The 131,465-nt window shown below is 38.5% G+C and overlaps 10 protein-coding genes across 22 annotated transcripts in view; 6 read left to right on the forward strand and 4 right to left on the reverse strand.

The window, feature by feature from the left end:
- prdm16 (PR domain containing 16) overlaps positions 1-2,346 on the forward strand; it is a 163,950-nt gene extending 161,604 nt beyond the window's left edge. For all 5 annotated transcript variants that reach the window (XM_060880748.1, XM_060880749.1, XM_060880752.1 and 2 more), the window contains one exon: positions 21-2,346. In XM_060880748.1, the coding sequence (XP_060736731.1) occupies positions 21-33 (13 nt within the window). In that variant the 3' untranslated portion in view covers positions 34-2,346. The remainder of the gene's footprint in view (positions 1-20) is intronic.
- Positions 2,347-4,777: 2,431 nt separating this feature from the next.
- On the forward strand, positions 4,778-13,441 carry tprg1l (tumor protein p63 regulated 1-like). 2 transcript variants are annotated; one of them, XM_060882446.1, is made up of 6 exons: positions 4,778-5,145; positions 6,845-6,936; positions 8,073-8,123; positions 8,223-8,348; positions 8,706-8,859; positions 13,322-13,441. In XM_060882446.1, exons 1-6 carry the CDS (start codon positions 4,906-4,908, stop codon positions 13,355-13,357), a joined length of 699 nt encoding a protein of 232 aa, XP_060738429.1. In that variant the 5' UTR covers positions 4,778-4,905; the 3' UTR covers positions 13,358-13,441. The 2 variants fall into 2 exon arrangements, with proteins under 2 accessions (XP_060738429.1, XP_060738428.1); XM_060882445.1 differs by lacking the exon at positions 13,322-13,441 and adding an exon at positions 9,168-12,037 and having other exon boundaries at positions 4,780-5,145.
- On the reverse strand, positions 12,122-23,682 carry wrap73 (WD repeat containing, antisense to TP73). 2 transcript variants are annotated; one of them, XM_060882444.1, is made up of 13 exons: positions 23,548-23,682; positions 22,076-22,194; positions 21,688-21,840; positions 21,187-21,303; positions 16,864-16,936; positions 16,663-16,766; positions 16,410-16,496; positions 16,104-16,238; positions 15,782-15,856; positions 15,489-15,591; positions 14,399-14,524; positions 13,819-14,016; positions 12,122-13,371 (listed from the first exon to the last, which is right to left on the reverse strand). In XM_060882444.1, the coding sequence occupies exons 2-13, from the start codon at positions 22,142-22,144 to the stop codon at positions 13,265-13,267; spliced, it is 1,347 nt and encodes a 448-aa protein (XP_060738427.1). In that variant the 5' UTR covers positions 22,145-22,194; positions 23,548-23,682; the 3' UTR covers positions 12,122-13,264. The 2 variants fall into 2 exon arrangements, with proteins under 2 accessions (XP_060738427.1, XP_060738426.1); XM_060882443.1 differs by having other exon boundaries at positions 15,779-15,856.
- A 3,839-nt stretch (positions 23,683-27,521) lies between these two features.
- tp73 (tumor protein p73) lies at positions 27,522-53,466 on the forward strand. 3 transcript variants are annotated; one of them, XM_060882440.1, is made up of 13 exons: positions 27,522-27,619; positions 27,911-28,046; positions 35,212-35,457; positions 43,651-43,837; positions 43,953-44,068; positions 45,313-45,422; positions 45,541-45,683; positions 46,259-46,347; positions 46,473-46,597; positions 47,222-47,373; positions 48,201-48,333; positions 50,519-50,612; positions 51,417-53,466. In XM_060882440.1, the coding sequence occupies exons 1-13, from the start codon at positions 27,552-27,554 to the stop codon at positions 51,741-51,743; spliced, it is 1,926 nt and encodes a 641-aa protein (XP_060738423.1). In that variant the 5' UTR covers positions 27,522-27,551; the 3' UTR covers positions 51,744-53,466. The 3 variants fall into 3 exon arrangements, with proteins under 3 accessions (XP_060738423.1, XP_060738424.1, XP_060738425.1); XM_060882441.1 differs by lacking the exons at positions 27,522-27,619; positions 27,911-28,046 and adding an exon at positions 34,095-34,395 and having other exon boundaries at positions 35,209-35,457; XM_060882442.1 differs by lacking the exons at positions 27,522-27,619; positions 27,911-28,046 and adding an exon at positions 34,095-34,395.
- A 2,752-nt stretch (positions 53,467-56,218) lies between these two features.
- On the forward strand, positions 56,219-69,169 carry rer1 (retention in endoplasmic reticulum sorting receptor 1). Of its 3 annotated transcripts, none has more exons than XM_060881412.1 (8): positions 56,219-56,369; positions 59,200-59,285; positions 59,782-59,886; positions 60,793-60,892; positions 62,516-62,594; positions 67,469-67,604; positions 67,719-67,773; positions 68,721-69,169. In XM_060881412.1, the coding sequence occupies exons 2-8, from the start codon at positions 59,205-59,207 to the stop codon at positions 68,729-68,731; spliced, it is 567 nt and encodes a 188-aa protein (XP_060737395.1). In that variant the 5' UTR covers positions 56,219-56,369; positions 59,200-59,204; the 3' UTR covers positions 68,732-69,169. The 3 variants fall into 3 exon arrangements, with proteins under 3 accessions (XP_060737395.1, XP_060737393.1, XP_060737394.1); XM_060881410.1 differs by having other exon boundaries at positions 56,220-56,369; positions 67,719-67,856; XM_060881411.1 differs by having other exon boundaries at positions 56,241-56,369; positions 59,204-59,285; positions 67,719-67,856.
- A 2,759-nt stretch (positions 69,170-71,928) lies between these two features.
- Positions 71,929-78,335, forward strand: LOC132853666 (rhamnose-binding lectin-like). 2 transcript variants are annotated; one of them, XR_009649192.1, is made up of 14 exons: positions 71,929-72,176; positions 74,392-74,480; positions 74,585-74,617; positions 74,744-74,788; positions 74,915-75,044; positions 75,767-75,876; positions 76,264-76,308; positions 76,393-76,528; positions 76,652-76,755; positions 77,074-77,118; positions 77,299-77,434; positions 77,562-77,669; positions 78,037-78,085; positions 78,134-78,335. XR_009649192.1 is itself a non-coding variant. In XM_060881578.1 (13 exons), the coding sequence occupies exons 2-12, from the start codon at positions 74,447-74,449 to the stop codon at positions 77,665-77,667; spliced, it is 924 nt and encodes a 307-aa protein (XP_060737561.1). In that variant the 5' UTR covers positions 71,929-72,176; positions 74,392-74,446; the 3' UTR covers positions 77,668-77,669; positions 78,037-78,335. The 2 variants fall into 2 exon arrangements, 1 of the variants encoding a protein (XP_060737561.1); XM_060881578.1 differs by having other exon boundaries at positions 78,037-78,335.
- A 151-nt stretch (positions 78,336-78,486) lies between these two features.
- On the forward strand, positions 78,487-82,412 carry LOC132853673 (L-rhamnose-binding lectin CSL2-like). 2 transcript variants are annotated; one of them, XM_060881585.1, is made up of 8 exons: positions 78,487-79,748; positions 80,153-80,220; positions 80,342-80,377; positions 80,502-80,540; positions 81,200-81,244; positions 81,450-81,585; positions 81,715-81,818; positions 82,160-82,412. In XM_060881585.1, coding segments are annotated over exons 2-8 (393 nt in total). In that variant the 5' UTR covers positions 78,487-79,748; positions 80,153-80,189; the 3' UTR covers positions 82,162-82,412. The 2 variants fall into 2 exon arrangements, with proteins under 2 accessions (XP_060737568.1, XP_060737569.1); XM_060881586.1 differs by having other exon boundaries at positions 80,158-80,220.
- A 14,930-nt stretch (positions 82,413-97,342) lies between these two features.
- Positions 97,343-101,442, reverse strand: LOC132853665 (rhamnose-binding lectin-like). The gene is made up of 12 exons (XM_060881577.1): positions 101,365-101,442; positions 101,190-101,225; positions 101,028-101,072; positions 100,707-100,833; positions 100,143-100,252; positions 99,544-99,588; positions 99,312-99,447; positions 99,127-99,230; positions 98,657-98,701; positions 98,249-98,384; positions 98,023-98,130; positions 97,343-97,767 (listed from the first exon to the last, which is right to left on the reverse strand). The coding sequence occupies exons 1-11, from the start codon at positions 101,396-101,398 to the stop codon at positions 98,025-98,027; spliced, it is 924 nt and encodes a 307-aa protein (XP_060737560.1). The 5' UTR covers positions 101,399-101,442; the 3' UTR covers positions 97,343-97,767; positions 98,023-98,024.
- A 4,945-nt stretch (positions 101,443-106,387) lies between these two features.
- LOC132853797 (rhamnose-binding lectin-like) lies at positions 106,388-108,181 on the reverse strand. Its single transcript, XM_060881763.1, has 8 exons — positions 108,148-108,181; positions 108,013-108,048; positions 107,841-107,885; positions 107,592-107,721; positions 107,348-107,457; positions 106,818-106,862; positions 106,605-106,740; positions 106,388-106,502 (listed from the first exon to the last, which is right to left on the reverse strand). The coding sequence occupies exons 1-8, from the start codon at positions 108,179-108,181 to the stop codon at positions 106,388-106,390; spliced, it is 651 nt and encodes a 216-aa protein (XP_060737746.1).
- Positions 108,182-120,779: 12,598 nt separating this feature from the next.
- On the reverse strand, positions 120,780-127,195 carry LOC132853669 (rhamnose-binding lectin-like). Its single transcript, XM_060881580.1, has 10 exons — positions 127,164-127,195; positions 127,002-127,046; positions 126,681-126,807; positions 126,148-126,257; positions 122,311-122,355; positions 122,078-122,213; positions 121,887-121,990; positions 121,434-121,478; positions 121,027-121,162; positions 120,780-120,908 (listed from the first exon to the last, which is right to left on the reverse strand). The coding sequence occupies exons 2-10, from the start codon at positions 127,039-127,041 to the stop codon at positions 120,803-120,805; spliced, it is 849 nt and encodes a 282-aa protein (XP_060737563.1). The 5' UTR covers positions 127,042-127,046; positions 127,164-127,195; the 3' UTR covers positions 120,780-120,802.
- Positions 127,196-131,465: the final 4,270 nt, after the last annotated feature.

Here is a 131,465-nt window from a genome sequence, read left to right on the forward strand (position 1 = left end):
TGTGCTCCTTCCTCTCGCAGGCTTATGCAATGATGCTCTCTCTGTCGGAGAACAACTCCCTGCATCCATCCTCCCAGAACTCACTAGACGCCTGGTTGAACATGGGAGGAGGTCCTTCAGAAACCAGCTCCTTTCACTCACTCAACCACATCTAATCCCAGAGTGCGAGGAGACGGAGAGTGGTTGGAGGGAGAGGATAAGGAGCGGAGAGAGAGAGAGAGCGAGAGAGAGAGAGGACAGTAGCAATGGGTAAAGACCACCATGAAGCAGATGCATGTGTTTCAATAGCACATGAAGACCAGTGATGCTTTCAGTAGATGAATCACCACTTCAACTGGGAAAAGGGGAGGGGACTTTAGCTGAAAGACTGTTAGCTGAAACAGAGACATGAACCATTAGAGCTGTAGATATCTCCTTCCCACAAAAGAGAGACAAAAAGACTGACCACACCACTCCACTCTGTCCAACTCAAGATCTGTCTTAAAGCTCATTCTGCAGTTTTCTCCACAGAAACTCAGTCCGGGGGAAAAAACCCCATGTATCCCACTGACATCAGTGTCTCATGTATCATTTCTCATACAGACAGCCATGCTTATTACAGTGATGACAGAGCATAGAAAAAAGGAAACAGAAGGTATTTTTGTCATGTATGCCGATCGGTTCCCCAATCTGTATTCCACAGAACAAGGCAGACTCGACTAATTAACAAAATGGATCAGATTTAACACTAATAATATATATATATATAAAATCAGATGAGCCAGAGAAATAAACGATCCACTGCTAATCATATCCCTCCTCTTTGATTGTGTTGATCATCATCAGAGTGGTAGAATAGTAGCTCAAAGCATGGCTGCTCAATTCAACATATCACCTTAACCTTGTTACTGTCATTTTAACTGTACACAGTTTTTTTTTTTTTTTTGAAGAAAGCGTTAAATTATTCTCCTCCCAACGTTCTCATGCATTCGAAACACTCTTTCTTTTTCTTTTTTTTTTCTTCTTTTTTTTTTGTATGTGATTTGTTCTTTGATCAACAGTATTGTTTTCGTTCGAGCACTTCCGTGCTTAAATTGTTAATATAATTATTTAGTGAAGGACCAAATTTGTATGATAATGTTGTAAGATGTACAAAATAATTGCGAAAAATTCATAGCAAAGAGTGTCGTGTGCCAAATAACCCTTTTTTTTTTTTCCTTGGACAATCATTTCTTTTTATTTCCCAGTGGTTATTATATGCTGTTTTAGTAGGTTGTTTTTTTTTTCTTTCTTATTGCCTGCTCACTCTATGTATTTGATTTGAGGTGCATTTGATTTCTATTTATTTTAGTTGTTTCATCGTTAAAGGAAAATATGACTCTAGAAAAAAAAAAAAAAAAAAAAGGAAAGAAAAGAAAAACTGACCCAGTTTCACCCAGTTGTTGAAGGAATTGAATCTATGACTGAAACTTTTAATCTCATGCTCTGAAGGATATTGTATAGAGACCGGTATGCCAAAATGTAAATGACAAAATCAACTATTTTATTTATAAGTTTGGCGTCGGCACCAGTCTGTTTGTGTTCATTGTGAGGTTTGATTCTATTTTTCTCTCGCTCGACCATTTTAACCTGTACATACTGTACAGTGTGTGATGTTGAACAAATGGTTGATTTTTTTTTTTTTTTCTTCTTCTTCTTCTTCTTCTTAAATGAATCCTTTGATTAAAGCATCAGGTCACTTGAAAGGTGGGGCATTATATTTGTACTGCTATAGTCAGTTTTGCTTTTGATTTTAGCCTGCCCGTTTTAACAACAGTAAAAAGAATGGTCACGTCAGTCTCTCTAACAGCGTCCGGTCCTGTGTGTTGAGTAGGACACAGCACGCCACTGTATCCAAAACAAATCCAAATTGTGTGATGGCATCTTACAAACCATCCGCACTGAGCTAGAAAGTGTGGACCTTGGATGCAGCTGTGTTGAGTTCTTTTTTTCCGTTCTTTTTTTTTATTTACAAAACATAAGCAGCTGCTGTTAATCGAAGGGGCTGGAATGGGATTACATCAACAGGATCAAACAGCGAGCTGGGAAATTTCTATTTCTAACGCTGATAGGTGAGTGTAGTTCAGGGTTGAGCCGGAAGCACAGCCCTTAAAACACCCATGTTACCCAAGTGCCAGGACTCAGGAGTCCTCGTGCAACTCTACTGAACTGTGAATCCAGCGCATGAATCGTACAAATAACGACAACAACGAAACACAAGCTCATGATGAATGTGTAGAATAGATTCAATGTGTTGCTAATGTATCAGACCTCTAGCATTGCTTTTCTTCTTCGGATAGCAATTAAAGGTAAAAATAAAATAAAAAAGTCAGATCTGTCATTATTACTTCATCCATCACAGCCATTTTCTTTTGCTCTCTTTGCATATGGTTTCAAATGTGTGCAAATAGCACTTAAATACACAGCACTGCTGATCTCTTAGTCCTGATCTCATCTGTAATGCTTCTAATTTTCTCCATTTCTCCAAATAAAGCCACGTGGTTTTAAACAAGCATTTCAGCCACACTTTATTCATGATCATTGTGTCAGATATTTGGCTAAACATTATGAACCACATATTGTGTACCACCCTGGATAGAGAGAATTTATTTCAGTACTACTACAGGGTGCTGTTGTAGCTCTTTGTGTCATTTTACCTAATGGCACTAGTGGCTAGCTGTCCACACCGAAACTGGTCTAGCTGGAGAGATTTAATCCTACTGCATATGTGGAGGTTCATGATGTCACATACTACTGTAATACTCAAGCGCTGTAGGTGGTGGAGATATAGATCCAGGACATACGTCCCAAACTGCTCTCCAAATGGAAGCTGGTGTACTTTTCCCCGCTCACTGTTACAAAACAAAACCAATGTAAAGCCATAATTCGTTATGGTTCCTCGAAAAACTGTATAGTGTTATTAAAAAATGTTGCATTCGTCTGCAAATTCGTTTTAAAACATGAGTTTGAAAATAGATGGTGCTCGTTTCATTTGGATCTGAGTTGTATATCGCTTCTGTTCTGTTTATTGAAAGAAACTGTTGTGCATGACTTGTGTTTTAGCGGTCATAATGGTGTCCATTTGTGAAATGTGTATCTTAAATTAAAAAGGAGAAAAAAAAAGGTCATAAAAATTACTGAATTTGTAGATGCACTTATTGTACATGTGGTTAGGTTAGTAGGTTTGACTTTAAGTCCTGTTAACTGCCTTACCTGCAACAGGCAGATGGTTATTGAATTAAACATTATGCTTGTGGGAGAGAAATAATGAAAAAAATATGAAAGGATTGTAGAATAATAACGAAAATTCTGATAATTGCAGTTCTTTTTTCGATGCTTGTGATTACTGAAGATGTACTTTAGAGAACTTTCATGGAAAAGACATGATTCTGATGTTAATTCTGTAGAATAGATATGTATACCAAATGTAATCTTTCCAATGCTATGAAGAATTTATACATGAAATTGATATGCAATAAAAACCTGTGTGCTTTTTATAGGAATTCTGCCTTTTTCAAGTGTGTGTGTGTGTGTGTGTGTGTGTGTATCCACAATCGACATGTCTCATGTAAAAAAGTAAAGACGTTTCACTTCTTGCTACTTGCTCCAATTTCAGTGTGTCTCGGTCAGAAACTCACAGTTTTGATGGACTTCTTGTCCATATTTTCTCCATGTGATCACGCTTGTCTTTTTCAATCTGGTGAAATCCAGCTCTGTGTGGCTTTCTTACTTTCTGTCTGTCTTCTCATTTCCCCCCTTTTTGATTTCATTGTTGCTTGAATATTGACACAAATAGCATTTTTCATTAACATCTCGTTGTGTTTACGGTCTGTGAAGTGTGTCAGGAATACTGAAGCATCCATATAGAATCGTTTGATCAGTCTGAGAAATTAGAGACCAGACTAAATATGATTAAATGTAAAGCTGTAAAGTGTTTCTACTGTAGGTCTGTATTATTTATATCAGCTTAGTTACACATAACAATGTCATGCAAATGACCATGGTATTTTTTTTTTTACATAATGTCTCAGCCTTCTCACCTTCTCTCATCTCTATCCTTGTTCTTTAAAATTTAAATCATAAATCAGAGGCTGTTTTATTAATGTAGCCGGGTCTGTTGAGGTGTCAATTAAATTCTTATCTGGGAATCTGAAGCCTATGCAAAAATACGCAGGACACAATGTGGGGGACACCTGGATGAGCTACCAACCCATGGCACCATCATTTGTATGATAATGTTGTAATATGTACAAAATAATTGCGAAAAATTCATAGCAAAGAGTGTCGTGTGCCAAATAACTCTTTTTTTTATCATTTTGTCTTATTATTTTTATTATACTTTTCTAAAATATCATGTCACAATATTTTAATTCTAACCTGCAGTTCGTCTCACAGGCAGCAGAGGGAGCACAAAGCTTATTTAACTCCACTCACAACGGATACAAGTTTCTGATTAAGGGGAAATATGTTTGAGGTCATTTCTGTGAATTTATTGTTTCAAACCAATTTAAATCAGAAATGTATTAAAATAGCTTTTTGTGTTTTTGCCCACAAAGTCTAGTGATTCTAGTCATCCTAAAAAAACAAAAACAAAAACAAAAAAAAACTGAGGCATTATACAAACACAACAGTGTGACTAATTTGTAAAGAGACCAAATACAAACCAGCAAATAAACTGTGGGGATTTATTTAGACACTGATTTATTCACAGTGGTTTCTGAAGGTAAATGTTGCTTTAAGCGTGAAGCATGTGGGTGTTTCCCTACTAAGCAAAACAAGCTTCTGCAGAGAGCATTCTGCCTTCTCCTGCAGGAAAACTAGCAGGGTTGTGATTATCTGTATAAAATAAAGCTAGTATTGCTGTTGGTTATAAACGTTAAGAGTAACATGCTTCAGCTGAATGACTCTGTGGAGCCGGAGAGTCCAGGGGCGGCGGTTCTGCATGCTGACGGCATTGAGGAAGCGCTAGACGGGCTGGAGGTGGCGTTCAGTCCGGGGCCTGAGGCCCAGCCTATGCTCGGCTTCGGAGCTGCTGTAGCCTGCTGCTCTCCACTCCAAAAACTCACACCTTTTCACGTCCACAACCCAACCCTCCGTGCAAAAGTGAAGGATTACTTCGTGTTTAGGGTAAGAACCACACAAAATATTAAGAAATAGCAGTTTATTAGTTATAAATAACTCGGTTTGTAAAGCACCGTCGCTAATAATGACTGTATAGCTAGCTAACTTCTTATTAGCTTCAGCTTTCAAAACAACCAGCTGGCAATATGTGTCAAATACTACAGACAAAATGGTTAATATGACAATAATAACTTTAGTGACATGTACAAAGGTTTCCTCTTATTTATTTTAAGAACTGTTATCTAAGTAGTATGTATAATTATGTAATTACTAGTATTTTAAGTGGACTCCATCTTCTAGCTTAAGTAGCTTGACATGCATTTATATAGAAAAGTACATTATTGTGTATAAAGTTTTAATTTGGTTAATAGGACAAAGAATTTACAACTTTTATATGTATGGCAATAGAACATTTTGTTTTGTATTATGTTTTGTGTTTTCAGGATATATATAATATAATTTTCCTCTGGTTCTGCACTTAATCCACTTTTCACTTAATATTGTATTCATTTTACATACTACATTTGAAACATCTTAAATCTGCACACTGCATTTTGCAAATAAATATATATGGTGATTTGTTTTTTGTACGGTGATTTGTACCTATGAACGCAATCCGTCCTCTGCAAATGATCCAAAATGCAGCTGCCCGGCTTGTTTTCAACCTGCCAAAGTTCTCTCATACCACCCCACTGCTGCGATCCCTCCACTGGCTTCCGGTAGCTGCACGCATCAGATTCAAAACACTGATGCTGGCCTACAAAGCCAAAAATGGACCAGCTCCCTCTTACCTCAAAGCCCTCATCACTCCTCGCACTGCACCCCGCACCCTCCGATCTACCAGCACTGCTCGACTGGTTCCACCATCTCTCAGGGTAAGAGGCAAGTATACTACAAGACTCTTCTCTGTACTGGCACCAAGGTGGTGGAACGAACTTCCCCTAGAGGTCCGGACAGCTGAGTCACTGGCTATTTTCAAGCGGCGGTTGAAGACCTACTTATTCAGGAAACACTTCAACTAGCACTTCTTTCATTATCTTTTGCATTTAAATAAAAAAAAAAAAAAAAAAACACACCTTTGACACTTTCATTGTAACTTTGAACAAATGTTTTAAACTCATGGTATCTTAAGTATGTAACTTAGTGATCCAGCATTAATGTATTCAATGTTAGAGATTTAAGCACTTATGTACGCTCTGGATAAGGGCGTCTGCCAAATGCTGTAAATGTAAATGTAAATGTTTTAAGCAGTTTTGGGTCCTGTTTATGTAGCTTGTGTGTAAAACTGAGGGACAGACGGATAATAAATGAATCCAAATGGCTCCGAATTGTTACTACAAAATGCTGGTGGCTTTAAAGTGTATACTAAATCTTTTTGAAACACATCGTCTACATTGTATAGTTATAAACACACACATATTCTAATGCATGCCTCAGTGAATGGACCATAATGACAGGGCTGAAAGCTGTATTCGGGGGGAAAACAGAGGCATTAAGTGAAGATGAGATGCCATTTCTTTTAGTTTCTTTTAGTCTAGCTGGTGAGGCACAAAACGGTGCATCTCGCAAGAATTAATGCACATTTCATTTACACTTTTAAATGATATTTTTTGTTTCGGATTGGTTCAACCTTTTACGCTGCTACCTGAGAACAAATGTTATCTTTACCTCATGCTTTTTTTCTTTTTTTTTTTTGGTTCTCCAGCCAGGAACCATAGAGCAGGCGGTGAACGATATCCGTACGGTGGCTTTACCTTCAGAAGACGGCGAGGTTCTGAGTGTGTGGCTCTTAGCAGAGTGAGTTAACTGTTTTTCATTACCTCATTATTGATTAATCCTGAATTTCAAGGGAATTTCAGTAACACGATTGCGCTATTGTGTTACACGAACAATCAGAGCTGGAGTTTTTGCCCTAACAATAGAACAAACATAAAGTATGAGAAGGTTGAGATGTGTTTGCAGGGAAAACAGACCTCATTCATTGTTGTGGATGATTGGTCTTGTTTCTGTGGTCCACATCAAGGCCATTTTCATTTATAAATAGCTCACTCATTGGCTATTGGCTTTCAATCATTATATTGTTTATTACTGTGCATGAAATACAAAGACTCATCTATGTTGTTCATCCTAAAAGATAAACTAGATCAGAAAGGTTTAAGACAGAAAATCATGCTTAAAGTCTCCTAGCGTAGCGTATACCTGACAGACAAACCACCTTAGAGCAAAGCAATGCAAGAGGATGTTTTGGAAAAGTGTAGATGTTATTCTGTTGAAACATTTTATGATCTGAGGTGCAGCTGTGATGCACGAATAAAGCTTCAGTTTGTAGGGGGAAAATCCTCTATAGTGCAGTGTTGCTGTGCTGCTTAGTCACATTAACACTGCTGTAATTTACAGTCAGTTTTGTCTCTGTTGTTGTGTTGGAGTTACGTCAAATCCAGCTACAGAGCAGGAGTTTATTTGAGTATTTAAATACCCAGTTAACAGTTGCATCACTGAAATCACTACATTCACTGGATAATATGAAAAAGTAAAGCCATGCCAGAATGTGAGCTGCTGCTTACATTACAATCACTCTTTTGCTGTGCGTCCGATATTTCTGTGGAATATTTCTCTATATTACGGTCTGTTAAACATGAGATGATGTGCTACGCTTCTGCAGACTTTAGATATCAGAGTAATAACACTAGGTAGGAACCAGCAGCCAATCAGACGACGGAAAGACAAACAAAGTGAGCCGACTGCGAGTAAGAGTCAGACTGATATTGTTACCCACATTATGTATACTTCAGTAAGCAGCAACACAAATTATATTCAATTTTTAAATACATGCTTAACATAAGACAAAAGTGTATATTGTTGTATTCTGAACTCACAATCCTGATCATTGGATTTCAGCTGAGCCTGACCAACCAGGTATACTTTCTCTACAGAGTTGATCACTGGAACAATGAGAAGGAGAGACTGGTGCTCATAACCGAGAGGTGAGAAAGGACTGTTCACATGATGCCTTGTTTTAACCCGCCAGTAGAGCGGAACAGGTCTTAGTGTACTGATGTGTGCTGTCTTGTGGTGTTTTGCAGGTCCCTTCTGGTTTGTAAATATGACTTCATAAACTTGCTGTGTCAGCAGGTCATCAGAATTTCCTTAAACGCTGTGGACACCATTTCAGTCGGAGAGTTCGAGTTTCCACCAAAATCTCTGAATAAGTAAGATCAGATAAGAGTTTAGAGAAAATGTGTGAATCCTGCAACATGAATATTTCCTCTTTTCTAAATAACAACGTTGATCCTTTATCGAGCACATGCCGAACCGAATAAGCAGACAGTATAAGATTGGGTTTGGCTTTTTTATCCATTATCCTATTATCATTAACAAGGCAGTGTAATCATTAAAACTCGGATGTGTTTGGCTTGGACATGAAGCACAGACAGGATCCTCAGTGTCTGAATATTCTGTTCCATATGTTTGTTGTCATGACTTCTTTATTTTGTAATTCATACCAGCTTACTCTCTTAAAACTCTGGACCAATGAAAATGAGAAATCGATTGTTGTCTGTGTACAGGAGAGAGGGCAGTGGCGTTCGTGTGCATTGGGATAAACGACCGAGACCTACTTTTCTAAACCGCTGGAATCCCTGGTCCACCGACATGCCCTATGCCACCTTCACAGAGCACCCCATGGCCCACGCTGATGAAAAGGTGGCTTCCCTTTGCCAGGTAAATCCAGATTATATAGATTATATATAAATTAATATACTAATTGCTTTTTTTTTGGTGGCGGCTCAGTGGTTATGGCTTTGAGCTACAAATTCCAGCTCTGCTGAGCTGCCACTGTGGGTCCTTGAGCAAGACCCTTAATCTCAACTGCTCACTTGTGTCCTGTTTCAGTATTAAATCACTTTGTATAAAAGCATCAGCCGAACTAGCAAATGTAAATGCATATAAATGTAAGCAGACAGTGCAAGATTATTCTGCTCTGAGAGATCCTCAGCTGGCTGCAGTGACCTTCCTGTTTCATTCATCAGCTGGAGAACTTTAAAACTCAGCTGATCCAGGCAGTAAAGAGAGCCCATAAGGAGTTTCCGATCCCGGGCCGGTCTAACGGAGTGCTGCTGCTGGAGCGGCCGCTGATCATCGAGACCTACCTAGGCATCATGTCCTTCATCAACAACGAGGCCAAACTGGGCTACTCCATGACCAGAGGCAAAATCGGCTTCTAGTTTATCATGGCTAACCTGCGTTGCTGCACTTGAATATGTTGAGCTCCATGAATCCCTTTTGTGTTGCTTGCTGGATTTCAGTGGAGGGTGAAGCGTGCCCCTCTTCATGCCACCAGTGTGACTCGTTGGCTCCTCAGCATGTGCCTAGAAGCATCCGATGCCAACATCGATGCCCCTTTACTGGGCTTGTGCCATCCTGCTTCATTTTGGTGTCCTACTCTACTATGTGTATTTTTTTTAACAGTATGTTGAGGTGGGATTCGGAGTGTGCGTGCTGGAGCGCTTTACAGGTAGCAGATTAGGATCCAGTGTTTGCTAGAATCTTAGGTATTAGCCATAAAAAATATTAGCGTAATTCACCACATCCCTTTTGTTAACATGTTCTGTCAGGTCTCCAGATTATTGATGAGGACAGAACAATGGAAAACGTTCATTGTCAGTAAACAGAAGAACAGCCATAATTTCAGTATTCCTCTAAAGGCAGACAACATACAAACTGTGCCAGCGTCTACAGTACATATTCGCCTTAGCGTTCACAAGTTTTCAAGGTTGCTATGACGATACAGCAGTCAGCCTAAATGTCGGTAATATTTCCAGTTCATTGAAGGGGTAAAGGCGCTAGATGTAACGGATACACGTTTGTTTCTTGTAGTGGTTCATTTTTTTGCGTCATGGTCTTTTGAGCCAGGAAATTCCATGAAAGTGTGTGAATGAATTGATTGATTAATAAGCAGTCACACCAGTGCTGTTTTCTTTCTTCTTGCTTGCCGAACATCTAGACAACAAAAACAAATTAGCTAGGCTAACTTTACCCCAACATTCTCTCCAAAATCACATACAATCGTTCCGCTGTATAAAGCCTATACGCATAGCTGGTTAAACACTGCTCTATCAGTTCATCCACTGCATTTTATTTATCACTTCTTCTGTTTGCATGGACCAATCCTGTCCATTATCTTGCCTAAATTTCTGTCCCTGCCTGCAGGTTTGGTAATAATTAATATTTAATGTGCACTTTGAAGGTTTCAGTAGCAGGTAGAAGTAAACAACTTTCTTTTGGATGCACTGAAACTACTAGTGTTGTCATGGATAAGCTAGAATTATGAGAAATTTCAATGAAAAACGCCTGTTAATACGTTTACTTAAATTCTATTTGCCTCAGAAATATCTCATAAAAAGTACTAATTAATCATTATCCTACTACTGTTACTAAATTCATTTTAAAAGCCTAACGTAATTTTAAACAAACTGTAATATTTGAAAGCCATTCTTAAAACAAGAAATGTGACACTCATCAGTGCTTTGTGTGTGTGTGTGTGTGTGTGTGTTCCACCGCTTGCTCTAGCCAGGTACAGAAGGATAGTCCAACGCATAGATTAATTCATGTGTGAATTCAGCTCTCATTAACCAGGTCAGTGATGTAGAATTTTGTTGAACCAGACTGCTCATGCAGAGAAGTTTGTATGAAGCTCATAAAGCTGATGATAACGTTAATAACATCTCCTACAGAACTCTGCTGCAAGCTTGTCAGTACAGTCCACAAAAAGTGTTGTTCTATTATAAGTGTATTCATTATCACTTATGAATTTAAATGGAAAATTCACTGTGAATGATTTGCATAATTATGTTTAGAATGAACTTTTTCAGTGATATTCAGAGATTTCTTTTGTAACTCACTTGAACTTTTTTTTTCCTTATTAAGCTTTTTTCCACTCTTTACAATTACCCACAATGCCATTCGTCTACCAGTAGTGCCACTGGGGATTTAGCAGCGCTTTAACTCCTTTAGTTTGTCCAGGTTTCTCCCCTTGTCATTTGTACACTAACAAAAGAAAAAGAACTAATTTCTCAAAGGAACAACGAAAATATAGCACCAACCAACGTATCTGCACCACTTTCGCTAAACACATCACAGATATTTGTAACGTGAAGATTTTGTTTCTAACACTGGTGTGTTTCCTTTCCTTCAACACATTCTGTCACACTTCATAGTGAAATCAGTGCACTTCGGGGCGACTTTCAGCAAAAATGTACCCTTAACTGTAACTAACGTGGCTCAGTTTGTGACGTTAATCAGGGCTCAGGTTAGGAGAGTAATTCTCTAAAAGGATGCAAATGAGGGTTAGGAGCTTCATCCTATCCAGAGATGATTAGTGGAGATGCGTTAATACGGGTTCCTTACTAGGTTCTTTGCTTGTATGCACTTTTACTAGTTTATTTTTTCCCCTCTCTCTGTACAATGTTGTGTGTTTTGTATCAAACCTTTTAATGATTGCACTGTTTAAAGGATTTTTTGTTTGTTTTTGTACAAATGTAAAGTATTGCATGTGAGCTGTGCATGCGATTAACTGTGTAAAAAGTGGTTGTGTGTACGCTATATGTGTAAGCTGCTTGTTGCTTCAAATCACCTTTACAGATTTCACGCATGATCTCTGACAAAATATTTCTAATTAATACTAATAGCCACTGATTCAAAAATACTGTCACTCCTCAATTTCTTGACGTCTAACTACTGGACCCAAATTCTATACGATTATTAGTCAGTATTGAACCTTTTCATGCTTCAGGTTGGTTTATGGGAGTCAGACTCAGCATTGTGGTCTACATGTCGGTTCTGTGGATTTGTACTGTAACAATACTCATGCTCAGACTTATTAAAATTGCTCTACATTCTTGTACTTTGTTCTGTCGGTTAATAAAGAAGGTAAACGTTAGAATGTTAGGATAATGGACACAAACAATCGGGCACAAGAAAACAGTTCAGATTTGTAGAAAAATCTTTATTAGAAACTCTGAGCCTATAAAAATAACCCTAACATCTACATTTCCAGATAAAAAATAATCTCTCCTACGGTACGTCAGACAAAACGGTTCCTATGCAGCCTAGAAGTTCACATTTATAACGGAATTGAGAGCAATAGGTTAGCTATGTCAAACGGTCAGGTTCTACATTGTAAGGCTCTTACTTCATGAATATTTGGAGTCTTAAATACAATAACAATTAAAGCAGACAATGCTGAACATTACAACATGAACAGCTTCATCTTGTGCAGTGAGATTTGGCGTAATTGTGTTCCAGCATTGCTTATTACATCCTGTAGTCCTGAGGTACCCTGGCTGCCGATCACAGCAGTGCTATTTCTCTATGTAAAACTATAGCCATTATTAACACACGTATTTACTGAACTCTGCTCTTAAAATGGTCGACCACGGATTTATCGTATACGTTGTTTAACTATTACATCTTAAACACTGTTAGTGAAAGGAATAATACCGGAAATCAGTTTAAGTTAGAAGGAACGTGTTGCAGAAGTGGACTCTAAAACAAAATATAGCGCAACGTAGGAAAAGTAAAATGTCTCTCCTGTCTGATGTTCTAAGGTCTTTTTGAGATTATTTGAAATTGTTAGTCAACTTCTGTATTTGAAACATTTGACACTTTTTGAGCCACCCTCAGTCTTCTATTATGAGCCAATAATATGAACCCACTAGCCGTCTTTGCCCTAGCATACTTTACAACAGCTACCTAATGGAAAGGGTGGGGCAAATAACACACTGAGAGAAAAGCCCCATTTGCCCTCTTCCACATATGTGAGCTCAAACATCCTAATTTGAAAAATGCTTAAAAATGACCACTGAGACTAACACTAAGAAAATATTACTACTCTAATGATTTTGTGTGTGTAAGCCAAAAAGATACAAAGAAGTACACCATATAGGGAATGTAATGATTTTGCCATTTACTGCATCCTTGCAAACGTGTGCTGTTCTACGTGGTTACCTCTAAATCCATAACACATCAGATTATCAGCTTTTAATAGCTGCTGCAGAGAGCAGTTATTTTTAAAGCAAATCAAAACGCTGGTGCTAGTGTAGGGTCACATTTGGCTTTTCCTTGGCACTCACTTCTCCTCGTCCGTGGCCATGTAACACACACACAGCTGATCTTTCCCCAACAGGATCAGAGATTCTCCATCGCAGCTCCAGAACAGTGACTGCACTTGTAAACCTGAGTAACACAGAACAGGCCACAGAACCACCAGGGCACGTGGGCATGTGAGGAGGAAAACATAAGGTATAGGTTCATAATTATAAAAAGACATACACACTGCTGTTATCTTAGAGGAATAAACCAACTTGACATGGTGTTAGTGGAAAATAATCCATGTAGGATTGGTGAGAATATCTCTGTTTCCTACTGAGCCACCTTGTTATTGATGATTATTTTCCTATAAAGGCACAACCGGTCATGTTTTATTCCTTACATCAATAATATTTACTCATACAGGATGCAGGGATATTGACTTTCTTTTTATTTATTTTTGTGTCAGTTTGTTATGACTGAGTCACGATCTCTGGAAAATTACAGGATTGTTCTTTTCAAGCTCCACAGAGATTCATTTGTAACGAATGTGATTTAGTATAAATGTAAAATATCTCAGAAGTTTGAACCTACCTACACCTTCCACTTCCACTTTGACGGAGACACAGCCGGCAGGAGACCACAGATAGAGTTTGGAGTTTCCGGTGCAGAGTGCCAGGCGTGGCCGGCGTGGGTCCCAGTCGAAGCAGCGCACAGCTGAAGTGTGTTCTAGCACAGCCTGCAGGCTGAGCCTCTGCATGTCCCACAGCCACACGCACTGCGCCATGCTGTCTGAGACACGCGGATGGCACAGCGTCAGCCAACACAGTGGCATTACTACTCATCAGAGTACTTAATGATGATTAACACCCCAGTGCCAAGCCAAACAGGAAGACACACTTGTCAGGGAGTTTGCACTTGCAAGAATAAAGCTTCATGGATAGAATAAAGGGGAATTACACAGCAGCTAAAAGCAGCAAATGTCTCTAAATACCAGACTTAGCGGGCAGCCGGTAATGCTTCTCATGACTGGTAGTGATGCCCAATGGGGCACGGGGCAGTCTTTAGGAAGAGGCTATGGCATACTGTATGTGAAATAACCTACTGGATTTACCCTTGTCATTAACAAACTATATAAAAACTAATTACAGAATATCAATAATTAGATTATTACCATTTTTTGTGGCAAGGTAGCGGTTGTCTGCACTGAAAGCAAGAGTAGAGATTCCGATTTTGGGGTTGGCACGGTCTGGATCAGGCTTCACCACCGACACCTGGACTGGCAGTGGAGCAATCTCATCTGAAATCAGGTTGAATAGAAATCAGGTTGAATAATCAGGTTGAATAGAAAAATCTCAACTGTACAAGTCCAAGCTCTCAATCAATATCTAGCAAAGTCTCAGACCAGTACCACCCTTTCCTTTAAATATTTAAATAAATTCAGGGATATTTCAGTTTATCCAGAGTATAGTGCATATTAGATTGTTTCAGAGGAGCATGGGATGCTTAATTGCTGTGAACACAACCCTAGATGTGCAAAGCAACATCTGTTACCAGGAACAAATCGTTGAATTTGAGCCTCGGAAACCTCTGAGGCAAAGTGTGACTGTCAGCGTGGGTGGTTTCATGTTTTTAGGAGCAGAGGCAACGGCTTAAGGAAGAGATCGTGTGTCAAAACATGACACTAGGCACCATGTTTTCAGTGGTAAGATTTATATGGGGGCATTCTCAGAGCTCAGTCAATGGTCTGCCTACAGAAATAGTTGGTCAACTTTGCTGCGTGCTGGAATTCGTAATGGCCCTGTCACCATGCCGAGCCTTCCAGCTTCAGGCTCCACTCAAACACAACTGTCTGCATAACACGCAATATTAGCATACATGTTCACCCCCACATACACACACACACCAATAGTGCTCATCAGCAAGATAACTGAAACAAGACCTAATATAAACCCAAGCAGACGGTTACTCGAGGTAATGTAATAGCTAAACATTTAAATAAATCATGATAGGAAAATTCAGATTTATGGTCTATTTTATAACGAAGTGGCTAACTGATGCACATAAAAATAAAAAGATTTTTAAACTTGATTTTGAATCATCATATTTATTTGTCTTTACAAATGTATCAGTGATTTTTTTTTTGTCCATCTATTGTTCTGTTCTTTCCTGCTTGACCAACACAAAGCAGCATTATCATCAGAGCTCCACTGTAAAACATCATATGTTTCATGCACACTTCTGAAACAGTTCACTGGTCTTACATTTGCTCTGTGTGTTGAACAGGGAATTTGTCGTTGAGCCCTGATGACTGGATAAATCCTCGAGTCCAACAACAGGCTTTTTCTCCACCTCTTTGTATACAACCTAATAACAAAAACAAACCCTCAAACAAACATTGGCATGTAGTCCAGCTTACTGCATACACATACCATGTCTCAAATCATCTTTCTCTATAAGCCATGGAAATACATTGTTATAAATACTGGCAGAACTACAGAAAGTACATAGTCACTTTAGAAACAGTGGGCAAAAATTTGGAATGAATGCCTACAACTTTGGAGTTAGCGATTGTAGCCGGATGCTCGAACTCGACGAGTTTCTTCCAGGTGATGTGGTTCAGGATCCGAACCTGATGGAAAACGATAATACTATAACAGCTGGTTTGTAACAGAACCTGAATGTGTAAATTCCATACAAATTCATTTCCTGTCAGACAATCCACATTGTTGATCTATGTGATGTAGGAGTTGGCAGAGAACAAAAATATGGACTGTCTTTGGTGATGACGCGACTAGTTTAAGAACCACTGGCTTAACCTATTGAAGTGATATATTAACAGCACCATTTTAATATCACCAGCTAAAAGCAGGTTGTACCTTCTCGTCGTAGCTGCCGATGGCCAGAAACTGGCTACTGGGACTCCAGGAGATTGATTTAATTCCCAGTGACCATTCATAAGCACTGTAAGTTGATAGCAGACGCCCATCCAGGGAATACAGCAGCATTTTGTACTAGAGGAATGTACATATTATTGATATTAAAAAAAAAAAAAAAGCACTTTGAGAAGCTTTCTGAAATTATGATGTTGACATGTATTTTTATACTTAATTCGTTATCTCAGTGTAAATAATACATATGAATCTTAGGATATTCGTTATTAATCCCGTGAGATGGATGCACACCTCGAGGCAGGCGTCCCACGCTGCGAGCACGCAGCCGTTAGGAGACCACTCCACCCCTGCTAGGTCCTGGGTTTCTGTCTCAAAATGCTGCAGGACATTGTGCAGAAGTCAAAAGCATAATACTCCTAATTAATAATCATCTCTGTAGAACGTTAAATTATACAGAAAGGTTTCATCTTGCTAGTTACCTGCTTATAATCTTGTTTTTTTTTTTTAACAGAATCATTATCATCAAATTTACAAAATTGCTCACCCTGAGAAGATGCCAGTCGTCACAAACAAATATGCTAATGTAATCTTTACAGTCTCGCCGCTCAGCTAGAGCCATGTAGTGTCCATCTGTACTGAAGTCCATCCCTAAAGATGATTGTTGGCATTGTGTAAGTGTAGTCTGTAAACTCCTAAAGATTTTTACACTTTTTCTAAGTTACTTTTCAATCTCACACACACTCACCTTTCTGGCAGGCTTTAGGGTACTTGATATAGGAGACAGATTTGTTGCAAAGAGACCAGACAGTGATTCTTAACTGTAAGGATAAACAGAAAGGCCATATTCAACACCAAAAACGACATTATATTGCTTAAAGCACAAAACCACGAGGCTTTGAATGGTGAATACAAAAGCATCTAAGTTTTTCCAACAAAATTAAGTGAAAAACAAACAATCTAGTTGAATAAGTGTGCACACCCCTAAATACTTATTAATCACCTTTTGATATCTTTACACCAGAGTCTATCAGCATGACACATCTGATCCCACTCTGTACTGCAAAAACATTGTAGATCCATCCAACTGTAAGAGCATCATGAGCATCATCTTCTGTGCACAGCCTGCTTCAGGTCACCCCAAAGCTTTTTAGTGGGATTCAGGTCTGGGCTCGGGGTAAGTCATTTATAAATATAGCTCTTCTTTTGGTTAAACCATTTCATTCTTAATTTAGATGTAGGATTTGGGTCTCTGTCATACTGAAAGGTGAAATTCCTTTTCATCTTCAGCTTTCTAGCAGAAACTGACTGGTATTTGTAGCTGTTCAGGATTCCCTTTATATTGATAAAATCCACAGTTCTTGCTGCAGAAATCAGCCCTTAAGCATGACGCTACCACCATACTGAGATATTTCAAGAACGAATGCTTAAATCTTTGTAGGATTTATTTGCCATTATCTTTATTTCCAGCAGATGAACTAATTAACTTTTGGAATCGACCCAAATATGGTCAAGATCATAGCAAGGTCAAATGTCTGAAGTAGTTTTTCCACTATAGCACCATCCTGTTATAAGAGGGCATTTCAGGCAAAAAAAATTAGTAATATGTATTAGTGAGTAATTAGTAAGTCTAGTATTCTTGGTGCTTGAGACATCCCTTGGCTTGGAGTTCTATTTGTTTTCAGTGTATATCTAATTAATACTGTAAATCATAACATTCCTAATATTAATACCATGTCTTTACTTTTTTTTTTGGCATGAAATGAGAGTATGATTTGTCTCTGAAATGACCCTCAGCAACTGTTTTTATTTTGTGTAACTGAATCTGATCAACTATGAAATGAACCTCAAGTACTTTACCTTTTAAGTCGAGCCATTAACCGTCATTACTCTAAAGCATTCTTCAAATCACCTTTGCAGAAGAACACCAGACAAACGCCTTATGTATATATGCACTGTAAAATCAGCCGATGTTCTGTTGGCTGTAATTAAACCATTAAATCAGTATGTGGTCTTTAGGCCTAGTAAGTGAAACGCATTCATATAAGTGAGTTTTATAATCTAGTGTGAGCTGACTACAGAACTGAAAGATTTTCCTTTGGCCAACAGTGCCATAGCCACTGTGCAGCCTTGTGAGTTAACTTTCTTAATCTACTGCATTTCTCTCTTCCTGAAACATGTCTAATATACATAAAACTCACAGACACATCAGATTGAGCCCTGCAAAACACGATGCTCTCTGTGCTTCCCAGCTGTTTCTACTGGTGTGTCCTCTGGTGAACCCAAGCTCTAGAAGAACACCTAATGTGCATCAGCTGCTCCCTCTCTCATGACTATCTGTCTTCAGCCCTGAATGGATTGATCAAAGCCCTACAGCTGCATCAGACATCTCAGTTCAATGGAACCGGCATCTAGACAGAGCGATCACTTTAAGCAATGCTGCCTCTCATCATGTCTGCTACACAGAGTAGGTTATCTGTGGGTCTGTTGTGAAAGAGAGAGAGAGAGAGAGAGGCTTGGCATAGCTGACATCTAAAACTTTAGGACAGTAGAGATGAAGATGGGAGATGAGTCTCAGTGTCGCAATGCATGCTGGAGGCCTGAGGAGCTCCTGAAGCTAGTGTTCAGGGGTTTAGTGAGCCAGTCGAGGCAGACAAGCGTCACCACAATGTCTGGAACCTCAGGGGAATATTCAGTAGAGTGACAGCTGCAGCTCACTGTTCTGTCACACAAAAAGCTGTTTAAAAAAACTACAACATTGTCTGATTCAAGACCCAAGTACACAGTTAACCTACAGTGGGGTAAATGGATGAAACAATAAAGCTCACAGTGCAAAGACAACAAGGAGAGCACAACTAAAACATTTACTTAATACGGCATAGAACCTACTTGGAAATGACAGGAATCAATATGACTCACAGTGGGAAAGCCCCTTTGTATGCAAGAAGCTGCAGTGGCATTTTCAAGAATCTTTACATAGACCTGCCTGTCAGCAGAGGATTAAGTCAGGGCATTCCACATCAGAAATCATCTTTAAAACGATACAGTGCCAATGCTCCTGTTACAGATTTGATTCTCACTTGTATCCGATAAAGTCCAGCCAGACTTCCTAAGGGGGCAGGAGATGCCACCCCTGCCAGCTTGGGGATTTTGGCCCGGTCTAATGTTCAGCATTTTGACTGTGGGCCATTAGTTTCATGATGGCAAAAGAGTTCTTGATAGGATCCCAAACAATGTGGCATCATTTGAGTGGTATACTATTCTCCAGTGCCCTTGGGTTTCTTCTTTCATGAGCCACTTACAACACTCAGCGAACACTTGGACCACTACACCTGGGACAAAGTGTTAGATAGGGTATAGTCGAGGTGTCTCCAGAAGGGGAAAAAAGATCCAGATCCAAGAGAAAAACAACAGAATCATGATCTAATAAAACATTTCAGGGAAAATAATAAAATAACTCATTGGTTTGTTGTTTGAATTTGGATTGGTCACAAGCTCACCCTCCTTGATTTGCACGGTTGTTCCCATGGCAACAAGTGTTCTTTTTTTGTTTTAGTTCTTGTTTCATTATCAGTCTCCACCCTATCCTTTACTTGTTCCGTCTCTAGTTATGCTCACCTGTACCTAATTTCCCAATATTCATATTCTGTGTATGTCCTGCATGTGTAGATCAATTAATGTATGTCAGTGACACATTAAAGCCTCCAGTTTTAACAACTGGCTGCTTTACTAAACCAAAGCATTCAGACAAACTCAGAACTGATTTAACTGTACTTTCATTGTTCTTTCCAAAACAGATGTGCCACTGAAAAGCCTTAATAACAAACAAGTATCATCATCTGTCTGCAAATTAACTGTAAAAGGGGGCAGAAAAAACACACTGGCTGCAGTAATGCCACACAGCAGTTCCAAAACATGTTAGCTGTTTATCACTAATATGAAACCAAAGTCCCAACATGCAAACCACCTTATAACCAAACCTTAACGTGTTCTTCTCTAGTGTGAATGTGATGTCGGCTGAAACCTAATGTCATCATCCGACCCTCTACCCTATGAGCAAACGTTGTTAATGACAGAGCTTTACTAAACCAGCCTGCTTTAGAGACTCACCATCCTTCAGCATACAACATTAACCTACATGGATTTTCTACCAGAAAACCAACACTACTTATTGCACTTTCTGACAGTAAAAAAGTCACATCAGAGACAAATGGAAAGACAAAGTCTAAATTTTAATTGCTACTGAGTGGGAGAGAAAGTGAGAATGTCAGACACCCAGCTCTGTTCCCCCTCTGTCATTCCCAGACACAGCTGCTCTGCGTCTCAGCACCTGTCAGTGACTCTTGGAGTCGAGTTCAGGCAGCAGGCATCTCCTGTTCTGGCACACATCCCACATGTAATCCTAACAGGCACAGATAGAGGGATGTAGAGTGATTCTCATGTAGTTCTTCACTGTCCTGAGTAGCTTTCATGGCCATTTCAAAAACACCTCTGGATCAGGAGATACTTCCCACAGCCACAGTAGTTAAGCATGTGTGAAGTCACGGAGCACCCGAAACTAGAAAAACTAACACATTTATGACAGAAATTCCATTTACAGATTTTCCATATTTTTATCCCAAATGATGAGTCAGATGATTATCATGAGACAAGGTGGGGTTTCTAAATTTGTATAATTTATAATTAAAACTATAAAACACATTACAGTCTACCAAAGCACTGATACACTGCGTGACACCAGGCCTAAGATAGTTTGTTTCCGATTCCTTGAATCCAGACTTGCTTTCCAGCAATTCTTCCAAAATTTTTCCAAGAAAAGGTTACATGCTTACACCTCATGGTAATTGTGCAACACCAGTAACCCCAATAAATGATCCCTCCCTGGTTTTTCCCCCTCATTGACTTGTCTGTAAAGTGAACAGGCGCTGGACATAGCTCAGCGCTCTATGTTAGATGGTTATTTGAGGTCCAGCCCTGGTCCACCCGACAGCCTGCTATTTTCAGGTCCTCGGTTACGAGGCAGCGACAGTTGACATGACACGCGTTAGACTCCTCCTGACTTCACACTTACGTGAAACTCTGTGGTGTTTAGTATGTGACGTCCATCTGGACTCCAGCGTGAGGAGACTAGTCCGATCGAGCCCTCGTCTATCTTACAACGCCAGTCTGGCTGCTCCAGAGACCACACCTGCATGAGAGAGAGAGAGAGAGAGAGAGAGAGAGAGAGAGAGAGAGAGAGAGAGAGAGAAATACTCATCCACTTTAACCTGCACACCATCACCATTAAGAACAGCCCTGTTCACCGCTTTCATTCCACCTGCACTCCTGAATCAGGAAACAAAATGAAGGACTGGCGCTGGCTTCCTTTAGAAAGGTACGACTCTTATTAGACTGTTTTTGTATTTTTTTTAATAAAGTGATTATGGAGAGATATATTCATTTAAAAGCAGGCACCATGAAGCTAACGGAAGATGTTAGTTAAGGCATGCACATCCAGGAGACTATTCATTATTTCCCCACCTAATTAGCTACTCTGACTCTCGGCAACAGGACTAGTAAGTTCTGTGAGTACCTGTACAAGCCCTCTTTTGTACATAGCACAGAGGATGAAGAGGGAGTCTGAAGACCAGCCCATGTGCGCTACCTGGTCCAGACAGGTGTAGAGCTGCAAAATCTGCAGAGTCCTGACATCCCGCACAACCAGGCGATACTGAACACATGTGGCCTGTAAGACACAAGGGGATACTTAGTTAAACTATATCTATAACCTAATACGTCTATATCTAATCCCCATACTGAAAAGAGAGAGAACAACACTGTCAAGCATTTAATACTAAAGGTCACTACACAAATTATATTTAAATAATAGAGACTGAGGTTTTAGTAAAGATGGTTACGATCATACTTTCCCTTAGAAGATAGTTATGACCCATATCACATGCTGAGGTTTGATTCCATACCAAATACTTTCCATCAGGGGAGAGTTTGCACAGCTGGTTGGACTGCTTCAGGAGCTCCGAGAAATTCATGCCAGAGCACGAAAGGTGATGTGCCACAGGTGAATGCTAGGAATCGCCTGCTGTTGGGATTTAAGATCAATTATATAAAGTTTTCCGCAGTTGCATGAACTAAAAGAATTACTTATCAATGTGCTCTGCCTTAATACACATAGTTAGTTGACAAAGTCTTTAGACAAAATGAAAATTTCTTTTAGCCAGCAAGACATGGAGTGTGACTTGTTTTGCAGACAGTACGATCACAAATAACAAAATTTCCTTTAAATTAAAGGAATATAAGTTTAAAAAATGCAAAATTGTAAGTTCAATGTTTCCATCACACCTCCTGTGATCTGATATGATCTAAACATTTCCCAGTAACTTGTGTGCACACCAAAATGCCTTCAGTTATTTTTTTATCATCTGAGCTGATTAGTCAACCCCTTGTTTCTTCAAAAATATCTGCTAAATCTCATACACTGCCTTCTTCAAATTAGGTCAGAGAACCAGAATGGTCATGGCGGTGCATTGGTTATAACTACTCTTATGAAACACATGATGGCGCCACTCCAACTTTACCAAAATCCACATGCTGAGTGCCAAATCAAACCCTATTGAACAATATAATGCATTAACTTTCCCTAAATAACAGACGTACAGACAAACTGGCCATACGTTTAGACTTCTGTTACTATATGTATAATTAAACTTAATTGAATACATTTTTGAAATGATGTCTTATGTTCCTTCTACTTAAAATTATGAAGTGCTGACTTTTTTCTTTTTTTTTAATGAAAACATAATGTACATATATACATATATCGTTAAAAGTATAAACGAAACATCATAAAATCACATTAGGATACGTTTCTTATGCATCAACACTTTTATAACATTAAGCAACATCCAGGGTCTCTAAAATTTTAACATTAGGCTTCCCAGAAATTTAAATGTAGCTTTAGATCCCTAACAAACAAGCCAGAGGTGATAAGAGGAAAGGGGAAAACTCCCTGAAAGGTCATGAGGAAAAAATGTTAAGACACAAATACACAGCCATAGTGTGAATAAATCATTAACACTTCTACAGCAAACTAAATAATATTAAGTGTATACTTATTATGAGTATACTGTAAACACTACTGTTTATGATTACAGTAGTGGCTCAGAAAAAAAGCAGTTAATTACACATTATAAACTAGTTTACAGGTTTTCTGGAATAAATAAAACTCGAGATGTACATTAGGTTTGAAATGTTTTGCCCTTTTCTGTTGACTTTAGAATCTAACCGTAGATAAACATTTGTGTTTGATAAACAAATAAACTGCCAAAAACGCGTCCAGTTAATTAGCCGGTTAGCTTCTCTCATTCAAACACGTGCACTAACCATAAAAAAAGCCTATGAGCTATTAGCTAAACCTCTAACAGGTCGTATTTACCTTGTTGGCCGAATTAACTGATTCTTTCAAACAAACAAACCGTGTAGAAAATGCAAGAAGTTTCACTGTGCAGCTAAAATCTCGCCTCGTCGTGACGGTTGGATTGGTGTTTCGGAAGTGTATCATTAAGCAACCAATCAGCGTTGTCCGTGTGCATCATGGGAAATGTAGTTTAGTTTATTTCATCGGCGTCAATGTATATTTAAAGTGGAATTTCTTGGGAAATTTAGATAAATCGGTTCACTCTTTAATGTTAAAACTAATTAAAAAAATTTCATTTTATAATCATTAAAAAATAATTATATTAAATGATAGATAAATAAATAAATAAATAAATAGCAACCTTAAAATGAAAAATAAATCCTTTATTTTTTTTATTTAGTATGCGTTATATTATTTATGAGTTTGAGATAAAAAAGTGATGAGTATTGCTTGGCTGGGTATGTAGCTGCAGGGCAGTTGGATCTGCACCCTGTGTGATCCCCTGGTGAGAGAGTGGTGTTTCCCGCTCGTGTGAGCCCAAACGGCGGCTAACGCCTCCTCCTGTCAGCCCTATTTCTCCCAGCACCCAGCCCATCCCAGCAAACCTATTTCCCCATCCCCTAACCTGCTCCATCAGCTCCTACACACACTTTCCACTGCCTCCCACTCTCTTTTCAGTTCGTTTCATTTCATTTTCACCTTCAACTCAACACCCGCTTCACTCTGAGCTGTGTTTTATTGCCACTGGATATTTCAGTTCAACAGCAGACACACAGCCGCTTATGAGCCGGATATTATTATTATATTCTCTTCAAGAGTTGTCCGGCTTTCAACAATTCAATTAAAAATGATTCTGGGATTCATGAACTTATAGGTCACTGTGGATATCTTAAAGCTGGAACGCGAATTTTATTATACAAGGTAAGAAAGCAGACTTGGGTTGTTTTTATTTAGTGAATTTGTCCCTGCGAGATTATGTGGACAAGTTAATGACGTTCAATCAGTAATATAAAGATGGTCTGTTTTGTTTTTCTAGGACTTGTGATGTAAGATAACACTTAATAATAATAATAATAATAAGAAGAAGAAGAAGAAGAAGAAGAAGAAGAAGAAGAAGAAGAAAAATAATAAAAACAGTCACAATAATAATAATAATAATTATTATTATTATTATTATTATTATTATTATTATTATTATTATTATTATTATTGTGATTGTTATTATTGTTCACATTATTATTATTATTATTATTATTATTATTATTATTATTATTATTATTATTATTATTATTACCCTGACAAAAATCATCATTTGTTCGTTGCACCAAGCAGTTTGATTTATGTTTATGCTGTAACTACACCTTTTATTATTTTCCATGCACTGTGAACATCTTAAACACGGGAATAAATGTTGCTATAGATCTGTATTTGTGTTAGTAAAACACTAACACCAGTGTTATGTGAGTTAGAAATCGATATTAGGCTGTGAGAAGGTGATGAGCTGGTCAGAGTTCAGCTTTGATTCTTCATTCTTGGGGAAAAAAGTCTATTTTGCTGATCGAACTGAGTGCACTTGGAAATCAGGGCTAGGTTGTTTTCACTAATCAGGTAAAACTCATGGATTTTATTAGTCCAGATATTTGTTTAAAAAGATTAAATGAGTGATATCTAATTGTATTAGATTCATAGATACACAGCGTATGAGCAAAAAAGTCTTTCAGATGTTGGGTGTTTGTTTTATGTGTCAGATAACGCTTTAGAGACAAAAAAAAATATTAAAAAAATAGTGTCTCAAAGTAATAATAATAATAATAATAATAATAATAATAATAAAAAGAAGAAGAAGAATAGTACAGTGTCACAGTTATTATTATTATTATTATTATTATTATTATTATTATTATTATTATTATTATTTCATTCAAAATTCAGTTTATTTTGACCTGGATAGATAAGTTGAGTCATTTAATAGGTTCCTGGTGATTTAAAGCTTTTTGGAGTTTACAGTTTCATTGTTGCGGCGTGTGAAGTGAGCTTGAGAACATGACTGTATTGTGTACGGCGTTGTCAAGGCTGCTTTCACTAACTTTAGTGTGTATGAGTGTGTTAACTGAAGCTCTGGGATTACATGGACACGGTCTCTTACTTATCTGTATGGATGAAGGTATATTTGACCTAGAACACTATCTGAGATTAACTTCAGGACAATGAAAAGTAAATGATATTTAATATATTTCGTTTTCTCAGGCCGGCTTGCTGAAGTTATGGTTTTGTGTTGCTGTAAAGATGTAAAGGCTGAAGTGTTAATTCAATTCTCAGTGTTAATCCCCACTGTCTGTGCGTAATTGCTGGCAGAGCAGAGATTCTGGGTCTCAAGGCGACAGCCGCCGAGGGAATACGGCTCTAATTTAGGACGCACACATCTCTCATTTAACTCGCCTTTTGATTTCCCCCTTTATTAAAAAAGCTTCACTTTGGTTGTGTGTAAATAATTATAACGTTAAGGTTAATATTATGGTTATTGTTTTTCATTAATGTTCATTTGATCTCCAGTCTTCCTTGCTTACGCACTGTGCCATGACGCGTATTTGGAGCTTTGCGCCGGCTCACATTTGCGCCAAGTTTCATAACGGCACTAATTTTAGTACATTTGTTTTCAAAACGCTTAGATTCTGTAAATTCTTATATGTAATTCAGTTTTGGAAAGCACGAACCATTTCATTGAAGGAAAATGTGATGTGTGTGCGTGTGTTTACAGCTAATCTATCTACAGCTAACACCCTAGCTTTGTCCTAATAAAAAAACAAAAGATAGGCAAAAATTGCGCACTACACCACTATACTCTGTTATACACTCCTTAGTACAACGGTGTGTGGTTTGGGACGCGGTCGCTTTTTCTGTCGTTGCCGGGGAAGCAAAGGACGCGCGCGCTTTACGCACAAAGCGCGCCTCATGGGTTGAAGTTTTGAAGCAGTGACGCCATCTACGAGGTGTCGTGGAGAAAAAATGTGGGAAAAAGGAAACATGGCTGCATTTGCACACTAATATTCTGTAGTGCGATAGGGGTGTGATGGTGCAGGAGCGCTGTCTTGTTAACGGATTTTACTTAACTGGAAATGTGGTTGCTGTTTTTGGACTCATTTGCGTGTCCATGTGAGCGATCAGACTGCTTCCGTTTTTAATTTCAAAGCAAACCAACATCCACTAGAAGCAGATCATAATGCTACATCTCTCTGAAATTTTCAAGTAGCCCGTGGGATAAAGAAAATAACTCAAAAAGCCAGTTAGATGGACTGTACGTAAACTAATGAACAAAAATCGTGTGTTGCAGAAGAGAACTTTATTAGTGGTTTGTTTTTTCCCCTGTATGCCCAGTGTGGACTGAAATTCCCTAAAACATCTCAGCTAGATTAATCTACTACTCAAAAATCACTGCTTTTGTGTCAATTTATTAGGGAAGGATCTGCGTACTTATCTTGGTGTCCGCTGATCAGAGAATTAGGCCTTACCTCGTCTCTCTTTCTATCTGAGTGGAGAGGAGTAGGGAGGAAGGAAATGTGCCCTGCACCACGTGTCCCAATGGCCCATCGGGACGATGCCAGGCAGGCCCAGACCTGCCAAATTCGGCACCTTGATTCTGAATCTGCACACCCAGCCTGAAACCTGCTGGGATTTAGACATGAGAAGCAGCACTGGGAGCCTGGGTGGAAATTGCTTTCAAATGAAATCGTTGTTGTGCAAAGGGCTCTCCAGCTCATACGATTCAAACATTGGTTCTTATTCATGAGTCATATCTGACCAAATTTAGGAAAAATTGCCGAAACGGAAGTTGCATTGTTATTTAAAACGGAATGATTAAAAATGAACAACCAGGATGTAGAAAAAGCTTGGTGTAATAGATATGAAATCTCTTAATAATGACATGATCTTTTATAAATAGTGGCTTAGTTATAATAAGGAAATGAATATCATTGACACTGTATGTGCTCTGTAGAGTAATCTACCCCACGGTGGAGCACCCCATGTCCAAGATGTCCCAGTCCTCCACCAGTGATGAGGGTACGACATTTGAGCACCTGTGGAGCAGCCTGTGAGTTCTTTATCTATTTTAACATATGCATATGATTCATTATTTGAAATATATTTTATTATTAAATATTGCAATAGTGAATTTATTTTATTGATGCCCTAATTTTGCATGCCAGTGAATTTTTTATTTTATTTTTTTTTAATAAAAATTATTTGATGGTCACTTGTATTTCATAACTGATTTTTCGACACCACATGAGAAAACATTACATGACTTACAGTACATTTAGTCTTCTATTCCTCTTAGGAATACTTTTTGATCATTCATTGAGCATGTGATATTACTTTGAAGGGAACCAGACAGCACGTATTTCGAACTCCCTCAGACCAGTCATCCAGAGAGGGGTGCATCTAGTGCCATGCCCAACAACCGGGCAGAAGTGTGTATGGACGTCTATCAGATGAGAGATCTGAATGACAACGTCATGGTGAGAAAAAAAGTCAAACAATTTCTTTGTCTTTTTTTATACAGCCACACATAATACCATGAGCTGTTTTACATTTTCTTACACCACCAATGATTAAGTGATAGCTAATGGTTTCATTAATGTTTAGAAGTAAATCTGTCATCTTTGTTCACATATAGACTGGGGATTACTGACTAAATACAATTTTTTAAGAATTCAGTACCAGGAGCACCTTATTGCTCCTGGTACTGAATTCTTAACAAATTGTATTTAGTTTAATTCTTTTAATTTAATTCTTAACAAATTGTATTTATATCAAATATAAAAAAATCTAATGGTGAAAATAATTAATTAATAAATCTACACATTTTGATAATCATTGCAACTAAGTTAAAAGGTCACTGACAGTCATGGCTATGCTTCACAGACCAGAGAAGGGCAGAGATTTATTTTTTTAGGCTTTTTTTTTAAGTTGATTTTTTTTTCTTTAAAAAAAACAACAATTCAAAATAATGCATTATTATTATTATTTTTTTTTTTTTAAATTTAATTGAATTAAAAAGTCAATGTTAAATTTTTATTAGCAAAAATGTTAATCATAATATTAATCAGCACACGGTTTGGAAAACTCTGTACTAAGTGAAGTGATGTGGTTTATCTGTAATATATGCTTCATTTTTACTACGTTCACCATCTTCACTGCAATGTAAAATGGTTATATAATACATATATTGGCAATTACGTGTACTATATGTAATTGAGTACTAGTTTTAATAAAGTACTATATGTTTTATCTATACTTAAATATGGCAACCTGTTAGATCAGAATCAGCATTTAAGCGTCCATACAGTGCTTTGTGTTCCAATGAGACGGTTTCTAGATCTGTTTTCATATGAAAGTGGCTGCTGTCCTAAAACCTCTATACAAGGTCTTTGTTTCTGCTGCCATCCCAAACCAGGCTGCGTTTCCCTCCACACCGGTGCAGATTCCCTCCTTACTGCCTGCTTTCCCTCTTTTCCGCTATGTTTTCCCTCTCCACAGCAGGCCCAGCTACGGCTTGGGATTTAAAGTGGGAGGGCAAAATAGCTTAATTAGAGGGGAAACCAAGCCAAGAAAATGACACCTGCTGCTCCCTTCCATCTGGGGCACACGTGCTGTAAGGGGGGGGCAGTTGCTGAAGGAGGATGAGGGAGTGTGTATGTGGTGTTTGGATGTTTGGATGGATACTTTAGAGTGTATTTTGACCACTGTATCATTAGACATTCTAGTAGCCTGATTATCTCACTACTAGCAGAACAGCCAGCGTTTGAGCTTTATGTGGTATTTTTAATAATCTGCTGATCTGTAGATGTTTTTCTTTATAACAGACAGATTGTGTGTTTTAATTTTGCAGTTCTTTATGACAGCATGTCCTTTCTGCAACTTCTCTTGATTATGTATTAGCTCAACACTACCAGAAAGGGCAGTTTTGCATATGAGGAGATGCAAAGAAAAACCAGAGACCAGTCCTTGTCAGAAATATTCCCCTCACTTGCTCTCATACCTGTCCCCTTCTAAACAACATTGGTATCGTCGATGCATCAGCAGGCAAGTCCAGGCCTGCCCTTTCACTTAATAAATAGTCATGAGGCCAAAAAGTGGGAGGTCCAAGATTTGTTGTTAGCTGCAGCTAGAAGTTGACAGGGCCGGGACGGCTGGAGGAATATAGAGAAATATCCTCGCATTTGTGGTCTACACTCAGCCAGAGTATTCAGAGCTGCAGATTTCAGCAGGCTTTTAGTGTCAAGTAGGAAGGTACTGATTCTTACAGCGTTTGCCTGTACTGTATGTGCGAGGTCACATGACCCGCCGGGTGAGAACGTGTGCCCTGACGGCTGCCCGTCCTGCAGGAGTGCTACAATGCTGTGCACAGGTGACCCGGTTCATCACTACAGCACGGTAAGCAAACTTCATTCTGCAGAAGGAAAACATCATTCCAGTCTGATCTGTTTAAAAGAGAAAGACAGGAGCCAAAAACTTTTTGAGCAGCAGTTTTTTTTTTTTATAGAGAGATTATTGTGTAATTATTTTCTGGTTCATTTTAAGACAAATGTTTCAGGTTTTGAGATGAAAGCAACAATTTTGTGTTCCTGAAATCCTGAAATAATGATATATCATGTTAGAAGTTAGAAATAGGAGACATTTAATGTAAACATGTAAAGAAGTGGAACGCTTTTTTAGAGGTGAGATGTGCTGTAAGTGTTGCATCTGTTTACTTTCAAATTCCCAGAAGTTAAGGTGGCACTAGGGATCTGAAGCAAACCTAATGCTTATTTCAGTGTGATTATAGCAGCTGTAGCTTGTGATTCTTCCAGGATGATCACTGTGTTCCATGTCTCTCAGATTAATACCTGTTGAAGCATCATGAACTACAGTGATTGCTGATGGAGTATGATTTAGTGATGTTTAGACATGAGTGCTACAGCACTTGTGCTTTAAGGATTCAATTTGAAATAGACATTTGTAATCATTTTAGTGGTCTAGAAAATATTTAGTGAAACAATGTGAGATTATAATCAGGAGGTACAGACCAAATCTACGCACATCTATTGTGATATGACTAGATAGGATGATTTGTAGTTCTGCATACTGTGATGGTTGTCTAACACACACCTGATTTTCAGTCACATGCCCTGATTAAACACGTCATGGACTCATTGTGCTACACTACCTGTGCAGTAGATGGCAATGTTTTTGCACTTTAGCACACGTTCTCCAGTCTGTTAGCTGTCGTTTCAGTTCCCTGTAGATCCCTCCGTGTAGTTCAGATGCGTCTGAACACGCAGCATTATGTCATGCCGGACATATCGGCTCCCATCATCTTCACAAGCCATCCTTTTAATCATTTTTATCTGGTATATCAGCAGAAAGATAAGATGATAAGATGCTGTGAATAGATGTGGACATGGCTGGGAACCAAACACCACCACCACCACCACCACCACCACTCCGTCAAGGCTGCCTGGGCATCATACTGTAATAAACCTCATGAGGTTGTTGAGAAGTTTCCTCTCACTTTCTCACTTATTATGGTAGGATGTTTTGTGGCGTGTGATTAAATGATGCAATGGACATACTGTAACTGTTTCTACCTAAAGTAAATTGTAGGTGATTCTGTAAACAATCCCTTTATTCAATGGGGTCTGAAAATCGTATATAAAATACTTTGGAGTAGCATTCTTTTCCAATCAGACACTAAAATGTTCATTACAAATAATATTATCAGCAACAACATCAATAAGCAGAAACTTTGAGTGAAATGAACTTTGAAACTATGAATTTGAAACATGAAGTTCAGAATTTGATTCTTTTCTGACAGTGTGCGCTTGAGCTGATTCAGACGCCACATGTTTTTACGAAACTTTATGATCCATTAAAGAACAAATCCATCAGCTAAAGACATGCTTCAATGAAAGGGACAAAAAAGACTTACAGAAAAACAGATTGTACAGTTAACATGGTCAATATAAGAAATTAGCTTATATTTAAAGAGTATATTTGTGCGAACACTTGAATATTGAATAGTTGGGTTTTTTTTTTAGTAAAAACTTTCTGTTTATTTTGAGTTTTAAATCAAAAATAAAAAAAGACCGGTTTTGCCATTTGGGCTCAGACTTTTGGACAGGGGGGTAAAGCTGGAAGTATGATTATAGATAACTTTAATCTAACACTTTATTAATAGATTTAAAAAAGTAAACACTTTAGCACATTCATTAACTAATAATCATCTGATCAGTTAAATGAAATAAAACTCATAGTGACCAATATGTTGCTCATGTCTCTTCCTTCTCCATGAGGTTTCATCAGGTTCTTTGGTTTCCTTCCACCTTCCAGAAACAAAACTTTGATGCATTCATGACTCTAAATTGCTCCTAGGTGTGAATGAGTGTGTGAATGTGTTTGTGTATGTATTCCTGCTTCATCCTCCACAATCCTGACCAGGATAAAAAGTTTAACTAAAGATGAAGTACTGATATGATTCCTCATATATACAGTACAACACCTTAATGAATGTTTGTGGGTGTTAACTGGCAGAATTTTAAAAAGGCCTATTTAGGATCATGCTGTAATTTCATTTTAGTCGTGTATTATGTAGCATTATTTAAGGTTTATTAATGCTGATGTTTATGGAGTTAATGCAGGAAATAATATTAGTTAAGAAAACTTAACAAAGCAGTGGCAGTAAAAGTTTAATGCTCCGGCTTAGTATGAGTCATTGCCTCGGTGATGTTAAGCTTTACCTCATGCACTTTAGGTCTGATCGTCTCTCCGCTCAGACTCAGTAAGCTGACAAGTGACAGTTTGTGTGTGTGTGTGAGAGAGAGAGAGAGAGAGAGAGAGATGCTGTTTGGGTGTGCTACTCGTAACCTTAATCCGTCAGGTCAGAAAGAATGCTGAATGCTTAGATTGCTCACACACACGCACACACACACACACACACACACACACACACACACACACACGCACAGAGTTGTGCAAAGGAGCGTCTTTGTTTTTGCCCTGTTTCGACTTGTTGAATGACATGTTCCAGCGTTGTAATGAGGTTTACCTGAGTGTGTGTGTGTGTGCAAGTGTGTAAATGAACGCTGAAAGGATGCTCCTTGCGTTGAACATTTTGAGAGCTGACAGTGCAGGTTTGACTCCACACCTGTGTGGAAAGCCCCCGGTTACTAGGAAAAAAAAAATTCAAAGCACTATTTTAGACAGAGACATAAGAGCGTGAGCAGATGATTGTAAAGCACTGAAAGGTTTAAAAGCAATTAACATGTTAGAGTTTTTGAAAACAATTAAAACCCCACCCAGTCAGTGTGTGTGTGTGTGTGTGTGTGTGTGTGTGTGTGTGTGTGTGTGCAAAACAAACACACCAAAGACTGAAAGGCCCTGGAGACATTAGCTTATCTCTCTAAGCCTCTTAATTTCTCATTGTGGTCTAGTAAATGGTTTACATACAAATTTAAAAAAAGCATTTAATATTCTTACAAACACACCAAACAGATTCATATAGTTTTACGTTAGAATCAAGAGGTGAGCCGTCATTCTGAATGAAATTTTTCTCTTTAGAGCGTAATCATTTCTACCTTTATATGCCATTTTATGTTCTTGTAAATGCCTTGATGAGAAAACAGATTAATAATTAATTGTTTAATATTTAATTGTACCTTCATAAGTAATATATTATAAACATATACATTTTTTTACCTTAAAATTCAAAATGGCATCACATTCATTGTCTTAAATTTAAGGATTTTTCCAGTCTGTTGTGATGTTCTAGTGTAACTCATCTTCCTCCAAGTTTCATGTGTCGTTTACTCTGAGATGTTTTTCTGGCTTAAAAACAGTAAAGCGTGACTAGTTGTGTTAATGCAATTTAATCTTCCTGTCTGCTCAAACCGTTCTCCTCTGACCTCTCCCATCAACCTCCTGAAGAACCGCCGCTCTCTTGGTGCTGTATGTGACACTGTTGTGTGTGAAAATCTGCGATCCGCCTGCTACTAAGTTCGCAATTCTTATGACTGACGTGAATATTAACTGAGGCTCTTGATGATGTGTATCTGCATGATTTTATGCTTCTTTGTGCTTCTGTCCTGTAATTGTTTGATTGTGTAATTGTGTTGTTTGTACAGGTGTTTGTAATAAAGTGGGCAGTATTTAGATGATTTTGAAAAAGTTGTGAATGTGCCTGAGTAGTGCCTGAGTAGTGCATGAGTGCTTGATAGCACATGATTATTTAACAATCAGAAAGACAGGGTAAAACTATTTACTTCATGGACACTGACCTCTTCCCCTTTAGAAATAATTTAGTTTATTTTAGCTCTCCATCTCTCTCCATCTCTCTCTCTCTCTCTCTCTCTCTCTCTCTCTCTCTCTCTCTCTCTCTCTCTCTCTCTCTCTCTCTCCCCCCCCCCACTGTCTTACTCTTTCACTGGGAGTGTGTCAGACAGGTAGTGTTGCCGCAGCCCAGACCTGCGCAAGGTGTTTTCCTGCATGTATGTACTTGTGCCTGTGTTGTCGTCTAGTTAAGGGCATGCCATTATTAGGACAACGTTTGTCTTCTCTCCCTCTGTCCCCCAAATCACTCACTCTAAGGGCTGCTAGCCACAAGGGTCACAGCTCAGGAGAGTTGCTGGTCAGAACTGTTGCCAAAGAAATACCGAGAGAGAAGTGAGAATGGAGGGCTCATGGTGTTGTGAGAGTGTGTGAGGATATGCGCTGGCCTCTGTGACTGACCTGTCTGCATCCTTGTACTGGAGTCTTTACTGGATAAAGTTAGAGATTAACCGAAGAACCAGCGTTCAGCCAACTTGGACAATGTACTATGTAAAAAAGAAGGTAAAGGCCCTTGGGTCTGTGTGTTTGAGCTTGTGTACAGCTAGATTTTTCTGATTGGTCTAGAGCTTAATGCGAAAAGTATCTTCAAGTAGTATGATTCATTCCAATATTTAAAGAAAGAGTCATATATTTTGTATTAAGTTCAAAACATGTTGCTTTGTTTTACTATTTTAAAATGCGTGTAATGTTGAAGTGATATATATATATATATAAAAATCAACTAGTGGTCACAGAAACCTTAAGGGACTTTGTGATTATAGCTATTATTATAATAAAACTTAATGAGTGGTCTATTACCTGTAATCTGTGGATCCTGAGCTGCAACTCCTGTTAGCAACTGTTCCTTCTTAGAGCCTTTACACACCAAATCTTTTCAGCTTAGTAATTTATTAGGGTTTGCTCTCTGGTGTGTGTGTGTGTGTGTGTGTGTGTGTGTGTGGCTATCTATGACGGAGGGGTACGATGAGCAATTAGATGTCTGACAGTTTATGCATGTGTTTTACAACCCCTACGCCTGAGGGGAGGCACGACTTCTGCAAATTCTATATCTCAGCGGTGTGTAACCGGAGCTGAGTGGACGTCTTCCAAACACCTCAAAATCATGTATTTTCCTTTTCCCTCCTTCCTAATACTTCTCTTTACCTGTGCTGTTTGACTTCCCTCCTGCTGTCCCACCCTCTTGAGTTTACCTGTGGCTCCTCTTCTTCCCTCCTTCTTGCCAGCTTACCTGTCCTTTTCCTTCCCCCTCTCTCTCTCTCTCTCTCTCTCTCTCTCTCTCTCTCTCTCTCTCTCTCTCTCTCTCTTTTAACTCAGCAGTCTCAGTATAGCTTGCTGAGCAGCAGTATGGAGCAGGGATTGGGGAACCGTGCGGCGTCCACCAGCCCCTACAGCTCCGAGACCGCCTCCAACGTGCCCACACCGTCGTCCTACTCGCAGCCCAACTCCACCTTCGAGGCCATGTCTCCGGCCCCAGCCATCCCCTCCAACACTGACTACCCCGGGCCGCACGGCTTCGACGTCACCTTCCAGCAGTCCAGCACCGCCAAGTCAGCTACATGGACGGTGAGTTGAGCGTGACTTGTAAACAGTTCAACGTTTTTTTTTTTGTTGTTTTTTTTTATACTCTTTCTTATATTCTCGTCTTCTTTTCTATTTTCCCTGATCATTTCTTGTAGTGATTCTTACTATAATTAACATCAATTTAATAGTATTAAACACTTCTGTGATTGCATGAAACATGGAACAAAAAAAGTATGTAATTTTGAGAAGTTCAGTGATATTCTGAGGAATGGATACCATTAGACTGTTTAACATAAGAAGTGTTCCCAGTCACTGTATCCAAGATAAACTGGAATTCCATTTAAAATGACTTTAAACTGAGAAGCTTGAAAGCAGAAACTTCTCTGTTTTGCCCAACATCACTACAAAAACATGTCACCCCTGTCTGTCATGCAGTTGACCCTGTGACCCCGATCTACAGAACCCTCTCTCTCATGATGGCTTTTAGACTGTTTGTTGGATTAACTCAAGCATGAGGTCTGTTCCTTCTCTAAGTGTGGAGCTGTAATACGATCACTGAGGTGACCATCGTTCAGGCCAGAGTGTCGCCTCTCTTCCTCACTCGCTGTATCCGCTGTTCAGGACTATTGTGCAGTGTAATCATGTGGCCTTCAAATGCAACACGTAAGGTTTGGTCTGGTGAGATGAATAACTCAGCTCAGAGCAAACATTCCACGGCATAACCTTAATCTGTAGGAAGAATAGAGTGGTGCTGAACTCTGTTCTTGTGGGATGAGATGGTGAGAACTCCAGGCCTGTGATTCCTAACAGTACAAAGCTTCCATTATTGTCTTGAGGGAAGAAGACTGTTTGCTGTTGACCGGAGATTCTGGTAAATATCATTTAATATGAACCTGTTTTACAAAAACCTAATGTTGTACAGTAAGTGAACAATACGACTCTTGAGAATCCGACTACACATGTAAGAATCATCACTGGACGACCCAAAACATTCCCAGACTCAGTTTTCCTTGTGGTAACATTTCTGAACAAAATAGAAGTAAAAAAAAAAATGGCGGCGATGTTCACCTTGTCTTTTGAAGGCAGCTGTGCTTCTTTGCTATAGGGAGCTAAACTGAACACTTATTTAGACCAATATACTGTATCTCCTAATGAGGTTAGATTTTATTATTTTATATTATTTTTCTACCAATCGTTCTGTTTTTCCTCCTTTTTCTCTTTAGCCCTTTCAGAGCATATATCCTTTATAGCGTATATCACATAATTCAGCATTTTTAAAGTTCATAAATTAATAGAAGGTTTAAGGTTTAGATGCTGAGCAAAAATAAACCGAAAAATCCAATATATTTGGTAAATGTGAAGAAACATTTTGTTCAAATTCCTCTATTTGTTTCTTATTTATGAAGGGTTTAAATGTAAAAAAGAACAGAAATCTTTATTTATATATATTATGTTCAGAAAGGTCTGAATGGATGATATATATATTTTTATTTAATATAAATTGTATTTTATTCATTCAAAAATATCATGTGGGTTTTTTTTTATTTATTTGCTTTTAGCTAACCTAAATATCACGTCGCATTCAAATGTAGCTATAATGATATTGTAATATTTTTGCCAATATATCTGTACATTATGTTATTTTATTAGTTGAATTCATATTGTTGTTAGTACATTGGCTAAAATCACTAAATCACTACCTTAGCTTAGTAATTCTAGTAATTACGGTGTACATTTCGCATTATAAGCAGGAAAGACTTGTGTAAAGGAACGAAGTGAGATGTAAAAACTACATATCCTTAGATTATTATTAGGTGAAAGATTTGTTTGATGCGTCTTATTTTCACATGGAATCTGTTCTAGACAGGCATGATTAAACCGTTACAACCACACAGATACACACACACACACACACACACACACACACACACACACACACAGGCATTATAGTGTGTAGAAAATCACTTGCGTGTTGAAAACAGGCTGCATGCTCACATAACGGAAGGGAGAAAATGGACGTCCTTGATTTTTTGCTAGCTGCAGGCAGTACTTACAAAGAGAACAATGCTAAGTGTCTCGTTGTGGAAAGATGAACTAATATTACTTTGTAGTTTTACAAGGAAAAGCAAAAACATGAGCTGGCAAAAAAAATGAAAGAAACTTGTCATGTGCTACATAATAAATGTTACTCTGTATTGATATATATATATATATATATATATATACACACACACACACACACACACACGCACAAACACTCACACACACACAAAAGAAAAAGTTTTCCTTTTCTCTCTATACAATACATTGTATTTTGAATTTAAAGCATTTGTTGTTAGGTCTGTGGGGTTTTATAAGAATTAGACTAGAATTAGAAACAGTCTGTTCACATCCACAAAGATTTAATTAAACTAATCTATGAACAAAGGTTTCATCACTGGATGTAAATTATGTGTACAAAGGATTTTTATTGTCAATCTATTCATGCGAGTCTTGGCGGGGGTTTTTAACATTAATTGTCATGATGATTATTCTGTTTGTGTATTCTGTATTAATTTATTTGAGGTTTATTTAACCTGGATTTTTGCCAGCTCTGCTGAATCCAAGTTTCAGACATTACTGAAGTGCTGATTTCTTGGCACTGTTTTTTTTTTCTTGACTAGAATATAAGAAAATGTTTAATTATTTTTTTGCTTGTACCAAATATTTGAAACTTTTTTTGTCGCTTGCATAAAATCGCTTGCATAAAATTGTCAAGCTGTCCTCAATAATTTAATAACACTAAATGAGTCCTATTTCATCAGAGAGCTTATGTGTTATAACATACTAACTAGTTGGTAGGTGTGTATGAGAACATCTCAGCTAGCAGAAAGATGACGATTAGGGCTAGCTTGTTGTTGATATAGACATATTCAAGACTCTGCTTGTGCATACTTGAATTTGTGGCCATCAAATTAGTAAACCTGAAAAATCTCATTACTCATATTTTGTCTCCAGGTCTGTGTCATGCAGATTTAGAAACAAAAAATCCACAACCTGTGTCTTCTACATTTGCTGGTGTTCATTGTTTATTTGATGTGCTGTAAACATTTTAGAGTAATTAATTATCAGCAGAGATGTTAAACAACTGTAAATCGTAATTTACAGTAAAGCACTGACATACCTTTATAGGACATTTGCTCATGATGCTTTTAATAAAGAGACTTACAATTGATGCAGGACCAAACTGGTTAAGAGAAGTTTAAGGCTCTTGTTCAAGGATCCAACCATGGGAGTTTGGCGGTTCTGTGATTTCTGATCTATAACTTTAACTTTTAACCTTACCCACTAGTTCAACTAGCTTACACTGCTTCAACCTCCTCAATCACTAAATAAATAAATGTAATATATTTTTCTTAAACGCAATTTTGACACAAGGAGAATTTTTACCACCCAAATTTTATCCTTTTATGCATTGCATTTTCTGGGTTTTCACTGTAACCCAATGCACTGCTCTAATTGTCTGGTTGTTTAAAACCCTGTAAAATAAAAAAACATCATTTTTCCATAAAATTAACTGTAAACACTGTAATATGGTAAACAACCTTTTTTTCCAGTGTGAATTAAAGATATAGATCAATAGCATCTGTTCACAATGGTACCAACGCTGGTAATGAGCTCTCCTACCTTCTTTCTGATCTGCACAAACCTTTACTTAAGCGCATAGATGAAGAGAGCAAAATCGGTAAGGATTATGGCCAAGCTATGTGGAATGCAGCATTGACTCTCTAATTCAGGGATTTCCCAGGTAGGAGACGGAGCTTCGCAGACTGTTGTTATCTGGGATTACTATTGGAGAAGTGAGTGACTCATCAGGAGATGCAAGGTGAGGGGTTAAAAGGTGTCACTGTGGAGTTTGCATAGCCGTGAGCTGCTGGAGGAGAGACATAGAGGCACATTGACTGTGATCTGCCTGATGTGCTACGCACCACTACTTCAAAAAGCCCTTATCTACGGTTAACTGTTTTCCGACAGACGTTGATAGTAAAATATGTGTGATGTGTTTATCCAGTTTCTTGGTCTGCGCTGTGTTTTCATTATCATATGAAAAGTTTTCAAGGTTGTCACTATGGTGATTAATAATAGAAGAAATATAAGAAACAATCTTATACAATGGTCAGGTTGCACAAACCCAAAGAATAAGAGCTTCCCAGAAATCCACCGTAGAATGAACGGATATGTCAGAGCAGATGCTGTGCAATACAGCGATGAGTTATGAAAGAGACTCGACTTGACTCTGTCTAGTTAGCGATCTATGGGATGACAAGCGTCGATGGTGTTAACGAGCTTGGAAGCTGAAGCTTTGGAAAGCTGATCTGTTTGAGCCAAATGTACAGATGTACAGTAGAGGTTGAAGAGTCGGACTGACTAAAGGGCTACAGTCCAACTGCATTGCTCATTTTAGGTAAAGATGAAACGAGGGCTACATCCCAGTGACACCACTGTTAGCAGGTAGTAGACCAGGTTATGGTGGAGAAAATAGAGCAACATGTCTATCAAAAACAAAAAAAAAATTAGAATTTCATTACAAATTAAATCTTGGAGATTAGATCTTAATTAAGTCTAAAGATGATGGTGATCAGGGTGGATACACATCACTCTCGCTGTGTGTTATGTCAGTCATGAAGGTGAATGGTCATTAGTCATTGCAGCAGGGCTGGTGGTATAATGCTGAAGATTCTCCACGAATGGTCAGGAGACATTATAATAGAACTACTGCAGAACCCATGAAGGCTCTTTAAGGAACGTCTTCAACTTATAACACAAGTTAAGTCTCATGATATATTATTGCTATTTACTTAATACCTGAATGCATAGAATCTGTCCTAGTCACATGTACTTTCTGTGTAGATTTCCATCTTCTACTGCACTTTTATCTGAACATGCTTGGGGCACAAACTTTTACTGATCCACCATGTATCATTTTAAGACCCCCATAAAGACTAGAATGTTGCGAAATGAGTAAACGTTAGCATTTCACTGCGTCTACTTTCTCAATGCCCACTTTTCATCCGTGCCTGGAAGCAGGTTCTTTTGTGCCTGTTGGCTCTGGCAGTTCTGCAGGGCTCATATTATAGCATGATATCACAGGTTGAATCATAACCACAATTTTATGCATCAGAATCGGAGATGAGTTTGAGTGTGCTCGAATAAGAGCTGTGCCTCAAACACACATTCCAGAGGCTCAAAGCATGAGGTGTCATAAGAGATGAAAATGAGTTCTAACACCCCAGCTTTTCCAGTAAAGATCCCAACACTTTTTTTTATTATTATTATTGTTGGCATGTACAGGAGACAAGTCCGAGCACGCCTTGCGTTTTAGAAGACGCTTTTCCCAGCCATTACCCTCCAAGTCAGACGACGGGTCTAAACACGCCCCACACCCAGCAGCATCCTTCCACCCAGCAGCACACACACACCTTATCACAAGGGTTTCACATATAGCATGTATAAAATCTAGGGGCCACACACACAAACACATTCAATGGAAATTATTCATTGTAATTTTCTAACAAGCCAATAAATGACCAGTTATGATTATTAAGTCACACAGAGAGAGAAAATATTACTTATTATACCTTTAATATTCTAACAACATAAGACATTTTAAAATGTTTTAACATTTAATGTAACTTAATGTTACTTTCTAAGACAAATGATTGAAACTGCACATTTTATGAGTATTACTTTTAATTTTTTGCAGTGGAAAATAGCTGTTGCTCAACATGGCCAAGTACGTGTTTTAACCTGTCTCCTTTCCACGAGGTCCAAAAACAATCAGCATCCTAAAATATAGTGAAATCAGTTCGGCAGCCGTGTGCCTTTGAGCCTCACCGGAGGAGGAGCTGCGCCGTATGGGTCAGGACATGCTGAGACTCTTGTCTTTGTATAAGTGAATCTACAGGATGACAGATGAAGTAGAAATATGATTATAAGCACAAGTGACTTTACACACTGTGCAAATCGTGTGAAGGATGTCACATGATACTGAGGCCATCACTCAGGTCAGATTTACACTTCCATTTCATTTTTAGTATGGGATGACCTTTGTTTCGAAACTGAAGGCTTAAGGCTTGGAAGCTTGGAAGAAAATACTAAAACCTATTAGTGGAGCGTATGTTTTGAATATTAATGCTGCTCTTGTTTCCTTACACATTTCAGCCATTCATTCAAACACTTATATACACAGCTATATACACAAAGAATCATTTTTGCACTCTACTCACAACCCGACTGATCATTTAATTTACGAGGTTAAAATGTGTGTGTTAAAACAGGGACAATACTAAAGTATGGTGTGTATGGGGAACTCCATGAGCAGGGCTGGGAAACACTGGTGTTAGGAGAGTTAAATGAATTCACAGGCAGCATGCTGCAACACGTCCATCGGCCTGTCAGACGCATCATTATCGCCCGGGCCGAAGAGCCTGCCTGAACCTGCGCTGGTCCAATGCTCACATTCCCTCTCATCACACTACATCATTTTCTATGATGCGCTATCAATTTCTCTTGTTCCTGTCTTTATTTGCGTACACTATTGCATTTTTTTCAGGTGATCATTTTGCCCTTGGAATCTTCTTCTGTTAACACTCATGATTTTGGTTTAACTATTCCTTGTGCACGACATTACAGTTCTGTATCTCGCGGATGTTGCAGCATCTTTTCTGTTGATATAAATTCTTACAGTGGTTCTACTAGGAATGATGTATGATAGAAAAGCACTATAGCCAGACTCTGGATTCTGTAATAGATCTATAATAATATTATGTGTGAACCATCACAGCTTCTTTAGAAGACGCTCTGTTACGGTTTATCCGATCACTTGCAATGTATGTTATTATATGAAGGCAGATGTTTGGACCAGAGACAAGCTACAGGACTAAGACTTTATTTACCCAGTCTTGCCTGATAGGTGAAGTGATAACATGCCTTGTTTAAAACTTTGAACACAGAAAACGATCTCAACTGTTTCAAAGACATGAAGCACTAATGGGATAACAAAACATAACCACTTTGAATTGCCTTATTTATAGCCAAACATTACCGGTTATGCATCTATATGTACAGTTTTTTCTGGCACTGTACACTCTTAAAGAGAGAAACATTAATTCCCCTAAAGACAATTGAGACTGATGTGAATAAACGAGGATGTGTCACGACTGGGCATGTTGAGACTTCTCTTACTGTTCACAGCTGCACAGAGTGAATTATGCTCCTGTGTGAATGTGTGTGTGTGTTTGTATGTGTAAACCTAATCCTGAAAATCTCGCAATATCCATATGCAATAAGCCCATTGTACTAATGTGTTATTAATATTTTTTCTTTTTCAGCCCATTTCATTGTGATGATGATCAAAGAATCGTGAAGAGGCTTTCATTTGCGTTTAAGTGTTTTTATGTGTAAATTGACACACGTTACAAAAAACTGGAAGAACCATGTATAGTTTTTGAAAAGAAATAGTCTGACACAGTTCATAAACACACCCACTTGATGGTATAAGAAAAAATCAGCATTATACAGAGGCTGATGATGAGTATTAAATAAATGCACAAAAAAAGTGATTTTTGAGGATTAGATTTGTGAATTTATGACCTGTGGGAGCAAAATGTAGAAAGGCAGCGGCTGAGTGACGGATCAGCAGCTACAAGGCGTTTACAGGAAGTTTATTTTTAGGTTCACAAAGCGTTCATTTAACGCATTTATGTGGGATTAAGTGGTATTTAATGAAACATTCGTAAGATGAATATTGTCCAACTGCTTGTAAAACTGTGATGTTAAAATAAGACCAATATTTAATCTAGTTTTATTTTCCATATTTATCATCATGACACACTCAACATTTTGAAATCATATTGATTTAAGTCCATACAAAGCAGCTTTGTACCAAGAATGTTAGATTTTGGTTACCTTTGAAGAATATTTGGGATGTCTTTATAGTGTTAGACAGGCTCTGACATGCCGTGTGTGTAAAGGTTGGTGTGTGTGATTAATTTGTTTCTGGATCACCGGCAAAACCCAAAAAATGATGTTTGGTGCTTGAAATCGATTGAAATCAAATAGGTCTTTTTAAAAAGTGTTATCAAACTGCTGCCTTGTCTTTTTCATTAATGCTTAGAAATGTTCTTAAAATTAACCTGTTATAGCTGAAGTAGCTTTACAAATCCTAAACAGCTCTGTGGTTGGTTTTGGTTGTAGTATTCGCCCTTGCTGAAGAAGCTCTACTGTCAGATAGCTAAGACCTGTCCGATTCAGGTGAAGCTCGCGTCGACTCCACCGCACGGCAGCGTGGTACGAGCCATGCCCATATACAAGAAGGCTGAGCACGTGACCGAAGTGGTGAAGCGCTGCCCCAACCACGAGCTTGGACGTGACTTCAACGAGAGTAAATACAAAACCCTTTACCTAATAATCTCCAGACTGATGTTTAATCAGTACTTAAAATCAGTAAACATCACTATTTTAGTAAAAACTACATGCTTTCTTCCTTCTATCCACAGGTCAGTCAGCTCCAGCTAGCCATTTAATAAGAGTAGAAGGCAATAACTTGTGTCAGTATGTAGATGACCCAGTAACAGGCAGACAGAGTGTGCTCGTACCGTACGAAGCCCCGCAGGTAGGATTCAACTTTACTACACACACCTTTAAAACAAACTGCAGCTTACAGATAATTAACAGAAACGTGTGTTATAGAGGTGTCTAATATTGTTTGTAAGAACGAAGCGACCACATTAAAGCACTGAGTGATACTTTCACGTGGTTTGGCACATGTGCTCTGACGAGCCTTTAGACAAGCCCGTTAATTACAGTACGATCTCAGTCATTCTGTAACACCAGAAGTTATTCATGAGATTGTCTTATTTATAAAGGTTTCATTTATAAAACCTTTTATATGCAAATCTGAATATATAGTAATATGGGGGTCATGTCTTTTTTTATTGGCTGTTAATTTTGACATAATTTATATATAGTTCTGTTGATTATACGACACATATTGTTGAATTTGTGTGACCTGCAACCACACCAGAGTGACATGCCCTGCAGTTTGACACAAAACAAATACTTTTTGACAGTTTATAGTGTCTTTTTCCTGTGAAACAAGCCAGGCTGTTTTATCACTTATATTATAGTAGCTATAAACACCTTCCCTTCCCACACCTTCTATTGACGTTAGTAAGATCCCCTACAGAAAAAGCTGCTAGTTACCGTGAAACAGCAACCTCTTCTACAATGATGACTGAAAACTGAAAATAGTTTCAGTGCCCAAAAGTCCCAGCTTTACCTCTGACTCTGACTATCCTCAGACCTGATGTTATAGGAAACTTGAGTGGCTTTTCAGATAAAATCATCCGATACAAATTCATACAGCCAATTCAAAAGTAACCACAATAGACTTCTTTCTAGCTTTCAGTAATATATTTTTCCCCCTATATAGCTATTAATTCATTCCTGGATAAGCCCGAACATGCTTATGTGACTAAATCCTTTAAAAGACTGATCTCAGACCATACAAGTGTTCACTAGGTGTATATGATAAGCCTGCTCATGTACGGTCAGATTGGAGAAGATCTGGGATTTATAAAGACATCGGGCAAAGAATTGTATATGGAATTATATGGATGGTGGTAGAAATTATTTTCCCCAAATGATCACAGACTCATCTTTAGGATGAAATAGTTGAAGGTTTATGAATGTGCCTTTTGCTGCCCCCTAGTGGCAAAAATAAACCCCCTCCTGAGTTCAGGAAGACTTTGTTATGCAGTTGTTTCAAACAGTACTGAAAGTAAATAAGGTAGATTAAAGAAAATTCATTATCTAATCTCTCTCATTCTCTCTCTCTCTCTCTCTCTCTCTTATTAGGTTGGGACAGAATTCACGACAATTTTGTATAATTTCATGTGTAACAGTAGCTGTGTTGGTGGAATGAACCGCAGACCCATTCTCATCATCATTACTCTGGAGACAAGAGAGTTAGTGATTTTTTTTTTTTAATTCAAACCTGTTTGTGGCTAAAACCTATCATAAAAATACACGATTAGTGTGTTTAATTAACAATTAGCACACAATTTACGTTTTTTCTTCTCACAGTGGTCAGGTGCTGGGTCGGCGCTCTTTCGAAGGCCGGATATGTGCATGTCCAGGTCGAGACCGAAAAGCAGACGAGGATCACTTCAGAGAACAGCAGGCGCTGAACGAGAGCGTGGCCAAAAACGGAAACGCTAATAAACGCAGTGAGTCACTTTATCATTTCTATAGTAAACACTTGCACAGGGATACGTAGGCCAGATTCGCCTCACGGTATCAGATGTAGTCATTGATAAGGTCAAGCCTTCTGTTGAATATATTTATTTTTTCCATTTAATTTAAAAGTCTTCAGTGTCAGCACTTTGTAACAACTTTTTCAGACATGGGAAAGATGTTGGAGTTTCTCTGTAGCGTGAAATCAGCATCAAGGGATTTTTTAGAAGTGGATTTTCAACAACTTTAAGCTAGAAAGAAAGACATTTATACTGTGATGTTCTTTTTGTTAACAAAATCTGTCAGTATCATGCTGTTTAAAACACAAATTGTCGAGAAAAGAAACACTAAGATGTGGTGTTATCGGAAAATAAGCAGCGTTGAGTAAATCGACTTGTTTCTTACATAATTTGACGTATGTGATAAAGAAAAAAAAATCAGGATATTGTCGTTCAGTTCATTCCATCAAATTAAAATGGACCCAACACCCAACACCCAAGAACTAGCCATGTGTTTTCTCAAACGAGAGCTTGTTACTTTAACTCAGCCACTTTGTCTCCTTCTACAGATTTCAGACAGACGCCTCCAAACATCACCGGGCCTCCACTCAACATCAAGAAGAGGAGACATGGAGATGAGGAGATGTACTACATCCCAGTAAGCACACACACACACACACCCACACACACACATTATTGATTACATGTACATCAGTAAGCCATCTGTAAAGTGCTGTTTGTGTTAGAGGACGTTTCTGTAACGTGTTTGGGGATGTTGTGCAGGTACGAGGCAGGGAGAACTTTGACATCCTCATGAAGATAAAGGACAGTTTAGAGTTAGTGGAGCTGGTGCCACAGCAAATAGTCGACTCCTACAGGCAACAGCAACAGCAGCTACTGCACAGACAGTGAGTACCACATACACACATACTGTACATATACTGCAAAATCAGTTTCTGTCTATTCTTTTGTCTACATTTTAGATATTAAATAAATAATATCTTATTAAAGGGAATACCAAAAAAATTAAACATGCTGCAACTTGGCTGGAAAAAATACATTGTCTTATAAAGAAAAGATAACTGTAATAAATGCATTACTTTAGAGACAAATGCAAATAATGCCTTGCTCTATTTATTTTTATAGAATGAATAAATATATAATTCTGGAAAATAAATAAATAAATAAATAAAAGTATTCAGTTCAATAAAAAATGAATAAAGTACAGAGTTAAAACGTTTCTTTTATTCACAATATAATGAACAGATTTACAGTAAAAAATGTGCAGCAAGGTTTTATTGTCGTGAATAAAGTAGTGAAAAAAAAAACAATTCTATGACCCCGGCTTCAGCTTCTTGCTGCTACGGCTCTGTTTAAATATATTCACGTAATTGAATCATTGCTTTGTACACAACATTATTCTAAACACGCTTCTATACACATTTCACAGCTGGATAATTTCATCACTCCCGAAACCCCCTGAGTTCATGCTTAACGCCCTTACTTTCCCTGACGCATCTGTTTCTTTGTAGCGGTCACGTGACCTCTCCGTCGCCCTATGCAACACCGCTGAGCAACATGAACAAGGTCCATAGCAACATCAACAAACTTCCTTCAGTTAACCAGATAGTGGCACATCAGAGTCATCAGAACGCAGGACCGTCCGCCAGCATGGTGCATATGGGTAAGAGCCTCAGCGACGAGATTTATGGGGAAAATGTCTGGTGTTCTGGTGAGCTGCAGTAACAGCTTAGAACAATGGGTTAGAAATCTACTCATTCTGAGCCAATCATCTAATAACTACAGTTTCATTTGTTTTATTCTTCTATAAAATCTATCAAAATGAGGATCTTTAATATCAGACGTGGCTACAGATTCAGGACATATTTATACTACAGCCAAACAGATTTTAAACAGTGTGTATAGACTATATGGCAATAATGTCATAGGTGATGGATATAGAGGTGCACTGAGCAGAATACACACTTCAGAATCAGGTTTATTGGCCAAGTGTGTTGACACACACAAGGAATTTGGTTACAGCTGTTTGTGACAAAAGCACAGACATAAATAACACTATACTATACAAGACAAGACAATACAGACTATACAAGACAATGCAGATGTGATACAATAGACATTATGAGTATTAAATATGAATACAGAATATATGACTGATCAGTTATGTACATAAAGTGTATAGAAGTGTGAATAACAATATTGTGCAATATTATGCTTTTTGTACAATATGCAGCAGCAGTAGTGTGTGTAACATGTACAGTAGTGTGTGTAACATACACTTTCACACACATCTCAAGGCTGTGTGTTAATCCTTCCTCCTTGTTAGGCTACATATAAAAGAATGGTTAATATACTGTGTGTGAATAAATGACCCAGAGCTGCCCGAGAGCCACTTTTTTCCCTTTTTGGATTAAGTCTCTTCTCAGCGTTACACTCGGTTTGAATTTGTCCAGTAACCCGTGGTCTAAATGACATGGATGTTTCTTGTAGGTGCGAACATGCTGGGAGGCCACCACATGCAGTCGAACGGCGATGTGAACGGGGCGCACACAGCGCAGTCGATGGTGTCGGCGTCTCACTGCACCCCGCCTCCTCCCTACAACCCTGACCCCAGCCTCATCAGGTACTTCACCCTGCAGTAGCACGGCTTTCCCTCGCTTACACACACACAAACACACACACATACATGCTCACAGACATCTGAACGCAAAGCTACAGAAATTACCACATGTCCAGTAATTCTCCCTTGCTGTAAATATCACACCAAAAGACTTACCCTGGGCCAAAATATGCCTTTTTTACATTCATGGTTTCAAAAGCACTGTATTGTCTTTTCTGTGTCAGAGTATTTATGATGTCATTTTACAAGATATTACGGGGGATTCCACGATTGAGGTGCCATGTGTCCCACTGCAACTCCATTCGCAAATATGTATGAAAGAAATTTTCATACAAGTGTCCCAACATTTCAGATAAATGGCTTAACACTTCCACTTATAATGCAGCATGTTGCTTTCCTTATTGTTTTTTGCGTTCATGTGCGACTCCATTTGAAACATCCTTTTCCATGAGTCTTCATTTTTATAGTTCATAAAAAAAATGTACATTAGTCCAACAACATTCCCTTAAATCACTTGAACAAGAAGCTACATTACCTAAATTTCCTGACAATCAAACAACAAACTTTTCCTTCTTTATTTAAAATTTGTTTTATCATTTTGGATAAACCATAGGAACATCATTAAGGTCCTCGTGCTGTTAGCATGTACGCTTAACCGCATTTAGTGTATTTGCTAGTAACAAAAACAAACATAAAAAATTGTCAATCAATTTTTTTAAGAAAACAGATTGTTGCCTAGGTTGGGGTAAGACATTAAATGGTTAAATGAGTGTTTTATTAGATTCAGTGTGGAAAATTTTGTCATTATATTTATAAAAAAAAGTTTGAACAGTCACCAGGCTAAATGGCACCATAATGGTGGAATCCTCATTTTGGAGAACTGTGCCACAGGATCTATGGCTATCATGTGTTAAGTAGAAGGGAAGTCTGTGTTCTTCTGACTCCAGCTCTTCTGTTCCCTCATCTGTAAATACTTCGTTAAGAATTGAAATATTTGTTCTGCTGGTCAGAAACAGAAAAGTGTTTATCTAAGAGAAATCACTTGCTTTGGCTTTTCTCCTGGAATACTGAATGGAATAAATTTGGTTTTCCGGGTCGTTATATCTTTGTTTATACAGTAAGATAATTACATAGAATGACTTTTTTTTACTTGTTTCCATGCATGATATTGGATGTACTGTGTGATCTCATATACATATGAATCAAGCCATTAAAATATTGTATTACGTTGAGCTGGAGTTCACACCTTTGTACACATTACTCATGTTCTGTTTAGCAGCATCACACAGCCTGCACCTAACACATGGTGTGTGTTTTTTCTTTTACATACCCGAATAAAACATATTTTTGTCATGAAATATGTTTTATTGTCATGTCTAATTGCGATGCACTGTTTTACAATTCAGTTGCCACTCCATTATCATAAATATCCATTCTTTGCCATTTTGTATTTTTCATGTATCACGTTAAAGGTAGAGTCCTCAGGCATTGTTTGTTTTCTTTCTCATTTTCTTTCCTTCGTTCTTTTTCCCCCTCCCTTCCATATTGGTATCCAATAAACTAATCAGATTGATCACCTGAATGGTCTAAATTCATATCCGTTGAATTAATTAAGGTTGTAACTGTTAAAAAAAACACACACACGCAATAAGAGATGTGAAGAATTTGCGGAATCTACCTTTGGAAATATTTATGTCACTATATTTATGTCCCGTTCCTGTTGAACAATATCAAAACAGATGAATGTTTTTCATTGTATGTAGCATTTCTACCTTTTTTGTATTTATAATAAAAGTCTGAATGCTTTCAAAAAAAGTTGTTACGGATTATTAATGCAGCTGCATGTGCTTTTTATTTTATTTTATTATTTCTTTTTTTTGTTTAATTAGGTCATTAAATTTAGCAGATACCTACATTTAGAAACAAAGTTTAGAGACGAAATATTATTCATGTTTCCTACATGTCAGCTAATAGGCACTTCATGTACATGATCACGAACACCACCTCATTACAACTGATTATAGCCTGTTCTATACTATTTTATAATGTAAAGCATATTGTAGAATAATTGTTTACAGACAGTTTAAAATACTGCTGCAGTCTGGTTAAAATGGTGTCCATGCACGAATCTGTAATTCCCAGGGTGCAGCCCCTTGGTCTTAGTGGGATTCCTTTTTTCTCTGAACAGCTTCTTAACCAGCCTGGGCTGCCAAAACTGCATCGACTACTTCACATCGCAGGGCGTCCAGAGTGTGTACCACCTGCAAACCCTCTCCATGGAGGTAAACAAAGCCACAATCACCTGTGACACTCGAGTCCGCTAGCTGATGCCAGTTGAGAATTGAATTCACTGCGCACTGGAAATAAAAGCTTGTGTTTTTTTTAAATATCATGAACATGATTCCAGCTAATATGAAACTCCACTAATAGAAAAGTGCAAGAAATCAGGCACGAGTCTGGGTTTTGTAGTAAAGTAAAGTGAACTGTTTTTGGTAAGGAACATGCATCAATGCACCAGACCTTTACCAGAAAGCTTACAGGAACTGGATAAAGCAGCCGTCAACACGATAGTAATTATTTAGAAAGCACAAGAACCCAATGCGTACTCAGACATGGAAGGCTAGACAATGTTTCTATATAGATATCATGACGTACTAGCATCAATATGCGGTTTTGTACATACCAGGAGACCGAATAGACGTTAATCATTCTCTTTGTTAATTACTCTCGTGTATTATACGCTATACTTTATTATAGATGGGACATACGGTGGCCCTTGTTTGTACTTTACTAGCAATACTTCAGCAAGTTTACATATTGCGATACATAAACAATATCTTTGATTGCGTAGATGTTTTCAAGTATTGGGTTATGACAATTATATTTTTTCCCCACCCCTATAGAACAACCAAGTCTACAGGATTTGTGTTAAGTGGACTGTAAATAAAATGCACAGTGGGTCAAACTTCAGTAGATTGTATTCAGTTTATAGGAGCTATGAGGAGAAAAGCTGAAAAAAAAGAAAACATGAACAAGTGAGACTTTAAAGCTAAGGTGAAGCTAACTCCTTTGTGTTTACCCATTAGGATCTTGGAGCTCTTAAGATCCCAGAGCAGTTCCGTCTGGCCATCTGGAGAGGCCTCCAGGACATGAAGCAGGGCCATGATTACGGCCAGCAGCTCATTCGCTCCAGCAGTAACATGGCCACCATGGCCATCGGGCCTGGAGGTGAACTGCAGCGGCAGCGTGTCATGGAGGCAGTGCACTTTCGTGTGCGCCACACCATCACCATCCCCAACCGCGGCAACGCAGCTGGAGCAGACGAGTGGCCTGACTTTGGCTTCGACATGCCCGACTGCAAGACTCGGAAAAACTCCATTAAGGAAGAGTTTGCTGAGAGTGACATGCACTGAGATGTCTCCATAAAGCTCTCTCAGAGACCCTGCCAGTTTTGCTGCTTTACTTTCTTCTGGTCATTTCTTTCTTTCTTTCTTTCTTTCTTTCTTTCTTCGCAACTGAAATGTACAGTTCTATCATGGTTTCTATTTTTTTTTCTATTAAAGCAGTTCCTTTCAAACCTTTTTTTCTTCCTTTTTCTCACTTTTCTAACATGTAAATGCGACAGGAACTCCTCCCAGAATTTTTGTTAATGAATAACTAGCATTTTTATAAATGATATCATCTACACTGTACAGAGTAACTCACGTTAAGGGACACAGTAAATATGTTAGGACTGTATTATAACAAGAACAGAGCCCAGTGAATGTAGACAACCTTAACAAAATTTCAATTACAACAAAACGCCAGGAAGAGCTTTTTTTTGTTTGTTTGTTTTTTGTATAGCATCATGTTATGTCTAGATTTTGAATGTTTTTCTATGTGCAGTGGAAAGAAATCCTCACAGTAATTTAATTATACTTTAGATTAGGAAGGAATTTAAAGGGCTCCTTAGTAAGACATATTTGACAATAGTGACAACTCTATAACAGTGTCATATTAAATCTTTCATTTCGTAAGTATTTGAAACACAATCTGTCAGTAAAATGAGGCGATTATCAGAAACGTCCAGCTCTGTTTAGCTTCATGTCAAGATAACAAATTGTAAAGGAAATCAGATGGTTCTCATATCAAACCTAGTATTAGTGAGTGTTATGTTGTTTACTTGGCATAAAAATGTACATTGCGAGACACTGGAAAATTACATGGGTTAGCTTTAGCAACGAGTTTAAAGTGTTAACTCTTGATCAGAAAAGAAAATATCCCTGTATTGTATGGTATTAGCCTTGCAGGACAAGGTTTTATTTATCATGCCAAACTGTTTCTCCATCGTTTAAACTCGAATTCATTTTAATTGGCTGATTAAATTATTGAAAATATTTCTTCACCGGAACAGCGAAATGGCATGGTTTGTGTTTTTGTTCCTAACACTGCGGCAGACTGAATTATTGTAATGTTAATGTACTGCTTCCATTAGATGAACACAGAATAGATCCTTCTTAACTGTGCAGTTTTAATATAAGATTTTTTAGAGGTTTTGCTACCTGAATAAATAAATCTTTGCACTGCCGCTGCAGTGTTACATCATTTAACACCGCCTTGTTTGTAAATGTATAGTATTAAGTAGATCTCGTGATACTGGATTGTCATTTTTTTCTTACTGTTTCACCTTATTGTATATATGTTTGGTTACAAACAGGCAGTTGTGAGACATTTTCCAGTCGCATTTACTTTCTCCTCGAGAATGTAACCAACTAAATGCACATACGCATTGTAAAGTAAAGTAAAGAGGCTTCACAAATCTGATTAAATCTCAGTTAATATTCATCAGTTATCCTGTTTCACTAACGCCTGACTGCTCAAGGCTTTTGCAGTCGGCGCTAACTAATCTCCACTTCAGAAAGCACTTTATTGCTTTTGTATATTGTAAACACTGTAATATTTTGATTGTGATCAGTATTATGTCAGGATATTCATACAAGATTTTATGAATGTTTAAAAAAAAGGTTTTATGAATCTTTAAAAAAATAAAGACATTTTTTTTTGTTCACTTCTGCATTCATGAAATGTTTATGTTCGAATTGTGTAAGGTGATTTTTTTTATTCTTATTAATATTAAAGTGTGTATTATAGTAATTAGATCTGTTGTCATTAATATCAGCCTAGACCATTTCAAGAACATCAAACCGCTCTGGTTGTTTTTTTTTTGTTGTTGTTTTTTTTTTTTTTGTCCAAAAGAAATGAATTGTTGGGTTTTTTGGTTTCGATGGGCTTTAATTTTATAGATCATGAAGTCAGCAATAAACTGTAACACAGTGAAGAAAAGAGGCTAATTTCAAATGTATTGGCTTTATTCATTCAAGAGAACATCCACCAACAAGAGTGAGAATAGTATATTTAGATGATGTTCTTTGAGCACCGGAAAAACAGTTAATGAGCGAAATATCACAGGAAAACCCATCAGCACTCGACTTTACTATTTAACTATACAAACTTGTTTCTTGTTGCATCACCTGTTATAATTCATTTTAACCTTCGTTGTCTCTGATTCCTTTACATAAGAAAAGCTGGTACATTTATCCGCATGATGTCATGAACATATCTAATGCTTTTATAGCTTAACCCATTCAGTTATTCTTCGGAAACTACTATAGATTTGACAGTGAAACAGAAATGGGATGTAGTTAAGCAGTAAAGATGTCTGTACATCATGACCTGAAGGTGAGTCTTAGGAGTTTAAGAGATAAATACATGCATGCGCACCTGAAATACACTCGGGCCAAGACTGGATAATAATATTTGTAATCAGCATTTTCAGTCCATATACTGTAATATTTAGATTTATGCCATTTGGCATACGGCGTTTATACAATTGAGGGTTACCTGGAAGTGGTAGTTTGGTGGACCTGGGATTTAAACTCATAACCTTCTGATTAGTAAACCAACACCACAAACACACACACACCCACACACACACACACACACACAAACTATAGCCATTTACTGCCAGCTGGGTTAAAAGTAAATACCCGAAATATTTCCACTAAACAACAGTAACCTTAAAGCACCCAGCCATGAGAGTACTGGGATTTAAACACACACTCTCCTGCCCTATAATTCACATACATTTAATTTAATGAATGAGTTGATTCAGTGGTAGAAGAGGTTGAAACAGTGCATGCAAGTTAGTTGTAGTGTCTGTCATGATTGTGTCCCTGAGCAAAACCATTCAACGATATATGTATTTTTTTTTTTTTTAGATTTATTTTTGTAAGTACATCAGCCAAATAAGCAAAAGTACTGGATGATGTGTTATTTTATACATTGTTCTATGTTACAGTATTTAACCACATATATGTTTTCCATATGTTTACTGTAATCTTTTTACTTTACTTCACTGTTGCGTGTACAGTACGGTATTTTTTTTATTTTTGAAGTACATGAATACTATGTACTAGTTTATGAAAAGAAGGATTCAGTCTTCAATGAATTAAGCATTATGTTCATAGAGCATAAGACTGGTATGAGTGTTTTGATTTATAATGCTGTTATACAATACGGTGTAATATCATAAAGGCACGACTTCATTCCGGAAACTCATGAACTCATAGTGAGGAATGTTGGATCTGTAAGGACAAGTCTTGTGCCGGATGAGGGCAGTGAAAGTCATTTTGTCTCACCTGGATACTGAGAATATTCACTTTTAACCCAGTTTATTAACAAACAGGATGTGGTAGCTCAGTGGTTAAGATGTTTGACTACTGATTGGAAGGTCATGGGTTCAAATCCCAGGTCCACCAAGCTGCTACTTCTGGGCCCCTGAGCAAGGCCCTTAACCCTCAATTGCGCTGCTGTATAAATTGAAATAAAAATGTAAGTTACTCTGGATAAGGGTGTCTTTAAAAATACGAGAAATGTAAACAGAAACTGACATACTCTGCAAATGAATTACACTACACTGCTATATTATATTTTATGTTTAAAATCATACAACAAACATGTAAAAAAAAAAAAATCATTAATTTGCCCTACAACAATGCTGCCTTTATTTAAACGCCCTTGTGCTCCTTGATCTGTACACGACGGTTTGAATGCGCCCTCTAGTGGCAGAACTAATGAATCGAGTCTGATGATGAATCGTTCATTATGTATTGATTCACTAAAAATGATTCTATTAAACAAGCTTCATTCCTTACCTTACCACTGTTTTGTTTTATTTCTGATAGACTACAACGGTGATAATAACCTTATAATATTTGGATCCTTTAAGTATTTGGTGTCATTATTATCATTATATATAGATCCATGAAATCTATATGTAGATTATATGTAGTGTGTATTATAGTATGAATTATATACTCAACTTTCAGTTTATTTTGTCTATAATTAACCAATAACGTCTAGCACATCTGACACATTACAATAAAAAACAGCAGGCCAAAAATAAACAAACCAATGCACTTAATGCTAGGAAAAATCAAAACATTTAAAAAAAAAAGTATTGATGGGTTGCAGAGTGGTGCAGCAGGTAATACTAACAAATCACTGCTCTATTTTCTATTTTCCCTGACTGTGCGTTGGCCTGTGTGAGGATTCAGTATATGATCTTCTTGTGTCTGTGTGTATCCTGTGTCTGTCTTCTCTAATTTAATCTCACTCACAGAAGAACCACCTACATGGAGAACATATTAAGCTTCACACAGACAGTAAAAGTGAGCTCAGATAAAAAGCAAGGATCCTGAAGCATATCAAAGATACTTGTGTGTGTGTGTGTGTGTGTGTGTGTGTGTGTGTGTGTGTGTGTGTGTGTGTGTGTGTGTGTGTGTCCAAGCCTACATTGCTCACATTCTGCCACACAGGGAAACATAGTAATAGAAACAGGGAGGTTGTTTGACTAGAAGATCCAGAGTTCTCTGTGATCTATTACTTCAGTCTAGAATGAGCTTCGCCTTGGCGGAAATACTGACGTGTTCACAGCAGAGTAGCGCGAGCGGCGGACAGGCAGCCGAGAGTGACACAGCGGCAGCATCCGGATAGAAAAGGTACTTTATTCTTTCTGATTTTATGCCAAATAACACAGTGTTTTTCGTGCCTTTTAGTCTGACTCTATAATCCGGATTATTTCTGATTTAAATATAGAGTATACTGGACTATACTTAGGTTTCTAACCACCTCTCGTGCGATTTTCACCGGAAGTGAGTTGTCCGGTTTTATTGCCTTCATGGCTGGTCATTGTAGTCCTTATCCAAACATACAATGACGTTTATGATCAAATTATTAAATGTCATCGGTCTGAAACACTTTAGACAGAATACACGAATGCGTGGTACTGTTTAAAGTATATCGTAGTGCAGCAGCAAAGTGTTTTGTGTTGTTTTAATAATAATATAATTCTGTATAAAAAACTACAAATCCCAATTTGTGTTTTAAACTCCTCTAAAAAAGGAAAGGAAAAGGGGAAAAAAAGAGCTGGTTAGTGCTATCAAACGAACAAGCACGTATAAGTTATTGTATTCATCCAGCTGGTTATATTGATGTTTTGTAAATAAACGTTTTAGATTCTTTTATCGTGTGTTATGTCATTAAAATGAAGACGACGGTTTATGGTGTGTGACAGTTGGCTGTAATGAAGTGGACTATGAGTTAGCTAGCATAGTTAGCATAGTTAGCTAGCTGATGCTATTACTAAAGAACCCGGGTTTTTTTTTTAAATGTCCTCGGCTCCGTCGATTCGCTTTTTAATGACTAAACCTTTTACAGCATCTTTAAAATAAACTCGACGTATTCGGTATTAAGGAGTAGCTATTTAAATACTTATCATTAACACCAGCACTGAGCGTTAGCTATCTGAGCTAGCAGGCTACACTTACACAGTGCTAGCTCGTATAGCCGTGTAGCTGCGTCAGACACAACGCGTTATTGATTTCTGAAGGTCGTGATTTAGACAATTCCTAACACTTTAACTGTGACTCTTTGTGTCGTCGTTAAAGCCTGAACAAAATGATGCAGCTGTGATGGTTCTGGTTTAGAGCAAAGTTCTGAATCCAGTCAGAAACTGTTGTACTGCGATACCGAGACATTCACAGGTTACACGTTTGCTAATAAAAAAAAGACAATAAATCCATTAAAAAAGCCAAATGCAAATGAAATAGGAGTTACGTTTCTTACACTTTACTCCCATCCCTTTTGTGGTCGACTCTGAGTCCCTAAAATGTCTCAGATTTCTCCAGATTTTCCAGAATTCATTCATTTACAGCATTTGGCAGACGCTTTTATCTAGAGCGACTTACATTATCTCTTTTTTTTATTTATTTATTTATTTTTTTTTATACAATTGAGGTTTAAGGGCCTTGCTCAGGGGCCCAACAATGGCAGCTTGGTGGACCTGGGATCAATCTCACAACCTTCCGATTGGTAGCCCAACACCTTAACCACTAGGCATGCCCTAGACTTTGTTTCTCTGTACATAGGAACACAACAGCACTGAAAATCCACTGCTGTTGGTTACTCAATACATTGCTAACTCTGTTGCTGCTTCTCTCCACAACAACATGACATTGCTGAATGGAATTAAACCAAACATATTACCACTTTATTTAACTTATTTAACTCTTGTAAACACCATATCCTGCACTTGCTACAATTGCACTCTGGTTAGACCTAAACTGCATTTCATTGCCTTGTACTTGTACATGTGTAATGACAATAAAGTTGAATCTAATCTACTCTACTCTAATCAAAGTTTAATTAGCCCAAAATCTGCTCTCTCTTTCAGATTGTAACAACAACATAAGCGTAAGTGATTTTATGGTAAAGCAATTTCGAAAATTAAAAAAAATTAACAAAACAAAAAAATGTAGAATAATTAAAGGTGTCCGTTTGTCTGTCTGTTTATTTATTTAGCTACCTAGCTTAAAAATATGTTATCCGTCAGCTTGTGTGTTTTAAAATGGACGAATAACACAGCGATGATCAGAAACGCTAATGTTTTTAGAGCAGGAAATCGTACCGTAAAAACAAACAGCTGCAACTCGATACAATGGTATCAGAATTGTATAGGTTGCAGCTGTTTGTTTTTACGGTAGAATCAAGAAGAGCGCACTATCAGAATTGTTGTATCAGAATTGTTTTATTTATTTTTTTACAAGGTTTTTACAAGGGAGTTATACTAGTACGTCTGCGATCTCCGTGTTCCCAATAAAGGCAAAATTGGCTGGAAATGACAGAGCATCTACTTTCAAGGTTTCTCTGTGACTCCCCAAGGAATCATTACAATTTCAGTTTTATGGAATTCTTTGTGAAGCTTATGTATTAATGTGTTATGTAAGGAATAAAACATTTGGCGGAGTATTGTTACACGAATTGTGGGACGTGGCTAAACACAAAGCCGAGTCACTGTTACCATCTCCAAGTTGATTATGTTCCATTAACAGAAATTCCTGAAGTACTTTATTCCTTTTATCTGTTTTTTTTTGTTATTGGTTTATGTGAAGCGTTTGCCATACAAATCCCTGTGGTAGTTCTCACTACAGAAACTATAACGTATCATAGCAGGTGCGTTACTATAAACATGGCAGCTCAAGCCACTGTCAAATCTGTTCTTATAGATAATATATAAGCTTCTGAATGCCACCTAACCGTGATATTACCAGAAACATCTACACTCTGAAGATTGTCCCTGTGTCTGCCAGGCTCACTGGTGGTGATTTGTAATTTGCATGCTAATTTAAGTCCAGGCTGTGCTTCCAGACTGTTTTGTTTATTGCCCTTAGTCGTAAGAAGAGCACTCTATTTTAGCCTTAAATTAGTTATGTTGACCTGTGCTGCAGCTGTGACACATTCATCCAGATGTTGAATCTGCTTTGTATTCAGATAGAATGTCAGAAGGAGACAGTTCTGCTGAATCCATCCATGGGAAACCATCCGTCATAGCAAGCTTCTTCACACGTCTTGGACAGGTGAGTGTAGTCCCCAAAATAATAGTATAAGGAAACTCTATTCGTCACTGTTCTTTATCTGTTGATTTTATATTGGGTGTTGAATCAGATCACCTTTTAAGTCAGACACCGGTAATTTACAGCCTGACAGATCGTCAAGGAAACCTTTTAAATGAACCCATTTGTCGCAATCATTCTGCTGTGTTTACAATTATCAGATAGATGGTGCTGTCACACTAGGACTACAGTAGGTGTTGAATCAAACAGGTTACACACCATCTCGTTTTATTCGTCTCCACATACGCACGTGATCAAACATTTTTTCTAATGCGCTGCAATAAATGCTGCTTCTGATCACAGTTAACCTAATGTTTTGCCTGCTCTGTCTACATAATACAGATGTTTAATGACAACCCTTAAATGTGTAGCCCCCGGTTCAAAAAGCTTAGTAACAGTTTAATTAAGTTTGTAAGTTGTTTTTTAACCCAAACACACACACTCACTGTGTCTGTTGTAGATCTACCAGTCATGGTTGGACAAGTCGACTCCGTTCTCAGCAGTACGATGGGCGGTCACGCTTATCCTTACAGCAATATACATGATCAGAGTGTATATACTACAGGTAAGTAGTATCACACAGATCATATCCTTCATTTAATATTTCTTCACGTGTCACAATTTTTTTGGTGCTGTACATCCCCTCATGGTGAATACATTGATGCATGGCCTTTTTATCCACCAATTGAAATGGCACACCAGTTCGGTTACTTATTGGAGTATTAAAAATATACAAAGCTGTATTGAATTCATCAAGCACGGCTACACGCTGTTGCTCAGTAATGAAATCACAAACGTATTTCACAATACTTCATTCAATTTAGTAATAATATTTTATTTCGCTTTCTGTCTTTCACTTCAGTTAATGTCCCAAAATGAGGACGTATTGACTTTGAGATCTTTTTTGAAAAATTGCTATGGTCTAAAGTGTATCACTTCATCTTTTGGCACAGGCTTGTGTGGCATGCAGTGAAACTCGTTCCTTAACGTTTATTGACAAAGTCTCTGAAGTCTTTATCAACATTAGGTCACAGAATTAAGATGCGATCAGCCTGCAAACTCTGTTGGGAGGAATTTTAGCTTCTTTTTTTTCCTTTTGGTTTAAATACATAAAACAATCCGGGACAATAAGTGTTTCAGAAAGAGGTGAGTCTTCACCTATTGATCACTTCCATGTTATGAGCCACCATCCAGGTAGGAAGCAAACCATTTCCGTGTTGCCCCACTAATTCGAAGACTCCTGAAAGTGGACAAGAGAGTCTTGTGATTGACTAAGTCAAATGCCGCTAAAAGTTCGGGTATTTAGTATTAGTTAGTTTAACATCAGTCAAGTCAATGGTCAAACATTCAACATCAGTCAATATATAAGAGAGATAATAGATCATTTCAATATAGATATATAATGAGTTTTAATTGTGAAGACTTTAGAACAAAGTCATCATGTTGTGCTTGTTTGTCTCTTGTGTTTCAGGGGTGGTACATAGTCACATATGCTCTCGGAATCTACCATCTCAATCTGTTCATCGCTTTTCTTTCGCCAAAAGTGGACCCATCGTTGCTGGATGACCCAGGTTAGTTGAAGCGAGGTTCCAGCTCACTTGCCTGATCGATTTTGTTCACAATTTTATGCACAACACTACTTTTCGATTAACGTGCATAATGCACAGTTTTGGAAAAACAACTGACCTAGATGAAAACCCACACATGGCAGTTTAATGAGCTATACTAAACACACCGACAAGATAGAGCAGGATAAAGCGTGATCAGACCGGCTGCACGAAGCTCTATCAGACCGGCTGTGTAAATCACATGTAAATATGAACCTTCAGATGTAGGAGCTGCTTGTATTTGTCTTGTTAGCATTGCAAGAGAGAAAAGAAAGCCTTGTAAAAGGACTGTTGGTTATAACATCACTGATAAGGTGAACCTACTCATCTTATTCCACAACAGTCAACATAACTGTAAGTGGTTTAAAGTATGCTGTCGTTCTCCAATTAGGATACACAATAAAATGTTGTTGCTGCCAGTTGCTGTTGTGCAAGAGGAATAAAGCACATGCTGTTATTGTTTTATTCCTTACTTACATGAGCACATGACAGAGCGGTGACAGAGGGTATTCATGGATGGTACAGTTATGTAAAAGTGTTCGCAGGAACAACAGTTGGGTGCTTTAAGTCTTGTTTGTTCAGGTGTGTGACAAACCGGAGTCAGGAAAGTAACAGCTGGTCCGGTCAGTGAGAAATGTCCTAACTGCTGCTGGTTCAGGGGACCACTAAAACCTCAGTTGCGTCACACTGAGTTTCCTAACCTGTGCATGTTTATTCATTTTCGTGCATCAAGCAACATCCGAGCACTTTGTGAGTCCGAGCACTTCTTCATCGAATGAACCGGGCTGAAAATTCCAAGCAAATCACGTCTTAACAATATATTCCGTTAATTCCTAGCCGTATTTGATTCAGCATGTTCTGCATTATCATTTTAACAGTCGGTATTGCAATGAAAAGATGCAAAACAATTTGAAAGTATCTTTAAGGTTGGGTGTTGGTGAAAAGTGTGGTGAATGTTTTGATATTAATGCTGACATTATTGTTCATCACTGTAATGAACAAAGACACCCTGTTTAATCAGTCAGAAATTTGTCTTTTTCACGTGACAGGCGTACAGTTATAAGAAAAATAATCAACAGTAGGTGGCATTTATTCCTTGTACCACAGGTGTTTGCTGTCGAATACAATTTTTTTTATTATTGAGAATGCGACTTTATTTCTTTTTTATCTTTAAAAGGTGTTACTAAAGGTAAAGGACATTCTCACTCCAGTCTCTTAAAGTAGGACATTCTTTCTTTCTCTCTCTTTATAAGACAAAAAAAAATCAGTTTTAATGCTAACGAGGAACCAAGAAGTGGCCGGAAAACTTTTCTAATTGAGAAAATGAACATTTACAGGTTTACCTCTGATTCGTGCAAAGTACTAGAGATTAGAGACTCTTTAAAAACGTTTTTTTGCGGAAGGAGTCGCTACATCAACAGTTTTTTTATTTTTTTTATTTGGGTACTAAACATTATAATCAGTTTATTATTAAATTAGATTGTCATTGATATTTTTGTACTGTGGTATAATTGTATGTAATTGTTTTTATCAGCTTCTAGGTGACTTATTTATTTTTTCATGTTTTTTTTTCTTTTTTTTTTTAAGACGATGGTCCGTCACTTCCTACAAAGCAGAATGAGGAGTTCAGGCCGTTCATCAGAAGGCTACCGGAGTTTAAATTCTGGTGAGTTTTTTTTTTCTAAACCAGATTACACTGGATGGAGAAATTTCACTTTTTGATGTCTCGTATGTTAAGCAGCGCTGCAGCGTATCTTCTTTCTGACCTGTGCATCACTACAGTATGTTTTCTCGGCACTTGATATAAAAAAAAAAAATGCTTTCTCGTACAAAATCATCCCCGTTTCTAGAAATTCTTAAATATTATTTTTGGTCCTGAAGCAGTTAAAGCCATTGTGACATCTAGTATGCAGATTACTCTTGCTTCACTTGCTTCACAGTTTTTTTAAAACTGGATTTTATTCTACAGAAGGTGCTTTTGATTGCTGATTGCTGCTGATTGCCACATTGTTTGTGCATGTTCTTAAGAATTAATGCAATATATCAGTGTGGGGTAATACCGCTGTAAATTGTGCAGGCAACATAGTCAAACATGACACTGTGCCTTAAAATTAATAAACGATGTCATGTTAAAAATTGCATACTTATTTACTATTTTAGATTAGTTATGGAGTACTAAAGCTTAAAGTGTTTCCTCTTACAATTAGCGCTTGAATTTAAACCAAAGAAAGGATTTTTCTGGATTTTCTTGGTTAGTAACCCTTTTTCAATCTGCTCTCAGTATTTTTATTTGCTCTGCCCATGAAAGAGAAACAAGGTGTCACTGTGCATGAAATTGTTAAGGATATCACTCAAGGGTACATCAGTGGCAACCTATACCCCTTTTCCACCAAAAAGAACCAGGTGCTGGTTCAACTTTGGTTCTACTGGCAAACCTTCTAAGAACCGGTTTGCCTTACCACCAGCTAGAGAGCCGTCACAGAGCCGAGTCTGACGTCACTGTATACGTGTCACGTGTCCCGGCAACATTAGCGCAGCAGCGGCAAACACAAACACATCAACAATGGCGGATGTTGCTTTACTGTTAATGCTCATGGCTTTGCGAACCTACATTAGCATCCAAATGCGGCGAATCCAACGTGTATGTGCAGCTCCATGTAATCTGTATAAACGGAGGTTGTAATCGAGAAAGTACATAACGTTATTTTTATCATTAACACAGAAAAAAGTTAGCCTTAGCATGTGGCTACCGACTATCATGTGTGCTGATAATTGATCATATTGCGGTAAAGTAAAAGTGTATTAAACATTAGTATACTTAAGGTACATTATCAAAGCGGTTCTTAAGTCTAGACTAGCAGTGTTTTTGTGCTACTTAAGAACCACTTTTCCTGGTTCAGAGCCGGTGCTTTGGCTGTTGAATAAGAAAAAGAACTGGTTCTAAATTAGGCTCTGGCTCCGAACCAGCACTCAAACTGCCCCGGTGGAAAAGGGGCATAAAGTGATCCTGGGGCTTAAACCCCCAACCTTCTGATCACTAACCCAGAGCCTTTGAGCAAAATATTGTTGTCCTGCTAAACAGCAGTCTGCACCACTATAATCAAAACACCACATAAGGGAATGTATTTAGCGAAGAACAGTATGCGTCTTTTCTGTAGAGTACTAGAGACATGACTAATATGAACCACTAATGCACTTTGGGCGGAACTGACACAAATCTGTTATTGTCAAGTGTCTACTTACTTTTTATGAGTAGTCACAAGTAATTTGACGTCCGGCTTCATTTTACTAGTTACAGATTCAAAGCAAAAAGAGCTGATGCTTGGCAAAACAAAAATCATAGCAATTCCAAGGCCTCTGTCCTAAAGGAATTATGGAAATCATCATTCTTAAATATCTTCTACCAGCTCTGAATCAGCTGCTGTTATAGACCTGTATTTAGTCTTGAATATTAGGTTTATTTTAATGTACTCTAAATTGAATTGCTGCACTATTTTCAGAGCTGCTGTTAGAGTAAACCAGCGTCTCATTTTACGCAGCGCTACATTAATATCGATACAGGTGGAATGAGCAAAATGGAGTGAAGATGTTTGAATCGAGTCACATTTTGTACAGTAACATTTATTTATTTCACTGCCCTATTCATCATAAGTAACTTGCAGTTCAGTCAGAATACAGGTGAGACTTCTTTGCTCAAGATTCCAGGAAGGTTTTGCTAGATGTTTATGGTGTCATCATGGTCATTGCACCACGGCTGACAACAGAAAGATGTGAATTTGCACGTATCACAGATTACAAAAGGCTGTATTGATTTGCAAGCGTGCATACAGGATGAGTTGAATGTCTTTTAATGCATGCTTAGGGGGAACTGAATAATAACTCCAAAACTGGACGTTAGTGGAAATACACCTACAGGACAAAATCAAGCAAATGCTGTCTCCAATGCAAGTGTAGTACAAGATGCTGTCCAGGATACACATGTGCAAATGGGTCCTGATAACACCCCTGGGTGGACTCTCAGCATGTGCACTACAGACTGTCTAACATTACAGCTGACGTCAATTTATCCACCACTATTACTATTAAAAAACACTAAAATATTTTCTTTTTTCAAGAAACTTCAGTTGCTTGCTTAAATGACTACAAACCAGTGTCATCCCTCTAGTACTCATGAAGCGCTTTGAGAGTTTGATAAAAACACACATTCTCGCCAACATAGCTCTCAACACCTTCCAATTTACATATAGGCCAAACATAGAGAACCTCAACAGCCTTACAAATGATGATCTCCTACTTGGAGATCTATTTTACAAGGCTGTTCAGTGGTTATAGTCGGTCTCTGCTACAATCAGCGCTTCCAATATTACACTGAGCTACCTCGACTTGCCCTGTCTTCTGTCCTGTGCAACTGGATCCAGAATGTGAAAGCACGATATGGTCCACCTTGGCAAGTAGATCTCTGACACTCATCATGAATACGGGCATCCCAAAAAGATTTGTCTTCAGCCTGAGGTTCTTAGGACATTCAATCCAAGATCTTACAGAGAACACTAGCATTAAATTTGCAGATGATCACCGGTAACGAAGAGACATCGCACACCCCTGCTGATCGGAGATGGAAGTAGTGAGTAACCACAAGTTCACGGGTGACCGTGTAAATGAGAATCTATCCTGGCAGAAGCTGTAATTCCTGAAGAGCCTGACACGTCATCGGGGATCGTGAAAAGCTTGTATATACGTGTACAGTGGAGAGCATCCTAACCTGCTGCTTAGCTGTGGTGCGTGATCACGACAGCCCAGAAACTCATAGGGACAGATCTCATCTCCCTGTGCTAATGATGGGCTAACAGCTGAGGATCCCTCTCATCCTGTCCACTCACTGTTTACAGTTATGAAGTCTGCTAAAGGCTAAAGAAGATTTAAAGCCAGAATATCTAGATTTCATGACAGTCTGTCTCTCTGCCACTCTTACTTACGTCTTTGTCTTACACAGACATGTTCAAAATACATACACATAGAGTATAGTAATGAAACAGCAGGGCCAGATATTTCATTATTTCAGCTATACACTGAAGTCAAAGACCGTAGATTAGAATTTCAGCTTTATTTTCCTGATTTTTTTTTTTATCTAGATAAGTTAGATAGCTTACCCCTCGGCACCTTTCATTTGAACCCATACACTTTTCAAGCATGTCTACTCTTGGTTTGAGCCCCTGGTTTCACCTTTGTTTTTTGTTAAAATGGATAAACCAACTTGAAGAGCAGAGAGCTCTTTATATGAAAGCTATTTTGAAGATGAGTTGATCAAAAAGAATGAATCCACTAGTGTACCAATTATTAGAGCTGTGGGGAAAAAACCTCCAGAACAAAAGTCAGTGATGTCAATAGGAGCCTTCAGATGTCAGGGGTGAACGTGGGACTTTCTTTTAAAATTTAAGAAAGATCAAACCTAGTTAGTGGCTGAGAACAGCATATATGACAACCTGAGTATAAAATAGACTGTAAGTTTATTAACCACAGGGAAGTCAAGGACATTTCTTCACTGTTTTAGTCTAAAAAATGTCCTGAAATGCACTTAACCAGTGTGTGAAATCATTTGAGTGACAAATAAAAAGACAGAAGTGCATTTGCTCAACAGGTCTGTCGTGGGTTTGTTTATAATTTCAGAAAACCTCTAGTCTTATAAAATGATTTTTGGTTAGGAAAGCAGTGTTTGATTAGAGCTAGTTTTTAAAACTTTCCAATGCGCTCCAGTTTTTTGGGTAAATAATCCCATGCATACATGCATGCATACATACATACATACATACATAGAGTATAATACGTACTTGCATACATACAATACATACATACATACATACATACATAGAGTGTAGTACGTACTTGCATACAGTACATACATACTTACACACGCATACATAGATTACAGTACGTACTTGCATACATACAGTACATACTTACATACAGTACAGTATATACTAACATACCCCACATACTAACCTGCAGAAACCAAGAATGAGCATAAATGATCAAGAATTATTATCAAAATGAGCATAAATTATTAAACTGGATATGATCTGGTTTATTTATAAAGTGTTGACTCAAGAAATGTAAGAGAATTCAAAAGCTTGAATCATATTTTAGGAAGAAAAGTGTTCAGAAACGCTGTGTTCCTCTTTTATTTAAAGACTTAACTTACCCTTCAATTGAAGGTGTAATTCTGAAGTACTGAAAAACTTTGGAAAAGATTTTTGAGAGAATTTGCTGAATATTTATACACGACACGGTATTTTAGTTCTTTCTTTATCATTTAACAATCGTCTATATTGTCCATATATTTTCTCTCTGATTAGCCCAAGAATTTAGATGCTGCTAAATCAGTCTTATTCAGATGATTCTGCCGTCCATGTCTATGTCATAACCATTACGTTTATTCTTATTCATCGGCTCCCAAATGGCACATTTTCAGCTGGGGATTATATCAATTGTCAGCTGGGGATTATATCCCAAAATAATGTGTATTCTTGTTTGTTGATTCAGGCATTCTGCGACGAAAGGCATCATCGTCGCTATGATTTGCACGTTCTTTGAAGCATTCAACGTGCCAGTTTTCTGGCCCATCCTTGTCATGTACTTCATCATGCTCTTCTGCATCACCATGAAGCGTCAGATCAAGGTTTGTCCCAATTCATACATGTCAAGTAGGATACATTCACTCTGTTTTAGGTTTTACAGTAACTGTCCAAGTTCTTTTCTTTGACTGCTGATCTTTTTCTCTTTCTGTCCACAGCATATGGTTAAATATAGATACCTGCCCTTCACACATGGGAAGAGGACATACAGAGGCAAGGACGACACAGGGAAAGCTTTTGCTAGTTAAAATCCCTCCTTTTCCCTTCAGTCTAATTAAAGTTATTGATGAAGAATGGTGCGTACAGGGGTTGAAGTTTTTGTACGTTTTTTTTTTTTTTTTTTTTTTGGTTTGTGGGGATGCAAAAAAAAAAAAAAAAAAAAAAAAGTAGGCTTATCGAAAAAGAGTTTTGATCCATGATGACAGTGTTGGCTGAATCGTGAAATGATTATTGCTGCCTTTGAATTGAAAAGTGCATGAAGATTTAAGTTCTTGGAAAGTTTCACACTAAAGTTTACGAATGCGTGCGGTGCCTATTGTCTTGTGTACCCAGACTTGAGTTTGATAGCGAGGAGGAAAACCCGAGCATATTCACACTGTGCTATGATGATGCTAATGCTAACAAGTGAGCTCTCCAGCTTGGGCTTTTTCATCATCATTCGCCTTTCAAAGTAATACTAGAAACCATAGGATCTGATTTCATCAATCGTTAGGTGATCATTACGTGGAAATTATAGATCATCAAAAAAAAAAAAAAGAGCCAGATCTTCATCAGCCTCCAGAAATCTGTCATTAAACACCTGATTATTACTACGCAGTTGCACTGAAGTACTTTCTCTTAGCACCCTTCACTGAAATAAACAACAGATTCAGTATTTAGATGTAAAACAGCCAGATGCTTCGATGCTAGTGCCCAACATATTCACCACACATGATCCGCCTTCTTTCTTGAATGTGCATTCTCTAGTTTTCTTTTTGTATATATACTTTGTGCCTAGTAAAATCATTTCTAGCAGCTTGTAATTTATTAAGTAGTTATATCTTAAATCCCCCTGATCATTAAGTTGAACTGTATTTTGATGCTTCAGTAGATCTTAGCTGTTCATTGTAATAGTTATATCATTCCAAACAAAACTTTTTTCTCTCTCTCTTCTTTTTCAGAGGAAACATAAGAGTCTTGAGGGCTTTAAAATGTAAGAAATGGATGAAGAGAGTTGACATTTGTTCTTTTAATTTACATTGTTCTGGACCCTAACTGCTAACATAGAGAGAGGTTTTTTTCAGCACTGTAGGTGAGGATCAAAACGTTTTTTCCTATTAATGTGCATAATGTTTTATGGGGGTTTATATATAAATATATGTATATTTTAAAAGGTAAATTGAGATTATTTTGAATGTCATTTTTTCTTTTTTCTTTAGACATGTGATTCCAGGTGTTAATTCTGACATTAAATTAAATTACATAAATTGAATACTAGATCTGTACATTTCTCATTAAAGGCATTGCATGTCTTTGGTTTACTTGTGTTACTGTTCAAAAGAAAATGATTTTAATAACTACACTGTAAATTTTTCACTCCAAATGCTATTAAAAGACAGTGTCCCTTCAAGTATTGAGAGTTTCTTTTCCTTTGTTTTCATGTTAAAGCTAAACATTTGTATATTTTTTAAGGTGCAAGATACTAAAGCTAAGCTAGCGCAGTATTTTTATACTGCATGTATTTTTACTTTCCTATGTTATTGCACTGGAATTAGTCATTGTTATTCTTAATCGTACAAATAAGTGCGGATCTACATTATGTCTTGTATGGTTTAGTCAGAGTGTTTAGGATTTGCTTGCTTGAACACTTGATTTGTTGATATGGGGAACACAAATGTAATGTCTGTAATATGGCCACCAGATCACAACCAGGGACAGCGCTTCAACACTGGATGGCTTCTTTTGCAAACATGCCCATAGGTGTAACACTTAATCATACAATGATCATACAAGAAACAGCCCTCTGTAATGATTGACATTACCTTTGGAAACCTCTCTAAGTTGGGCTTCGGTTCTGACTGACTGGATACCCTGGAAGGTATGGAAAAAGGGTTGTGATTTGTGTCACCATTCCTAACCCATGGCTTACTTTACGCAAGTGGGAATGTACTCTGCCTTGCACTGACTGGAAGAGTGTTCAAATCTACTCCCTCTGATCCCTGTGTATCATGATAATACTGTGTTTCTAGGCCACAGAAATCACCCAGCATCCTGTTTAGTCACAGTGCCATCTGATTGATCTGTTTGGTTACACTTAGGGTTGCAAAGGGGCAGAAAGTTTCCGGTAAATTTCCGGAAACTTTCCACGGGAACTTAAACTGGGGAATTTTAGGAATATTCCAAATTGGAAACTTTACCAGAATTTATAGGAATTTACAGGAATTTATGGGAATTATTTGGAAATATAGGGAAATGTATATAAACTATATCATTTACAACCATAAATAAACATTTTGTTTGGTCATAAGCAGACATTCATGCAAGGTAATACAAATTTTAAAAATGACCTCTTGACTGATTTAATTGTAAGTAGAGCTTTAACTGATTCTTTCATTAAGTAACACAAAAGCATAATAAACATTATTATGCTTGCAATAAACATAATAAACTTAATAATTGTAATAAACATATTTCCCTATGATTGCTGTAAAATGAAAGCATCCCCCACCCTTGCCCTTCTAAAAAAGTCCCAATCAAAATGTAAAATGAAGCATTTTTCCTCAAGCTTATTACTGTAGGTCTCTGTTTCTGTGGTAGTCAAGGCCTGGAAAATGGAGGTGAATCTCCCCCTTAAGTGATATATGGAGGATTTTATTTTATTTCAGGGGGGAGTGAGTGTGTGATGGGGTCATCAAATTATCTGTGCATGTGGTAACACTCCTAATTTACTGCTTATTAAGAGTTAGTAAGGTAGTTCTTAAGTTTAGGTATTGGGTACCATAGAATAAGATAATGCAGAATAAGGCATTAATATGGCATTAATATGTGTTTAATAAGTACAAATAAATAGCCAATATTCTATTAATATTCATGCTAATAAGCAACTAGTTAAATGACCCTAAAATGAAGTGTTACTGTGCATGTTATAGAAGAATGCAAGTACATGCAGGGGGTTTGGCCTCAATGGCCCTCCAGTAAGCAGTGTGCTGTGTGCAAGTGACCGAGGAATGCAGGGTACAAATTAAACTTAAATTGCATTAAATCTTGTTGTTTTAAACACAATTATGCTGCAAGATTTTTAACTACATTTAAGTTCCTTGTTATAGGATTAAATTCCTAGTTTATTTCCATATATTCCCGTTAATTCCCATGGAAAGTTTCCAGCCTTGAAAATTCCCGGAATTTTGCAACCCTAGTTACACTGATATCTTATTTTCTAATGGGCTGTGATTGACCATAGGCGAAATAAACAGAGAAAATGTACTTGTGTGCTGCAAGCCCAGCAGAGCATTATGTACCTAGTTCTAACACTGAGGCACAGACTGGAGCCTGTCAGATGCTTCTGTTATTCAGATAGTGCTTTGTGTAGCTATGTGCAAGTCTACGGTCACTATTTACCAGGCTAAGCAATTTGTAAGCATGTGCTGAAAGATTCAATTTAATTTATTTGTATAGTGCTTTGAAGAATTCACATTGTCTCAAAGCAGCTTTACAGAAGCATAAAAACAATAAAAATTGTGAAGTTTAAAAATAAATTACTAGGTATCACTAACATCTATAACTAATGAGCAAACCTGAGGTGACGGTGGCAAGGAAAAACTCCCTGAGATGATATGAGGAAGAAACCTTGAGAGAAACCAAACTCAGAAGGAAACCTCATCCTCATTTGGGTGATAACAGACAGTAAATAATGTCCTTTCTACAACAGTTTATAATCAAGTGGAATTGTGTAGAGAGCAGAGCAAGAGCTCCTGAGGAACTAAAAGGTCAGAGTCATTTCTGAGTTCATTATAGTAACACTAAATCCCTCCTGCCAAAGGCTTCAAATGGTCACTGATGAAGACCCAAGCTCAAAGCTGACTGACTGTGATAGTCTCCATGATCAGTTGCAGTTAGAGGCACAGACTGTTTGGACTACAAGCTTGAGGGTTTTCTTCAGATTTATTCCAAATCTCCTTGGGAACAAGAATTGATGGTTCCAATGACTTTTGGTCTTCCTTCCACCTGACATTAGAACATTTGGTGTAGTTGCAGATTAACTTTATAGTTGTCTAGTTACAGCTGTTTTGGTAAGTCCAGTCCACATTTCGCCATGCAGTTTGTTTGGGCTACTGGTTCTTATCTGTCTGCTTTGTTTACATATTCTGATTAAGTCATGGTCATTTGCAAATCAATAGATGGTACAATCACACTCAATTTAAAGGGGTACTGAGATTTTCACAGTTAAATTCGTCTAGAATTAGCTTTTATGTAGCAAAGATTGATTGCTGAGCCAAACTCAGTAAGTGTGAAAGACAGGCCTCAACTCAAGACCACTTTTTTAGTGCAAGTGAAAAAGATTCAAAGACGCTCCAAGAAGCTGTAGTTCCAAAGACCTGCAATACAAATTGCATTGGATATCTGACTGCTCAACATTGGTGAGTTAAATGATTGAAAATCTATTCAAGAAGAACTAGATTAGAAATTAGCAGACAACATTTTTAATCAGCTGTCCAGATGTTAGACTTAACTTAAAAAAAGGAAATGTATGCAAAATATTTACAATTACACTACATTATTGTAACTATAAAAACTGACTTTCCTAAGTCCTTTTAAACAAGTTATAAATCAAAATTTAATTCAGTACAAAGTCTAACTTATGAGACCATTTAACTAGCATTATACCTTTAGAAGGACAGCATGTTGGGGCAGTGTGTAGCATTACCTACCTCACAGCTCCAAGATCCCTGGTTCAATCCTTTACTAAATTGCCCCAGGTGTGAATGAGTGTGTGAATATAATGTCATACACCTGGCTTTATTTCTAAGTTTTTATTTAGCAGGGCCAACATAAGAATTATGGGGTCTTTACCACATTCTTTAAACCAGGGGTCACCAACCTTTTTAAGACTGAGGCTACTTCAAGGGAACTGAGTAGTACGAAGGGCTACCGGATTGATACAAACTTCCTCAAGAGCAAAATTGCACAGATCACTTTTTAATAATAATAATAATAATAATAATAATAATAATAATAATAATAATAATAATATTATGGTGAAGAGACTGCTCACATGTCAATGTTAATTATTCTCCACAATTATTAACAATGATTTATACAACAATGATGGAAGGAATATTCACAAGTAATTTAGTCTTTTTCAAAAAATGTTCACATTTCTGTGCACCATTTTTAGTTTAATGTTATGGTGTTTTCAATGAACACGTTATCTCTTCTTTGTCTGTAAATGTCTGTTAGTGGGAAGCCTGGCACTGCATTCTGCTCACCAGTGTACTGTAATCTGGTGAATAATTTGACACTGCAAGTCTGAGTGAGTCTTGTAAATGTGCATCAGTAAGGCGTGTTCTGTGTTAGTTCTTGATAAAGTTCATTTTAGAAAAGGCTGATTCACAGAGATAGGTTGAACCAAAAAGGCATGCAAATTTCATAGCTGCTGTGCATACACCACTGTACTTTTCTGTGTCCACAAGGCACCAAAAGTTTGATGCAGACTGATGGGCTTTGAGGTGGAGGTCATTTTGCAACGTTAGGATTTCTGTCTCTACCTGTCCAGCATCCAAGTTGAACAGAGCACTTAGTTGCTCAGCAGTGCATGTCATGTCCACTTGCATGAAAGGATTTGTAACGGCTTTTTCTGTCCTTAATGCGCCGCCGGGTGGGTAGTTAGCATTGAAACTGTCGTGACGCAGACTGAAGTGTCTCGCCACATTGTGCTGCTTTGCCGTCGCAACAGTCGTCCCGCAAATGAGACACACACACTTTTCTTTGACTGACGTAAAAAGAACTCTTCCTCCCAAACACTGTGAAAATGGTATGTTTTCTGTCGCTTTTCTGACATTTTTTGGGGGTAAATCACAACTAACTCCTCATCGTTGCTGCACCACTTCCTTGTGTCAGGAGTCGGACGTGACGTGCGCGCAATATGACATTTGACTTCAGAAAAGGCCAGAGTTCGTTATATACATAAAACATTTTTGTTTTAATTTTTTTTAATTAAATTAAATGAAATTAAATATCGTCATTTTAAAATCTACGTTAATGCAAGCGTTTTTTATTCAAAAACTACAGCAAGAAATTTTTTTTATTTTTTTTTATTTTTTTAGCTATATTTTGACCAGTGCTATTTTAGAACGTGCCTCGCGGGCGCCTTAAGTGCTCCTTGCAGGCGACCAGGTGCCCGCGGCCACCGTGTTGGTGACCCCTGCTTTAAACAATCACCTGACAACAACAATAGATTTTAATATGTGGTAATTTCCCCCCAAAATTAATTTGCATGATTTATCTTCATATATGTACTTTATAATATCTGTACAGCACTTACCCTAAAGAACAGAATAGGTAACAGCACCAGAATTCCCAACAAAAGAAAAAAGAATTATCATGCAACCAAACTTTTTTCCCCAGTCTAATGTTTGATGTGAACATTACCTGAAGCTCTTGACCTGTATCTTCTTGATTTGTACTCAACACATGATTAGCTGTAAACACAAAAACTGTGCAAAAGAGTGCAGTTCTACAAGCGTTCCTAATAAGTGTAAGGTCAGGGGTCATGTCAGTGGCTTTTGTAAAGGGAAATATTTTGGTATGACATCCTGATACTCAATATGAAATGCATATGTGTATCTATATCAGTTCCAGTGTTTCATTGCTTGAAGTTCCAGCTTCAGCTCTAATCCGTCTAAAAGTCATGACGTTCTTCCTGAAGCTCACTCTACTCACCTGTAAGTCTCTTAAATAGCTAAATGACACCTCTTACACCTCTAATGGTAGAAATAGCAACATTTCTGTTCTTTTAATAGACAGGCACCTTTGTTTTGCTTTACAGTTATTGCAGTTCCAAGCTTGTTTGTTTCTGGAGGTAATATTTGAAACCATTTAAATACCAACATTAAAAAACAACTAACGTGATAATGGAGAACCTAAGGAAACTATTCAGGTTAAAATGTTTAAAAATCTGTTCAAATACTTTTTTTTTTTTTTTTAGAAAATATGATTACCTGTGAAGGTGATGTCCATCGACTTACTTGTGGTAAGCGAAAGTATTCTGCAAATTCTGCAAAAGTATATTATAAATCTTGGATAGTTGTAAAAAAAATTATTATAATAGTAAAATAATGCTTGTTGCCGTATTGTGATACATATATTATGTTTTCAGACACCGGACTGATATCAGTGAAGTATTCTTTCTATGGCCGTACTGACAACAATACCTGCGGTATAAAGTGGTCCCCATATGACTCGGTCAATACTAGCTGTTCTTTGAAGATTTCCACTATTGCTGATAGGTACTGGTTTCCATGGCTTGGAATACACATGCAGTAATTTATTTAAGAAATAAAACATCAGAGCATGCTGTGATAAAACAATTAGCTTCAAGAGTTACTGCTATATAACTTATAAGTACATATATAACTGCACATATATGCACATATGTTAGTGTTTTATTCCGCTTATCCATGGTATCCTTCATAATTAACAACAGGTCATGCTTTTATACAATTATTCTTTATATTACTTAAACATTGTAGAATGTTGTAGGACATCTGCAGGAAAATAGTTAATACACTAAACTTAACAGCAGGTATAAACAACCATTCCCTCTTTTTTTCTCACTATTAAAGTTAGAAAGAAAGAAAGAAAGAAAGAAAGAAAGAAAGAAAGAAAGAAAGAAAGAAAGAAAGAAAGAAATTAAATAAAATTATTAAAAATAAAAAAATGAAACATTAATAAAATAAATAAAATAAAATAAAATAAAGTAAATAAATCCTCTGTCTGGATGACTTTACCATTCAGAAAACCTACTGACTTTTATGTCTAATAAAATGTCACTGATGTCACTAATGTCAGCGCTTTATAATGATTTATAATAATTACATTTTTTGTATTCTTTTAAAAAGTCTAAAATTGCCAGTTCTCTCTCTCTCTCTCTCTCTCTCTCTCTCTCTCTCTCTCTCTCTCTCTCTCTCTCGCTCTCTGTGAAAGCATTTGGTCTGTTTATCCCAAACAGATGCAATGGACTAAAAGTGTGTGAGGTAAATACGGCTTTAATTGAGAACCCTGACCTATGTTATGGAACTTACAAGTACTACAACACCACGTACGAGTGCATCAATGGCAGTAAGTATTAAGAGTGATGGAGTGGTGGAATTTGTGAAGACTTTTGTGTTATTGACATCTCAGCGCAGAACACTGGATATTTGCTGCTAACATACTGATACTGATTTAATACTAACATTCTCGCAGTAACCAAGCCAATCTGTTCAAGCTTCTGCTGCCAAATTCTGCAAGAACAGTATTTATGTGTTGTCTCAGCCTACATACAGTTTGTTGAATCCAGTCCAACATTGATAGAGCTGTTTATTAAAAGCACATGTAGCATACTGGATCTATAGTTATTGATTTGTTTTTAGTATTACATAATAATTTTTATAATAATATCTCATGGTTTATTGCTATACTAATTCATCACATTGTATTCACTTTGTTTTTTTCTCCTTCCTCCAGGGTTAGCTGTTATTTGTGAGCGTGGCTACAGCACACTGGATTGCGGTACTTCATTGGGTCTCTCTTTCTTTTTTTTGTCTTTTGATGTTGCATTTAATTCACAATAGTTTTATCGGTGTCTGTGTGCAGGAGATGGTTCTATTCAGATCATAAATGCGAACTATGGCCGTGCTGATTCAGTAACCTGTTCCAGTGGACTTTCTAACAATTTGATCCAGAACACCAACTGTTACTCTCCAAACGCACTCTCAAAAGTGGCCACTCTGTAATATTTTTTTTTTTTTGTTCGTTCCAATAAATGTTTTGCTTAGATTCACTTTTACTTAGTAGTTGCAAACGTTGTTTACGGGACAACAAAGAGACTAATTTATCTTACTTTCTTTAAAAGCTGTAATGGACAGAGGAGTTGTGAGGTAGAAGCTTCGTACACTGTCTTTACTGAGCCATGCACTGGGACTGTTAAATACCTTACAGTGTCCTACATCTGCACCAGTGAGTAAGCCGTTTCTCTGGTGATGCTTTCCTTTTAATAATTAAAAATAATTTAATCTAAAATAAACGGGTTTAAAAGGTTTATTGTAATCTAAAATGGACTAAGGTTTTTTTTATCCATTCATAAATGTTAAAAATTAGTTTAGACTACAAGCACCCAGCATAAAATCTGTAATCTGTTTAAATAAAGACTTTTAAAACCTTATTCTATAGATTGTATTTTTTTTAAATTGGTTTAAAAAGTGGGTTTCAGAAATTATTCTGAAATTATGTGAAAGTGATGTTTTATATATATTTACACCATCAAATTTCCTACAGGATTGACTGTGACCTGTGAACACAATACTGCTGTACTTTCATGTGGTTTGTACTCTTTTCCTCTTATTATTTCTTATCTAGCCCTTATTTCTACTCATTTTACACCATGTTGCATAATAAAGAGTACGTTAAACAGAATGTACAGACACAAAGAAAGTTACTACTTTTTGCAGCTACTAAGTTTTAATACGTTTATTTTTCCCTTGTGCTAAATTCCAATTTTAGGTGCCCACCATATAAATATCATCGGTGCGAACTACGGCCGAACCGATTCCACCACGTGTTCTTCAGGACGACCTCACAGTCAGATCACCTTTACAAATTGCTACTTGCCTGACACATTACATAAAGTTGCAGCTAGGTACCAAAAATATTAATTGAAGTGTCACCTTTATCATCACTACCCATGGACGTTATTATTAAATTATAGAAGTCAAGTCAAATTTATGTCTGTGGAGACAATTCAAATGTAAATCCCTTTTTGGCAGATGTGAAGGACAAAGAAGATGTGAGGTGCCTGCGACCAACGGTTTCTTCTCTGACCCCTGCTATGGCACCTTTAAGTACCTGACAGTTGTATACTCCTGTATCTAACTGTAAGTTTCTTCCTCTCTTATATCAAATGCCCAAGAATCAGTTGGTACTGAGGCCCACATATATTGTTTATACATTGAAATACTGTATTATGATATACAGTACACTGTATTTATATTTCTAGTGCTTGTTCAAACAGCTAGAAATAATCAGTTTAAGGGTGGTTTTATTTCTTATTTAAGTCAAAAAATTAATTAAAAGTCAAAAAGTTGATTAGGATGATTATATAGGAAATATATATTTTTTAAATACAAAGATTTAGAACTTTTCAATTAAATAAATGTTAGTTAATTGGAATTACTATTTTATGTGCAGAACTATAACTTTCTGTCTTTCTGTTTGTTCATTTTTTTTTACTTTCGTTAACAGAATAACTCAAAGAATTCCAGTTTTCTCCCCAGTCTCTTCACCCTGAAAAAGACTTACACCGAGATTTAATTATGCATACAGTATGATGAAGTGCAGGAGTCTCTTCACCCTGAAAAAGACTTACATCGAGATTTAATTATGCATACAGTATGATGAAGTGCAGGAGTTTTGTTGTTGTTGCACGTAATATTTGCACATTATACCAACTGCTGTAATGATTTTATTTTCGATTGTACTATTATTATTCATAATTTGCAATAAAGTATCATGCAATAAACTCAAGCCTAACAGGGATAAGAGATGTGTACATTTACATGCAGTCTTTATTAATATTCAGACCGTTCATGTAACTAAAGGCAGTGATCTATCTATCCATGGTCCAATAACCGTATATAAGCCAGAACACATGTGCTAAGTAACAATATTGTGAGTTACAATATTACAGAATTTCTTAATATTTTATAATTACACAATATGTCCTAAAGGTCTCCATACATACAGGACTTTAAAACTTTTTGGCAAAATGTCTTCTAAAAGTTTTCATACTAATATTTTATTTGTGGATATTTTTTAGATCTCCTTTAAGAATGCTTATGACAAAAGAATAAAGTATTGAAATTGTTTTCGTGGCTGGAAGTGGAGGCTGTTGCAAGGTTGCAATGAACCGATGTGTTAACACAAATACATTTTAAGCGGTAGAGATGATTCTATGTGCATTTACAAAGAAATGTCAATCATGTAGAGGATGTTTTGTAAGTAAAGTTACATTTCCTCAATTTATGGTGACTTAGAGGACGCAATATAGATCAGCCATTTACAGTAGATAAGAATGCTTTTGAGCACATCATCAAATAATACCCTGGTAAACACTCAGAATCATATATATGCAGCAGCAAAGGATGTTGGTAAATGTTGGTATCATGTGCAGTGATGTTAACAGTGAAATATGATGCTCTTGTACACAAACTAGTGAACCAGGATTTTATATATGATATATAAATGCAACACAGAACACTGGTAGTTAGTCACAATTATATCTTGACCTGCAATCTTAGTACTCCAATGCTTTTCCTATAAGTTGTGACCTCAACTTTAATTACATTAAATATAACTAATAGGTAATCTATATACAGCATATCCAAGGTCACCACTGATGGTACTGATTTTTGTATTTATTTCCACAGATGTAGACTAGGGACTACATCAGTTTAGTAGGCTGGACGATATCCTGATAGAGGAAGAGCACGATATCCTTAAGTGCTCTTCCTCTACAGACAGCATATTTTGAAGACTTAAGGGCATATACACAGACTTCAGGTAAACCGACAGTTCATACTGTAACAGACATGAATAATACAAAATACATATGTCCCCTTTATACCTATGGCAAAGAAGGTAAAGAAAACAAAACGGTTTCTACAAGTGCATCACTCTTTTCTATAACCTTGCACTAATTATATGCTACACCTTTGGGAATATCTGCAATAAATATTATGTGCAATAACCAGAATGTGCAAGAATACAGAATGAGGAATAACTAAACTCTTGCATGCAAATAGAAGGTGAACCTGAAGAGGGCAGGAGCTAAATGATTGTCTTCTGTTGCATGACGTGAAGTGTGTATATGTACATATATATAGCTACACAACAGTTTAGTTTAGGGATCGCTGCAGTCTTATAACACCAGCACAGGGAACCCTGAAAGATTACATGTAAGTACTTTATTCTCTTTCTTTAATTCTTACCTGTGTGGAATATGATGTAAAATATAATAAACAGTTTATATCTATGATTAAGTGTAGCATTCGTCATCATTATAAGTATGTAATAATATATACAACAATAAATATGATTATAAGAAATTTACCAAGTATTGCAATAATCATGATACATCTTGGGTTCCCAATTTTTTTAGGTGAACCCCACCAAATGGATATCTTTATATTTTCTCCAATCCAACTCTGTAACCACAATATTTTCTTTAAATTTCAGATTTATAACATCTGTTACATTTGATTTTATGTTAGTATCATATGCATGTTTAAACTAAGTGACTAAAAACTTTAAAGTATAAGAAAGAAATTTCCTGGAAGTATTAATTGATCTGTTGCTGTAGTGCAGTGTTGCTGTTGGACTTTGACTCAGCCTGCATCATGATGCTCCTGCAGCTCACATTATTCACCTGTAAGTTTCTCTCGTACTTTTCCATATGAAATCCATCGATGTGATAAGTTACCTCTGGCACCCTAACAGAAGAAAGAGACAACAGAATTTGTTAGCAATTGATCTGTGTTTTTCCTTACAGTACTTATGGCCGCTCTGGACCTTCACGTGTCTGGAGGTAATTTCTGAAGCATACAAACGCTGACATTTTTACAATTTTTAATAAACAAATTAAAAAAGTATTCTCACATACTAATCCAGGTTTATTTGCTCAAATATCTGTATAAATGATCCATTCCTAGAGAAAGAAGTTACCTGTACTTCCCGGAACCACACTTGTCGTAAGTTTAAGTGTCCCACATTCACCAACAGCACATAATAAGCCTATAATGCAAACATTTCCTTATGATCAGAAATGAATATGAACTGAATGTGAATAAATATTTTAACACAAACCTGTTTTGTTCTTGCACAACAATCTTTATAGTCATAGTCACCATCATTTCTGTGAGGGTTAACAAATAGACAGACTGTTTAAGGTGATAAGAAGTAACTCAAATAGCCATTTTTTACATCCGTGGTCCGCAGAAAAGCATCTCAGACAGTAAAATATGTTACAGGTTTAGGATTGCAACAACATCAATGTATCCAGCAAACAATGAACTAATTTCTTCCTATTATACAGAAAATTATGTGTATTTCCATATTACGTAGCTTCATTTTCCTTTGAAGTATATTTGACTGGTATTAGTGACCAGACTCATGATGCTGTTGGCATAACGTTTTATTTGCTCTATCCATCTTTCTCTTTCCTTTTCCCTCAATCCAATTAATCTCTCACTAAATATTTCTCTTTTTACATTTGCATTTAACCCATGTTAAGGAAATCTTAGCAGTATGTCTAACCCATGCTCCGTGTAAAATATAAAATATCAGTCTAAGTAAAAAAGTACATGTATGAAAATTTAAGTGCATTAATTATTTAATCTGTTTCCTGCAGCAAGAGTTGTTGCCTGTGATGGTGGTACTGCTGTGCTGAACTGCGGTTTGTTTCCCTCTTATTATCTATTTATACTATGTACTACAAGATTACATCATACACTTTTTATTGTAGAACACTGATTGTCTTAATGTCTCATCAGCATATATCAATTAGCATAGCTTCCCCACAATTTTGTCCTTTTCCCACTGATTTTCCTTATAACTTAATATTTTTAAAAGCATATTTTTGTCAAATGTTTACATTTTAGGTCATCGTCATATAAGGATCATCACCGCGTTCTACGGCCGACTCGATTCCATCACTTGTGCTGCAGGACGACCTGCCAATCAAATCTGTAACAGACATTGCTCCTTGCCCAGTGCACAATACATTGTTTCATCTAGGTAACAAAAGTTGATGTGATGTGAGAAGAACTGATGTGTGACTTGAAATTTTATTATTATTGCAAATTACCATTATAATCAACATTCATTACTGATATCTGTGAAGTCAATGAAACCATTGTTTTGCAGATGTAATGGAAGGTGCTACTGTCACGTGCCGGTTCAAACGTGTGTCTTGCCTGATCCCTGCTATGGCACCTATAAGTACCTGTCAATTTCTTACTACTGTGCCTGTAAGTTTCTTTCTGCTATATATCTAATGAATAAGACTAATGCTGATCTGCTAATATATAATATATAATACTGTATATATAATAAAGTCAAAAAGGCTAAGGTAAGTAGATTAGAGAAGATATAATGGGTGAAATACAATCATAAAAAGACTTTTTTTTTGTTGTAAACCAAATGATATCATTTATATAAAAATATTCATTTTAATTAACTAATTTTTAAAATCTGTAATAAGAATGATTTCACTTCTCCAGTAAATACAGTTCACACAGTAGGAAAGGTATTTTATGTGCAGCACTACATTATTATTTTCTTATCTGTTCTCTTTTATTGCTATTGACAGAATAACTCGAGGGATTCCAGCTTTCTTCCCAGGGGCCTCACTTCAGTCTAAAAAGGAATCAGACCAAATGCATTTGTTAGCTTAATGAGTTGTGGTGTTAATGCACTTTAAATTAGCACGCTACTGTATAATCAACTCCTGTAATCATTTTTGTATCTTGTTTATTTGCATTTACATGTAATCAGTTCCTCCTAAATAAATTCACTTTAGTAATAATGCTTTAAAACTATCCATTAAATGCAAGCATAATAGTGATGAGCGTCATGTCATATGTGTCACGGACGCGGGGGTAAAAATGGACCCAAATGCAGGACAGCTAAACAGAAAAAGGGATTTAATAACTAAACAAAACACGAAACAGGACACAGACAAAACCAGACATGAAGACAACAGGATTCCGCGCTGCACGAGGCAACGCGGCTCAATTAAATAATACAAATAAATCATGACACATGAGGGACAGGTGTGCAGAGGCGGGGCGGAAAAGACAAGGGCGGGGCAGACACGTGAACACGAAACATAAACAAAAGGCACATGGCCAGAGTCCAGGCAGAGTCCAGGCAGAGTCCAGGCAGAGTCCAGGCAGAGTCCAGGCAGAGTCCAGGCAGTACCCCTCCCCCCTCCCCCTCGAGGCGCGGCTCCCGACAAAGGGGGGGGGGACAAAAACCAAAACCCTCCACAGAACAGAAAAAAAAAATCCAGGGGGTAAAACACGGGCCTGCAACACCCCCCGCGGACAGGAAGTGGGGCGGCGTCCTCCACGGAAACCGGATGTGAAGCGACCGGACAGATGCGGGGTGATGTCACAGGACACCGAAAAACAAAACAAAACTCGGGCTGGTGACACGCCCACAAAAAATGCTCCCGAGCGGCCGGTCCAGGCTGCCACTGTCCTGCTGGGTCCAGGTCTGGCGGAATCCTTCTGTCACGGACGCGGGGGTAAAAATGGACAGGATCAAATCATCAAATGAGGGACAAAGATCATCAGGATTCCGCGCTGCACGAGGCAACGCGGCTCAATTAAATAATACAAATAATCATGACACATGAGGGACAGGTGTGCAGAGGCGGGGAGGAAAAGACAAGGGCGGGGCAGACACGTGAACACGAAACATAAACAAAAGGCACATGGCCAAAGTCCAGGCAGAGTTCTGACAATATGTGTTTATCTGCAAAGTTTCTTAAAATTCAGAAAATTCGTGTAATCCAATGCTGTGATTTTCCATACTGTTATCTGATAAACAAAGCTCAATAAACATTTTAAACTCAGCACTTAAGCAAAAAGGTGCAAAATGTAAAAAGCAGAATAAAGGTCAACAGTCCAGGGCTGTAATACAATCAAACACAGTTTATACATCAACAAATTACACACATTAGCTTACTATAGTATATTACTACTATTCATAGACATAACATTCCACATACTAAATAAAAATAAGTCATAAACTCAAGAAAAATAGAAAATTGTCAGGATGGTCTCAAATAAATGTGTGTGGAGTTTTATTAAAAACATTTGATCAGAACATTTCCCCAACATTTGGACCCAGAACACCAATTCTGAAGTTTATGAATGAATAAACTTCAAGATAAAATAAAAAATAGAACCTTTCCTTTCCTAACCTTTCCTGCAGAAATTGTACATTATTAAACTATAAGAACGGCTCCATCAGCAATTCCTTCTCCTATCCGCCAGAGGGAGCCCTCGCCAAGTTTTTTTTCCAAGTTGTGTTTTTTATTTATTTTTTATACCGCTGTTTTTTTAATTATTTTTTATACCGCTGTATATGACTTTTTTTTTTTTTTTTTGATTTTCTCTATTTTGCTACCTATTATTTTATTTATTTATTTATTTATTAATTATTTTTTATTACTTCCTGGTTTAATCGTTTGCTCTGTGCATTAATAAACCGCATATGGATTCTATAGATATTTATATGGATGTGGATTGTGGTTCCTACTTTAATATGAAAGGAATAAAATATGATGGCTTGTGCATATGGGAAATAAAAAAAAAAAAAAGATATTAACAGAAAGTAATCTCCCCTAAAGACCTTTTCATGTTACAAAAAGTAAAAAAAAAGTCTCCTTAGAGAAAACTTCACTATCGAGGAGTAGACATTGCCTGTGTATATAACAGCAGATTATTAGCGTATTATTATTATTATTATTATTATTATTATTAGTTAATTATTTTAATTAAATTAAGTATGTGCCATATTAAACATGACATTACTGTATAATAATTAACTACTAGGATTTTTTGGTTGAATGTTTGTGAACTTATTTGTCTAAACTTACTTTTAGTCATAGCTCACAAGGGCTTTAGTTCCTTTATTTTTACCCAAAATTAATGAAAAGAGGTACAGTGAGGTATTTAAGAGTTCAGGTACAAGGATCTTTAACGATAGTTGCGGAAGCATCTACACTGCAACTGTTCAGTCCATCACAGCAATTAACAAAAGTCAGATTGTAAAAAAGAGGCTTAAATAATTTAAAAAAACAAAAAGCTTACAGTGAGGTGACAGTTGAGAATGCTTTACCTGGTGGGGATGAGTTTCATCAACAGGGATGGGGAAACAGGATTGGGGGTTTACCTTCTATCATGGAAACACTTTAAGCATTCTGCCAAGGCTACACTGGAGTACTTCAGAACCAAGTACAATTCTGAGCAGTTTTGTAAGTAAGAATGGACATATTGGATATTTCAGAAACCTAAAGACCAAAGGTGATATAGACGTATATTCCAGAAAATGTACAGCTGTAATTGCAGCAAAAAATAATGCTCTCTAAGGGCAGTAAAATAACGGCAAACTGAAATACGATGTGTTTTTTATTGTCACCTGAGGTTATTTGTTTGTTTTATAGAAGTTAGTGAGGAACACACAATTGTTATGCAGGTTAATAACACAGACTTGAAGGAGGGTGCACTTGACTATCTAACTATCTATCTATCTATCTATCTATCTATCTATCTATCTATCTATCTATTGTTGTAAAAAAAATATGTGTTATAATACAGCATAATATAATACTGTAAGGAATTTCTCATCTGTCGCATGGACAGGGTAACCCTCTTTTCATCTGCAGCCTGGGCAGGATAATCTTAAATTCAGCCTCTTGTTCCTCTGCTGGATTTCTGTTCTCCACAAGGCCTTGGGGAAGTCTCAATGAAACACACACACGTCAGTCTTTCAAAGAGAAGTTTCAAAGTTTATTAGGAAAAGCAGGAATATATAGTCATACAAGAAGAGGGAGGGTGTAGTGGGTGTGTGTGTTGGTATGTGTGTGTGCATCTGTGTTTAAGTGACCTCTCAGTTACCCCAATAAAGTCAGATCTTATAGGGATGTGAACCTATACTTCCCTTAGTTCCCATGGTTGGTAACATAAGGAATGATTATTGCAGGGCCATCTGTTTTAAGACTAATTAGGGAACAAGAAAATTAAGGGACAAGAGTGTGTTTGTGTGTGTGGGGGGAGAATGTATGTGTAAGATAGAGAAGGAATGTTTATGTGTGGTGGACAAAGAACAATGTACTCTTTACAGACAGTCTGCAACATTATCAGAAAAGTTTGTTTTATACAATTATTGTCATGGATAATAAATGGATAAACAACTCATATATGATTATCTATCTTTCTCTGGAAGCCGGGCTAAGCGAGTAATCACTATTACTGCATCCCTGGCCTGGGCCAGACCCTCAGTCACTTCTCAAAATTCGTTGTCATGAGGATGCTCTTGGACGGGTAACCCTGTCCCAAGGCAGATGATCAAGATGAGGAAGATGACAACCATACTGGTCACTGGTTGTGTGTCCTGTACTCAACTAGAGGTGGTCGTTCAGTTCTCTGCAGCCTTTTCCGTCACCTCCTGCAGCTTTAATGAAAAAGTGCAGTGAAAGGGATGTGTCGGCGCCTTAGAAATGACAGGTATAGTTGCTGAAATTTGTTCATAGTGTTTTGATAAAGTATCAATCAGGGCAGCGGAATACTCAGCGATGTGCACATCAAGATTAGTTGTACCTATAGCTGGCTTACCCTTCTTCCAGGGTGTGGGAAATGGACAACCAAAAATAATTTTGTGTGGTGATAAATGGACATCTTTTCGCAGTGTCATTCTCATTTCTGCTAGAACAGCGGGTAACAAATCAACCCAATTTTTGCTACCCGTCGCCTGCATAGCTTTAGTCAACTTATCCTTAATTGTTCGATTAGTTCTTTCCACTATCCCTGAGGATTGGGGATGATAAGGAATATGAAAGCGCCATGACAGAGACAGGTACTTACACAGATCTTGTGTTATTTTAGAAGTAAATGCTCCTTTGTCTGAGTCAATAGAATGTGGGACACCATACCTCGGCAAGATTTCTTTGGCCAGACTACGTGTAACAACCTTAGAATTTTCTCGCTGACAGGGGAAAGCCTCTACCCACCTTGAGAACTTATCTACCATCACCAGGAGATATTTGAAAGGCCCCTGTGGTGGAATATTTGTAAAATCAATTTGCCATTCAGAAAATGGTGCAGTTGGTATTGGAAGATTTTCATGTTTAGCTGTGCTTTTAGTAGGATTATTTTGAGCACAGGTCAGACATCTAGATAAAATTGAGTCTATTGTACCTTTCAAATTAGCTACACAAAAGAGTTTATTCATAGCTTCCCATACCCCTCTTTGGGCGCGATGTGTAACACCGTGAAACTTATGCACGACCTGTACCAGTGAAGAGTGGGAAATAAGTTTCCTCTCTGCAGAGCAAAAGCCACTTGTTTGCCAAATTCGTCCGAAATCATGGACGACGCCAAAAGCATAACGTGAATCAGTGTAAATTGTCACATCCTTACCCTCAGAGAGAATACACGCACGAGTTAGAGCAAAAAGTTAAGCTGCCTGAGCAGACATAAAAAGTAATGAATAAGCTTCAACAACAACATCAGACAGAGCACACACAGAGGTCGAAGAAGAGGACAAGGGAGACAACCTCCCCAAAGACCTGCCTGGGGAACAGGAGGACAGGGAGGAAGTTGCTGGAACTGCAATAACCCAGGTCACTTGAAACGAGATTGTCCCTACTTACAATATGGGGCACAAGTTGGAGGAGCCATGGGACACCAAGAAAGACAGCAGATGTCTGGGCAAATGCCAGCACCAATGCTTCAACAAGGAATAGGGCAGCCAGGAATGCAGCAAGCACCTACCGCAGCGCCACAAGGGGCTGAAAATTGGGCAGGCCAATGGATGGGCCCAGGATTTCAAGGACAAGCCCCAGTTCCACCTGAAGGGAGCCCAATGCACCCAGCTCCAGGGGGAATGTGAAGAGGCCTAGAGAAACCAGAGGGGGAGCTGGTACTACCTCATTGCACCCTGCACAAGAACCAACAATTATGGTGGGAGTTGGAAATGAAGTACAGGCCCTGTTCTTGATTGACACGGGAGCAACATTTACAAGAATCGGAAAAGAAGGCTCAAAGCTTCCCCTCACACGTAGAACAATAAAAACAGTGGGCTTCTCAGGAAAAACTCAGACTCTACGATTTACTGAGCCTCAATGGATTACTGTGGAAGGAGTAGTAGCCAATCTTCTCAGAAGAGATGTGCTCTGCAAACTAGGAGCCAAAATACACTGTGGGCCAACAGGAGTATGGATAACACTCCCGGAAATGTTGGCCCAACAATATTTGGTAGTAAGCCAAGGAGAAGAAATAACAGAATTGGAAAAAGTGTATTGGATGGAAATCAAAGACAAAGACACATCAAAAATATGGCAGGAATATTCTGAATGGAAACCATGGTTAAATTATATACGTCCGGATTGCTGTGAAGCTAGAGGACCATGGCATTGTACCCTGAAATATGATGAAGGGGGGAAGGATGAAGAATATGCATCACTATGGATGAATGACAGGAAGGGAGAAAATATGATATCAGTAAGGACAGTATAATAATTGGACAGCAAGGAGTCGCTGCATGTGTCATACTCCCAGACGAGATTCAAGGATGGTATCAGGTTGGAAATGCAGTCTTCCACATCTCTCTGATGGTTGGGCAAAATTTTGAATCCAAAGATTTAGGGCCCATGACGAAAGAGGCAGAAAGGGTAGTGAAGTGGGACATGACAAGAAACCCTAAATTACATATGTCAAAAGATAGAAAATTTCTGAAGATTATAAAGGGACAGAGCAAGTAATAGCTACAACCCTGTTGGTGAGTCAGCAAACAAAAAATACAAGTAAGAATAGAAGTAAAGGTACAGATGCCACAAATGGCAGATGAGGAGGAGTTAACAGAGAAAGAAGTAGAAGAAGCACTAAGTAAAGTCCCAGAGCAACTGTGGACCAAACATTCAACAGATGTAGGACTAGTTAAGTCAGCAGGGTTAGCAAAAATACAGGTTAGGCCCAATGCTCCATTACCCTATCAAAGACAATATCCATTGTCTAAGCAAGCAGAAGAATGAATAGGGCCAACTATTAAAGGGCTAGTGGAAGCAGGGGTTTTAATTCCCACAAGGAGTCAGTGCAACGCTCCAATTTTTCCAGTCAGAAAGCCAAACTCCGATAAATAGAGATTGGTCCATGATTTAAGACCAGTCAATCAGATAGTGGTGGCTGAGACTCCCAGATCCACATACATTGTTATCAAACATTCCAGAAGGAACAAAATGGTACACAGTAATTGATCTGTGTTCTGCATTTTTTGGTGTTCCATTGCACCCCGACTCTCAGCACTTGTTTGCATTTACCTATCATGGACAACAATACACTTACACGATATTGCCTCAAGGGTATTGTGAGAGCCCATCAATATTTAACGGAGTACTAGCCAGAGACCTAGTGAATTTGCAACTGGATAGCCTCGTATGCCAGTATGTCGATGACTTATTGATCTGTAGCCAAACAAAGGAACAATGTGTGCAGGATTCAATGTGCTGAAGACCCTAGCACAGAATGGGCACAAAGTAAGCAAAGGAAAAACTACAATTCTGCCAAAAGAAGGTAGAATATTTGGGAAGAGTTTTAGAAGGCACAACACGAAAAATACTGCCGGCTCATGTACAGGCTATACATGATGCACCGCGACCGCAAACTGATGTTGCGTCAGATGTTGTCATTCCTGGGCATGGCGGGATTTAGTAGACCTTGGATATGTGACTTTGCCTTAAGAGTACAACCACTCAGAGATATAATAATAGCTGTGGATCAGGCTAAGCCCAATGCACAGCTGACGTGGACACCAGAAGCGTTAGCCACATTCGAGATGCTGAAGTGTACACTAGCCTCAGCCCCAGTGCTGGGTAGTCCAGATTATAGCAAGCCTTTTCATTTATATGTGTCAGCGAGACAAGGCTTTGCATCTGCTGTATTGATGCAACAACAACAAGGTGTAGGGAAGCAACCAATTGCATAGTTTAGCACAGTGTTAGACAATGTTGAGAAAGGCATGCCCCCATGCTACCAGGCTATATCAGCAGCTGCATTTGCGTATCAAATGGCTTCTACAATTACAATGGGTCACCCAGTGACCCCATACACATCTCATGCATTGCATGCACTATTCAGGCATTTGTAATAACCAATGCAAGGCACACAGGATATGATATAATACTGTCAGCACCAGAATTGACAATTGAAAGGTGTAATACCGTAAACCCAGCTGAAAGGATGGTCCTGCCAATGTAAGGGACTCCCCACAATTGTGCAGAGGAGTCTGAAAAATTCCTAAAGACACGACCAGATTTAGAATCTCAACCTCTCCTAGGGGCACAGCAAATTTTCTTCGTGGATGGATCATGTTATCGCACCCATGAAGGAAATAAAGCCGGTTATGCAGTAATAGAATATGACCTCATTGAAAATATATACCGAACAGTTAGTGAAGTGACAGTCCCACAACGATGTTTAGCACAATTGGCAGAAATAAAAGCCCTGATGGCAGCTTGTAAGCTGGGAGCAGAAAAAACGTGTACAATATACATTGACTCAGCCTATGCATATGGGGTATGTCATGTTTTTGGACCAATCTGGGCACAGCATGGTTTCCAGAGAGCAGATGGCTCAACTATCACACATGGACCAGCCATATAAGAATTGTTAGCAGCTATACAACTACCTAAGAAATTAGCCATAGTGAAGTGTAAAGCTCACAAAAGGGTTTGTGGGTAGCTCCCACAGCTCTGTTACCAATGTTGATAAAAGAAGCACATGGGGTAGATCATTGTAACAGAAGGGTAATTAGTAGTAGTAGTAGTAGCCTTTATTGTCACTGGTCACAGGTACCAGCAAAATTAGTCATCAACCTGCCCATACATACAATACATACAATATGACAAGGGGGGACAGGACAGGAAGACAGGGGATTGAAAAGAAATACAGCATAACATGAGGGAAGGGAGGAGAAAAAAAACAACCCCCAGACTATGCTTCGGTGGGGAGTACAGTGTGGGTACAGGAAAAAAACACCTCAGCAACATAAGCACATAAACAGTACGCCATAAACACACGACTTGCAACAGGGGAGGGGAGTGGGGGGTGGAGGTAATCCAGCACAGGCAAGCAGCCATCAGGTCCTGCGGCCTTTATCTTTGGCGCTGGTCACAGACCCGCTTGTCAGACTGGCGGTGGGATGGGGGGTGGGGGGTGAGTGCATATCTTTATATGTGTGTGTGTGTGTGTGTGTGTGTGTGTATGTATGTAAGTGTAGGCCTGGAGAGTTGTTGCTCCCGGCATCAAATCTTGGTGCCTCAGTCCACAAGATTGTCATAGCAATACACAGCAAATTGCCATGGAGACAACCTTGATTAGGTCCCAAAGAGAGTCAACAATCAGCAGGTGTCTGTGGAAATGGGGGAAGGAATGCGAGAGCGTCTCACTGCAGTGCTCTTCCAGGGGAATTGTTGTTCCAACAGCGGCCTTGGCCGAGGCCAGTGCTGGTTAAGGGGAGCCGAAAGCAGATAAGATTGGGATTGTTTGATCTTGGGGCGAGTAGACGCATTCCAATTTACACGACTACTCTCTTAGTCCATTCTGGTCTCCATATCGATCCATTTTTCTTTCCAAAGCAGTGAGCTTCTCCGTGATGTTAACCAAAGCTTCATCGTGATGTTATCCATATTGCGGTTATTAGTCCCAGCCTCAGTGCTGACCGCTCTGCCCAATGCATCGATCATGACGGGCAGCTTTGGGAGATTTTGAACAGCTGTTACCATTTTCTGATTCTATCGATAACCCAGGGCAATGCCTAATCCAATCAGCAGAACTCCTGTTATCATGGTTCCGAATAGGTAGATATCTTCAATGTCCTCCACGGAAAGAGGCGCCAGACACACGACCCACCACCTTTCCCTCGCGTTCATCGTATAGCCAGCTGCAAACTTTCCGGCAGGGCAGTCAGGTTCCCCCGAACCCAAGCTTCTCGTCGAGAAGATGGTGTCAATTGCGTTGAGAGACCAGTTTATCAAATCCATGATATTTTAGTTTGGAGAGCAGTGCGGAGAGAGTCTCTCAAAGTATAAGACAATAGACGAGACGAAAGAAGCAAAGCAGGGAAAGTAGAGGGGAGGAGAGGGAGAGAAAATATGACCGCCTTCGTTGAGAGCCAGAGAGAATAATAAAGAATTATAGACACCATAAGGAAAAATTGGTGGTCGCCTTATCTAGCTAATTTTGTAGACAAAGCACTGAGAGCATGTGAGTTATGCGCAACAAGAAATGTTAGGAAGCATTTCACAGCTCCAATAGGACACATCCCGGAACCTCGAGGCCCATTTCGGCACTTGATGATGGATTTTGTAGATATGGCAAAGAAGGCAGAAGGGAAGCAATATATTCTGGTGGTGATTGATATGTTCAGTAGATGGGTTGAAGCAGTGGCATGTGCAAGAAATGATGCTAAGACAGTAGCTAAATTATTGTGAAGAGAAGAAATCCCTAGATTTTTTATCCCAGATCAATTGAGTTCAGACAACGGAGCTCATTTTGTAAATAAAGTAATTAAGTCACTTGCACAAGCGTTGTGCATCAAACACAAGATGGGATGTGTTTATCACCCAAGTTCTCAAGGCAGAGTAGAGAGAGCAAATGGTGTGCTGAAAGAGAAAATTGCCAAAATATGCGCTAGTATAAGCCTGAACTGGGTACAAGCATTACCATTAGCACTGATGAAAATGCACTCACAAACAAACCGTGCGATGCACTTGACACCTCATGAAATGCTTACAGGAAGGCCAATGCCTGTAGAATTTATGTGAGGACCCTATAAAGGCCCATTGCTGGAGCAGATGGAGGGCGAACTGTCAAGTTACGTAAAGCACTTAACCCATATCCACAGACTTTTATATCCACAGGTAGGTCCGGCGACGCATGGTGCAGCAGTAGAGGAGCCTCATGACCAGGTAGATACGTGTACATCAGAACATTCGAAAGAAAACATTGGAGACAACCAAGGAGAGAAGGACCTTTTAAAATGGTGCTAGTCACTCCCACAGCAGTCAAGGTTGCAGGTAAGGAATATTGGTATCACCTCAATCACTGTTGTTGTGCGACAGCTGGAGCAGACACTGGGGAAGAGACCTCAACCTCAAAGACAGAGCAACAGCCACAATCACAGCCACCCATTTTAGGGCAGAAGCCCGAAGAAGAACCCTCCATATCTAGGGCAGGGCAACAACCTGCTATCTATTAAATAAATAAATAAATAAATAAATAAATAAATAAATAATAGTGTCATCTGTTCTGTGTCTACTGTCCCTGTTTGTCTGTGTCTCCCTTGTTTATGTATCTTTTGTAAGTGTTGTGTGCAGATCCATGTTGTGTGCAGATCCATGGAGTGTCACCCATTCCAACGTCTCCGACCCCAACCTCCTCGAAGGCACCACATAGGCACCTGTCTTGATCACGGACATTCATATCAAACTTGCTGCCACCGCCGGACTGGCCAACAGCTCATGGAGCCGCCTCGATTCAGACACTGTGGTTGTCTTGCCTAACACATACTATGCCCACACGTTCTTGGATGTGTGGCATTCTTTGCGGAATAAGCGAAAAAAATTAAAGCTCCCTTGCCTCGTTGGATGTACACGCTGCATCATAACTGGCCATAGTTATGAGTGGCCTGTGACTCTGCGTATACACTGACTCTCTTTCCTGTATAACTTCCTTAAAACTGTTGTTATATGTTTATGCTGTATGTTTCGGTGTCCCTGGTGATACCGATTTCACTGTTGAGCTATTTGCGGGCAGAGTGAAAATTTTCCCTCCAATTGGCATCTAGAGGGTTTTTTGCTCACTCCTGGCTCACCCTTTGAGAATGACCACGTGTGTTTCTTCATGTGTTACGTATGTGGGGGTGCAGGGGAGTAATGTTGTTATTGTGAGTATTTATTTTATTTTATTTTTGCTTGATGCTAATGTAACACAGGCTAGGTTGAGACTTTACAGTCTCAGAGGGGGGAGTAATGTTGTAAAAAAATCTGTGTTATAATACATCATAATATAATACATACATTATACCTAAAAGTAAAATAATATGCCCTAAGGATTATGATTGGTGTCATAAGATACATAGAATAGAGCCTAGATGTTGTAATAGTTTAAGACAATATATTGTCGCTGTCGGGCGGAATCCTCATATCTCCAAAACCGTTATTTTTCAGGAAATTAAAAAAACACCGTACCTTATCTGCAGTGCACAGGGTTTAGTCCGCGTTGCAGTGGATTGTCTTGCGCTAAATTCCTGTCCTCAGACGAGCACCAGAACTAGTGGGGTCAAGATTTTTTTTCTCTTTGAGCCCAGTGTTTTGAAGACATTTACCTCAGAAGACGTGTTGATTCGTTGTGACTCTTATTGAGGAGAAATATGCCGCGAATCTCTCCCGCGGAGTGAGGAAGAGGTGGACAGTTGAAGTGTCCAATGGAGTTATGAGATTTGCGCTCAAGCTATTTTCAAGACTTTAGATTGGTTAATAACTTGTAAAAATAACAGACCCACGTGGGGACTGACCAATAGCATCGATATGTGAAAAAATATGAAATTGACCAAATTTGGACATACAAGTTTTCCGCCCGACAGCGATGATATACTACATATATAGATAACCACTCATAAGTCAGATTAAGTAAAGGAGTTTATTGTAATTATAAAACTTAGTAAAAGTAATAAGGCCCAGTACTATCAGGCCTAGAAGAAGTAGGAGTGTAGTCTGGCTGAGGAGAGGGAGAAGAGGGAATGTAAACTGGCGATCCAGTTTCAGAGTCAGAGGAGGGAGAAGCCAAAGCAGGAGAGAAAGGGCGGATGCAGGCGAGAGGAGGTGATGATGGACGAGGAGGATAGATGGGAGGTCCAGGCTCAGGGCAGCAAGTTTCGGCATGAGGACAGCCATCAGTTTGAGTTCCCTGGTCCGTGAAGTCAACAGGAAGTTCAGGAGAACAGAGATGATCCAGGAACTTGGTGAATTCATTCTTGGTGAAAAGACCGGACCGACCGGGTCGACAGAACCAGCCGGACCGACCGAGCTGACGGAGCCAACCGAACTGACCGGGTCGACGAAACCGACCGGGTCAACCAGCCGGGCCGACTTGGTCGACGGAACAAGCCGAACCGACCGGGTTGACGGAACCGACCGGGTCGACAGAACCAGCCGAACCTACCGGGTCGACGGAACCGACCGGGCCAACAGAGCCAGCCGAACCAATCTGGTCGACGTAACCAGCCGGACCGACCGGGTCAACGGAACCGACCAGGTCGACGGAACCAGCCGGGCCGACCGGGTCGACGGAGCCAGCCGAACCGACCAGGTCGACGGAGCCAGCCGAACCGACCGGGTCGACGGAACCAGCGAGTATGGTTGAGCCCAAGCCCCGTAGACTCTCTGTCCTGCCTGAAGGGCTTGGTACCAAACCGCTCTGCCTATCTGCTCTGTCAGTCCCTAGTTTTGTCTCCCTGTCTCTGTCAGTCTCTCCCTCTCCTGTCCCTACTTATAGGTTCAGAGCACCTCCAGCACCACCCTGGCCGCCAACTCTGCTATGGTCTCTGGCTCGACCTGCAGCACCACCCTGGCCGCCAACGCTGTTATGGTCTCTGGCTCGGCCTGCAGCACCACCCTGGCCGCCAACGCCGTTATGGTCTCTGGCTCAGCCTGCAGCACCACCCTGGTCTTCTGTCTTGCTATGGCCTTCTGCTCCGCCGGCTCCGCCCTGGCCTTCAGCTCTGCCCTGGCCCCCTGCTCCGCCGGCTCCGCCCTGGCCCCCTGCTCTGCCGGCTCCGCCCTGGCCTCCTGCTCCGCCGGCTTCGCCCTGGCCACCTGCCCGGTCAGCCTCACCACTACACGAACTCGACCCGCCCTTCCACCCTGTTGCGCCTTCGCTCTGCCCTCCTGGACTGGTTTTCTGCGGCCTTGTGAGCGTCTGGAAGCCGCTCGTGGGGGGGGTTCTGTAATGAGTCTGTCTGTGTTTCTGCCCTGTTTCTGTCTGCTGTCTTTCCCTGTTGTTAATTGTTTGCTCCGCCCACTCATTGGTTACCACGGACATTAATTGAACTTCATCCCCTCAGGTGTGTTGTCTTTGTCTCTGATTGTCTCTGCTTTGTCATTGGTTCCTGTCAGCTATATATACTCTGTTTGTCCACTTCCCTGGTGTTGGTCGTTGTTACATGTTGGACGTTTGTTTCTGTGTTCCCGTTCCCTGTTAGCTCTGTGTTCTGCCTTGTTCTGTCTGCCTGTTTGTCTGTTTCTTGTGTTTTGGATAATTAAGCTCTAAAATCTGCATTTGGATCCTCATTCGCCTTTGTCCTGCACATTATAGCAGCAAAAGCTTAGCAATAATAGCAATACAGAAATATAACCAAACATAAGTAAGAACATTTGACATAATCCAAACTCATAGAATTAACATGTAATCAGTATATCTAGTAGATTTAGATACTCCATCATATACAGTATAAAATAACAAGAGAAGAAATGAGAAAAACTTACTCATTGTAGCTGAAAAGAGGATTAATCCACAAGACGTCTGTTATGGATGGCTGAGCGATAAGTGTGATACAAACAAGGAAATAAAGCTCTCGCAAGTACATTTTTTTAATAACAATGACGAAGAAAATTGGAAATAATGGGAAATCAACAAGGACAGAATAATGACATATACAGAAAAATCTTATTTACCAGACCCCGTCTTTACCAGACGGGGTCTGGTAAATAAGGGGAAATAATCAGAAAAAACAGGACATTAGATCACCTAGGAGGCGTATGAGGTAATTTTGGAGGATAAGGGGAATTCTGAGAAGTCAGGTAAATGAGTAGACGGGGCTTTGTGGGTAACTGTAAGAAATAATGGGTAATTGTATGTAAGGTATGTAAATTAAAAGAGGAGGCGCCTAGAGGCACCAGAGCATATATTGAGGTGATATTTGTGGGGAGGGGAAGCTTTTTGGGGTTGCAGGTGAATACTCTTTTGGGTTTTTATTTGATACTTTTTTCCTTGAGCTCAATGGAATGATTGGCTGATTGATTGCAATAAAGAAGTTTGCTCATTCTCATCCAGGTCTGAAGAGTCTTCTCATTGTTTTATTTGTATTAATGTTAGTGCTATCAGTACAGTACGTTTAAGTAAAATAGTTGATATTTGGCTAAAAGTATATAAGTACAAATCACCCTGTGATATGCCGGCTTGGAGACGGGCTCTAAGTTCCGACACTATCTATCGATCAATCTATCGCTCGATCTATCTAGCAAGCTAAGCTAGCTACCTAAGAAGAATATGAAAATTTAACATGACAAATCAATTTCTGTATATTTAATTTTATATAAAGTTATAATTTCTTTTCGAATTTAAAACAATTACACATTACATAATTGCACAAAACACTAATCAATCTATAGGCTGCTTATGGCTCACTCTATAGATGTCCCTTGACTTCAGTGTATTATTTTTGAACTTGTAAATAAAGATAGCATAATTATTTTTTTTTTTACTTCAAAATGTCATGTATAAGCTACTTGAGGTTTCGTTTTTATTTATTGTGGTTAAATACATAAGTATATTCATATGGAACTGACAAAGTAATATTTACTTAGTGTTTTGTCATTTTATAAAATAATGCAAAAAAAAAAAGACAAACTCTTGGGCCCAAAGTGAAAAAAATTGTGAAAAGTGAAAATTTTCTCAAAGAATAAAGTGATTTTTTACACAGTAAGTTATGAAATATTTGTTTATTGGTCAATTTAGTTACATTTACAGAAAAGCATAGTGCTTTTAAGTTGTCTGTTGTCCTGGTGGTTAAAGAGTTAGTTTGCAAAAGAGATGATTTGCACAAACGCCATTATTAGCAAATGGCATCTGTGTCAAAAACAACTGTCTTGTGCGTAATCTATGGAGACGTTTAAGGTACGAAGTCATGCAAACCTCATCACTCTTATGCTTGCATTGACTTTATTGTAATCATTAGTAAATAGCACGTGTTTATCTTCAGTTGATTATATAACATGCAAATATTAAGTACACCAAAAACAAAAATCCAACATTGTATGAACTGATGGTTTAAGATTTAAGAATCCAGTCTCAGACTGCTTCAGACTGAAGAGAGGCCAATGGAGATGAAGCTGGGTTCCCTCCTGTTATTCTGCATTAAAGACAATGGGAATAAGAGAAAAGTTGTAGTTCTGAACATTAAATACTTTTCATATTACATGTATTGTAGTAGTCATTAAATAATACAGATTAAAATAGAAAAAATATATATAAAAAAATTATATATACTGTATATATAAGTTTCCTTGGCCTTTAAATTAGTAATTGTGATTATTAGTGATTGCATTTTTATTTAAACAATGTATAAATCCTTTATGTATTTGATATATAAGAAAGAGAAACTTACAGTTAGAAACAGGAGTACACAACTGTCAGGTATTTATAAGTGCCAACACATGGGTCAGAGAAGACATCATTTGTAGCAGGCACGTTGCAGCTGCTCTGTCCCTCACATCTGCAAAACAACAGATTTTGATTTAAATTGTACCCATAAATATCATTATCATATTTTAGTGATAACAGTCTTGTATAGCAATGATGAAAAATCACAGTTCAGGCACATCTTCCATTACCTAGCTGCAACTTTATTTAGTGCATCAGGTGTGTAGCAGTTTGTGACAATGAGTTGACTGGCAGGTCGTCCAGAAGAACATGTGGTGGAATCGGTTCGGCCGTAGTTAGCGCTGATAATATTTATACGGCGAGCACCTAAAGTTGGAACCATTTTACACAGGGGATAATAGGTTAGCAAAACAGGTTAAAAAAATGAAAAGAGAAAGAGTAAATCAGTGGAAAAAGACCAACGTTATGGTCTTGGGGTAACACTTATTACTACATAGCTCTCCTAGGACATGTATTTACAGTTGGTGCTTATTGTCTTAAAATGATTGTTCTATAATAGGTAGTGTATAAAGTAATCTTTATTATGTAGCCAAATTAAAAGGTAGATCAATACAATAAATAAAAAGATAAACACAAACCACATGTCAGTATAGCAGTATTGCCTTCACAGGTCACAAGTGTCCCTGCAAGAAACAGATTCATTGATGAATTATTTTGTTTGCTCCATCATTTTTGTACAGACTGTGTGACAAAAGTTCCCAAATTATTCTAAATATCAAGAGATTTTTATTCCAATTTAAAAATAAATGTTTACTAGCATAACAAGCATACCTATATATCTATTAAATATCCTTGAAATAAATTTGTTATTAATTAAATTATTAAAAAACAATGCAAGCACATTTAAAAAATAAAGTCATACTGTGTTTTTTCATAGTAAAAAACTACACCAGAATCAGCATCCTGGTGGGAACCTAACCTTGGATCAATGTTTTCTATTTGTTCTAGCCTACTTTTAGTCATAGCTCAGATGTCAAAAAGTGCTTTAGATCATTCCTGTTTATCCAAGATCGCTAAAAGAATTCAAGAAGAAGCTCAGATTACTCACTATGGCACTTGTAGGACACAGTGAGGTATTTAGCAGTCCCAATGCAAGGATCGGTAAAGATGGTGTATGAAGATTGTACAGTGCATGTCTTCTTTCCATTACACCTTTAAATGAAAGTAAAATAAGTAGAAGTAAACATGCTTCTTACTCTACAAACATTTATTAGATCATATAAAGTAGTGTACATTGAGGCCACTTTGGAGAGTGTGTTTGGAGCATAACAGTTGGTGTTCTGGACCAAACTGTTGGAAAGTCCATTTACGCAGGTTACTGAATCAGCCCGGCCATAGTTTGCATTTATGATCTGAATAGAACCATCTCCTGCACAGAGACATATGTAAAATTGCAGTAGACCAATGGCAACATCAAAGTGTTAAAATGCTCAGCAGCCCAACAATAAGGCACTAAAGATCTTACCACAGTTCAGCGTGCTGTAGCCTTGCTCACAGATCACAATGTTCTCTAAAGAAAGGACACAATATGTACTCAATTTGTGGGTAAACTAGTATAATTAAAAACAAACAAAATCTTCTGAGTACAGTATTATAGTGTTACATAATAAGGACATCTGAGATTTAAAGAAACAAATTCAACAGACAACAGTAATATTAAATGTATTCATAAATAGCTTCATAAACTACTATTACAAAATATAGAAGGAGCTAAATACTGTATCTGTTTCTTTAACTTGCTAGTGTCTAGTTGGGTATATTAGTGCTTTCTTTCTTTCTTTCTTTCTTTCTTTCTTTCTTTCTTTCTTTCTTTCTTTCTTTCAGAAATTAAGAAAGACATTGAAAAATGCATAACTGGACTATACAGATTTTTTTTAAGAAAGAAGGAAAGAAAGAATCTGTCAGTGAATCCATCTGGATTAGTTTAGACATGCACTGATTTGGTACATATATATCTATAGACATCTACTGATCTCTATATACGAGGACAGTATTGTTGTCTTAGTACTGAGCATTCTTCTTCAGTACTTTGATGCCATTTCCATAAGTGTCTGCACTACTTACGGCCAGTGATGCAGTCATAAGTGGTGTTGTAGTACTTGTAGGTTCCAAAACATGGGTCAGGGTTGCCAAGTAAATCAGTCTTTACCTCACACTCTCTTAGTCCATTGCACCTATTTGGGGTATATAGACCAAATGCTGTCACCAGAGTTACGATATTGTTTCTTCAGAAATTATAATAAATAACATTTTATTATATCTATATCTAAAATATTATATCTATATCTAAAATGTAAACAATCTGCAATATTCAAAGACAAATCATAAATTATTCAACAAACTAAAATAAGTAATTGTGGATATAGTAAAGGTAAGCTGATATTTTATTGATCATTAATGGAAGGAGACTCCCATATTAGTCAGTAAAAGGACAATGCCAGTTAATTGGTTACTTAACAAGCTGCATTGCCTGTTTTATTAAATTGACACACATTATCCTATTTTATTAACTAAAGGCTGGAGAGGAAACGACATTTAAAAGCTTCTATGGCTTAAGTGATAACTTCTCATGGACATTCTACAACACGTGTATTATGGGCCATTCCACTGATGTGTGTTATGCAATACCTGTCAGCAATAGTAGAAATACTCAAGACACAGTTGGTATTAGCAATCTCAGAAGGGGGCCGATTACTACAGGTGTCACGGTTTGTACGCCCATATATAGTAGACTTCACCTTTATCAGTCCAGTGTCTGAAGACACAATAAAGCAAAAACAAACACAAATATATGCTGTCTCATGGTTTGTTGTTTGTAACTCAGAAGCCTGTGTCTATTCATAGCAATGAGTATTGCAATATCTAGTTTCCTGTAGTAATAAAATAATTTCATATACCAATCATAGGCTTATTACATACTGTTAGAAAATGTGAAAGATTTAAACTTACCACAAGCGAGGTGCTGGATATTACCATAGCAGGTGATCATATTCTCTGAAACAATAAATTAATTTCATAGATATTATCACAGGTATATCTGAAGTATTTGCTATGTATTATAGAATTAATATTTTAAGCTATTTAAAATGTTTGACTACATTCAGTTCTTACCTCCAGAAACAAGCCAATTGTTGGCTGCAATAAGTACTGTAAAGCAAAACACAGGCAGCTTAATAAAAGAAACAAATTCCAGATTGTTTATTATTTCTCCTCTTAATATGCAGGTTTAATTTAACTGAACACACTCATGGATTTCATACAGTATGGAAAGCACAGAGGAACTTACAGGTGAGTAGCGTGAGCCTCAGTAGGAGCATCATGATGCTGGTGTTGATGAATCAAGTGATGCACCACTGGAAGAGCTCCTTTTATAAAGGGTTCCAGGAAATAGAAAAACAATATTTTGAAAATTAATATACTGTACTTCCTTATTCCACTTTTCCTCATACCTCTCTGGGTTTTTCCTCATACATAACCTGTCAAGCAACAAATCAAAAACCTTCTATAGAAACTGGACACAATTAAAATATATTAATACATTGATGAATTGTGCACACATATTAGATTGTATTGAAGGACCAAATTATCCCTTTTGTTTGTATATAAATGTTTGTGTCCAAACTACACTGGGGTGGGGCACTTAAAGATAGTGAGTTTCACTCACTAGCAGCTACTTTAAGACGCCACACTGATGGACATTTATCAGTAATCAGTGTAAACAGTTTTGTGTGATGTGCAGCGTGTAGCAGGCTAGTTCTATACAGATATTTTAATCTTCCCTAAAACAGATGCCATGCTGTGCTTTTTCCCTCTGTCCCTTTTATACTGTGACAGAGTGAACTGTCCCTGCTGGGAGTGTGAAGTGGAGTTTTGGAATTGGAAGCTAGTCAAGTAAATGCACAATTGTAGGTGCTGTATGCTTGTACATAGTTTTCTTTATTTTTCTCAGATTTTCTTTGGTTTTCTTTATTTTTCCACTTTTCTGGGGAGTTGTAAATATTTTGGACTTTGCACTTGAGCACACTGTAAATAAACACCACTTGACACTAAACATCACAGCGAGTATTGCCATCATTTGGGTAGAAGGCGAACCCGTAATGCTGCTCTACCACATATACAAAGAATATAAGTAAGCATTTATGGCATTTGGCAGATATCCTTATGTAGAGTAGACATCTCACAAGCATTGTTAAAAATATGTTTTGTTGACTGGCGTGTTTACTAAGAGAAAAACCTTGTATAAGGAAGTACAGATTTAAGTAAACCTGACCTATCAGATCAGAACATATCACTTTCAAGATATGTTTCAGGAAATAAGTCTAATTTTACTTGCTATCCTCCTAGTTTCATTGTATACAGTAAATGCAATGACAATTTCTTTATACAAGGATTTCCCCTTATTAAAACCTGTTAGAGAACGCCCTGATTTTCCTGATTTTCGCCTACATGACATACCAACCTAAAAAGTGGTACAGCTCCCACATACTTTGACACTCAGGGGTGTGCCTGGTCTCAGGCACACCCCTGACAGGCAGAGAAGACAATCTCTAGTTTCAGATACAAGTGTCAGCGTGATTCTAGACCTTACTGGCACAGAGTTACAGAGGCTAGAATGGAGGGTTTCATTTCCGCCCAAATAATTTTACTGTAAAATTATTACAAAACACTACTGTAAACACATGACAGGAGCTAATGAACAACTCAAGGCCATAGCCACGTCTTAGCTTTCACCAAAAAAATGTTGAAGTTAAAAGACCCAAAAATGGATTTTATATGAATTTTTTTCTACAGATATGTCTGTGCGTTTTTGTTTTTTGCCCATTTTTTGCCCCCAAATAAACCTTGTTTACAAGAGTAAACAAGAGTTTGAAAGGCCTATAACCTTTTAACCCCTTTAACTAAACCACTAGGCAGCAGTATCTGCTCAAAAAACACAGGAATTCTGCGTGTGTGCTCTAGGATTGCGCAATACAGCCTGTGAATTGCGTCATGCCTGCTTTCACAGCGCTCAGCTGGCAGCCCCCCCTGCCAGATGGCCCTTGTCGCACCTCGTTGGAATCGTCTCCTTATTGGCTAAAGAGATATCAGGGTCCCGGATGATGAAATTGCTACTGGCTGGAACAACTGCCAAACAAACAGAGGGTGGTCCGAATAGAATGGAGAGCCATCAATGGCTTCTAAGCTGTCTATCTCTGCTCTACGAGCACTGATTGGCTCATGTGAGGGCTTATTTGATTCCTAAGAGTCTGGACTGACACCGAATTGTAGTTTTCTAAGCCTCCAATGAGAAGTGAGAGCCGAAAGAATGGACGGAAGTGAACTACCGCTTACGGTTTTCGGTCAGAAAAGTAATTATTGTGAGGCGAGCAAAGCGATTTGGATTAAAAGGCTTAGATATTCCAATTCCTTGGACTCTTGAGGATTTATGAAAAATATTTGTTTTGGAAAATATACTTCTTTCGCATCACTCCCGTACAGCTTCACCTTGTGCAAAGTGCGCTGAATTGTTGAACGATGCACAGTGACACCATCTGCAGCAAGTTGATGTAAGTCTTTGGAGGTGGTCTGTGGGCTGTTTTTGACCGTATGCGCATACGGTCTGCATACACACCACAAATGAAGTCGCTTGAGGTATGCAAATGCACATTTGGACAAGCCAGCTTCATTTTGGAATAAGGTGCTGTGGAGTGATGAAACAAAGATTGAGTTATTTGGTCATAACAAGGGGCGTTTTGCATGGCGGCAAAAGAACACAGCATTCGAAGAAAAACACTTGCTACCCACAGTAAAATTTGGTTCCATCATGCTGTGGGCTGTGTGGCCAGTGCCGGCCCTGGGAATCTGGTTAAAGTTGAGGGTCGCATGGATTCCACTCAATATCAGCAGATTCTTGAGAATAATGTTGAGGAATCAGTTACAAAGTTGAAGTTACGTTGGGGCTGGATATTTCAACAAGACAACGACCCAAAACACTGCTCAAAATCTACTCCGGCACTTATGCAGATGAACAAGTACAACGTTCTGGAATGGCCATCCCAGTCCCCAGACGTGAATATCATTGAACATCTGTGGGGTGATTTAAAGCGGGCTGTCCATGCTCTGCAACCATCAAACCTAAATGAACTGGAGATGTTTTGTAAGAAGGAATGGTCCAAAGTACATTCATCCAGAATCCAGATACTCATTACAGGCTAAAGGGAACGTCTAGAGGCTGTTATTTCTGCTAAAGGAGGCTCTACTAAATATTGATGTGATTTTTCTTTTGGGGTGCCCAAATTTAAGCACCTGTCTAATTTTGTTTTGATGCATATTGCGCATTTTCTGTTAATCCAATAAACCTCATTTCTCTACTGAAATATTACTGTTTCCTTCAGTTATTTGATAGATCAAAATGAAGTTGCTGATCCAAACACCCAAATATTTATAAAACTGAAAATCATGGAAATTGTCAGCGGTCCCTAAACTTTTGCATACAACTGTATCCATATTATATTACTATTACATTAACCATATTATTCAAAACATTCTGTCACAGCAGCAGATATTTAAGTAGGTGCAGGTACAACAGTGTTTTAGTTTTTCAGTGAATTCACTAAAGTCAATTAGGTGATGTAGGTTTGCAGACCTGGCAAAAGAATAAACCTTTAAGTGGTACACATTATATTAAGTCATATCAAATGCCTTTTCCGATATAGGACTACAAGACTTTTAAAGTGGGATAATGTGTGTCAAGTCTGTGCATTTTTCTTCTCCCTGTGGTATTATATTTTTATTTATCCAGAATTATGTGATGATGATATATGATTTAATCATTTTGAACCAATTCAATGTGATTTTTGCATTCGTGTACATGCTTCTGTTTTTCTGGGTCACTCTTTTGGATTACCTTTTGCACCTGTCAGCTTAAGCACTGTATTTAAAATGTTTATTACTGTTTGTTTATTGACTGATGGCTTGGACACAAACTGTCAGAATATTAAAAGACTTCACATAAATTCACACAATTCTCATCTGTTATGCTTGCATTCAGAGGACAGTTTATTGCTTAATCATTAGTACAGTGGGTTAGTTAAAGAGCTACTGATTACAAGGTTTAAAGTAATAAAGTCAGTAGAGTAGTTGATTATATAACATGAAAAACTGAAGTATCCCACCACGAAGACTCCTGCACTTTATGATGGTTGCATATTTAAAGCTGCTTCCTTTTCAGACTGAAGAGAGGCCACATGGGAGAAAGCTGCAGTCACTCTATGCTGTGAAAAGCAGGAAAAAAAGTATAGTTGTAGTACAGAATGTAAAATAACTGTCTTATAGTACTTAAAAAAAGATGTGATTCAAAATAAAATAAAAAAAATAGATTTAAAATATTCACATTTTAAAAATATAAAAAATGATTTAAAATGATTCATAAAGTATAAATGTTTTAAATTATGTTTTATGTTGTATCATCTTTTAAGATTTAGTACATAATTAACACTACATAAGCAAGTATTTGACCACTTTTTTAAATTCAAATGTACTTTTTTCTTTCTTAAATAACAGCACATTTATGATTTCGATTATTATTTAGATGGATGTCCCTTTGACTGAGTTGTTATGGGAGAAACAATAATACATTTGAATGGTTATAAGCATGTGATTTGAATTGTAGCCAGCACTATGATCAAAGCTGCTATTACGGGAAATGAATGAACTTCTTACCAGGCAGCATTGAGAATTAATCAACATTGTGCTATATCTAATGTAATCTAATCTAATATAATGCATTGAATAAAGAAATACATACTGCAGACCGTCGAGCTACAGCCACCTCCCCTGCAGGAAACATATGAATTGTTAATAATAAAATAATATTGCATGTGTTGTATTTAAAGTCTGTAATTAACTGGATGAACAGTATTGAAAATAGGAGCTTAGAGTTCTCAACCAAGTATGAGTATACAAATAAAAAATAAACAGTAAGACATTAATAAATAAACAGTAAGACCCTGTACTTGGACATACTGTAGTAAATAAAATTAATGCTGTTGATGCTATAGGTGCATAAAAATAATGTATGCACATTTAAAAGATAATACAAAAAATATTCTGTAATATAGTAAGCATTCACATGAAGGCATCCTTTATGGAGACCTATGCTAGGTTTCTGAATTGATTTGTCCTTGTCTACTTTATTTGTTCTGTGTAGTTATTTGCTTTAACATACTTTTTAATCATAATCTCATAAGGACTTTCTTCTTTCCTGTTTAATCAAGATTACTAAAAAGAAGTGACAAATAAAAACTTTTCAAGGATTGTCAGGGAGATACTCACTGATTAGCGATGCAGGTATAGGACACTGTGAGGTATTTAGCAGTTGGTTTACAAGGATCTGTAAAGATGATGGAGGAAGCTTCTACTGTGCAACTGTTCTTTCCATTGCACCTGTACATTAAAGTAAGATGTTACTCTTTGAACACTAGATATCAAGCAAGTACGTCTAATAAGTTTTTTTTTTTAAACGAAAAAGCTTAAAAAACATCTCACAGTGAGGCGACAGTTGAGAGTGCATTTGGAGAGTAGCAGTTGGTGCTCTGGGTCAAACCGTTGGGAATTCCACTTGAACAGGTTACAGAATCAGCACGCCCGAAGTTCGCATTCAAGATCTCAATAGTATCCGCTCCTGCACAGATATACAGGTAAGCTTCCTTTGTTCAGCAACAACATGAATGTAATTTAAAAAAAAAAGATTTTTCTTACCACAGTCTAGTGTGCGGTAGCCATGCTCACAGACCACAGCTACATCTAGATAAAGGAGACAAAGCAAATGCATACAATCTGACAATATACAGATATCCAACCTTACATAAGTATTCATAGATCATTCTATCAAGAGATTATTAAAACCCAACACTGCTCTTAATCCTAGAACTTCATCCAACCCCCAAAACCTAGTGGTAGTGGTACTGTATGAGTACCATGTCGTAGAGATGAGCTCATCAGGGACTGGAAAACTTTCTAGTTGTTTTAAAACTTAAAGCTTCATCTGAGTGGTTCAAACCCAACACAAAAGTTTTCAAATGGTCCAGTCCAAACTGGACTATATTTATATTCAGATATTTAGAAATGATTGAATTGGCAGCAGAAACTTGCAGCGGGTGAGCAAGAGCCATCATTGGCTCATATTATTGCATTAACAGAGAACGTTCTGGATTCTGCACTTTTATGACAATTAATTTCATAAGAGCCATCATAAATTCTAACACACTTCCACTCTATATACTACTTACGGGCATCGATGCAGTCGTAAGTGGTAGTGTAGTATTTGTAGGTTCCTTTGCATGGGTCAGAGCTGCCAAGCAAGTCTGTCTTTACCTCACACTCTCTTAGTCCATTGCATCTGTTTGGGTAAACAGAACAAATACGCTCAGCAGGGTTATGTATCATACATTTTATAACTGTAAAGGTTCTGCCAGTTGTTCTGCTAGTTGTTGTGGATCTATTGTGTATAGTATAAGCCAAGAAACACTGTACCTGTCAGCAATAGTGGAAACGGTACTGGAGCAGCTGGTATCAGTAACCTTAAGATTGTGAGGTGCATCACTGCAGATTTGGCTATCCGAACGGCCGTACACAGTGGACGTCACCTTTATCACTCCAGAGTCTAAGTAACATAGAAAATTTAAAATGTAATTATACATTTTTTGCTTTATTTAGTTTTGCATAATAATGCAATGATTTCTTACAGCTATACAGTATAACAGACATGACATTTAAACTTACCACAAGTGAGGTGCTGGACATCACCATCACAGGTAATCACAGATTCTGAAAGAACAAATTATTCACACAGATATTTGAAATAAACCTGACTAATTTGTGCATGTTATCTGTGAAACAGTTATCACATGTTAGGTTATATGAAAAAAGGTCTTTGATGGCATTGAAATATTACCTCCAGAAACTTGCAAACCAGGTGCTGCAATAAGCACTGTAAAGTAAACACAGATAACAAACACAGATGGAAGATGTAAAAATTTATTAAAAGTCAACCATGGAGTTCATATGGAAAAGTATGGAAGAAACTTACGGGTGAGTAGCGTGAGCTTCAGGCAGAGCATCATGATGCTGAATGTGTTGAAGCAGTGATGTTGGATGTAGATGCTGTGGGATGTGTTGAAGTGCTGCACCACTGGCACTGATCTCCTTATATATAGTATATCATGTAACTGAAAACAAAAACATTGCACATAAGACATTCCATAGACACACCCAGGATGCATTATAATCAAAGATAATTGTGTATATATATATATATATATATATATATATATATATATATATATATATATATATATATATATATAATATGTAGGTCAAGCCATTATGGTGTAATTCATAATGAGGTTAATGGCAAACAGGTTTGCAGGAATTAGGACAAACAGGTGAAGGTTAGGGGTAAGTTAGAGTACTGGCTTTAACTGAGATTATTATAAAGAGTACCTGTCACAAACAGGAAGGAAGGAGACAGACCCGTACGCAGGATAGCTTCAAATAAAAGGGGTTTAATAAATAATGAGGACAAACATAAATATCCACACTACACGGGGACTAACGTAACTAATGATTCCGCCCTGCATTCAGCAAAGCGGCTCACTTAATACAAAAAGGACAATCACACACAATGGGTAACAGGTGTGGAGACAGGGAGGAGCAGACGAAGGCGGGGCAGCCACGTGACAAAAACAACAACAATCGCACATGGCCAAAAGTCCGCGCAGATCCCTGACAGTAGCACACTTCACAAAAGCTTTTTATAAGAATATCCAACACTATGAGAGGGGATTATTGGTACCATGTTACCTCCAGGCAACGTAACCCATTTTAGCTTTTTTCAGTAAAATTGAGACACACATTTATTTGGTCAAATACTAACCAATCTACATTCCAAAAAGTCGTCATTTTACCCACAGGGGCTCATTTTTACTTTTGCTTCTCACAGCCCCATATTTTGTCTAATGAAAAGTGAACCCAATTCAAGTAACCATCCATGATGCGTAAAGTATTTTCAAAACATTTACATTACATACAGTATCTTCAGATGTGACAGAAGAAATCACAAAAAATAATACAAAAAAACAAAAAATAATAATAAAATTATCTAAATTGATTTGCCAGTTTCATTTTGTAATGCAAGGATCCTTATATTTTCTATGCCACTTCAAAAAATATAAATCACAGGTGCCACTGGCAGTTGATAAGATCGAGGATGAGGCACAATACAATGCTGTGGAAGATGAGCTCACAGTGACAATCTGGCAGGGAAAGAGTAAAAGTGAGGATCAAGATGGGAATGAAAACAAAAGTATCACAATGGTTGAAAATTAACAGGAATAAGTTGACTGTAAGAATGAGAAAGGTAATGATGGTTTATATGATGGAACTTGGCTTTGGAAAAGGGCCTGGCAGGCCACAACAATGGAGTTGAACAGGAGTTGGAACCTGGCTTGGGTGGCCACCACATCAGCCTTTGCTGGAACAGGGCTTGGAACAGAGCTTAGGAGTCTGCTACATTGGCTTCAGCAAGGAACAGGGTTTGAAGCAGAGTTTGGAATGTGTCTTAAGAGGCATGTGGAGAGATCTCTGCACTGGAAGCCACACTGTCGGATTCATCATGGAATGGGGCTTGAGCACCCTGCTCCAGGCCCTGTATCGTGTTCTGTTCTTGACCCTGTCTGCTTTGTTTAAATTGCTCGATACTGTTACGATTAATATCTTGTCTCTGCCTCTGTCTAGTTATTGGCTGATCCCTGATCGTGTCCTAATTATACGAATGTGACGGAGTAGTATGAAGGAAAGGAGGCAATATGCAAACCCTAGATTTAAACAAACTAACAGACTACGCCACCCTGGGACTTTCACCCAGGGAATTATGAAGCACAATATGTATAATATAAGAATATAAAGAACACAAGTTCATTCTACCAATTAATGAATGAACAGGAGACGTGGGTACAAAAATAAAATTCCATTCATTGACACAACCACTCGAATATTTAAACTGTCAGAATGAAACAGAAGTTAAAGGAAAATCAACACTCTTGCAGGGCTGCAGCTAATCGGCACAAGATATCCTGAAACCAAAGTAGATTTTAGATATCCACACCATACAGGTGCCAAATCACACACGCACACTCACTCAGTGCTCGGTGAAATTACTGTCGGTGGTCACACAGCACACGGTGCACAGAAACACGCTCAAAAAGGAGGAGGCAAGTCTAGAAAGAAAATTTAAAATAACCGTTAAATGCGTGTTATATGGATTTGTTTCTTTGTGAAAGTGTTTTGTTTGTTTATGCATTAATGTTAACCCAGGATATGTGTTAATGGACTGTGATTTCGTCTTATCAACTGTTGGTGAGACCCTTTTTTTTTTCCCTTGGAGAAGAAACTGCCCGTTTGTGTTGAGCCGGAGTGCCTCTACGTAACGTTACGGAATGGATATACTACATTTGGCGTATTACATTCGCCGTGGTGTTGTGCTTTGAGTTTGACACTTAGAGAGATCAGTTTGAGTTCAAGTTGTGATCGGGTGAATGAAAAGCACTCGGTGGCGAAAACCTGCATTCATCAAGACTGTTCGGTTTGCCTTGGGTCATGAGAAACGTACCACTATTCGCAGAGGATTGTGAGTGATCACCAGAGCAAAGGTACCTGTTATTGGTTTGGTTTTGGCTCATTTGAGTGAAGAGGCCAATTGTAAACATTTCCAAGGCCACAACGCACTCAAGCAACGACACAGGCCTGCATCGGGGGGTTGGGTGGGTGAGTGTTTGCTTGTGTGAATGGGCCCACTAAGATTTTATTTTGAAATTTACACTTTGTGTAATTTATGTGTTGGTTTAAAGTTTACAGATGCACCGTTACTAAAATAGTTAACAGTAAGAGTGGTTAAGTATTTTCCTTTGAGTGCATATTCCTTGCTGGGTGTTTAAGTGTATTGCAAAGGGAAGTGTTTGGACTGTTTACATTGGATTGGACACTAATTTTGTTTGTTATAATACCTATTGGTTATTGTTAGTCATTCTTATATGTTGTAACACATGTCAACTTACTTACTTAAACATATACATATACAAATTCTATAATTCACCTTGCAACATTTTATATCAGTAAAAATAAATACAAAACTGTTTTTTTTAAGAATGATTTTTATTGTGTATTTCAGAGTTAGGTATCAGAGTATAGTAATTTCTATAGTCGAGAGACCCCAAGTTATTGAACCCGTCGCCCCACCCTAAAGAGCTTAGACTTGACACAACTAAGTAGGGCAGGGGGCGCTACACTTGTGACGACGATAAACATACTTTAAGAATGTAATTAATCCCATGGCCTAAAGAGCACAAATATCCCATTCGAAACAGACTCCTGTGGGGCCACCACTCCACTATGTACTTCCCCTGCTGCCCGTGGGAGATGATGAACATTGGAGTGCTGACCCTCTGTAGCTCTCCTGGTCTTTCGAAGTGCTGTCCCATTACCATCAGACCGAGTCGGGGACACTGAACTAGATGGGAGACTTGTCCCCACCGAAGAAGACTTATTCTGGGCTTTTGGATCCCTGGACCCTGGGCTGGAAGGTACACATACACCCTGAGGGGCCGGCAAAACAGGGAGGGACTGAATCTCTAGGGGCAGATCTAGGCGGAACTTTAAGGGCTTTGGGCACTACCACCCACAAATCCCCTCCGTCTGTCTCCTCCTCTTCCAGAGGTGACACTTTTTCAGGCGGGAGGTCATCAAGGGGAGCATGAGCTGGAGAATCCCTACGGATCCTGGTTTTTAACAGAGAATGATGGACATGCTTTACCTTACTCAGTTCATCAACTGGGGCAATCGTATAGACAGCACCACCCTCTTTAGGTGTCTTCAGCACTTGGTACACCACTGGGCTCCACAGGTCCTGGATCCTATGGCGACCACTTGTGCAAGCTCACGGAGGTAGACCAACTGACCCTCCTCCAGTGGTGTAGACTGAACGTGCTGATTGTGATGTAACTTACATCGTTCTGCGGCAGCCTTTGACCTCTCACGTGCACCCTCAAAAGCAACATGGGGCCTCCTTTGATGCTCCAGAACCCACTCATGGGTATTACCCAAAACGGTCTCCTGTACCCTACCCAGCAAAAAGTCAACTGGGAGCCGTGGTTCTTATCCAAACATTAAAAAATGTGGGGACTGCCCAGTCCCTTGAAGTCACTCTTCCTAGAAACGGGCAAAGTGCGGAGGAGGTTATGCAGAGTTCTATTAAAAGGCTTGCACTGGCCATTACCGGCTGGATGATACGGAGTAGTGTGAGACTTTTCAACCTTGTATAGGTTACAGAGCTGTTGAATAAGGGAAGACTCAAATTGCGACCCTGATCCGAATGAATTCGACCAAGGACCCCAAACTTATAAAACCACTCCACAACAAGCACCTGGGCCACTGTCTCAGCCCGTTGGTCCCGAGTTGGAACAGCAAGAGTGTATTTTGGAAAAAGCATCAGTCATGACCAGAATATTTTCCAACCCTGCACAAGAAGGCTCAAGCACAATGAAATCAATTGCCAGTATTTCATTTGGCCTTGAGGCCATTAAATGAAAATTAAATTAAATAAAACTACGTGCAATTAGCAGACTGACACCTTTCGCACTCCTGACACCACTGCGTTACCTCAGTGGACATACCTGGCCAGTAACATCGCTGACGTACCAGCTCAATACCATGTCCCAGTGCCTCGACAGGGCATCTGCATTTCTGTTACTTCTGTCTGAGTGATATTTTACCTCGAAATCAAAAGCAGCAAGTTGCGCTGCCCAGCACTGCTCAGTTGCCCCAACCTTTGCTGTCTTCAAGTGACTGAGAGGGTTCTTATCAGTAAAGACCACACATTTATGTCCCAGCAAATACTCTCGAAATTTCTCAGTCATGGCCCACTTGAGTGCCAGAAACTCTAATTTCATCGAGCTATAGTTAGACATATTGCACTCAGTGGGCCTAAGACTGCGGCTAGCATAGGCGATGGGCCGCACCTTACCTCCTTGTTCCTGGGAAAGAACTGCCCCTAACCCACTATAACTGGCATCCACCTCTAGAACAAAAGGCCGGGAAAAATCGGCATAGGCAAGAACAGGAGCAGTGGTCAATTTACTTTTTAATGCCTCAAAACTACTCTGGCAATGTTCAGTCAAGGCATTAACAAAACACTGCTCCCCTCGTTTCCTAGATCTATTTATTCCCTGCCAACTCAGCCACCAGCTTATGCAGAGGGGCTGCCAACTTAGCAAACCCTTCTACAAACCGGCAGTAGTAACTGGCAAAGCCAAGAAAAGACCGCACCTCTGAAACACTAGTTGGGGTCCGCCACTGCGCCATTACCTCAATCTTGCTTGGGTCTGTTGCAACCCCATGGGATGACACCACATGTCCCAAATATTTTACCTCAGGTTGAAAGAATGCACACTTTCCTAACTTCGCCTTGAGGCCCTCATTACCTAGCCGGCTCAAAACCACTTCCAACTGCTCCAAATGTTGGTCCACCGATGAAGAAAACACCACAATGTCATCTAAATACAGGAGTAGAGACTGGCATTGTTGGTCACCAAACAACCTCTCCATCAAACGCTGAAAGGTGCTAGGAGCGTTACAAAGTCCAAACGGCATTCGATTCCACTCGAATGGGCCAAAAGGGGTACAAAAAGAAGTCTTAGGCCGGTCAACCTCTGTGACAGGGACCTGATTGTACACGCTGGCTAAATCCATAGTGGAAAACCAGAGGGCCCCTGCCAAGGCATCCAACGACTTATCGATGCGAGGCAAAGGGAAAGCGTCCTTCCTAGTTTTGGAGTTCAATTGAAGATAGTCTATACACATTCGTAGACTACCATCTTTCTTTTTAACCAAAACAATGGGAGAGGCATAAGGACTACAACTCTCCCTAATTACTTGTGCCTCCAGCAGTTGGTTGATATGTGTCTTTACCACCTCATACTCTGAAGGAGGTATCTGCCTATAATGTTGTCAGACAGGGGCATTATCTAAGAGGGGAATGTCATGTGAAAGGAGGTTAGTACACAAATCTGCATCATGAGCGGCAAACACATACTGGTACTTCTGAAGCAGGGCCTGAACCCGAGCTTGGTCTTCCCCTGACAGAACTGACAGATCAATAGTACTAATCTGCTCCTGCACTGTAGAACCTGTCAAAGATGCTTGGGAACTAACGGTAGCTGTCATTGACCTCACTTCAGTAATGCCTTCTGGCAAGCTGATAACAAACACACTATTTAGGGTGTCTAAGGATGTCTTAGGGTACAGTACATCATCAGTAGTACCTACATTCACCACCGGTATATAAACGGTGCCCTGGGTCACTTGAACGAGTGCAGGGGAAGCCAACAAGCATTATGGTCCGTATGGTCCTAACATATTCTGTTTTTTGCTTTTATTTGTTAAGGCAATTAAACCATCTTGTGGTGAATCTTAGGTTCAAAATATCAGTGTAATCCTTGTGATCGCACTACACCAAGCCTTGTTTCCTGTTACCAGTTTCTCATTTACCTTTCATGTTTTTGACCTTAGTTTCTGTTCTTTGTTTTTCGTTTTCTTGCTCTAGTCTGTTAATGTCTGCTGATGGCCTGACCTCTGTATGTTCACTGGATTGTTAGCCATTTGTTGCCTGCAATGGTGGTACTGCTGTGCTGAACTGTGGTTTGTTTCCCTCTTATTATCGACCTATATTATGTACTACAAGATTACTTCACACACTTTCTATTATAGAACACTGATTGTCTTCATGTCTCATAAGCATCTATCAATTAGCATAGCTTCCACACAATTTTGTCCTTTTTCCACTACTTTTCCTTATAGCTTAGTATTTTTAAAAGCATTTTTTTTGTCAAATGTTTACATTTTAGGTCATCGTCATATAAGGATCATCAGAGCTTTCTATGGCCGACTCGATTCCACCACTTGTGCTGCAGGACGACCTGCCAATCAAATCTGTAACAGACATTGCTCCTTGCCCAGTGCACAACACATTGTTTCATCTAGGTAACAAAAGTTGATGTGATGTGAGAAGAACTGATGTGTGACTTGAATTTTTATTCATTATTATTTTAATTGCAAATTACCATTATAATCAACATTCATTACTGATATCTGTAAAGTCAATGAAACCATTGTTTTGCAGATGTAATGGAAGGTGCTACTGTCACGTGCCAGTTCAAATGTGTCTTTCCTGATCCCTGCTATGGCACCTATAAGTACCTGTCAATTTCTTACTACTGTGCCTGTAAGTTTCTTTCTGCTATATATCTAACAAATGAGACTCAACTAATTCTGATCTGCTAATATATAATATATAATACTGTATATATAATAAAGTCAAAAAGGCTAAGGTAAGTAGATTAGAGAAGATATAATGGGTGAAATACAATCATAAAAATATTTTTTTTGTTGTAAACCAAATGATATCCATCCATCCATCCATCTTCTACCGTTTATCCGGGGCCGGGTCGTGGGGGCAGCAGTCTAAGCAGGGACGTCCAGACTTCCCTCTCCCCAGACACTTCCTCCAGCTCTTCCGAGGGAATACCGAGGCGTTCCCAGGCTAGCCGAGAGACATAGTCCCTCCAGCGTGTCCTAGGTCTTCCCCGTGGCCTCCTCCCGGTTGGACATGCCCGGAAAACCTCCCCAGGGAGGCGTCCAGGAGGCATCCGGAACAGATGCCCGAGCAACCTCAGCTGACTCCTCTCGATGTGGAGGAGCAGCGGCTCTACTCTGAGCACCTCCCGAGTGACCGAGCTCCTCACCCTATCTCTAAGGGAGCGCCCAGCCACCCTGCGGAGGAAACTCATTTTGGCTGCCTGTATCCGGGATCCCAAAAGCTCATGACCATAGATGAGGGTAGGAACGTAGATCAACTGGTAAATAGAGAGCTTTGCCTTGCGGCTCAGCTCTTTCTTCACCACAACAGACCTGTATATCGACCGCATCATTGCAGACGATACACCGATCCGCCTGTCGATCTCCCGCTCCATCCTTCCCTCACTCGTGAACAAGACCCCAAGATACTTAAACTCCACTTGAGGCAGGAGCTCTCTGCCAACCTGAAGAGGGCAAGCCACCCTTTTCCGGCTGAGAACCATAGCCTCGGACTTGGAGGTGCTAATTCTCATCCCCGCCGCTTCACACTCGGCTGCAAACCGTCCCAGTGCACGCTGAAGGTCCTGATTTGAGGAAGCCAACAGGACAACATCATCTGCAAAAAGCAGAGACGAAATCCTGTGGTCCCCAAACCGGACTGTACTGATGGACACCCTTATGCTTGAACATGGTGTTTGTTATGGACAAACTGTGACTAGCACAGAAGTCCAATAACAGAACACCACTTGGGTTCAGGTTGGGGGGGGGCGTTCCTCCCAATCATGCCCCTTCAGGTGTCACTGTCACTGCCCTCGTGAGCGTTGAAGTCCCCTAGTAGAACGACAGAGTCCCCGGTCGGAGCACTTTCCAGCACCTCTTCCAGAGACGCCAAGAAGGTCGGGTACTCTACACTGCCATTTGGCCTGTAAGCACAAATAACAATGAGAGACCTATCCCCAGCCAGAAGGCGCAGGGAAATGATAGAGTAGTAGAGAGTCCAGCCTCTCTCAAGGAGTTGTGTTTTCTGTGCGTGGAGGCGAGCCCTATCTCTCAACCTCTCGTACCAGCTCAGGCGCCTTCCACCCCAGCGAGGTGACATTCCATGTCCCTAGAGCCAGATTCCGTGTCCAGGGATTGGGTCGCCGAAGCCCCCGCCTTCAACTGCCACCCAATCCACATTGCACCAGCCCCTTACGGTTCCTCCTGCAGGTGGTGGGCCCACAGGAGATCGGCCCCACGTCGCTCCTTCGGGCTGAGCCCGGCAGGGCCCCGTGGGGTAAGACCCGGCCACCAGGCACTCGCATACAAGCCCCAACCCCAGGTGGGGCCCCGGGTTGCGCCATACCGGGCAACATCACGGACCTTGATATTAAGTTTCTCATAAGGGGTATTTGAACCGCTCTTTGTCTGGCCCGTCACCCAGGACCTGTTTGCCTTGGGAGACCCTACCAGGGGCAGAAAGCCCCAGACAACATAGCTCCTAGGATCATTCAGGCACGCAAACCCCTCCACCACAATAAGGTGGCTGTTCGACGAGGGGCAAATGATATCATTTATATAAAAAATATTCATTTTAATTAACTAATTTTTAAAACCTGTAATCAGAATGATTTCACTTCTCTGGTAAATACAATTCACACAGTATGAAAGGTATTTTATGTGCAGCACTACATTATTATCTGTTCTCTTTTATTGACAGAATAACTCGAGGGATTCCAGCTTTGTTCCCAGGGGCCTCACTTCAGTCTAAAAAGGAATCAGACCAAATGCATTTGTTAGCTTAATGAGTTGTGGTGTTGATGCGCTTTAAATTAGCATGCTAAAATCAACTGCTGTAATCATTTTTGTATCTTGTTTATTTGCATTTACATGTAATCAGTTCCTCCTAAATAAATTCACTTTAGTAATAATGCTTTAATAAACTATCCACTAAATGCAAGCATAACAGTGATGCTCATCATGCCATGTCATGTCATGTTTCCTGAGGACACTAAAGAAAAATCAGCTTTCCTCGGATATCCTGGTGAACTTCTACCGCTGTGTAATAGAAAGCATCCTAACCAGCTGTGTCACAGTCTGGTATGGAAGCTGCTCTCTTGCAGAACGCAGGGCATTGCAGCGGGTGGTGAAAACCACCCAGCGCATCACAGGGACTCCACTTCCTGCGACAAGAAAAGCTGTCTGTGTCGAGCTCGCAGCATTCTTAAGGACTCCTCTCATCCCGCCCATAGACTGTTTTCACTTTTGCCCTCCGGCAGGCGTTTCAGGTGCGTCCGGACCAGTACCAGCCGACTAAAAAACAGCTTTTTTCCTTTATTGAACTCTGCCCCTCGCTGATCCTACTGTCCTTCATTCTACTGCCAACCCCCCCACCCAAACCCCCATCGCTTCCATATTACCACTTTATTTAACTTATTTAAATCTTGCAAAAACTGTATATCCTGCACTTGCTACTATTGCACTCTGGGGATGAGTTTCATCAACAGGGATGGGGAAACTGGTTAGGGTTTTGAAAATAACAGCAAACTGAAATACGATGTGTTTTTTATTGTCACCTGAGGTTATTTGTTTGTTTTATAGAAGTTAGTGAAGAACACACAATTGTTATGCAGGTTAATAACACAGACTTGAAGGAGGGTGTACTTGACTATCTATCTACCTATCTATCTATCTATCTATCTATCTATCTATCTATCTATCTAAGTATGTGAAAATTTAACATGACAAATCAATTTCTGAATATTTAATTTTATATAAAGTTATAATTTCACACAAAATACACATTACATATTTGCACATAACACTAATCAATCTATATTCATTCATTCATTCATTCATCTTCTACCGCTTATCCGAACTACCTCGGGTAACGGGGAGCCTGTGCCTATCTCAGGCGTCATCGGGCATCAAGGCAGGATACACCCTGGACAGAGTGCCAACCCATCGCAGGGCACACACACACTCCCATTCACTCACGCAATCACACACTAGGGACAATTTTCCAGAGATGCCAATCAACCTACCATGCATGTCTTTGGACCGGGGGAGGAAACCGGAGTACCCGGAGGAAACCCCCGAGGCACGGGGAGAACATGCAAACTCCACACACACAAGGCGGAGGCGGGAATCGAACCCCGACTCTGGAGGTGTGAGGCGAACGTGCTAACCACTAAGCCACCATGCCCCTTAATCAATCTATAGACAGTTGTAATTGCTCTTGTAATATTTGTAGATTCCTTTTCATGTGTCAGAGATGCCAAGCAAATCTATCTTTTTTCGATTTTTTGTCCATTTCATCTGTTTGGGTAAACATAACAAATTCTCTTAGCAGGCTTATGTGTATTCAGAATGTGACAAACATGAAAAACTACAAAGCAAAACTATATAGTGAAATCCTTTCATTAGAATTCTAAAATGGCTGTGAATTTCTTTTAATTTAGAAAATGGTAACAAGTTTGTCCTTACTATCCTTGTGAGAACATTTATATGGTGCTTAAGCCTACGAACAGTGCTTAACCCTGATCCCTTGACATCAGTGTATTATTTTTGAACTTGTAAATAAAGATAGCATAACTAAATTTTTTTTACTTCAAAATGTCATGTATAAGCTACTTGAGGTTTCATTTTCATTTATTGTGCTTAAATGCATAAGTAAATTAATATGGAAGTGCCCAAGTAATATTTACTTAGTGTTTTGTCATTTTATAAACTAAAGCAAAAAAAAAATGACAAACTCAAGTAAAACTTACTCCATGAAGCCAGGCAATTTTTGCACATGTGCTCTTGGGCCCAAAGTGAAAAGAATTGTGAAAAGTGAAAATTTTCTCGAAGAATAAAGTGATGTTTATATGTGCGTGTGCGCGCGCGCGCGTGTGTGTGTGTGTGTGAAATGTTTACAAATTTGTAGCTTTTCTTTTGTCTGGAGGCCAACTGAAATGCAATGCCCAATGCTTTGAACAGTGTTTGACTGTGTGTGTGTGTGTGTGTGTGTGTGTGTGTGTGTGTAGCATCATTTCGGTAGATCATATTTTGCCCTCTGCTAGGCAAAGGCATATCAAAAGTGTGAAATATTTACAAATGTGTGGTTTTTTTTTCTGGAGGCTTAATGAAATGTGTGTGTGTGTGTGTGTGTGTGTGTGTGTGTATGTGTGTGCATGTGTGTGTGTGGTGTGTGAGTGTGTGTTTTGGGTGCGTGTGTTAGTGGACATTTTATGTGTGCATTTTTGTGTCTGTATGTATGTTCATTGCACTTAAAAGGGCAAAAGTGTGACCTATTGCCCCACTAAATGTGGCCGAGTCAAATTGACTCGGGAGGACTTGAGGAGGAAAAACTAAAATAGACAAAATTAATTTTATTTGCAAAGTTCATAATTTGGAACAATCCTGGTAAATTTCAGGCAAATATGTGGAAGGAAACCCAAGTTATGACACATTAAACTTTCCAGATGAGTCAAATAGACCCCAGGTCTGCACAAGGGTTAATAACTATTTGCCCCTCTCTGCTTGAGCATTTTATTTACAATATTTTTGGACTTTGTTTATTGAATCATGGTTTGGAAGGTGAACTTTTCACATAAAGTCACACAAACCTCATAGCTCTTATGCTTGCACTTGCACCTCATAGCTCTTATGCTTGACTTTATTGTGACACTTTATTGTAATCATTAGTAAGTAGCACATATGTTTAGCTTCAGTTGATTATATAACATGCAAATATTAAGTACACCAAAACCAAAAATCCCACATTGTATGAACTGATGGTTGCATATTAAGAATCCAGTCTCAGACTGCTTCAGACTGAAGAGAGGCCAATGGAGATAAAGCTGGGTTCCCTCCTGTTATTCTGCCAACAGCATTAAAGACAATGGGAATGAGAGAACAGTTGTCCTGAACATTAAATACTTTTCATATTACATATATATATATATAATGTATTGTAGTTATCATTAAATAATACAGATTATATATATAGTGATTAGTACTTAGTGATTGTATTTTTTTATTTAAACAATGTATAAATCCTTTATGTATTTGATATGTAAGAAAGATAAACTTAGTTAGAAACAGGAGTACACAACTGTCAGGTACTTATAAGTGAGAAAACATGGGTCAGAGAAGACATCATTTGTAGCAGGCACGTTACAGCTGCTCTGTCCCTCACATCTGCAAAACAACAGATTTTGATTTAAATTGTATACATAAATATCATTATCATATTTAAGTGATAACAGTCATGTATAGTAATGATGAAAAATCACAGTTCAGGTACATCTTCCATTACCTAGATGCAACTTTATTTAGTGCATCAGGTGTGTAGCAGTTTGTGACAGTGAGTTGACTGGCAGGTCGTCCAGAAGAACATGTGGTGGAATCGGTTCGACCGTAGTTAGCGCTGATAATATTTATACGGCGAGCACCTAAAGTTGGAACCATTTTACACAGGGGATAATAGGTTAGCAAAACAGTTGAAAAAATGAAAAGAGAAAAAGTAAATCAGTGGAAAAATACCAATGTTATGGTCTTGGGGTAACACTTATTACTACATAGCTCTCCTAGGACATGTATTTACAGTTGGTGCTTATTGTCTTAAAATGATTGTTCTATAATAGGTAGTGTATAAAGTAATCTTTATTATGTAGCTAAATTAAAAGGTAGATCAATACAATAAATAAAAAAATAAACACAAACCACATGTCAGTATAGCAGTATTGCCTTCACAGGTCACAAGTGTCCCTGCAAGATACAGATTCATTGATGAATTATTTGGTTTGCAACGTCATTTTGGTACAGACTGTGTGACAAAAGTTCTAAAATTATTCTGAATATCAAGAAATTTTAATTCCAATTTAAAAATAAATGTTTACTAGCATAACAAGAAAAACTATAGATCTATTAAATATCCTTGAAATAAAATTGTTATTAATTAAATTATTTAAAAAATAAAGTCATACTGTGTTTTTTCATAGTAAACACCTGACTACACCAGAATCAGCATCCTGGTGGGAACCTAACCTTGGATCAATGTTTTCTATTTGTTCTAGCCTACTTTTAGTCATAGCTCAGATGTCTTAAAGTGCTTTAGTTCATTTCTGTTTATCCAAGATCCCTAAAAGAATTCAAGAAGAAGCTCAGATTACTCACTATTGCACTTGTAGGACACAGTGAGGTATTTAGCAGTCCAAGAGCAAGGATCGGTAAAAATGGTGTATGAAGATTGAACAGTGCATGTCTTCTTTCCATTACACCTTTAAATGAAAGTAAAATGTTAATAAGTAGAAGTAAACATGCTTCTAACTCTACAAACATTTACAAGATCATATAAAGAAGGGTACATTGAGGCCACTTTGGAGAGTGTGTTTGGAGCGTAACAGTTGGTGTTCTGGAACAAACTGCTGAAAAGTCCATTTACGCAGGTTAGTGAATCAGCCCGGCCATAGTTTGCATTTATGATCTGAATACAACCATCTCCTGCACAGAGACATATGTAAAATTGCAGTAGACCAATGGCAACATTAAAAGTGTTAAAATGCTCAGCAGCCCAATAATAAGGCACTAAAGATCTTACCACAGTCCAGCGTGCTGTAGCCTTGCTCACAGATCACAGTGTTCTCTAAAGAAAGGACACAATACTGTATTTACTCAATGTGTGGATAAACTAGTATAAATCATAGGAATTAGTTCTGAAATTGTTATATTGTCTCAAAAACAAACAAAATCTTCTAGGTACAGTATTATAGAAGTGTTTGAAAAAAGGACATCTGAGATTTAAAGGAAAACAAATATTATATATATATATATATATTTAACTCCTTAACTCCTTTAAAAAATATATATATATATATAACTTATATAAAAGTTTATAAAATATATAAAACTTGCTAGTTTCTAGTTGGGTATTTTAGTAGATTTTAGTATTTTATTTTCTTTCTTTCTTTAATCTAGCCATGGGGGTCACAGTCCAGTGACTTCTGTGCCGGGCCCAAGCCCGGATAAATAGAGAGGGTTGCGTCAGGAAGGGCATCCGGCATAAAACATTGCCAAATCTAACCATGCGAATTGTCAGTAAGAATTTCATACCGGATCGGTCGAGGCCCGGGTTAACAACGACCGCCATCGGCGCCGTTGACCTACAGGGCGCCGGTGGAAATTGGGCTACTGTTGGTCGAAGGAGTAGAGGAGGGAGGAGAGTGCACAGACAGAGAGAGAAGAGGAAAGGTAAGAGTGTAGGACTGAGAATAGGGACTCTGAATGTTGGTACTATGACAGGGAAAGGTAGAGAGCTGGCTGATATGATGGAGAGAAGGAAGGTGGATATACTGTGTGTACAGGAGACCAAGTGGAAGGGTAGCAAGGCTCGTAGTATAGGAGCAGGATTCAAGCTGTTTTATTATGGTGTGGATAGTAAGAGAAATGGGGTAGGTGTGGTCCTGAAGGAGGAGTTTGTGAGGAATGTTCTGGAGGTGAAGAGAGTGTCAGACAGGGTGATGAGTCTGAAGTTAGAGATTGAAGGGGTGATGTTGAATGTTGTTAGTGGTTATGCCCCGCAGGTAGGTTGTGAGTTAGAGGAGAAAGAGAGATTCTGGTGTGAATTCGATGAGGTGATTGAGAGTATTCCCAAGGGTGAGAGAGTGGTGATAGGAGCGGATTTTAATGGACATGTTGGTGAGGGGAACACAGGTGATGAGGAGGTGATGGGCAAGTTTGGAGTTAAGGAAAGGAACCTTGAAGGACAGATGGTAGTAGACTTTGCTAAGAGGATGGACATGGCTGTGGTTAACACGTATTTTCAGAAGAGGGAGGAACATAGAGTGACTTACAAGAGTGGAGGTAGGAGAACACAGGTAGACTACATCCTTTGTAGAAGAGGCAATCTGAAAGAGATTAGTGACTGTAAAGTGGTAGTGGGAGAGAGTGTAGCCAGACAGCATAGGATGGTGGTGTGTAGGATGACTCTGATGGTCTATAAGAGGAAGAGGTCAAAGATAGAGAAGAAAACTAAGTGGTGGAAGCTGAAAAAGGAGGAATGTTGTGAGGAATTTAGACAGAAGTTGAGGCAGGCTCTGGGTGGTCAGGTAGTGCTGCCAGATGACTGGGAAACTACAGCAGAAGTGATCAGGGAGACAGGGAGAAAGGTGCTGGGTGTGTCATCTGGAAGGAGGAAAGAAGATAAGGAGACTTGGTGGTGGAATGAGGAAGTTCAGGATAGTATCCAGAGGAAGAGATTAGCCAAGAAGAAGTGGGATATGGACAGGACTGAAGAGAATAGACAGGATTACAAGGAGTTACAGCGCAGAGTGAAGAGGGAGGTGTCTAAGGCCAAGCAGAAGGCATATGATGAGTTGTACACTAGGTTAGACACTAGAGAAGGAGAGAAGGACTTGTACAGGTTAGCTAGACAGAGGGATCGAGATGGGAAGAATGTGCAGCAAGTTAGAATTATTAAGGATAGAGATGGAAGGGTGCTCACAAGTGAGGAGAGTGTACAGAGGAGATGGAAGGAATACTTTGAGGAGCTGATGAATGAGGAAAATCAGAGGGAAAAAAGAGTAGAAGGGGTGAACTTTGTGGAACAGGAAGTAGATAAGATTAGAAAGGATGAAGTCAGGAAGGCCTTGAAGAGTATGAAAAGTGGAAAGGCAGTTGGTCCTGACGACATCCCGGTAGAGGTCTGGAAGTGTCTAGGAGAGGCAGCAGTGGAATTTTTAACTAGTTTGTTCAACAGGGTATTAGAAAGTGAGAGGATGCCTGAGGAATGGAGAAGGAGTGTGCTAGTGCCGATCTTTAAGAATAAGGGTGACGTGCAGAGTTGCAGCAACTATGGGGGATAAAGTTGATGAGCCATACAATGAAGTTGTGGGAAAGAGTAGTGGAAGCTAGGTTAAGGAAGGTGGTGGAAATTTGTGAGCAGCAGTATGGCTTCATGCCCAGAAAGAGCACAACAGATGCAATTTTTGCTCTGAGAATGTTGATGGAGAAGTATAGGGATGGTCAGAGGGAGTTGCACTGTGTGTTTGTAGACTTAGAGAAAGCGTATGACAGGGTGCCAAGAGAAGAGCTGTGGTACTGTATGAGGAAGTCAGGAGTAGCAGAGAAGTATGTCAGAGTGGTGCAGGACATGTATGAGAGGAGCAGGACAGTGGTGAGGTGTGCTGTAGGTCAGACAGAGGAGTTCACAGTGGAGGTGGGACTGCATCAGGGATCGGCTCTGAGCCCCTTCCTGTTTGCTATAGTGATGGACCAGTTGTCAGAGGAGGTCAGACAGGAGTCTCCTTGGACGATGATGTTTGCAGATGACATTGTGATCTGTAGTGAGAGCAGGGAGCAGGTGGAGGAAAACCTGGAGAGGTGGAGGTTTGCGCTGGAGAGAATAGGAATGAAAGTCAGTCGTAGTAAGACTGAGTACATGTGTGTGAATGAAAGGGAGGGAAGTGGAACAGTAAGGTTACAGGGTGAAGAGGTGAAGAAGGTACAGGAGTTTAAGTACTTGGGGTCAACAGTCCAGAGTAATGGAGAGAGAGGGAAAGAAGTAAAGAAGCGAGTGCAGGCAGGTTGGAGTGGGTGGAGAAAGGTGTCAGGAGTTCTGTGTGATAGGAAAATATCAGCAAGAATCAAGGGGAAGGTGTACAGGACAGTGGTGAGACCGGCCGTGCTGTATGGTTTAGAGACAGTGTCACTGAAGAAGAGACAGGAGTCAGAGCTTGAGGTAGCCGAACTGAAGATGTTGAGGTTCTCTTTGGGTGTGACAAGATTGGACAGGATTAGGAACGAGTACATCAGAGGGACAGCCCATGTTGGACGTTTGGGGGACAAAGTTAGGGAGGCGAGATTAAGATGGTTTGGACATGTTCAGAGGAGGGAGAGTGAGTACATTGGTAGGAGAATGTTGGACATGGAGCTGCCAGGCAGGAGGCAAAGAGGAAGGCCAAAGAGGAGGTATATGGATGTAATTAATGAGGATTTGAAGCTAGTGGGTGCAAGTGTTGAGGATGCAGAAGATAGGGTTAGGTGGAGAGAGATGATTCGCTGTGGCGACCCCTGAAGGGAAAAGCCGAAAGAAGAAGAAGAAGAATTTCTTTCTTTCTTTCTTTCTTTCTTTCTTTCTTTCTTTCTTTCTTTCTTTCTTTCTTTCTTTCTTTCAGAAATTAATAAAGACACTGAAAAATACATAACTGGACTTTACAGATTTTTTTTTAAGGAAGAAACAAGTGGAATCTGTCAGTGGAACAATCTGAATTAGTTTAGACATGCACTGGGTTGGCACTGGTGCAGTGATGAGAACAGTATTATATCTATATATTGATATATCTATAGATATCTCTATATACGAGGTCTGTATTGTTGTCTTAGTAGAGAGCATCCTTCTTCAGTACTTATTATTCCCATAAGTGTCTGCACTACTTACGGCCAGTGATGCAGTCATAAGTGGTGTTGTAGTACTTGTAGGTTCCAAAACATGGGTCAGAGTTGCCAAGTAAATCAGTCTTTACCTCACACTCTCTTAGTCCATTGCACCTATATGGGGTATATAGACCAAATGCTGTCACCAGGGTTATGATATTGTTTCTTTAGAATTTGGAATAAATAAAAGACAATAAATGTAAATTATCTGCAATATTCAAAGACAAATCACAAATAAATTATTCAACAAACTACAATAAGTAATTGTGGATATAGTAAAGGTAAGGAGATATTTTATTTATCATTAATGGAAGGAGACTCCCATATTAGTCAATTAGTAAAAGGACCATCCAAGTTGATTGGTTACTTAACAAGCTGCATTTTCTGTTTTATTAACTTGACACACATTATCCTATTTTATTAACTAAAGGCTGGAGGGGAAACGACATTTAATAGCCTCTATGGTTTAAGTGCTAACTTCTCATGGACATTCTACAACACGTGTATTATGGTGTTATAACCCAAAAAACTATGTACCTGTCAGCAATAGTAGAAATACTCAAGGCACAGTTGGTGTTAGCAACCTCAGAAGGGGGCCGATTACTACAGGTGTCACGGTTTGTACGTCCATATATAGTAGACTTCACCTTTATCAGTCCAGTGTCTGAAGACACAATAAAGCAAAAACAAACACAAATATATGCTGTCTCATGGTTTCTTGTTTGCAACTCAGAAGCCTGTGTCTTTTCATATCAATGAGTATTGTAATATCTAGTTTCCTGTAGTAATAAAATAATTTCATATACCAATCATAGGCTTATTACATACTGTTAGAAAATGTGAAATATTTAAACTTACCACAAGCAAGGTGCTGGATATTACCATAGCAGGTAATCATATTCTCTGAAACAATAAATTATTTTCATAGATATTATCACATGTATATCTGAAGTATTTGCTATGTATTATAGAATTAATATGTTAAGCTATTTAAAATGTTTGACTATATTCAGTTTTTACCTCCGGAAACAAGCCAACTGGGGGTTGCAATAAGTACTGTAAAGCAAAACACAGGCAACTTAATAAAAGAAACAAATTCCACATTGTTTACTATTTCTCCTCTTAAGATGCAGGTTTAATTTAACTGAACACACTCATGGATTTCATATGGAAAGCACAGAAGAACTTACAGGTGAGTAGCATAAGCTTCAGTAGGAGCATCATGATGCTGGTGTTGATGAATCAAGTGATGGACCACTGGAAGAGCTTGCTTTATAAAGGGTTTCAGGAAATAGAAAAACAACATTTTGAAAATTAATATACTGTACTTCCTTATTCCACTTTTCCTCATACCTCTCTGGGTTTTTCCTCATACATAATGGGTCAAACAACAAATCATAAACCTTCTATAGAAACTGGAGACCATTAAAATATACAGTGTTAACATTGATGAATTGTGCACTCATTTTAGATTGTATTGAAGGACCAAAATATCTTGTTTGTTTGTGGCCAAACTACACTGGGGTGGGGAACTTAAAGTTTCACTCACTAGCAGCTACTTTAAGAAGCTTCACTGATGGACATTTAATCAGTAATCAGTGTAAACAGTTTTGTGTGATGTGCAGCGTGTAGCAGGCTAGTTCAATACAGATATTTTAATCTTCCCTAAAACAGATGCCATGCTGTGCTTTTTCCCTCTGTCACTTTTTTATTATTTTAACAAAGAATATAAGTAAGCATTTATGGCATTTGGCAGATATCCTTACCTAGAGTAGACATTTCACAAGCAAAGTTATGAATAAGTTTTTTTGTCTGGCGTGTTTATTAAGGGAAAAACCTTGTATAAGGATGTACAGATTTAAGTAAGATTAAAATTATTTCCTGAAATTCAATAAAGTGATATGTTTTCAGGTCGGTAGCCAGCCTATTCAAAGGGGGGGTTCTTTTTTTTTCAAAAAGTGGACCTTTTTGCAGTTTTTCTCCTCCTTTTGTATTTAATTATGAGGTTCAAATACTTCATTTTGGTGACATTTTATGCACTAATTTGTGCTGGATTAGCTTGTCTGCTGGTATCTTAACAAGCAAGCTTTTTGATGCATCTAAATTATTTACTGCATTGTTGTCAAATTGCTTCCTCATGTACCACCTTTGTCAGTCCATACACAGTTCATAAGTTTAAAGACCACACTAACAACAGAATAGATTTAATGAACTTTACTGAAGTATTAATAATAATTATTTTCATCATAATTTCTTGACTCTCTGTAAATGCCTCTTGCTTAAAGGCTTGTTGCTGTATTTGTCTTGACACTTATGGATTTAGTACACTGGTCAGTTCCAATCTTCTTGGGTGCAATTTGGAGAATATGTTCACAGCTTCATCCAGGTTTTTTTTTACGTAACTAGTACGTCGTGTGTTAGCTGGGTAGGCATTGTAAATCAATTAATATACTAATCATTCCAGATAATTTACCTCAAGCGGTCCGCTTTGAAGTTGTCAGAGGAATAAAGACGTGCACCGAAGGAGAGAAGCATTCCCATTGGCTCCAGTCTGCCGGTATTGGCCAATCACAAAAGTTGATATTGCACAGCCAATATCACTGAATATCCCACTATGTTTTATTACTATAATTACGCTACGTTTATATGGATATTATATTGTAGACTACTGAGTGGATAAAATATAGAAATCCTTTTAATTAATATATATATATATATATATATATATATATATACGTATATATATATATATACGTATATATATATATATATATATATATATATATATATATATATATATATATATATATATATATATACGTATATATATATATATATATATATATATATAAATAACCCCTCCCCCCATCATTCAGAGGCGATGCTTATATATATACCCCCACCACCACCACCACAGCCTACAGGCTTGGTTTTAAAGCTATAATAAAAAAAACAGTTGTGAATTTATATTAATGTTTGCTGACCTATCAGTTCAGAAAATATCACTTTATACTGAGTTTCAGGAAATAAGTCTGATCTTACTTGCTATCCTCCTAGTTTCAATGTATACAGTAAATGCAAAGACAATAAAGGCTTTCATTCATTCATTCACTTAAATCTGTACTTCCTTATACAAGGTTTTTCCCCTTATTAAACAGGCCAGACAAAAAAAGTGACTCTTCTACAGATAGTTGGGTGGCAATAAGCTAAGTTACAGTCGTATGCAAAAGCTTAGGAACCCCTGACAATTTCCATGATTTTCATTTATAAATATTTGGTTGTTTGGATCAGCAATTTCATTTTGAACTATCAAATAACTGAAGGACACAGTAATATTTCAGTAGTAAAATGGATTTTATTGGATTAACAGAAAATGTGCAATATGCATCAAAACCGAAGTTTTTTGGCACCCTTGCCATTTTGTTGATTTGACAGGTGCATACAATCATGAGAAAAGGTATTTAAGGTGGCCAATTGCAATTTGTTGTTCTCTTTGACTCTCCTCTGAAGAGTGGCAACATAGAGGCCTCAAAACAACTCTCAAATGACCTGAAAACAAAGATTGTTCAACATTATGGTTTAGGGGAAGGCTACAAAATGTTATCGCAGAGATATAAGCTGTCAGTCTCCACTGTGAGGAACATAGTGAGGAAATGGAAGACCACAGGCACAGTTTTTGATAAGACCAGAAGTGGCAGGCCACGTAAAAATATTGGAGAGGCAAAGGCAAAGGATGGTGAGAACGATCAAAAACAGCCCACAGATCACATCCAAAGACCTACAACATCAACTTGCTGCAGATGGTGTCACTGTGCATTGTTCAACAATTCAGGTGAAGCTGTACGGGAGAGTGATGCGAAAGGAGACTTTTCTGCATACACGCCACAAACGGAGTCGCTTGAGTTATGCAAACGCACATTTGGTCAAGCCAGCTTCATTTTGAAATAAGCTGCTGTGGAGTGATGAAACAAAGATTGAGTTATTTGGTCATAACAAGGGGCATTATACATGGTGGCAAAAGAACACAGCATTCCAAGAAAAACACTTGCTACCCACAGTAAAATTTGAAAGTGAAAGTGAATGTGACGTGACATACGGCTAAGTACTGTATGGTGACCCATAGAATTTGTTCTCTGCGTTTAACCCATCTAAAGTGCACACACACCGTGAACACACACCCAGAGCAGTGGGCAGCCATTTATGCTGTGGTGTTCGGGGAGCAGTTGGGGGAGTTTGGTGCCTTGCTCAAGGGCACCTCAGTCGTGGCTGGCCCGAGACTCGAACACACAACCTTAGGGTTAGGAGTCAGATTCTCTAACCATTAGGCCTCGACTTCCCCCCTAAAATTTGTAAAATTTGATGGCGGTTCCATCATGCCGGCTGTGTGGCCAGTGCCAGTACTGGGAATCTGGTTAAAGTTGAGGGTCGCATGGATTCCACTCAATATCAGCAGATTCTTGAGAATAATGTTGAGGAATCAGTTACACCGGGGCTGGATATTTCAACAAGACACCAAACCCACGATCTAAGTCTAAGTCTAATCTAAGGCAATCTAAGTCCCCAGACCTGAATATCATTGAACATCTGTGAGTTGATTTAAAGCGGGCTGGCCATGCTCTGCAACCATCAAACCTAACTGAACTGGAGATGTTTTGTAAGAAGGAATGGTCCAAAGTACATTCATCCAGAATCCAGATACTCATTACAGGCTATAGGGAACGTCTAGAGGCTGTTATTTCTGATAAAGGAGGCTCTACTAAATATTGATGTGATTTTTCTTTTGGGGTGCCCAAATTTAAGGACCTGTCTAATTTCGTTTTGATGCATATTGCGCATTTTCTGTTAATCCAATAAACCTCATTTCTCTACTGAAATATTACTGTTTCCTTCAGTTATTTGATAGGTCAAAATGAAGTTGCTGATCCAAACACCCAAATATTTATAAAACTGAAAATCATGGAAATTGTCAGCGGTCCCTAAACTTTTGCATACAACTGTATCCATATTATATCACTATTACATTATTAATCATATTAATCAAAACATTCTGTCACAGCAGCAGATATCTAAGTAGGTGCAGGTACAACAGTATTTTAGTTTTTCAGTGAATTCCCTAAAGTCAATTAGGTGATGTAGGTTTGCAGACCTGGCAAAAGAATAAACCTTTAAGTGGTACACATTATATTAAGTCATATCAAATGCCTTTTCCGATATAGGACTACAAGACTTTTAAAGTGGTATAATGTGTGTCAATTCTGTACATTTTTCTTCTCCCTGTGGTATTATATTTTTATTTATCCAGAATTATGTGATGATGATGAT

The sequence above is a fragment of the Tachysurus vachellii genome, chromosome 11, assembly GCF_030014155.1.
Source record: "Tachysurus vachellii isolate PV-2020 chromosome 11, HZAU_Pvac_v1, whole genome shotgun sequence".
Taxonomy (NCBI): Eukaryota; Metazoa; Chordata; class Actinopteri; order Siluriformes; family Bagridae; genus Tachysurus; species Tachysurus vachellii.

Excerpts from the sequence above, each read along its gene's own strand:
- tprg1l (XM_060882445.1), top strand. The coding sequence starts at position 4,906 with ATGCTTCAGCTGAATGACTCTGTGGAGCCGGAGAGTCCAGGGGCGGCG. Across the intron at positions 5,146-6,844 it reads AGGATTACTTCGTGTTTAGG|CCAGGAACCATAGAGCAGGC; the intron begins GTAAGAACCACA and ends TTGGTTCTCCAG. Across the intron at positions 8,124-8,222 it reads CTGGTGCTCATAACCGAGAG|GTCCCTTCTGGTTTGTAAAT; the intron begins GTGAGAAAGGAC and ends GGTGTTTTGCAG.
- wrap73 (XM_060882443.1), bottom strand. The coding sequence starts at position 22,144 with ATGAATTTCTCGGAGCTCCTGAAGCAGTCCAACCAGCTGTGCAAACTC. Across the intron at positions 16,767-16,863 it reads CCCTAAAGCCTGCCAGAAAG|GGATGGACTTCAGTACAGAT; the intron begins GTGAGTGTGTGT and ends AATCATCTTTAG. Across the intron at positions 14,525-15,488 it reads GTTCAACACACAGAGCAAAT|ATGAGATTGCTCCACTGCCA; the intron begins GTAAGACCAGTG and ends ACCTGATTTCAG.
- tp73 (XM_060882440.1), top strand. The coding sequence starts at position 27,552 with ATGTCCAAGATGTCCCAGTCCTCCACCAGTGATGAGGGTACGACATTT. Across the intron at positions 35,458-43,650 it reads CCAAGTCAGCTACATGGACG|TATTCGCCCTTGCTGAAGAA; the intron begins GTGAGTTGAGCG and ends TTTTGGTTGTAG. Across the intron at positions 46,598-47,221 it reads CAGCAGCTACTGCACAGACA|CGGTCACGTGACCTCTCCGT; the intron begins GTGAGTACCACA and ends GTTTCTTTGTAG.
- rer1 (XM_060881410.1), top strand. The coding sequence starts at position 59,205 with ATGTCAGAAGGAGACAGTTCTGCTGAATCCATCCATGGGAAACCATCC. Across the intron at positions 60,893-62,515 it reads ATCGTTGCTGGATGACCCAG|ACGATGGTCCGTCACTTCCT; the intron begins GTTAGTTGAAGC and ends TTTTTTTTTAAG. Across the intron at positions 62,595-67,468 it reads CTACCGGAGTTTAAATTCTG|GCATTCTGCGACGAAAGGCA; the intron begins GTGAGTTTTTTT and ends TTGTTGATTCAG.
- LOC132853666 (XM_060881578.1), top strand. The coding sequence starts at position 74,447 with ATGACGTTCTTCCTGAAGCTCACTCTACTCACCT. Across the intron at positions 76,309-76,392 it reads CTACAGCACACTGGATTGCG|GAGATGGTTCTATTCAGATC; the intron begins GTACTTCATTGG and ends GTCTGTGTGCAG. Across the intron at positions 77,119-77,298 it reads TACTGCTGTACTTTCATGTG|GTGCCCACCATATAAATATC; the intron begins GTTTGTACTCTT and ends TTCCAATTTTAG.
- LOC132853673 (XM_060881585.1), top strand. The coding sequence starts at position 80,190 with ATGATGCTCCTGCAGCTCACATTATTCACCT. Across the intron at positions 80,541-81,199 it reads TTCCCGGAACCACACTTGTC|CAAGAGTTGTTGCCTGTGAT; the intron begins GTAAGTTTAAGT and ends TGTTTCCTGCAG. Across the intron at positions 81,245-81,449 it reads TACTGCTGTGCTGAACTGCG|GTCATCGTCATATAAGGATC; the intron begins GTTTGTTTCCCT and ends TTTACATTTTAG.
- LOC132853665 (XM_060881577.1), bottom strand. The coding sequence starts at position 101,398 with ATGATGCTCCTACTGAGGCTCACGCTACTCACCT. Across the intron at positions 99,448-99,543 it reads CTACAGCACGCTGAACTGTG|GAGATGGTTCTATTCAGATC; the intron begins GTAAGATCTTTA and ends GTCTCTGTGCAG. Across the intron at positions 99,231-99,311 it reads CTCTCCAAAGTGGCCTCAAT|GTGTAATGGAAAGAAGACAT; the intron begins GTACACTACTTT and ends TTTCATTTAAAG.
- LOC132853797 (XM_060881763.1), bottom strand. The coding sequence starts at position 108,181 with ATGATGCTCTGCCTGAAGCTCACGCTACTCACCC. Across the intron at positions 107,886-108,012 it reads TGGTTTGCAAGTTTCTGGAG|AATCTGTGATTACCTGTGAT; the intron begins GTAATATTTCAA and ends TTGTTCTTTCAG. Across the intron at positions 107,722-107,840 it reads TGTCCAGCACCTCACTTGTG|ACTCTGGAGTGATAAAGGTG; the intron begins GTAAGTTTAAAT and ends TATGTTACTTAG.
- LOC132853669 (XM_060881580.1), bottom strand. The coding sequence starts at position 127,041 with ATGATTACCTGCTATGGTAATATCCAGCACCTTGCTTGTG. Across the intron at positions 126,258-126,680 it reads ATTTCTACTATTGCTGACAG|GTGCAATGGACTAAGAGAGT; the intron begins GTACATAGTTTT and ends TACCCCATATAG. Across the intron at positions 121,479-121,886 it reads TGTGTCCTACAAGTGCAATA|GGACACTTGTGACCTGTGAA; the intron begins GTGAGTAATCTG and ends TGTATCTTGCAG.